General features: G+C 39.9%; 1 protein-coding gene and 1 long non-coding RNA gene across 24 annotated transcripts; one reads left to right on the forward strand and one right to left on the reverse strand.

Moving 5' to 3' along the window:
• The first annotated feature begins 15,354 nt into the window (after nt 1-15,354).
• On the forward strand, nt 15,355-117,695 carry ATF7IP (activating transcription factor 7 interacting protein). Of its 20 annotated transcripts, none has more exons than XM_074577172.1 (15): nt 15,964-16,334; nt 64,993-66,047; nt 73,355-73,441; nt 78,223-78,368; nt 79,507-79,644; nt 81,496-81,561; nt 82,298-82,371; nt 82,882-82,970; nt 84,340-84,978; nt 86,602-86,669; nt 101,620-101,698; nt 108,749-108,916; nt 109,905-110,090; nt 113,763-113,875; nt 116,399-117,695. In XM_074577172.1, the coding sequence occupies exons 2-15, from the start codon at nt 65,000-65,002 to the stop codon at nt 116,813-116,815; spliced, it is 3,318 nt and encodes a 1,105-aa protein (XP_074433273.1). In that variant the 5' UTR covers nt 15,964-16,334; nt 64,993-64,999; the 3' UTR covers nt 116,816-117,695. The 20 variants fall into 20 exon arrangements, with proteins under 20 accessions (XP_074433180.1, XP_074433197.1, XP_074433273.1 ...); XM_074577190.1 differs by having other exon boundaries at nt 15,965-16,334; nt 108,752-108,916; XM_074577181.1 differs by lacking the exon at nt 15,964-16,334 and adding an exon at nt 16,368-16,680.
• On the reverse strand, nt 16,698-31,297 carry LOC141739602 (uncharacterized). Of its 4 annotated transcripts, none has more exons than XR_012585755.1 (4): nt 31,049-31,297; nt 30,640-30,830; nt 22,548-22,740; nt 16,698-16,992 (listed from the first exon to the last, which is right to left on the reverse strand). It is a non-coding gene; the product is annotated as an uncharacterized LOC141739602 (long non-coding RNA). The 4 variants fall into 4 exon arrangements; XR_012585754.1 differs by lacking the exon at nt 16,698-16,992 and adding an exon at nt 20,113-21,488; XR_012585752.1 differs by lacking the exon at nt 16,698-16,992 and adding an exon at nt 28,717-28,846 and having other exon boundaries at nt 20,113-22,740.
• Nucleotides 117,696-126,796: the final 9,101 nt, after the last annotated feature.

The following is a 126,796-nucleotide window of genomic DNA, read 5'->3' on the forward strand; positions in this document are numbered from 1 at the left end:
TACGGGTGATGTAAAATGAGACAAAAACCAGTTGACTAAGCCTGGAGTAAGCCTGAAGTGTCCTGAATCGGGGATCCATAGCCTGTTTATTCCTGAAATGTTTTATTGTTAGTGCAAATGGCAGATGATGGTGTCAAGATCTACAGACCTGCTTTCTCACTACCCTGAAGCTTATGACATTGTTGAAAGATATTAGTTGTTTAGCTTAAATAAGTAAGTTTTAATTAGAGTAAATTACTTAGGGTTTTAATATGGTGTGATTTATGCTGTTTGTTTAGTTTCACTTAGCATGAGTAGCTACATTTGCTGAAGCCTTTAGGCTGCAATAGAGTTAATTTTCTTTGTAATTTTGCTAGCAGCTGGTATAGTGCTGTGTTTAGTCTTCTAGTATAAGAAAAATGTTGATGTTTTGGTAGTGTTTTCCCTAAGTCTGAGACTTTTCAGTTCCCCATGTTCTGCCAGCGAGTGCAGGTGCACAAGAAGCATAAACCAGAAGATAAGGAGGCTACAACCACCAGCAGAGACTGCAAATCAACAAGATCAGAGCAGTCAACGGCCTGACTGCCTGGACACAGAGAAAGAATCCGGTACGGTGTTAGAAGACCACAGACCAAAAATCACCACTGGACTAAAAGACGCATGAACAGCGTGTGAAGAGTGCGTGAGGGGCAGGTGTATAGATCGCAAAGTTATAATTTCCCAGGGATTGCTTTGTTCAACGTCCCTCTCTGGAGGGGACCCTGGTATGAGCAGTTACAAGACTCGGATGGCCGGTGTGCAACTCCTTGAATGGTGTGTGAATGCTCGGGCAGCAGCTTCTCATTTAACAGACATCAGTTACAAAATCAGAATTATATATTAACAGATCAGCATATCAGTACGCACGGTAAAGTGTGGGGCACGGGAAACCCGCACCTTCATTTAAATGTTTAGCACTGTTAAATAGTGAAAGAAGGCACATGCACAAGTTGAATATATGAAATACAATATGGTGCTTTCAATAGCACAGTTGACTATGAAAATGTTGATGTTCTGTGCTTGATATTAGAAGTGTTTTGTTTAAACTCAAGGTGAGCGTTGGTCTCTTTACAGATGGAATTATTCTCTTCCATATATCTTATAAAAAATAGCATACACTCTTTTCTAATGCAGCAGACCATAATTTGACCAACTGTTTCTGATGGTAGTGATAAACAAGGAGACAGAAAGCCGGGGAAGTTCATCACGTCAACTAGAAAGTAGGAATAAAATTCTACACTTTAGAAATGCTATAAAGTGTGCTTATGAATCATAAAAAGAACTTATAACCACAGTGATTTGTACTTTACTGTAAAATTCTGGTGTCTGAAGAATTTGGGATAGTTTCTGCTTTTTTGCAGCAAAAGTATTGGGCAATGAGGGGGCACCATGGCAGTGAGTCTGCCTAGATACTTGCTTCTAATGTGGCTCCTCATCAGCTGGTCCTTAACATACTCACTTCACAATTAGTAGGACAGTTTATACTAAGATGACAATTCTAAAATGCTAAACAGAAGACCTGTAGAATAGATCTAGTGCCAGGAATTCAGATTGCCAAGAAGGGATTTTAACAAAGCAATTAGAAAATTAGCAATTAGAAAATTCTTTCCCGTGGTGCAGTTTGATAGTAACTGAAAAATCTCCAAATTGTCTTCTCTTGTGGATACAACAGAGAGGCAAGTTTAACGCCTGGAGTAGAACTGAACTCAAGAAGATTGAAAGTAGACACATTTTTGATATATCTTATGAACTTGTAGATCTGGTTTCTATTATGTAATATACAAATTGCATATGTTTAATAATTCAGGTCCTAGTGAAGCTGCAGTGATGACAGGAAAGTGTGATAATGGAGCAATTTCTTTTATGTAAGATGGAGCATGAGCTGCACCAGGCAGTTCTAATACGGAGACTACAACCCCGTTTGGCTTCATGACTGCTGTAATTTAGTGCATGTCATTCAGTTTTCACAACATGCCCTTGACGTGTTTTTTGAAAGGACAAATGTAAAGTCAGCACAAAATCTCTGTGCCACTCCGTATTTTTCGTAGCTGTTATCACTTATTACTTTCTAAACAAAAGATTCTCAATTTTTCGTTTTTGTTCTAATCAATGTTTTCAGACATCTCTGAACTCAAATTTCTGTAATGGTGTACCAGTTTGAGATGGAAGTATCACACCTGAAAACTATTTCATATGACAGAATATAATATAGAGATACATATAGGCTAATGATAGTGTCGTTTTTCTTCCAATTTTGTATGTCTTCTTGTATTTTTCTACTTTTTAACTGTTAATTCATACTTAGTGAAGATTTGTGTCTATCATAACCACCAAATGTCTCTTCTGAGGAATCAGTCAATGTAGAAGCCATCACTAGAACTCTGTATTACATCTTCTCATTCTGACCTGTTGTCTATGTTACAGAAATTCCCTTCCCTAACTATTATATCAAGCAGTCTTTATAAGATGAAAGTATATTAACTCTGTTAGTATCTATTAGCTCACATTAGTGAAATACTAGTTCACATTACTTCACTCTGAGAGTGGTGAGACACTGGCACAGATTGCCCAGGGAATTTATGGCTGCCCCATCCCTGGAAGCGTTCAAGGCCAGGCTGGATGGGGCTTTGAGCAACCTGCCCATGGCAGGGGCTTAGAACTGGATGATCTTTAAGGTCCCTTCCAACTCTAACCATTCTTTGATTCTATGATTCTATTATACACTGCAATGTAATAAGGTAGTGGTATTTTACCAGAGACTTTGTGATTGTACGTGCTTAAGAAAAACAAACTAATGGACATCATCTCATTGCAAGGACCAAGAGGACAACCCAGCCCTGGAAATAAGAAATTTGCTTCTTGGAAACTTAGAACTGTCCATGAAGAATAAAGATACCCCTGGACGGCCAAGATAACGCCAGCATCCTAGCCCCTCTGACACATCTTTGAAACCCTCACAGCATCATCTGGCATCATAGATAAGTAACGATCACAAGGCTAACGTCTGGGTCAATAGACAAGCAGTCAGAATGCTGCAGAACTATAGCTGCTTTGCAAAGTTTTACTATGATTAGTAATCAGTAGTGTTGTGCTAGCGAGTACTCAAATTGTGTTGTAGCTGAACACTTGAAGGGTACAAGAGCTTTGCGTAAAACCCACATTTGGGGTGCCTCAGTTTGGTTGGGACACCTCATATGCATGAATAATTATTTACCGTTGTAGTCCATACTTTGTGTCCTGCCTCTCTCCTCATTCTGCACGAGCCAGCTGCAAATTTTCCTAACATCTAGCACAGAAAAACAAAGAAAATAAACTGTCATTATATAGACATCTGGTTGTCTCCATCAGCTTCCTCTGGACCTCTCTCACTTGCGGCCTCTTTTGTTGGGATGCAAGGTCTGGATCTCAGCAAGTCTCTGTAAACACATTGTTTTAAGGAACTGTGGTTTCACCTCTCGGCATTACTAATGCTACTGAAAAAAAGAAAAGCACTGACCCGGTGACATGACTTTGGAAGGCAACTTGGCTGCATGAGAGTGATAGGCTCAGTGAGCTCTTTCTGATCTCCGCCGACACCAAGAAAACCAAAAGTGGGGCAGGGCCGTTCTGTGCCGCCCTTTCACATCACCACACGCTCTCCGGCTTGCCTCGGCAGTGCTCCCCGGTCGGAAGGACGAGGCGACCACACCACAGATTGGCAGGACGAGCGGCTGCTGTGGGGATACGTCCCCAGGGACGGCCACCGCCAGGCCCCGCGGCGCCATCCCAGCACCTTCCTGCGCCGCTCCCGCCTCAGCCCGCCCTTCGAGCCTCCATTTGGCCGCTTTCATGCGCGTTTTAACGGCAGGTTCCCTCGTCGTCCCCTCCCCCACCACAGCTCCCTACCCCTCCCCCCACCCAACGGCCGCCTTCCGAACTCTCTAGAGGCTCCTAGTGCCCGGGGCCCCGGTTGCTAGGCAACACCGCCTACCTCACGCGCGTTGCCACGGTGACGGCCGCCCGCGCCGGTCCCTGGTCGCCGACCGCCATGGCGGCTCCTCTCCCGCAGGCCCCGGGGAGGGTAGGTGGGACGCCCCACACCGCCCGGCCCGGCCACTGGCCCCGGGGGAGCCCTGGCCGCCCTCCTCTCGGCCTTCTGACCGGAGGCGCCAAGGCCAGGCACCACTCCCAGCTCTGCCGTGCGCAGTTCCACGACCACTGGCTGCTCCGCGGCTCTGCAAAAAATATATGAAAGAACATTGTTCACTAAAAGCAGAGACCGGGAATTCAGGGAGGCTGAGCAGCAGCCCTTCATGAGCTTCACTGCGGTCGCGGTTAGGCTCACAGGCAGACATTATTTGTTTTACTTCCATACATGCCATATGTTGGTGGCAGGAGGTTTCCCTGAAGGTGCGTGAAGAGAGTTGAGGAGCGTGTCCGCACACGCGTGCCTGGCCAGAGATGCGTGTGCAACCCCATCATGAAGCGGTCATCTTGAGCGTGAAATAAAACCCTACAAACATTCGGTTTTCCTCTTCTAGGGAGCCACTTTTACCACTCTACTGTTAAACCAGCAAGTGACTAGTAAGTAAGTAAGTAAGTAAGATTACCACCAATGCATGGTGGTAATCCTCAGCAAGAAGGAGAATGGTATAGTGGAAACCCACAACCCCTCTAGCAAATGGGACATTACTTTTGAGTAACTGTGTAAGAAAGGCAGGTATTGCTTTTGCAGAGGAGAAAAGTCGTTTCCATCAGAGGTGACAAGACAAGGGAATGACTAAGACAAAGAGGCTCCAGCAAAAGCTTGTAGAACATCTCTTATCACACAGACAAAAGGACAAACTGATTCGTACTGGATTAGTGTCTAGAAGGGTAGTCAAACATTTAACCAGGGCTAATGACATTGAGCAATTTTTTTACCAAAAGGGAAAGAAATAAACTAGTCAGATAGAATCATAGAATCATAGAATTGTTGAGGTTGGAAGGGACCTTTAAGATCATCGAGTCCAACCTTTAGCCTACCCTGACAAGAGCCACTTCTAAACCATGTCCCTCAGTGCCCCATCTACCCTTTTTTTAAACACCTCCAGAGATGGTGAATCCACCACCTCCCTGGGCAGCCTATTCCAATGTTCAATAACCCTTTCAGTGAAAAAATGTCTCCTAATATCTAATCTAAACCTCCCCTGACGTAACTTGAACCCATTTCCCCTCGTCCTATCACTTGTCACCAGGGAGAAGAGGTCAGCCCCCATCTCTCTACAACCTCCTTTCAGGTAGTTGTAGAGGGTGATAAGGTCTCCCCTCAGCCTCCTCTTCTCCAGGCTAAACAACCCCAGCTCCCTCAGTCGTTCCTCATAAGGTTTGTAATTTGATAATCCCTTTAGGTTTGATAATCCCTTTAGGTTTGATAAACCTTTAGGTTTAATAATTAATAATAAAGGGATTTGATAATCCCTTTAGGTGTAGCATAAAGAGAAGTAAACAGAGGCAAGACATCTGGGAAGAATTTTAGGTGCCTCGGAGAGACTGTGAACCCTGGAGTACCCAACCAATGGGAAAAAGGGGAGGGAAAAATTCGGCCAGGATTAGGGTATAAAAAGGTGTGTTTCAAGAACTGCAAGTGTGCCTACTTGCTAGGTCACCCGCTCTTACAAGAACGTGAATAAAAATGTGCTTCACAGCGGATTCTGCCTGAGCCTGTTTCATTTGGACCGGAACTTATTTCTCACAACCGGAAGAAGCCACTTTAATAGTAGAGGGAGCAAGGCCACTATAAAGAGAAAAAAACACAAAGAAGAAAATTACTCATCCAAGCAAAACTTGAACCAAGCAAACCTTTTATCCCTACATAACAGGTAGTCAGTTTCCTGCATAAAGAGCATCAGCTCCTTTTGAGGAGTATTGTATAATAATTCTAGTCCTTACAGTTATGATGGATATATCCAAAACAACTTCGGTTTTCTGTTGTTGCTTCAATGCTGTAACTTACAGGTTTGCCAACTGGTAGCTGTGTAGTTCCTCACTGGTTTCACTGTTGGGTGACCATGTGAGCAAATCTGCTCTTTTCCCAACTGATTAGAGAAGCCCTGAACAGTTTCATGTCTAGGGAAAAACTGAGAGCCACAGGTGGGCTGGGAAAGGGTAAAGCAAAAGAGATGCCAGAGCCTGGAGCAGATAGAACAGCCAGTGGACTCAGGAGTGAAAGGGCTGGACATTAGCATGAGACTAGTACAAAAGACAGAACTACACAGGCGACTGGAGAGAAAAGCACCTAGAAACCTCGGTAATTTGAAAGGAGTTAACTATTCTCCTGACAGTTTCACGTCTTTTGTTCAGAGCTTTGTCCCTTGACAGTGAGATTCCTGACCAGATTCCAGTGCAATTCCAAAACACATTTTTGTGGGTCAAGTTTTGGGGACAGGAATGGAAGAGTGATTGTGGGGACAGGAATGGAAGAGTGATTGTGGAGAGAATGTGATGAAGTAGAAGATACTTGGTTAAATTTCGTAAGTTAACCAGGTTTTAATGGATATGTTCTTTCAAAATGCATCAAATATTCAAGTGATATTCAAGTTATTTCTGTTGTTGGACAGGTCTGTTGTTAATCAAATACTATGTAAAAAGTGTGTTATTTAAGTGTTGTGAAATATTTACTTCACTGTCATGCATCACACAAAAAGTTGTATTTTGGTAGCTGACAGTGTTACCATCAGATACGCTAAAAATGATAACATTCCTCTTATTTCAGGCAACTCAGCACCAGCACCATGAGGGTGGACTATTGAACTCTGCTTAGTATGTTGAGTTCTAGATACCTGTTTATTCTTTGGAGACACGAGACCAGGATAAACTGAGATCACACAATGAGTGTGTATAAATTAAAAAAGTCTGAATTTTCAATCAAATATATTTTTAATAGTTTTGGCATTTCATTAAGGAGTATTATTAATGTAATAGAACTTAGTAGAAAACATCTTTTTCTTTCAGATTAAATCTGAAAGAGTTATTGGTATCTGGAAGTTGGGCTAACGTGTGTTGTGGATGGAGTGATGTACTTCACTCGTGAGAGAGAAGCAGCCAAATATTTATTGATCTAAAACAGGGATTTAACAAAGTTTGATAGTAAATGCGACTGTCTTAACATGATTCAATGGCAAAATACACTTGGTTATTTACTGCACAGAGGACAGGTCAGACAGAACTGTCAAGGAGACCCTCCCGTTGAGTCGAGGTTCAGAAAGGACACCCTTGTTTTCTAAAGTCCTTCTCAGAGAGGAGTCTAGGTGCTGCTGGATCCAGTCCTAGCCCCAGACTTGGTCAACGGTTTATGTCTAAAGGATTACATATGCACAATCAATCCTTTAATATCCCTTAGCTAAGATTTCAAAGTTTAGCATGCGATTAGTCACCTACTGAGGATCTGTTGTGGCAAGAAATCTCTTAACCTCGAGGAGTATCCTTGACAGGTGTCCCTACCCAAAGGGAGATCCTGGCATGCAGCCTGCTGCCATTCAGGAATGTTCAAGGAGCCCTGGGCTGTCCACTATTTATAGAGTAAGATGATTGCCCTATGGTCATACTTGCATACCAGTGAGACATCTAGGTCTGTATTCCAGATGACCGTTGGCTAATATGTTGCCATCCATCCCCCAACGTCCAGGTGCAACCCACCACAACCCCCACTGACAGTGATGGCTTGAGCAGGAGCTGGGGAAGCGGGGTAGGGGGTGAAGCAGGTATTTCCTGCAGCCCGTGGAGAAGACAATGGAGGCAGATATTCCCTGGAAGGTCATGAGAGAGACCATGGTGGAGCAGGTATCCACACCACAGCCCACAAAGGACCCCACACCAGAGCAGGTGGATATTTTCTGAAGGAACTGTGGTCCATGGCGGACCCACACTGCAACAGATTTATCCTGAAGGATTGCAGCCCATGGAAGGACCTACACAAGAGCAGGGGAAAATGTGAGAAGGAAGGAGCAGCAGAGAGCAGCTATTGTGTACTGACGGTAATCCCCCATGCCCCCTGCGCTGCTGGGCAGGCGTTAGAGGAGTCGGAAGTGAAGCTGAGCCTGAGAAAAAGGGGGAGGGGGAGGTGATGTTTCAATTTTTCATTTCGTTTCTCACAACACAAATCTGTTTTAATTGGCAATAAATTAATTTTCCCAAAGTCAAGTCTGTTTTGCCTGTGACATTACCTAGAAAGCAATTTCCATCTTTCTTTTGACCCATGAGCTTTTCCAACCAATTCTCTCCCCCTGTCCTGTTGAGGAGGGGGGAGTGAGAGAGCAGCTGGGTGAGCATCTGGCTGCTGGCCACGGCTAACCCACCGCAGGGGAGCAGCTAGTGCACTCATGTCTTGGAGTCCAGGACTGAGATATTTAAGTACTTTCATAAAGGCTCGCTATTAATAATTCCATTTTAATACCAAATGCTATTAGAAATTACAGAAAACATAATCATTATGTATATGTTTTAGATTGGTTATATTGAATAAAACGGCTGCTACGCGTATTGTGTGGCAACTATATTCTTGCCACTGCTTCTAATCAGGCTTCAGTGGTTATTTTTGCAGACGAAATCTTAAGACAATTTTGCAGGATAGTAAGGTAGAAATAACATGATATATTTTCAGCTTTAACTCTGTCCAGTGCCATTTCTGATGAATGGAAACTAGGAATCTGAATAACGTACCCATAGCCATGAAAGGGATAAATCCAGTCCACAGCAACCCGGTTGCACAAGCAGGTGATTGTTGAACAGCTCAGAATACCCCTTCCCACCTGGCTCGCGATATTTCAGTCACAAGCAATGGACTGTACACTTGTAGAGCAGGTAACGTTTCATAGCTGTTGTCAAAACAAAATACAAATTTTTGATAAACAGTTGAAATAATGAATCCTGTCCCTGAACAATGGAACTGATTGGGATCAATGGAAAACAAGCTTTGGTAACATTTGATTCAGGGCTTACAACACATGCAGCCCCCAAACATGAACTGATAATAGCACTTGCAGATTCCTATAATCCTAGCACAGTTGAGGAATGAAGGCACACAGAAGACTGTTGGAAGAGGAGAAAGATTAGAGAATGGAGAAGTGAAAAGAGTGGAAGAAGAGAATACAACAACTCAAAAGCTTCCTTTTTTTGTTTTATAGGTATGATTGCATTTTTAAGTTTGCATAAATACAGTGAGCTTTAAGTTGCCCCTTATTTTCACTTTAAGTCACTGTGGAGCAAATTCAACCCATGTGGGAAACACAAACGTAATAAACCCAACAATAATAAATAAGTAAACAAAAACAAGCACATTGTTACATTTCAGTCCTTTTCTGACAGCCAAATTTTTATTTACAAAGCCTCCAGCAAGTTAATACAAGGCAAATCATCCTGTGTTTAAGAAAAAAAAAAGAGACCTTTCAATATACAATTAAGGAGATCATAAGATATTCTTACGTACCAATTATTTTGTAATTAACATCTTCTTGAAAAAGTTCACTGAAGCTAAGCCCAAGTATTTTACCTTTTTAAGTGGTTACTAAACCACTCTGCATCTAATTCTTCACTGGCAATTTCCTGGAGATACACATCATTTGAGAAATTTATTACCACTATTACCACTTGGATTTGTTAACCCATGAGCCTTCCACTTTTCTAGAAAGATCTAAAGCAGGTATTACATTGAAAAAAAGGCCAAGGTTAGAGCTGAGAAAAAGAAATAGAGAAAAGCGACTGATTCACCCTGAGGGTAAGCCCTTTTAAACAGTATAGATTTTTCTTTTCTTTTAAAGAAAGTATTTCCATTTCTAAACATTTGAAAAGGTCAAATATTTTCACTCATTTAAACTCAGTCAGTAACATGACTACACAAAAATCACCCACAAATTTCAGATTATCTGCATAGTTCATTTACTGAAGACATCCTGTATTTATTACATTCCAGAGTGATGTTCAGATAGATTTCTTCCAACAGGTCAAAACATACTCCCAAGGAGGAAACATATGAAATAGTTTTTACATTTCTTCATCAGTTTCTAAAGATACTTAAATGTATTGGATAAAACTTAATGAGACACATGTTCATAAAACTTTACATGTGTAATCTGGACATCAAGCACACTGCTTCTACGAAGTACTGCAGGAGTTAAAACTCAACACTAATTACTCAACCTGTACTGTAATAACAATGCTACCGCAGTATTACTTTGCATTTTTATTGGGGAAAAGGCATCTTCCAAACCAAGCTACTTCTAGAGCAATTATCTCTGAAGTAATGGAAAGACAACTGTGTTCAGGAAGTAAGTTACATAGTCAACAGACTTGATGAAAACCAGATTGCTCCACGGCCACCACATGAATACTGCTAACAATTCAAAACAAACTGCAAGAAAAAGAGCTAAAACCAAAAGAGCTTTTATAGCTTTAAGGTGCTCCAGTATAGCAGGTGCTGTTTTTACAACTAGGTTTCACAACTTTTTCATATCGAAGAATAAGTGGGACAATGGGAGACAAGCTCTTGCTTCCAACAAACAGATTCCTGATCGGTGCTTAGAATTTCCTTCATTTTTAGACCCTTTGGAAAAGGATCTTCATTTAATAGATTCCTATTGTTAATCAGGTCACATTTTGTTAAAATAACTTTTTCTTTTGAAGTGTGATAGACTCTTTAGCTAGATGTTAAGCACAAGAATTCATGGTGCAGATGATGCTTTTATCTCAAAATACCGATAGTCTAGTGTAGTAGAAACAAATGTAACAAGCTATAAAAACAGGGTTTTGTCACTACTTCATCATTGAACTCTGCGCTTAGCACTGAACTGTATCAATCTTTATGGTACAAAAGACAATTTTCTTATTAAAACCAGAAATGAAGTTAGGTCTAGTTTGTTATGGTGGAGGTGGAAGGTAGCAAAAGGAAAGGACAACTCAGAGGAAAAAATGACTGGCAGGTGTTTAACCTAAACATACCTGCTCAGTGAATAAATAAGTGAGTTAGTACAGCAAAGCCACCACAGAGTAAGTTGGATCAGAAAACAGCTGAGCAGTAGAATATTTACTTCATGATTAAGAAATTTTATTTTTAAAAACTACTCTTAAATCAGAGAGGAACAGAGCAGATTTAGGAATCTTCTCCAAATCCTCTTATTACCCTTAAAGGGAATAGATAATACTAGCATATTTTACAAAAGTCACATTACGGAAGGTACTTAATCTACAGTAAAAAGTAACTTAAGTGAAAATGCCTTAAGTAGTTTTAATTCATCATAGTAAAATTTCCTCAAGTGTTTTGGTTTGTGCTCTTTGTACGTTGTTTATAGTTTTAAAAAGTTTAGGGAATGTCTTAACATATTTTCATGGATTGCTTCCTGCTGGCTGTGCCTTAAGTTTCTGTATTTCAAAAAAAAGTGCCCCAATATGAAAAAGGAATTTAAAAAATCTTATCTGTTTTTCTTCACCAGAAAGGTATCATACAATTCCTTTTGAGTGACATTTTAAGCCTTCCTAGTGAAATTCTGGAAGTCCCAAATGAATCATTAAATCACAGATTATGTTGTCAAATAGGCATATATTTTTTTCTTGCCAGAAATATTTCTGTTAGTGAAATTCCTTTCTCGTATTATGGTATTTCTTTTACCCTGCGTAGGAACTGTTTATAATCAGAGAAGTTATAATCATTCCATCCTATTAGGCTTGCATTTTTTTGCATTTTGCATAGTAAGCTAGGCAAGAAATACTTATTAATCTAGTCAATTACAAAGAAAAATTAACATAAATCTTATTGGCTCAAAAGTGATATCCATTTAGTAAGATGACCTCTTGTAAATACATAGAATCATAGAATTGCTGAGGGTGGAAGGGACCTTTAAGATCATCAAGTCCAACCTTTAACCTACCCTGACAAAAGCCACTTCTAAACCATGTCCCTAAGTGCCCCATCTACCCTTTTTTTAAACACCTCCAGGGATGGTTTACATGTTTTCCAGCAATGATTTAAAAATAAAATGTACAAATAAAATTACTTTTTCACCTTATTGCTAACCATTTCTTATGATCCTATTTTGATTTCTTTAAAAGTCAGTAGTTTTCTGTATATAAAAAGTTCATTTTCATACTGAGAACTATACCTTTTTAGTGTACTTTCTTTTTTTCCTTTTATCATTCACTTTCCTTTTTTCCTTTTATGATTCTCATTTGTAACTCTGCAATGTCTCCATTAGCAATTACTAAATCATATGGAGAGAGTTCATATTTGGGAAATATTCAAGGTGTTAAGTCTCGTTTTTCTAAAATAGTTTGACACACAGAAAGAAGGATCATGTGATCAGGTTACTAGTGACATGTCATTAGTAGGCTGGGAGCTGTCCTATGACAGTTACCTGGAAATAAGAAAATGAAATGTTATATGTATACCTCAAACCTTAATTTCATAACATCAGGAAGAAATTCTCTGTTGCACATAAAATATATTTTTTTTTTTTTTTTTAAATTTCCGTAAAGCGCATTGGAATCTATTGGTTTTTTTCTGTGTCTGTCATTACAATGCCTGAACACATTAGCAGAGGCCTCAGACAAGAAAGTGAACTACGTGGAAATCTGCTTTTCTGTGGTGTTACAACTTCGGTATCTTGTGAATTTAATTCCAGTGTAGCATTCGCTTTAGACATCACTTTCACAGCAAAAAAAAATAAATTTTACAAATAAAGAAAAGCTGCTGCAGTCATATTTTCTTAACAATTTTTTGTTTTAACTTTCTTCTTGCAAAGAGTCTGAGCAATATAAACTGATACCATTGCTTTTTCAAATTTATGACCAGACTGACTTTGGCACAAGCAGTTGACAGAAATCCGGACTTTCACTTCCTCAAATTTCCAACCTGATAATTCAAATATGGTCATTGCTCTTCAAATTTTAGCATTTTAGTCTACTGTTTATACTGGTATCTAAAATGCTGCAGCAGGGCATTTACTTGCTGTAACAGCTACATTAATAGAACTTTGGAGTGAACTAACACAACTGTGGAGTACACGAATAAAGTAAATAAAATGCAGGTTGGTTTTTTTTTTTGCTTTTAAGGCTGAATGGGGATAGTGCCCGAGAAAGAAGTTGAAAAAAGAATGCTGGCATTACAAAAATATTATGGGGTGTATTCTTTAGTTTTTCTATAAACCCATTTTTAAGCAACAATAATAATAAATCATCTGATAGGTATTTGTATGATAGAAAATGGCTGTGATACCATGATGAACATATTAACATAATTTGTGCTACGTAAAACAAGAATGAAAATAAAATTTCCATTTAAAAATTATTTTGATGCTGATTTTCTGTTAATCTTTATTGTCTTTGGTGATCAACAAGTAGTTTTGAAACAAAATTAACTGGTTTTATTTCTTTGTTTGCTTTTTAATAGTTTGTTTTGTAGCAAAGAAAGTTATTATATTCCACTTCTGTCATTGTTGTAAAGCTTTGGTGAAGAATGGGATCACATTCTGTCTTTGCAAAAAGAATTCATATACCAAGTTAAATAGAATAAGCAATTCTATGTAAAACTTTGAATGCATTTGTTTCCTGACACCTTTCAAATATGTGCTTTATTTATTAATATTTTTAAAAAAAAAAAAAAACACAACAAAAACCCCCACAAAAAACACCTTCCTAAATAGCATTTGAAATATTTATGAGTAATTCTTAAGAAATAGCCATTGGTCTACTGGACCTTGCAGAAACTTTCCCATGCTATTCAAGTGTGAGACTTCAACGGCAACTTTCATGTTTCTGTTTCATTACAGAACTGGGTCTCTGAACTACTTCCAGAGATTTCTCAGTTTTTGTCCTCGTGAACAACGTATAAACTCTGGACAGCTGGATTCTTCAGTGTTTGAAAGAACAGTAGCATGTTTATAAGTAGACTTATAAACACTTCAGAGATTGTCAGCAATCTAGATTATCTGCGGATAGTCACAATCAACAGCATCCCCCGTCTTCTAGTAGTAGTCAATGGGTCCCCTCAGTTGCTGATTAAACTGCGTTCTATCACCAAATAGAGACAGGTATTAGGCCTGACAAATAGGATTTTATTGAAGCACTCAAATTTTCATTACTATCTTTTACTCAGAGCTCCAGAAAGATTTTTGTAATAATTTGTTTCTTGGTGCATTTCTGTATTTTCTCTTTATTTGTGAGGAAAAAAAATCAAGCTAATAGCAGTAAATTCAAACCTAAATGCAGACTTGACAAATGTATATTTTTGAGAGTGACAAAACCTTCTTCATTCTCCTTTTAGGTGCACAAAATGCACGGCAGTGGACAAAATACTATGTTGCTGTAATGGCTTCCATACTAAATTAAGTTTGGAATAACACCAATTGTTATTCAAAGAGGTGGCTGTACTAATACCCAGTCTTCTGAAAACATGCATCTCTTATCCACAAAGCATTTACTCCTGATTGAGTCTCAAAGGATGTATATGCATAACCCTGCAAAAGGACTCACCAGCAGTGAAATTTCAAGTTAAACAATAGGCATGGCTAGGAGCTGCCCACTTCTGGATAGCTGTAGCCTTTTCCTTATGAAATGCCTTGTCCTCTGTACGTAAAAGCACAGAAGACTCAACTAAAATTCAAGTCTCCCTTTTTCCAAGACAAAACATTCCAGTATTGTTCTACAGCTCGATAAAGCTAGCTATGGCAGTTTAAGAAATTACTGTTGCAGGTGTCTGCCATGCTTTCTCTTAGAAATTGTCATGCTTGTAGCAAAGATGGCAGAGCAAGGTGTATGCTCACATTTCAGCAGTTTGAGTTCCCAGGCTAGTACAGCTGCTTAAGGCACTGTTGCAGATGTGTTTGCACAAATTTATGGGCACATATAAACATCTTCTTCCATCTCGGCTGCGCAACGGAAGCACATATCAGGGAGGTCAAGCAAACCACTGGGAACGGCAGCATCGTAAAACACTGCCCCTCAATCCGCCAAAGCCCATCTGAGAGGACTCTTACAACAGCTGTATCATAGGTACTGATTCACGACATACAGGAACAGAGCGTCTGCCCTGTATGCAGCTGACAAAAAACTTAACTCATATTTAGCGTACTCTTGAAGTAGATAAATCAGGATGACGTTTTTCACGCCTTCAGTAGGAAGAATGTGAACTTTATTGGCCTTAACAAGGAGGGAACGGGAGTCTCCAGTACAGAGTTAGTAGGCGTCTGGTACTTGAACGTCAGCACTAGGTGGTATATCAGCATTTCGGCCAGAAACTCTATACGTGTCCTTCCTGTACCTCTTGTGTACCTGCAGACACAGACGCCGGTCTCCGCTAGACCTGACCTGTGCCACGTGGGACAGAACCAGCTGTTGGCAATGGTCATTCCAGCCTTTGGCCACGGTACAAAGGGCACCAAGTTCTGGCTCAGATTAAAGCCAGTTCCACGGTTTTCTCCCCCTCCCTGAGGCGGAACTGGAGGGCGGGTGGGAAACAGCCACCGCACAAAACGTGGTTTTGACCTGCAGCTCACCCAGGATAAGCCGCGTGCGCACCTTAAATACGCTTAAAACACAACCAAACATACTGTTTGGTTTCCTTGGCACTCTTGAAACCGAAACCTGGTTATTAAAAAAGCCCCCAAACCTCTGTGTTTTGGCCAGGCGCGGCCTATCGTCGAAAAACTTGTCAGTTACCCCACATGCAGCCCAAAACCCGTAGGAGAGGGGTGGTAAGGCAGCCGCGGCGAGCCGTGCAGGAAGCTGGATAAACGCGGGTTGTTTTTGGAGCAAAAGCGGACCTCGGGCGGCTGGCGAAGGCGTCGGCGAGGCTGCGGGGCCGGGCAGCCCATCCTCAGATGGCCGTGGCGGGAAGCTGAGGGAGGCAGGCAGGGAAGGAAGGGCAGCCCCCGCCTTGCCCCCGGCCCCACCACAGCGCCCCCTGGCAGCGCCGGCGGCAGCGCGCCCCGCCGGCCCGGCGCGTTATGACCAATAAGCGTCCGCCACCGCCCGACAAGGGGCGGGGCCACCTGCTGGCATTTAAATACCGCGGCGGCTCATTTGCATGCTGCCAAGATGGCCGGCCCTGGGATTGGCCGGCCCCGAAGCAGCCCCCATTGCCGGCCCCTGTGCCCACGGAGGGGGCGGGGCCAGCCGGGAGAGGGGAGGGGACACGGGGCTTATTTGCATAACGGCCCGACGCGTGCGACGGCGGGAGGCGGCGTTGGTGCCTGGAGCGGGTTCCGATTTTGAATCTGCGGCGGCGGCAGCGGCAGCCGCGGGACAGCGGGAGCAGCGGCGGCGGCCGCCGAGCACTGAGGCAGGAGCCGCCGTAGAACGCCGGTGCGCAGGTACCGCATCTCCCTCCTTCCCTCCCGGCCCACCGGGGTGCGCACGGCCGGGCAGCGGCAGCGCTCTCCGCGGAACGCTGCCCCGCGCGGCGGCAGCGGCAGCGCGCATGCTCCGGGGCTGCAGCTTTTGCACACGCTCCGCCGCGCGCACCCACCCCGCCAGCCAGAGCGGCGCAGCGAGGCGCGCGCTGCATGGGAGCACGTGACGCGGCTCCAGTGCAGGCGGTGGCGGCGCCGCGCATGCGCGCTGGGGTTTTGCGCCCGGAGGTGGCAGCAGGTGGGACCAGGGGTCGGCGCCGGCCTCCGACCCCGCCGGTGGAGGGACCTTCCCGCGGCGGGGTACAAGGTGGGTTTGGCGTGGGGCTGGGCCCAGCTGGGGACCCCTGGGATGACCTGAAGGCGCAGGGAGCTGGGCAACGCCAGGCGGTTGTCAGATTGGGTTCTGTCTTACGCATTGTGAGGTGAGGTGAGGTGGAGGCGCCTCCTGCGCCGCACCGGGAGGGTGTTTGGGTGGGACAGGGGCGCGTCCGGCCGCTCAGTGCCTCGAAAGTGGCTTTTCCTTACTCTTTGTCCGAATTGGAGGTGGCGTGACCTGGGCGGTGCTGCATGCAACCAGCAAACGCGGCGGGTGTGGATGTCATGTGTCACGGTGGATGGGCTGTAGAAGCAACGAGAAAACCGTTTTTCTTATTATTGCCCTCAATAGCACACTGATGAAGTTCAGATTAAAGTTTTTGAAGCATATGGGCATGTTAATTTACTAGAAGCGAGGGTGTTTTTTTGGGGGGGAAAGGCCTAGTTGTGCATTATTTACGTGATGTCGTCAGTAAACAAGGCCGGAGTGGCTACTCCAGGTTGTAGTGGAGGCCCATGTCAAACAAAAGGGCAAAAATTAAGTTTTAAGAAGTATATTCCTGTAAAGAAGATACATTTGAACACATAATTTTCTTTGAGCTTAAGTGTTTAAAATAGTGAAAGTGTAGTTAAGCATTTCAGATTCTAATTCTGATATGACACTGGGGCCTGTTAGAGGTCCTCAAGCAGTTTTTTCTTTTAAGAGGTATATATATCCTTATTAGATCTAATCTTTGATAGATATCTAGTGGAAATGCCTACATTAGAATATTTTGTTGCATAATAGTAATTTTGAAATAAATCTACATAATGTAATGTTGGTGTGACCCTTAACACAGATAGACTTGGATGGAAAAATCAGATGGAATTGCTGATGGAAAAGTACTCTTTTAAAATAAAGAGGTGAACAGTTCAATCATTCTTGGCAACAGTCAATGAGCTTAAAATTGCAGCCTGCATGCAATCGCAGGAAAACAACACTTGCACATCTAGAAAGCTTATTTAACATGCTGTCAAACTGGCAGAAGTAAGAGTACGTTAAATACGTTTGGTCAATATCCCTGATTATACAGCCAAATATGATATTTTTATGAATTATTTATTGGAATTTACATGTGCAAGATCAGGATAGTCTACAAGTATGCTATTTGGCTCTCTCTTGCACGTTAAACTGTATTTTGGGCCATTATTCTAGTTAATAATTATTAATATTTACTTTTAGATTTTAAAAAATACAAACATAGAGAATGTACTTAGCTTCTGCTTAAATCTGAAATTAATAAGTTAAATATGAACTCTGTACACAAACAATGGGTATTAATGTAAGAAATAAGTATGTTTTTCTAACTGGGTACTGTTTTGTGTAGTCCTTCAGGAAGGTACAAAGGAGAGTAATAACTTGAATATTAAGAATTCTTTGGAGGGGAAAAAAAAACACAAAAAACCCTACTATTCGATATGTCATCTGGGGTAGGTAGTTTCTCAGTTTTCAGATCTGCAAAATGGGGCCAATGGTAGTTGTCAGGCCAATCATAAAATGAATTCACTAGTGATTGCGTAAGGACTTGTGCAATTCATGAATTGTGACAACTAAAATTACTACTTATTCCTCAGTTTTGGCAATTATGTAATTATTTTATATTCTCCAGAAGTATGAAACCAAGTTCTTAAGTATGTAAAATTCAGAAAGAAATTGTATTAATAATTTTGGATAGCAATACATTTTTTGATAAATGCCAAATAATTAAAATACAGAAAAGCTTGTTTTGTCATTGTTTACAACTGCCCATTGTGTGTTCTTTTCCAAAGACTCTCAAGAGATCTTCGTGTTCTTATCTTTATGTCTTAGTTTAGTAGACTTTTTACGTTGCTTGGAGTAAAAGGCTTGTTATCAGCTCCAACTTTGCTACCAACCGTAGGGGTGCTGAACTGATGCTTCCTGTGATAGTGTGGAACAGTGTTGTATTTTGCTGTATGAATTAATTTAACAAGACTATCTTGATTTTTGTGTGGACTTGAAACTGACCACACTTAAAAGATCTGATTCATAGAAGGATACAGTAATTATATACATCAATTGAAACAGTCATTTTGATGCTCTTATTGAGGGACCTCTTAATTCTCATTTCCTATCCATTATGAAGTCTGTTTTCAGTAAAATGCTAATCTGAATAGATACGCATGCGTGCTGTACTCTGCCGTGTTTGCTGATAGCTCCTGCTTGTGCTTGTATTGTTATGCCCATTTCACATATTTAGAAGCTCAACATTAGCTGTAGTAGTTAGTTTTCCTGTAAAGGCTCCTTTAGTAATGCTTCCAGAATTTGGGGCATAAAGACAGGAAATGTGGTCTAATACAGACATATGCTTTCCCCCAGCATGGGAGGTGGTCTCGCTAACCAAGAGACGGAAAAACCTATGAATAAAACCAGTTTCTTTTTAAATGCTGATTTTACAGAATTTGTTGCAATCAGAAATAGTTTACATGTTGAACAATTTTTAAAATCCTATTTTAATAACTGATTGCTAATTAGTAACTGAATACTTGTTTTCATTGTGTTTGATTGTGATTTTTGGGAGAAGGTATCGTCTGTAGCAGAAAAAAAATCACTTCCACAGTGCAAAAGTAACTGGCTAAACCAGATATTCTATTTTCCTTCCAAAACAGGAAAACAGTTTAATTTCTCCCCATCTAGGTTTTTTTTTAATAGTATAATTATTAATTAGGCTTATTTGGGCTTATTGTCAGGAAGTGTATTTAGGCTAAAAATCTCAAGGTTATTCATGGAATTTAGATAATAAGGCCAAAACATACTTTACTAGTATGTTGCTCTTACTTAAACAGTTTGCAAGTTTAATGCATTTTTTTCTATTTGCTCCCCACCTAGTGTTTTTCAATATTGTCTGCTAGTTATAGGTTTATGTTATGAGTTTATTTTGGAAATTACTGCAGTGACACTGATGTATATCACAGTTTTCGTAAGGGCTATTAGATGAGTAAAATAAGTTGCAGTTACAGAACTGATCATACGTGAATGTGGGGTTTTTGTTTGTTTGTTTTCTTTTTTGTCCCAAATATATTTTTATATAATATCTTAAATGCAGTGAAATCTAAGATTGTCAATGTTTTTCAGTTAAATCTGTGGCTGGACTCATTACTTCTGTTTAGTATGTGACATTACTTTGAGAGATTTATGTACGCGCACAATGCAATTGGGAAGTCATAAACTGGTCAACACAAATGATGCTTTCATGATGTATATTCGTAACTCTGCTACTTCAGTTATACTCATTGCACTATATGCTGCACTGCATGAAAAAACACTCTCCTGTTTCCATCATGCTCTAAGAAACAGTGCTCATCAAGCAGCAGTGATTTATCCAAATACAGCATGGAGAGAAAGATAAGGTGGTTGTGTGGATTTTTTTTCCTTTCTTTCTTTAGAAAAACAATTCAACCAAACAAAAACAACCAAAACAACAAAACAAGCAAATTAAACTTGATTTTTTTTCTTTTGACAGCTCATTAAGAAGTAGAGAGAAAGTTAGGTTGATCGCTAAAGTGATCTCTGTAACCAGCTGTTCCTGATAAGCTGGAGAGTTACAGAATGTCTTAATCTTTGAATAAAGTTTAGATGTGAATTGGGTAATACTTCATATTTAAAATTCCTGTAGGTCAGTCTTGTTTTGGATAATAAAGCCTGGTGGCTGATTCCAAAGAAGGTAGTTGTACAGTCTTGTAGCTTTGAGATTTTCAGTCAGGAGGATCTGGCGCATAGATTTTGTCAGACTCTTGAATTCTGGTTATCTTTTTGAAAGCAAAATTTTGCAGGATGTTTTGAGATCTTAATTTTCATTTGCCTGAAGAGATTTTGTGTATTGTTTGTAGTGGATTTAGGTATCTTAGGTTTTTTGTTTCTGTGAGTTTTTTGTTACTTTTTTTTCTTCCTATCTCTGTAGCAATGGGGATCAGAAAATCCTTGAGTTCACAGGCAATTTTACTTGCATATTGTGGTTTCAATTAATATTCTAGTTCTTCTCTCTGTTCTGTCTTGACTATTTGTGTGCATATATAGACGCAAAAAAACATTGCAAAGTTGAGAGCGGAAATTCAGCTATACTTGAATTTATGTGGCTTTGTGTTCTATGTTTTTATTTGAGATCATGTTAGACAATATTAAACAAAAAACGTAATGCTATTAGTGAAGAAGAAATGCCCGCATGAAACTTAAAAAAATGCATGAATAAGGTTATTAAATGACACTTAGGAATTCCACTAATAAGACAAATGTGTTTAACAAATATAAATTATCTTTTTTTGCTGAAGCAGAAAATTGCAAAACAGGTAGGTAACAAAAATGTTTAACTGTGCCACAGCCCTGCAAGTTTTAACAGAAATCTACTCGATTCTAGTATAGTAGTCCAATTTTATATGATCATTGTTTGTCAGTTGTTCTGTCCTTAGTAATTCTTGAAAGACTCATTTGTCAGTAAATTTGACAAAGTAGCAAGTATTAAAGATAATTAATTCCTGCAAATTTTGTGAAAACAAGCAGCTGGGATGAGGAGCGGCTACCATTGTCCCCAGTGAGGGAACTTGGCAGTTACACATGGGTTTCGGGGGGGTAGCTTGCCATCAGTCAGGACATAGGTATTGTCTGTCAAAGCAGTATGGAGGCTGTCGCATCAACAGGCAGCTTAGGACTAGAAGTGTACGTGCGCTTGCTTGCCCAGTGTGGTAAGGCACCAATGATAACCTCCGGTTACTCCGATAAAAAGTAGAAAGACAATGTTTATAAATCTGCAGGAAATGTGGTTTCATTAGTTTCATTGCTCATTCATTATCTTGTTCAGTACCACTGGCGTATACTTTGTAAAATCGCCAGCGTATTTAACAACAAGTCTGTTCCCCCCTCCCCATTCCTCCTGCTCCCCCCCCTTTTTTTTTTAGTAATAATTCCTTGGTGGTGTAGCTGAAGGCATAATAGTAACTATATGGTATGAATAAATGCCTGATGCTCAGCTGTATGTCAGCTTCCATCATATCACTGTGGAGGAATTCATAATACTATGTATATTATGTATGTATATTGTATAAATGCCCTTTATGTTCCTTTGGGATTTATGAGTAACTTTAAATAAAAAACAAAACTAAAACCAAACACAAAAGTGATGCCCTTGAAGATGTTTAAGACGTTTTGAATGGTGCATGTTATAAATTACTAAAAACTATACTCGTGAGTTACTCTTATGTCTTCCAGGAACAAACATCAAATCATGTAAGATCTTAGTGAACTAGATGGCTGTTTGCAAAGTATTTTTTTTTAAATTTATTTTCTAAGATATGTAGGTAAACTAATAGAGTTTGTTAGCTGTGTGTAACTTGCATATTTTTAATCCAGGAAAAATGTTTTTCTCTTCTGAATCCAATTTCTGAAAATGCTCTTAAGTAAATTCACGAACTAAAAGCATAGGGTTTATGAATGATATGACTGTGGATTTGTCAGCTAGCTGTTAAAATCACCTGTGTATTTGCTGGGTCGTTTTGTGCTGTCCTAAGCATTATCCTCCATTTCACAATAGTGTAAAGAAATGTTATAGTAAAAAAACCCAAAAAACCAACAACAACAAAAAACAAAAAAAACCCAAAAACAACCCAAAACAACCACCTCATGTGAAAGAAAGTTTCTTCTGCCTTTGCCTCCAACTTCCTGCAGTTTCCAGAAGGGCATTTTAAAAAGATGATGCATTCTAATTTTCTTTAAGTCTTTCAAAATGTGTTTATTAGCAGACTAGTGCATAAACATACATGCTTGCTGACTTCAGTCGCTACACTGAAAATTTCCTTCATTGGTCTTACCGTCAAGTGGCTTGGAATTATGGCAAGACATTAACTGCAGTGCAGACTGTGACACTCTGGACTCTAGTGTTCTCTGTCTCATGATCATCATGGACTCTTTTCTTTTCCCCAGTAGCTTACGTAGTTTTTTATCTGCAAAGTTCTTGCAGTCCTAAGCGAGAGCGGAGATGTTTCTTGAAGTCAGCCTACTAGCCTGTGTAAATACAGAAATAAAGGAGGGTTTCAGTAGATGGTCTATTGAGACTTCAGTTCGCGTGCATACAAACAGTAGTAGTCTCTCATTGATTTTATCAGTGTAAGAACTGTTTTGGCCGTTTAATGTTAACTAACATACAAAAAAGAACAACAAAAAAAGAGGGTAAATGGGAAAAGTGGATGAGATATGGTTTGTACACAAGGAAATGTGGATGATGTGTAGCAGGCTGATTTGTAAGCATATAATTTGAGCAAAGTAAATGATTTATGCTTTGGCTGCTTTTTTACTGCCCTCGTAATGTAAAATGACATAAAATGCTATGTAAAAGTCCAGAATTTTCTGCCTCTCCTTGGTTCTTCAAGGTAGGAGCCCTAGTATAAAGTCTGACTCTATATAATGATATTTAAAAGAGGTTTGTGTGGGGTGGTACTTTATACAGGGCGACAATTAGAGAAATGAGAGGGTACCATTCTCTTGAGCTTCTTGTTTGATGTTCATGAGAAGGTTGGAAAATAGAAGTTCTGTTTTAAATTTTGACTTACGACTGAATAATTGAACTCGCTGAGACGATACTGCAGTCTGTTAGCACGTCATCAAAAGAGGGCAGAGTTAAGGTTGTTTGGAGTTTTTATTATGTATTTAAGGGAAATCTAAATATAACGGGTTAAATTTAAATCCCATTCTGAATCTGTGCCCAATTTTCTTACTTATTTTTGATTTTTAGAGAACATGCATAGATGCCACCCTAAGTAACAATAAGAAATCGGTCTCACGATAATGTAGGAATTCCACACTAGTGTAGGTTCACTTTAATATTCCCTGGACCAAAGCATTCTCAGATGAGTTATTTTACTTCTAACTTTGTGTTTAATTAAACGTCAGGTTTTATTTTAAAACTAGTTTGGTTATTATTTTTTAACATATTAACACACCTGTGTAGGTTAACCAAAGTATACTGAAGTGAACTCTTGAGTAAATGCATGTAGTTTCTGACCATTCAGCTAGACTTTTTGCAACTAGGTGTCTGTATTAACATATTGGTACCTCTGTTCATGAAGCTTTCTGACAAGGTAAGATGATTGACTGCAGCAACTGGAGTGTGACACGGGTTCTGTTTTCTCTGGCTCAGTGAAAGTGTTCTCTGAAGTGGTTTTTTGCCAAGTAGCTAAGCCTATTCAAACCTATTTAAGTCATTGAGTTTCCACATATCGAGCTCCAAGACTGAATGTTAGAGCACGCAGTGCTGTACAAGCGCAGCTCTCGGATTCCAGATTAGAACCTCCCTAGGTTTTTGTTGAAGTTCTAGGACTGGAGGTCAGAATTCACTTTCTGATGTAGGAATTTTGTAGGTGCCCTAAACATAGAATTCTATTCTATTTAAAGCATTGCTACTGTGGAAATCAAAGTGTATGTGTATTTGTCATATAAATGAAATACTAAATTTGAATTCTGAAGTGTTACAGGTTATTGTAAATCCCTCTAAACTGAAGGTGTTCTATGTATGAAGTTCAGAGTAAGCAACATGGGGGTTGGTTATGTATTTTTTGAATTTGTTGTAAACTTAATTTTTTGATTTAGTAATAGGTCTTGGTGAAGAAAAGCTTCAGAGTAGCAGGTAACTTTAACTGTAATGAAGCTCTTCAGTCTTCACAAATTTGTTTTTGAGAGACTTGTCTTTTGGGCATTTGAACTTCAAGCATATTTTAATTTAGTCCTCTGAATCTGTACAGTATTATCAAAAACAATATATCAATGTGGCTGTTCACATGTATGTAGCATGTGTTTTTTCTTGTGTTGCAAATCATACTTTTCCCTTTGTCCCTGTATTAGATACATGGGCTATTTCAACATTTTCAAAGTTTGAAATACTAACTGTGGTGCTGATGAGTGCATCAGACAACTACTGCTGGCATGATTAATCAGTCCTGAAATATCCAGCTACAGCTGGCAACAGACGTGCACGGTTATGTAAGTTTAGGCATTTTCATAAAAGAAGTAGATGGAGGGCATGTTCTCCCACTTTTGGGGGGGGGCGGGGCTTACTGTCTTGGGCTAATTTTGGATCACAAAGACTGTTTTTTGGTAGAAGGTTAGGAATAATTTCCTTCAGGATTGCCTCATGTGCTCTTGTGGTTAGTTTGTTTTAAAAGAATCACGTTTGGATTTTGTGGAAGAGGTGTACATGATGAAGTGAGGGAGATACAGAAGACCTCCCTCCGGAACTGATCCACCGTTGCCTGAACAAGAGGGTGTGATTGGCATTAATGAACAGATATTAGAAAGCAACCTGTATTAGATTTAGTTTTGCTTGTGTTAAAATTGTGTACTTGATTGACAACCCCTCTGTCTCCGCCGTAGGTTCCCAAACCAGTTCTTTAGGAACAAACTACTCGGTATCGTTACAAGAACATCCCATCAAAATTGCTGAAGGGATTCTACATAGGTCTCTTTTTTGAAAAACTTACACAACATACTGCATCATTTATAAACAATTAGATGCTTGACTTCTGCGAGCACTGAAGTTCTGGAGTGTTCTTGGTTTTATTGCTAGCTTCCTTACTTACAAAGTGAACTTCCTTTTTTCCTCCCAAGTAAAACTGTTTTATTGTGCAACTAATATTACACAATATTTCAAAATAGGTGGTGCTGTGACAAGGTATAGATTGGTTTCTTAAGCTTTTTTCCTTTTTTTTTTTTTTAAGACTGAAATGAGGCTGCTCTTGAAAATATTCCCTAATGTTTGTCAGTCCTATGGGTGATCTGGCTCTGTATCAGTGGCTGTTAATATGCGACATGGATTCTGAACTGCCTGGAGTCGGCAGGGATTTGAAGTATGTGATACAAATCCTGGAGCACAGACCTAGCAGGGCTGCCTCTCGCTGGTTTTTGGTTTATTTTAGTTCTCTCTTTACCAGTGGTGCTCGCAGTAGCTGCAGTGTTGCAGCTGTGCATTAACCATTTCCTGCCTGTCCAAGAAGCCATTCCTCCGGCCCCCCTCTGCCTGCGCAGTTTGTTGCAGGGTGGCAAAGAGGGAGGTGCTCTGCTGTGTACATGTTTTTATCCACTGCTGAGTTGTCACTGAGTGGCTGGTCTTGAGTGCACGCTGCAGCCATCTTAAATCACGTTTTCAGCGCAGCTGAGACAGTGGAGTTCCAAAATGGCTGACGAAGTGCTCTTCATTGCAGCAGCTCAGCTGGGCTGTATGCAAATGAGCAGAGCTGTTGCCATCACATGCTCCAGACCTTAGAGGTAAGCACCAGCTCTGCTTTGCTGAGAAACAATTTCAAATTTTGTTTAGGCAAAATTAACTAATTCTGAGCTGTATAAAATACCTTAAAACATTGTGCTTTCTTGTCACAAAATTAACTAATTCTAAGCTGTATAAAATACATTAAAATATTGTCCTTTTTTGTCAACAGGAGGGGTTTTTTGGTGGGTGTTTTTTGGTTTACCCTCCCCTCTCTTACTGAATTAATTCATAGATCTCTTTCTATTCCCGGTCACAGGGTAGACTGGGTGTGACAGGAGAGGTCAAAGGTCATACCCATATGTCTTGCTAATGGAATTCCTTCATTTTGGCTTACTTCCTTATCAGGCCAGAAGAGCTCTCACTTTATGCTGTCTTTTCTCAAAAGTTTGCCTCATGATTTAACTAAAATATAAAATAAACTCTTAATAAATTTCATTAAATTTTTGTAACCAAGTGGTTAGATTTACATTTGATTATCACATTTTCAATGTGTAACTCTTTCCAATGGTAGATAAGAACTACAAAACTCATGTAAATACTTTGGAATAGCAATGATTATGTAAATGTTCGCTATTTTGCAGGTAGCAGTTATTTGCTACTCAAGAATAACACTACTATAAATTCTGCAGAACTACTACAAATGATAAAATGAAAGTTTCGAGGTAAAATATTCTTTTATTTCTTTTATGTAACTTAATTGAAATCTGAGTTTCAAAGTGTTGGTGGTTTCACATGGCCTAGTCTTTTCCTGTGTGTGTTACTCGTTGGTGGCTTCCTTATCTGTCATGCTCAACACTCATTAAAAGGTACTTGATAGGTGTCAGTGTCCAGGGACCTGAAGGTAGGAGAAAAGCAGTGCTCAGCTTTTTTCCATTGGGGAGGAGGAAAACAGAAAAGGAGGAGGAGAAAGATGACATTTTTCCTTGCGACTCACTCACTTGCAGGTTTTCTGTCTATCTTGAATACCTAGTTAAGGTCTGCATAAGATCATGGATATGAGGTAATTTGAGAGTAATCAGAGAGTTCTTTGAAGTTCTCCAGAAATGTATCAGGAGCAGCAGAAGAGCTGGATAACTCATCAGGATGTAGGTTACAGTATTTTCCTGTCTGAAGTTGAACTTAGTGCTTAGGATGTAAAAGTCAGTATTAAATGCCTAAAAGTTTAGTCATTCCTTAATATTTTTTTGCCCATTAATTTGGTACTTTTAGCATACTCTGTAACAAAGCACTTGGTGATTAAGTTCTCAAATACCTGTTCCCATAAATGATCTTATATAGTTAATGGCAATACACTGTTCATAAAGAAACAAAGTATTGTGGGCAGATAGTGCACATCAGGTTCTCAAGAGATGTGGTTTTTCTGTGTTTACTGTGTGCATTTGATATGAAGAGGAAATTAAAAAAAAATTAGTAAAATACAGCATTTTAAGCTGAGGTTGATAGCTGATTTCAGCTAACTGTAAATTTGTAAGTAATTGGTCACAGGATTTTCCTGATATAAGATAAAAGATCAATGACAGGAATAATGCGAATGTGTAGTCACAAGTGATAATGAAATGCAGGTAGGTAGAATTTTGTTTAGTAGATTTGATCTAAGGCAGAATTTAGTTCATAGTGGCTTTTCTTGATTGGGTAAGATAGTTAAGATCCCAAAAACATTTGGGCACTTTAAAATGTCTGAAAACTTGGACAACAAATCCTACTTAAATGCATTTATCTTGATAAAATGTGAAGTTTTGCCATACATTCACCTCATCTCGTGAATGTAGATTAATAATGTAGTGAGAATTCCTTCTTCCCATCCCCCAAACGATAATATTTCTGGTTTTCTGCAAGATACTCTGAGTCAAGTCATCCTGACCCCAGCCTTATAAATGATTACTGAGGTTTGTGTGTGTGTGGTTTTTAGTTGGTTATTGTTGATCAATTCCAGACGTTAGTAACTCATGTTGTTCAAAGCAAGCAGAAACAATTTGTTCTTTATAATGAGATCACCGAACTCCTACTCTGTAATCACTGAAGGGGATGAAATTTTATGCCTAAAACATACTCTACCATGCGCATCTTGTGGTGGTTTTGTTGTTGTTGGTTGGTTGTTTTTTTTGTTTGGGGTTTTTTTGGCTCTTTTTTTAAAAAAAGCATATGAAAATATATAAAATAGTAGGTATATAAAAATCATCAAGTGCTATTAGTTCTGTTGGTTTGGGGGTTTTTTTGCTAACCCCCTCTTCAATGGGAACATGAAAAGGAAAAATAGCGTATTTTTTGACATTCACTGTAAGGAGTGATTCTTCACATACGTAACACTTAGGTAAAATATTGTATGTTCACCCCATGTCTTTCATACAATCCTTTTTGTGCCTTTTTTTTTTTTGACTATGTTTTTTTCTGTGAGCTGAGTAAGCTTACTTCCATTTTACAGAAAAGGCAAGAAGAGATCACCAGAGTTCAGAGGAAAGCTCTTGTCTCCATGTCTGCCCTTCCCCTTGGTTTTGGTTTACTTTGATCTCTAAACAGGTTGTTTTGAAAACAGTATCATTCTTGGAAGTGCTGTACAAAATAACTGGCCCAGCAGGGAGCTGTAGCGTTTTGTTGTAGTGAGCTGTGTGGGTGGTGTGGTTTGGGTGTTGTTGGTTGGTTGGTTGGGGTTTTTTTCAGTTGGTTTTCTTTTTTCTTTCCTGAAGCGGGTGTTGGAATGCATAAAGTTTGGTAGGTTTTGAAACCTGTGTTGCATAGGAACCATCTCTCTGTTTCCAGAAATCCAAGTACACTGTACTGCTTGCTGCACAGTAGAACCGGTAGCTGACAGCATGATCTCTTCTCTCTTCCCTCCCATAGTGTTAATACTTTGTTCTTTAGTAGTCAAAAAGAAAATAAAAAACATCTGCATGAGAACAAGGCACTTCAGTGGACTCTTAAAAAATAAATTATGCTTTTATTAAATATATAAATTAGATATTCATGATTTGAATTAGAAATAGTTGTGCATAATGAATTAACAAACTTCAACTGAATTGATTGCTATACATTTTTAATGCGAGATGCATTGTCAGACTCTGCTCGGTGTTCTTTTGTCAGCATTTTCTCCACTTCTGAGACCTGCTGCATTCTAGAACAATTAGTTTTGTACTGCTGATAGGGAAACTTGAAGGATAGGCTTTCCAGAAATAAATAAACTGCTTATAGGGTAGCAGTCTCAAATACACGACTTTCAAAGAAAAATACCCAATAATAGCTTACTCTGACGAAGTGTATAGACACACTTTTTTTTTTTCAATTAATTTTTTTGCAAATGGTGTATTTGATTCTACTTTATTTTCATTTGTGCTCCAACTATTTGAATAGTTTTTCGTTATTAAATCGTACTTGCTTGGAACCATTCTAACATGGCTTGATTAGTTTTTATGTGCCTCTTAAAACTCAGAATTGTCTCAGTTTGCTCAGCTGCATCTTCTATTTTGGTAGATATTTTGGGAGCAAACAATTTCAGGCAGGATTCGAAACAAACTGGAACGGAGTGCTGAATTAAGGCAATGCTGTTTAATGCATGCAAATCACTTTCAAACAGATGAGTTGTTTGGTTCCTTAGGTACTAGAAAAAAATGGTTACCAAGCATTTAGAACTGTTTCAAATCTTAAATATTTAATCATGTTGTGACTATTATTAAACAGTTAAATTGGACCTTTATTTTTAGCTGTAGATTTCCTGTGTTTTTCTCAATAATGTAGTATCTTCAAAGGAATTGCAAGTAAGGCAAATGTTTGGGGGGGTTTTTCTGCATCATCTTGATTTGCAGGTTAAGATCTGCGATCTTTTCAGTGTTTGTTTAGTAAATGACAAAATTCTTCATGTAAACTTAATTGAACAAAAGGCGTTTCTTCTGAAGTTGATAAGGAGTCAAACTGAGTGTTTTGCCTTTCTAACTGAAAGGGAGTGGAACGTAGACTGTTACTGTCTGGAAGTTAGATATTTTAGACGCTTTGTCACCCTTTTTCTACAGTAGAAAAGTGGACAGAACTAGTGTCAGCCTTCCTCCCGCCTCTCCCCCCTTCCCTTTCCTGCCTTCCCTGCTCCCTTTGTTGTTATGGGCTTCTGATTGTAAAATACCTTGAAATAAACACACTGGTTAAGATAATGGGTTGATAGGCAGTTCTCTACTTCAGAAATGAACATCAATTTCTGTGCCTTCAAAGACCAATGTAAGGAGAACTTAGGAACTACCAAATTTATGGCTGCCTTAGGTGAATAATTTGTTCTGTTTCATGCTTTGGAGAAGAGATTAAGTCGGAGGGGAAGGGGGTGATTTGGACTGTGTGTGTGTGTGTTGCCTACAGAAGGCTCAGGGCCTTTTATTTTCTTTTACTCTGTTGTGGAATTTATTGTTTTGTTTTTTAGATCAAGCTCCTAGGGACAGATTTCATCCTGGCTTTTTTAATTTTATTTTTAGACAAACTTTGTTGGTATGTTTTCATACCTAAAATTGTGTCTGAATTGGGCAAACCATTCTGTGGCAGACTGTTTTGTACTTCTCTATTCTGAGATGAATCAGTGGCACTTAAAAGTTTGACGATGTTGTCTTTGATACGTACCAATTGAAACCATACAGCTAATACCAATTATTTCGAATGCAAACGGCTTTTATTACCTTTGGGTGTAACACCTCCACTTTAAGGTTGCTTCTGACGAGTCTAGAGTTGTGTGTGTGCTGGAGGCAGAGTCCTGTCAACTGGTTTTGAGAAGGCAAAGTCATAAAGGCTCTCACGTGTTTCCACTGATGGCGTGCGAGACGCGGGGAGAGGCAGGCAGCCATCTTGACTTCTTCTGCAGTGGCAACCACTGGAGAACAGAATCATAGAATGGTCTGGGTTAGAAGGGACCTTAAAGATCATCTAGTTCTAACACCCCTGCCCGGGGCAGGGACAACATCATGGAGCATGCTGCTGTTTATTCTCCCAGGTTAAACCCTTTAACCCTCAGCCCACACACCCCCCGAAAAAACAACCCCAAAAACCAAATAAATTCCCCCGTAAAGAACAGAAACAAAAAGCCCCCACCCAAATATCCCGCTTTGGAAGCGGCTAAAGCGCTCCCTGCGCTCCTTCTCCGGGCGGCCGGTCGCCTCCCCGTGTGACGGGCGGCCGTTGCTGCCGTTGGTCTGGGCCTTAGCGAGCCCCCGTGCCCTCCGTCACCCCGCTGGTGCCTTTCTATCTACTACACCAATTGCTCCTGCTCTCCGTAAATACATTTTTTTTGCGTTTGAAAACGAGCTTTATCGTAGCTACTGGTGTGAGAGGGAGGGAGGGAGGGAGAGAGGCAGGGAGGCGGGGGCAGCCGAGGGGGTGTGGGTGGCTCCGCCGGAACGTTCTGGAAGGGGGGTGGTGCCTCCCCCAGACGGCAGAGGGAGGCGAGCTCGCCCTGCGGGCTGCCGGCAAGCTCTGGCTTGGATTTCCGTGAGCGGACTGGAGCCGAGAAGAAAAAATGCTCCGAATAAAGGCTCTTTATTTTGCAGTATCTGTTTTACTGCGTTGGGAATCGCGCTGTTATTCTGGTATTTTGCGTGCAAGGCTGTGGAGCTGGGCGGGGGGGGGCAGCTGTATGTGGGAAACACAGGGGTGGTTTTGGTTTGCTTTTTTTAAAGCAGCATTGGTGCCCTTTATTTTTAAGCTCAGAGGCTGTTCGCCTGATGATTCATTCTGCAAATGACAACAGCATCACTGAAAGATGTATTCTGCACAGCACTTAAACGTGCTAACGTACACAAATCTGTCTGAAAGATAAAGGACGCACGTGCCATTAAAGAAGTGCAAACTAGATCACTTATACAGTTAATGGCTGTCATTTTAATGTGACAGGCATTCTGGAAAAATTATTATTTTTCCTTTACACATCACTTTAGGCTTTTGGATGCAACAGCTGAGCATGAATTGTAACAACCAGTGAAGAGTAATTTGCATTACTAAATACTTTTCAGACACAAAATTGGTATCTTTTTGGCATTACAGATGAGCAAATTGTGTTACGCTCAAATAACCTAGAACCAGCCATACAGCAAATTACGCTCGCAGTGGAAAAGGGGAAACATAAAGTAATTTGACTATATATAGCCTTGACGCTGATGGCATTCTAAAGAGGAACAATGCAGAGAACTAGAAGAGGCCCGTGGTGCAAAGCAGGCTCTTCTGATCCGGAGGCGCTCTGCCTGTGCCCTGCTGGAACCGAGAAGCATCATTGCTGCCTTCATTTTCCTTTTCCACGAAACGGTGCCAGGCTGCAACTACAGCAGTGTTGCTGGATGTGTGGCTAGCCAGACATTACCGTGGGTTTAACTTTATTTTATCTAGGATTTCAGAAATTCGTTTTTATAGTCAGTATAATAAATGGTATGTTTTATTTGCATTGAGTTGGTTGATGCTCTAAGAGTTTCTTATAAGGCAGCAAATGAGAGGGAAAAGGTATTGGCGAATGATTAGGTGCACACTTAACAGTAAGCAAAGCCTGTCTTTCCTCCCCCCCCCAAAAAAAAAAAAAAAGTACAGTGACTTTTAGAATACGCATTTGTAAAATATAATTCATTTATTAATTTAATTGGGCTTTGACCGGAAGGAAAAAGGTAAGGATTAAGAAATTAACTATTTGAGCTCAGAGGGAGGCTGAAAGCTCAGCTTCTGCCTCTACCTGTCACTGTACCTTTTAGGTACTTGAAAAGGTAAGTGTCCCTAGCTCTGCATGCAGAGTCTTTTTTTTTTTTTTTTTTTCATCTAATGATGAAAAATTTAAGTGTGAAGTGGAATCAGCAAATTAAATGGCCAGCCACGTTACCTGTCAGCATTAGCTTAAAAATGGAACTGCCCTACTTAGAGCTGATACTTATTTGTCATTGCTAGGCTGCAAAATATTGGAAATCCCAGTTTAAGAAAAGCTGGTCGCTGAGCGTATGTTATTTACTACGGCGCGCTCGCCAGAACCGCTGTGAGCAGCGCAGCCCATGGCGTCCTACAAGGAACAGCCTTCGAGGTGGAATCCCTTGTGCGGAGGCTGCCGTCGGCTTCCGCTTGTGTAAACAGCCAGAGCAGCGCTTGGCTTCTGACGCGGCTCTGGATCATTAGTAAGCAAATAACGAGACGAGCCGTTCTAGAACCCGCCGTGGTCCCTGGGGGCGGGGGGGGCGTTGCTCAGCGATGCCCCGCTCCAGCTCGCCCCTGAAGGAGGCCCCTCTATGTAAATTTTTACTGGCGCCGGCGAGCGGTAACTGCAGCCTGGCCGCGCGCCGGCCGCAGCTAACATGTGTCATGGACTTCTCCCCTGCGCGGATTGCAGGAGCACTCGGGTTTCCGGACCGAAAGAGCCGGACTGATGAATGCGAAAAGATGTTCAGAGGAACCTAGGTGTAGTTAGATTGCTAGTAAGTGAAACTACTGAGGAAATTTCAGCTTTGTTCTTTTTTTTTTTTTCTTTTTTTAGCGTGCTGTCTTGCGCTGTGCTGTAATAAATTTCTGCTTGTTGGTACTACCGTGTGGTATGTGGGAGGTACTTCACTGCACATAGTTGCTGCAGTGCTAATAGTTGGCGGCACAGAAGGCAGCACAAAGAGCCCGGCTGGAGGCACTTGCAGTTGCAAGGTTGCCTCGGAGGCTGTGGCAGGGTCGGTTGCGCTCCCCACACCTTCAGCCGCTTGCCTGGAGCAGTAGGAGTTCCAGCAGGCTTTGACGCACAGATGTAGGCTGGGAGCTGAGAGGTACCACTGCATAGATCAGGCCGGCTTAAAAAGGGTAGCAGTCGTGCTGCTATGTAAACAAAACAAGATCTTAGTGTCAAGATGGCCGACCTGGAAGTCTACTTGTAGCTGGTGATACTTATGCAAATGAGCTAATGTCAGTGGTTTACTCAGAGGAGGAAGCACATTTTGCACGTGCCACCGCCTCGCCAGGTAAGAGGAGCAACTGGGTTTCTGCATTAATCTTTTAGAGGCCTTTGAAGTTATTTTTTCCACTTAGGTTGCCCATCCCCCACTTTGGCATAGTGCCACGGATTAAATTTAAATATAAGAGGCGTTTTCTGGGAAGCCCGGAAGTCATCTGTTCTTGCTGTAATTATTTTGGGGTTGCTGTTGTGAAGGGGAATTAGCAATTATTGTCTAATGTTTGCTTAAGTAAAACTGGAGACTTGAAAAAAAAAATCAGAAATTTGAGTATGTAGTTTTTGCTGCTAATGTTGCTGGTTTTGTTTGGTTCAAACCTTTACTGTTTTGCTGCTGTGTTATTTTTGTCTCCGTGGTGACACCAGTTGATGCACGTGGAGGTTTAGCAATACTGTGAGCTTAACCCTGAAAAGGGTGCAGAATTAAGGAATCCACAGTGGTGGGGTTTTGGCTCCTTGGTATTACGAAGAAACTTCATTATCCTGGTTGTAGTTTCAATTATCTTCTTTTTGAGATGGCAAAGCTGTTAAAAGTACAGGACACTGAACTGTTACGCATGTGTGCTTTAGCATAAATGCATGTTCTCAAGTGCAAATTTTAAAAAGGTGGATTTGTAAATAGGGAAACGGATCAGAACATGATACTTATCTGCTCTCCCCCCTCAGAAGCCAAGAAGCTTGACTTAGAGGAGAAAATTTTAAGAAAATTACGGTATTGCTAATTACATAATATACTGTATTGTGGTTATGCATGCAGTGCATGGAATTACTGCATGGAGTAGATGTGCTAGTTCTGCACAAATGTATTTGCATTGTTTTTATTTTACAAGTCAAAAAAGTTGTGACAGGGTGGGAGACTGGAAAGAAGAGATGATAAAAGAAAATGGCTGGATGGGGGAAGTGTCTTCGCTAGAGAAAAGAGATAATTGGAGATGCATGAACAGACCAAGGAAAACATGGTTGCTTTAAGGTAGACGGCAGCTCAAGATAGGAATGTGGAACTGGCAGTAGATGGGCCTCGTCCAGTTGAAGGAATAATTGAAGAGAATAAAACCAAAAAGGTGGAAGGGCAAAGTAGGCAGGTAGATTATTTGAGTTTAAAATGGCAGTGATAGGGACTAAAAGTATTGGAGCCATTCTGAAACAGACTGTGGGAATTAAGGCCAGTAAATGTGCTGCGAAGGAGAACTATGACTGGTTGATATTGAGGAGGGGGGAATTTAATGATAATAGGGAAAGGTAATACTTCTGCATTGATATGGCAGAGTGAAATGGTGCATGCTTGGGCCAAGTGAATCTTTTTTGTAGGTATCATTTGCTTTGAAACCATTGATAACTTAAGATTTGATACAGGAGACAGTTTTTTTCGTCAGTTACAAGTCTGGTTATATGCATGTCCAGATTAAAAACAAAACCAAAATGGTGTGTGTGAGAAAGTATGTAAATAGGTATGTGGTAGATTTTGCCAAGTAAATTACATTAGAAATTGCAGTTAACAACTATAAAGGTTGCCCATAAAGGGCAAATTATGTTAAAATCAGTCTTGCTTTCATTGTAAAGTGAAGGAAGCAATTCGGGGCCACTCCCTCCTTTTCTGTAAAGTGTAAGTGCAAGGGTGGCCGAGGAGAAATGGCATTGAATGTGGTGTGGAAAATGTAGAAGACTGATTAAAAGTTACAAAACGTTTCTAATGGAAAACCATGACTAGTAAAGCAAAGGATAACAAAGATGAGATTGTTAGAAATTGAGAAATAATTCTAACAGTAACATAGGTGACGATAACGTGATTTGTAGTGAAAGAGAAAAAGCAGAAGATTACAGTAAATATTTCTTTGGGTTTTTTAGATAGAAGTGAGATTACATTACAATATTTCACAGGCGACTTAAATACTTAAAGTCTAGAAGTTACAAGGAGGACACTAAAGAGTCCATGATAGACATTTCTTAACAAAGGCTGTAAGCAGGTCTTTGTAATCTGCACCCAGGAGTTCTAAAAGAATTGGCTGAGAATATTTTTTTTCTGAGGTGTCCCTCCCAATAACACAAAACACAATGGAAATTCCAGAAGACCTTGAAGGCTTCTTATTTAAAAAGGTCAAGCAGGATGACCTAAATAACTATTTAGCCTCACATCAACCCTGGAGAAAAATAATGGAGGGACAGCTGAGGGGTTCAGTAAACGCAAAAGAATATTATTAGAATTAATGCTGAGGTGGTTTGATTGGGAAAAAAAAAAAATTATTTAAAAAAGTAACCTAACATAATTTGTTTTAGAACAAGGTTCCTTGGTGTAAATATCCAACTCATATAATGCAATTATGATACAGTCTTTTTCTTAAAAAACAAACAACTCTTTTTTTTTTTTTTTTTTTTTTTTTTTTTTCCCACCCCACCCCTCCTTTTTAAAGCTTTTGAAGGGGAGAGGGATAGGAAGTATGTTCCAAGTAAAGTTTGTTTTCAGTTGGTGTTGTAAAGCAGTTACTGTTGTTAACTTGTAAAGCATGGAAAGGTTGACTCTTACCATCATCTGGATCATTTGCTTAGCAGGACTCACTCAAACAGTCTCCTGTTGCACAGCAAAATCTGAAGTTGTACATTTAGAAACCATCCGTTATAGAACATACTTGCTTAACAGGAAACCCTACCCTGGAATAAAGCAGGGATCATAGAGACCAAAAAAGTGACCTAAAGTTGCAAATAGAAAGTTCATGTGGAAGGGCTGAAATTCTGTTGAATACAGAGAAGGAGTAAGGAAGTCATACGCTTTATTAGTCTGCCTTGGTTATACTGGTGATGTGAATTCTGCATCAATACAGGTTTGAGTCCTGTTGTCCATGGGTTTGGGGTGTTTTTTAGGAAATTAGGAAGGATCCTGTGAAAAGGCACAAAAATTACTCTGTCTTAAGGACACAAAATCATAACATAATTTAAAAGTTAAACCAATAGTGTAGGTTGGAAGGAACCTCTGGAGGTCATCTAGTTTGACATCTTCAAAAAAGGCTAACTTTGAAATTAGACCCATTTGCTCCAGTGTTTTGTCAGGGTGAGGTTTTAAAATTGGCAAAGGTGGAGGTTCCATAGCCACCTGTACAAGCTGCTTCAGTGTTTGACCACCCTTGTGGTGAAGAACTGTTCTCTGTATCTGTCTGGAATTTCCCTTGGTGCAAGCTGTACATGTTTCCTCTTGTCAGTGTGCTGTGCATTTCTGAAAACCATCTGGCTTTGTCTTATCTGCGAATGCCGATTAGGTTGTTGAAGAGAGTAATTTGTTCTCCTCCTTTAGCTATCTTATTCTTCACGCTACACAAATTCAGCTCACTAGTCTCATCTCATCTGTCATATTGTCCAGCCCTCAGCCATCTTCATGGCTCCACCGGACTTGCTTATCAATATCTCTTTCGCATTTGGGGTCCCAAAAGCAGATGTACCATATTTCAGATGAGCTTCACAGGTGCCAAGCAGAGTGTAATAATAATTTCCTTTGATCTGCAGGCTATGTTTTTACTTTTGCATCCCAGTCTTGAGTTTTAAAAGAAAGAATTCGTATAAAGCAGTAATTCCACTGAATATGTTCCTTTGGAAAGCAAGAATTACTAGTAAAATAGGCTTTCCAGTCCAGAGGGGGGGGGGAGGAAGTAATGGGAAGCTGGAGGTAGACCAAATAATACTTAAAAATGGTACCTTTTTTTTTTTTAATTATGCCGTGAGTGAGTAAAGGAAGCAGTGAATTTTCTTTCTTTGTGTTTGTGTTTTGTCTCTTTCCAGAAAGACATCTAATCTTGATTTGAAGACAGGCTTAAAAGAATGGCCAACCTATGGCACTTAGACGGCATATGGATTTGGAACAGCTGACATGTGACTTGCCCGCTATGCCAGCTCTGCAGCTGGGTTACATGGCATAATGTTGGCATGAAGTCTTCTATGAAATCTAAATTTCTGGTTGTTGCATACAGTTACCTAGTAGGGACTGTGACAACCTTTATCACTAGTTTGACTCCGATCCGGTTACACATTTAGCCAAACTGTGCCTGGCCTTATACTGGTGTGGTGAGACCCCACAAAAGTTATCTAGATCTTCTGCCCACGAATAATTTCTGGACCATCTCATCTCATGGCACTTAGCCAGATCAGATGTTTAGATGATGAGGTCAAGAAAGTTAGCCAGCTTTGCATTAGCCAAGTTTTTGGTTTCAACAAATGGATGGATAAGGACGTTTAATGGTCTGATGAGAATAGAAATGGTTCTTTTTGTTGTCATGCTTTATAATGTCTTCCTTAACTCTAGCAGTTTGGTGTTTTTCACCAAACATGTTATTGTTTCATCCCACCCCCTCCCTTCTGCAAGGACAGTGGGCAAGGCTTAATCTCTATGCAGCAGAACTTGTAACTGTTGAATGAAAACCTTTATGGTTCAAGAAAAGTAAAATACCTAATAATATTCAGTCATACTAGTGGTGTGTGGTCAGTGACCTTATCTTCTTTTTATTTACAATTTTATTTCTCTTTTGTTGTGGGTCTCTTTCTTCATTTATGGTCAGACTTGCCCTAAAATTTCACCTTATGGGATGTTTTCCTTTTGCACTTAAATCTGCTTTGTTTGGTTTGTTCTGATTGTTTTTTGTTTTTTTTTTTTTTTTTCAATCAAAGAGGATAATATTTATAGCTGGGAAAAGTATGACTTTTATACTGCCTTGTTTTAGAACTTAAATGACATGATCAGTCAAAAGCATATAGCTAGCAGTTGTGGCATAGGTGTGCACTCTGTGTGTTGAGGTGAGGGGGGAAGAGGTCCATGGTGTTCTCCATCAGCAGCCTCATAGAGGGAGGGGTGAAGCCTTGTTTAGCTATTCTAAATCCGAACTCTACTTAGGAAAGATCAGCTAATCTGTGCTGCAAACAATGACTATATTACCTTTACTGAAAATAGTTATGACGTTTTCTAGCTTTGGTTAAGGTAGAGCATCAGCAACTTCCAGTGCATGCAGTTGGTTTCATTATGGGGCCAGGAAGGCAAAATTACGAAGCTGTATCACGCCTGGATTTGCTATCACAAGATGTGATGGAAAGAGAATTCTGAAGATGCTGGAGCCCAGGATTTTGTGCTGACTGTCCTAATGGCGTCCATGACATGTTTGACAGCTGCAGGGAGAATGAAACTAATGTCTCATAAGCTAGTTCTCAAAGTGAGAAAGCTTTAGAATTGCATCTGCCTTCTTTTATTGGCTAGGATAAATGGAGTATCATGCATGCCAGCACAAGAGCTGCATGTGTGTTCCAGGAAGTGTTGCTGACAGTATAAGGCAAATTTTGTAAATAACTTGCATTCTCCAGACTAGGAAATTATCAGTCAACTCAATAATGGAGGAGAGGCATTACAAAACCAAGTCCAAGACTGTTCATTTGGCGCAGAAAATCCAGCTGTCATAGAACCATCAAAGTTAAAATGTTAAAACCTAACTTCCATGCCACTTAAAGTAGATGGTGCAGGCTCTCAGTTGGTTTGCACATGCCATGATTATTTCTAACCTAGTATGGGAGGTTAGAAAGCCTCCCCCTCCAGGGGAAGGCTTTGGTTTCGTCTTCTAAAGAGAAGTGATTGTTTCTAACAAAGAACTATCATTCATTTAACAAGGATGTTGGAACAACAGCCTACAGAATAATGAAAGTAGTTTAATGAATGCAAACCTGATAAAAGACGGGCTGATACTTGAGCTGGGAAAAGCTAACATTACTTATCCCTTAATAGCTACAGTGCTGTATGCTTGTATGCAAAATCTGATCAGTTTTTAATCTTTAAGCACAGTTATTGTTGTTTTTTTAAAATCTCAAGTCTGTTAATGAAAGCAGCATGTATCCCTGACTTACTAGTCCCTGTTTGCTGCTGACTTTCCCTAGAGGAAGATGGAAGCACTTTGGTGATCGGTATTCTAGTTACGGTAAAATGGAAAAGAAACTTTTCTTTGCGGCAAACAGCTGTGGTAATTAACTATTCTGATCAAATGCAGCACATGTAGTAGTGAAAGTTGTTGATGGGATCTTTTTTTTCCACACATGGAAGGATTGCTGTGATACTGCTGTAGCTTCTGCATCATTTGGGAAGGCCATCATACTGTTGGCAGCAGCCTTCTGTTTGAGAATTGTGCACTTTGAAAACAAGATGGAAATTCTCAGGATTTGTTGTCTATTAAAAAAATACATGTTAGCACCTGTGCTCAAACTTCTATCTTCAATTGGTTCTGAGTAATAAAGTCAGCTTTCAATTTTCTGAGTTTTGGGAAGAAACCATTTGGGTGTCCAGCATCACCGTCATGATTGTCAAGAAGGCTGGTCCAGGCAAAGCACCTGTGCAGGTACTGAAGTCAGGGAGCACTGTGAACCTGAGTCAATACTGTGAACCTGAGCCCACAGTACTCCTATGTTAGGATGTGGAGCCTAGTGCTTCGAAACTTTAGCATAAGTGAACTAGGTCCACTGAAAAACACAACAATCAAATGTAATCCTAAAATTTTAGGTTATCTCTAACGTGAACGGCCAAATGAGTAAAACAGCAGCATCTACTTCCCAGACCTCTTTTGCGTTATTCTGTGCCATATGACTAATTGCTTATATGCAAATGTATTGTGGTCTGGATATAATGTCAAGAAATTTTGCTAAACTCTTGTATCTGGGTGCCCATTATGGAAGTGAGAACGTTTCTGTGGACACCAAACTAAGCAGATACTCTCTAAGCTTTATAGCTTGCTCAAAGAATTGCTTCTTGGTTTGCAATAGTTGAAGTTCCAAGGAACAGAGAGCGGTTTTGATATAAAGCTCTTCTGAGTTATCACTGCCGAAATTAGATGACACAAAACTGTAGTGGTGGTGTTTCTCATTCATGTAATATGAAATTTGCATATGAGAATCCATGTTTGTTATTAGTTGTTTTCCCTGCAAAACATCACCATCTCTGCTTTCATTTTTTGACTTTTCCAGCAGTCTTAAAGGAAGACAGAGGTTACTGATAGAGCTGGGATGGCTTAGTTTGGGACAGCTGGTGTATTCATTGTTGTTCAGCTGCACAGGTCTTTACTTGTTTCACAGCTTTCTACATTTTTCTGGTTTGTAGTGACACTTCAACATAAATCTTTTGCCAGTTTTGTATGTCATTAAATACCTCGTAATGTTGATCAGCTCAGACATCTTTGTGACAGTAAAATTGCCCTCATGAACCAAAAGCGTGTTTTGGGTTTTCCCTAAACTTATGTGCTGTTTGAGCTTGGGTGAAGGGAGGTACACAGCTCTGTGTACAGGGAAGAAGAAATTGAATTCAGAGTTTTGAATATGTAGTCATACATGATGGAAAATGCATCTAGACAGCGTAGCTTAAGGAACTTCACATAGGTAGACACACACCACCACCTGCCCTGACACGTTCATCATCTGGTGATAAAGTACATATGCCACTGATAGTTGTGGCTTGAGTAGATTGAAAATGAGATGGAAAAAAATCTAAGCTACGATTTTAGCATTTTCCATCAACATTGCTTAAGGAGCTGTTGTAACTTCCTGGTTCTAGCTGCTCTTGTTCCTAGCCTTTGCCATCCTGTTCGTTATCTTGGCACAGCAAGGAGCTGGATCAGAAAACTGATCTGAAAGGCGGGGAGAGGGGGGAGGCTGGTTCAATGGCTCACTGTACTGTGTTTTACAAACTGTTCTGCTAACACAGTAGAAGTGGCATAGGGTGGCAATCAGGGGCTGAGGAATATGGGTGTACGATAGAACAGAACAGAACTTTTGATGGTTTCGGGGAAGGACCATATTTTACAAGGACAGAGAAAATTGAAGAATTCTTTGTTTCCAAGAGTGTTATGTATTTTTTGTGTGTTAAAGTTTTGCTTTTTGTTTGGAGGGGGTTGTAGTCTGATCTCTCGTATTGAATTTGGAAACTAGTCTTATTTTGTTGGCTTTACAGAAAGCTATGTCTATGTAGAATATGAGAAAGATCTACAAATGTGTGGAAGTTGTGGTGTAATGTGAGGTGGTTCTTTCTCACACTGTCATTTAGTCTTGCTGAATAAACACCCTTCTATTTTCAAGTCTTACTTCTGTTGAAATGCTTTCTGCCTTAGGTCTGTCTTCCTCTTCGTTTCCTTAGCTTCCTCTAATACAATGCAGAACATGGAGAAAACCACAGAGAACCAAACTAGATTTTTGTCTTTTCTTAAATTTGAGCATGTAGACAATCCTTCTTGTTTTCTTTTTCTTGGAGAAGTCCCCAGTCCTCTGAAAGGGTTCAGACTGGAGCAGGATTTTTTTCAACCTCTTTAAGGAAGATATTCCAAGAAGTGCTGGCAAGGCACTCTGTTGTAAAACCTTTCCTGATTGAGAGATGTGACTCTCCCTTGCTTGGATAAAAGTGGAAAGAAAGAGGAACCTGGACTGACTGAAACACTCAGTTTTTCTGAAGCTACTGTGGCAGTAAGGCATTGGCCAACAGGATTCTGAGAGTAAGAGGCTCTAAAGCTCATTACTCACTCTTCCTATCAGCCTTCATCATCTTTGCACAGTTTCAAAGTGAACCAGAGCTGTGTCATGCCAGCAGTGTCAGCCCAGTTGCGTCTCAGTCAGTTGAGAAAGAACTCTGATGGCTAGTTTTGGGTCTCATGGTTTAGAATCTGGTACTCCGGTCGTAGGCTGAACACACTCCGACTGTAACAAAGGATCTCCACTGAACAAAGCAGAGGTGTCTAGGACTCCCCTTGTGAATTCAGTATTTCAAACATGCGTAAGCCTTCAAGTTAAAAAGACTGTTTGAAAGAATAAACCCAGAGTCCTGCCATCAGAGGACTCCTATCTCAAATTCTGCTCTACATGATAAAAAGAATCGAGAAGGACTATATTTGGATCTTGCTGTGAAGCAAAACATACGCAGCCGCAGGAAAAAGGATACGCACTGGATTATTCCTTTCTTTAACTACTCTGAGATGGAGAGTGAGAAAATCCATCAAAGCCTGATTGACAAACGCAATGAGAATAACAGCAAAGGAAGCAGTTTTCTGTCATTATCATGTGAGGATTTTGTTAAAACTTGCTAAGCAGAATCTGTTTCTCTCTATTAGCATTTTGGAGAGACTATCCTAATACTGTCCATGAGAAAGCATGGCTTTCTCCAGTTCTGATGTACTTCTAGGGAGAAAGATTTGGCAGGACAGGGTATATTGTCCCTGTCAAACTATTCAGTATTTAAAAAAAAAACCAAAACAACTTTGATAAGGAAATCGCTATAAAAGAGGAAAAGCATACTATTAATCTAATCTGAGGTAGAATCATTATCGAGTATCATTCTTCTTAGAATAAAAAAACTTCATGTTTGGGATGAAGGCTTCTTCCTGGTAAAACTGAAAGACTGCTAGGCATTATAATTATACTGTTCATTCAAAATAAGATTCTTTATCCCTCCATAAGATGAATGTGCTGATATAGAAAGAAGACCTATTGCCAAACTACCTCGTAAGCAGACTAAATTTTTTTTTTTCCTTTTTTCAAGGCTTACCTGTGACTTACGCTATTGTAGCTATACTTATGGTTATAACCACTTAATTTGTTGGACCAATACTAGCGTAGATGGTAATCCAGCATCTGTTAAAAGGTGGGGAAAAATTTAACTGTTCATCTAGGCTCAATGCTGGGAAAGAATTCTTGGATTCTGTGTTTATAGTCGACTCAATTTAATACCAGTTCATTGCCATTATGGTACCTTCAAGGTCTTGCCATTTGAGGAAAAATACTATGAGCATTTTAGGAGGTTGACAGTATTGCTGGTTAACATGTTAATGTCGTCCTTTTGGATGGCTTCTTTTTGAAGTCTTCTTTTTGGATGGCAGCGTCACAGCTATAAAGCAGAGTGTTCAGTTAACAGTTTTCTCATAGATGAGCGTGGGGGGTGTCTTTTAACACTGTCCCAGCACGTTTAGTCTTGAATACTCACAGAAGACTTCACAGAAATTTCTTTTATTTCAAGGGAGAAAATAGAACTTATAGCAAACATTTGCCCTCTCAAAGCAAGTAGTTTTTTAAAAGTGTCCCTTCAAGGATCAATAGTTTCTTGTGCAGACAGTTTTCACTGGAGCAGTACAAGATTTTTAAAGAAGCTAGTAACGGCTTCCAAAGAAAATGGATTAGAAGGATTCTCAGGAGGCTCTCCAGTTCAACAGCTTCTGCTACTCTTTCCTCAGTGTTCTATTATTTAGAGAAAATCTTCCCCAAGAAGATCACATGATTACAAATGAATATGACCTGATTAATATTCACCTTTTGGGTACATAAATAGGATAATTTTATAATCACAAATGCAAACTTGGAGAGAGATGGTCACACATACAGAATCATCAGGAGAGTCTAGAGTAGCTCTGCAAAATGATAAGGAAACAGCTCAGCTATGTTATGTGCCAGCACATGAAGAAAGGTAATATATTGATGTCTTCACTCATTCAAAGAGAAATTTAGCCTTTGATTTTTGGGATAATGTGAAACTGCAGTACTTTCTTTACACGAAGCAAGCAAACAAGCATTGTGGCTTGCTGGTTCACCAGGCAAAAGTCAGCCTGCGGAGGAGCTATGTTCAGAATATTCCTTTTGATGTTAAAGGTTTCTGAGTAGAAACTTTCTGGAAATCAAGCTATTACAGCTAAACTTGTATCATCAAAATTTAAGACAGCTTTCCTTTGAGGCTGTTATACCATTTATCAGTGGAGGCATTCCTGAGTATAATTCATACTGTCTGCTTCTGGCATCTAACTCTGGGTGGCATTTAGGAAGCTTTGTAGAGAAGAAAAATGAAGTTCATTGTAGGTGATCACTTTGGCTGAGTGACTCTATGCAGGTGCATTTTTCTCCATATAATTTTCTATGGATTTTGGGAAGGGAAGCAGCCTAAAATAGCTGTATAAATTCTTCACATACTTCCACGTTTGCGATGATGGTGTTCCTGGATTGTTGCTTCATCAACTGCTTTTCTCCCTCCCACAATGGTAAAATTAAGGATGTTTTTTGTAGAGCTATTATGAGCTCTTCAGACTTCAGTTTGGAGAAGTCTTTTACAGACCAAGTATTAACCGCTACTTATAGTGCTGGCAGTATCTCTATAACCTGCCCATTGTTTTTTAGGTACAGGCTCAAAAACTTTTCCTGGATTGTTCTGGCAAAATCATTGCCAAATAATACATCGGTTAAGCTAAACTTGCAGCTTCATTTTTTTGGTGTTGCATACTACTGTGAATACTAGTTTGGTATTTTATGCAGACTGTCAATGCTTCATGAATTTGTAATGTCTTGTTTTCTTCATTTTTAAAGATTTGCAGTAGCAAGCAAAACAATGATCTCGTTGCTGGAAGAAGTGTGTTTTGCTTTTTTTACTTACATCCTTTCCACTTGGGAATGCAACACTGGCATTGGAGGTGGCTCTAGACCTGTTCTTTTTGAGCAGGAGGCGGCATGTGTCATAGGAGGTTTGTATGTCTAGATATGTTTCTCTGGTTCACTAGGCTAGTATCTATGATCTTAACCAGTCAGTATCAACGAAACGTTGCTGGCTCATTTACGTCCATAAGCTCACTGCCAGCTACCATGCAGAGCTGATGGTGTTGAATGGCTGCAGACTGGGACTTAGAGCTGTCTTTGAAAAGAATTCCACAGGGAAAAAAAGAAAAAGAAACCTATCATCCTAGAGGTGAAGTTTAAAGTCAGTAGTGTCTTTTAGAGTGTTTTTTTGTGCATCCTTCATAATTGCAAGCATCATTGGGTTCATTAATGAAGAGCCTCTTAACTCAAGATATAAAAAATACTTCTGGAAATGTAAGTTGATCTCATTTGAGGCCTTCAGCTCCTTATTCTAAAAGCCAGAAGTCTTAATTTATCAGGTGGAACATCTCTGCAGTCTTCCTTTTTATTGTGTCCTCTAAGAAACCTAGACAGAGAGAACCTGCAGCCTACTACATTCAAGAGGACATTTTGCATATAACTTTTTTCAGCTTGCTTCTTCAAGGACCTTTCTCTAGGATCTTGAGGAAACACAAAAGATGGAGTCTATGGAGTCTTTCTTGGTCATGGAGCAGAGATGCCCTCAGACTACAGATTTTAATTATTTTTTTGTTGTTGTTTAGAAGTCCACACTCCTTTGTAATATTAACAATAAGCTGTAATTCACAGAAAAATCAGATTCCTAGTACTATAGTGTTTTTCTACAGGTATAGCTATTGACATATGGTCATCCCACAACACAAAAGATAAATGCAAGCTATTTAGCAGCTAGAGCACCTTGTTCATAGAGACTGGTGATTGAATGGTTAATACAAGTGACAACACCTTTGTAAGTAACCAGCTTGCTTTGAATAATTTTAATGATCTTCATGGTTTACTGATCACAGAAATCCAGTCTTCAAAGGGACCTGTGTCAATATGAGTTTGCAAGAAAAATGATTAACCAAAGGGAAGCTTTTTAAATAAAGAGATACTGCCAAAAATATACTTATGATTTATTGAACTTAATCATGCAGCTGGATGAAGCAATATGCCAGACTTCAGAAGTCCATGGCAGAAGTACCTCTATGCAAAAATTCTTTAGAGTAGTATCTAGATCAGAGACAGTGTTAGAATGTCAGCTGCAAGCATCCCATCAAACCCTCTCTTGTCAAATGGGTGAAAAAATAATGCATGCAACATATTTTCCATAGTTTGGATATCCATAGTTTGGTATCCATATCCATACCCTTATCAACACATTTGGGAGGGATACCTCGAGCTGGGGATGGGCAATCTAGCTATATCATCTTTTAAAGTCATGGTATTTCTTCTTCTCTAAAGATGCTTAAGAATGTTTTTGGGAAACAAGGCCATCTAATTGGTCTGGCCAGGCAACTCTACCTTCCCATACTGACGGTGTAACAGCAGTGGGTTTTATATATTCATAGAAAGGGAAGAACCAAGTCCTTGTTCTTGCAGAGAGCTGTTAGGTCTGGATTTTGAAGCAAGGTGGTATTCTCAGACTGGTATTTTCAGGGGCGAATGTCTCTAAAACATATCCTTTCTTGAAGAGTACAGTTCACATGTGCCTCTCAATACAGAAGATCCCGAAACAAAAGAAAGGTCGTAATAGTCTTAAAACTGGCCATGCAGTTTCTGTACACACAGACTTCTTGGTTCATTCTCAGTGTCTGTCTTGTTGATGTGGTCTGGTAGCGTATGCCCCAGAAGGTTCTACTGTAAGTCCTGAACTAGATTTAACTTAAGTGAAAATGGAAACCCTCTTTTTCTGCAGTTTCCTTTGTCAGTCTGATACTGCTCTGAAATCTTACATGACTTTCATTTTTGATACTGACACAAAACTCTCTAGTTAACTCCTTTTTATGAAGGTTCATATTGCAAGGTGAGAAAGTGCAATAGCTGGATTGCTTGTAGATAATTTTTGATTTTACTCTGTATCCATGAGACATCTGTGTAATGTTAGTCAGGTTTGTCATCTCCTGTTTCCAATGCTTAACTAAGCACTTGCATTTTTCTCTGATCAGCTTAAGGCTATGAAGAGCTGTTGCCTGAAGCACATGTACGATTCCACTTATTTAGTATTTCATAAAAATATAGCTATTTACAGTTCTCATCCCAAGAGGCTGCACCTAATTATTAGAATTTTATCCTCTCGTCTCCTTCTTCCTCAATCCTTACTCAACCCAAAGGGAAATGTTATGACATACAGTTCATGTAACAGAACACTTACTACAGGACAATCAGGAATACTTCTTAATGCTTAAATGCTACTTAATAAGGTCAGGAGAGAGTTTATGAGAATAGGACTCTATGAACATTGACTAAACTATTTAAGGTGGCGCTGCATAGCAGTGGTGCTTATTCTGCTAGAGTTCTGTAAGACTCATTGCCTCTTTTAAATACTACTGCCATTTTGAAAGTGTGCAGAGTAACCGTGTGGGTCACAGGATGCTGTTCTGTAAGGTATTGCTTGGTAGGAAGCCCCTGTAGATTAGATGACAATCTGTGTGGGCAGTCTCATAAGGAGCAGTTCCCTCATAGCAATATTATCCACAGAAATATGTTGATTGGATGGATTTTTGCAGTCTGTTTTCTTTTCCTGCCACTGTGGAATCTGCTGCTGATGTTTGTGTATTAGTAGAGTCACTGAAGGTTGTTAAGATTGGTCCTTTTTTGGTAAGATGGAAGGAGAACGTGTATAGGCTCATGTGTGATGTTCTTTGACTGAGGGGATTGACTCTCATTACGGAGTATATGTATTTCAAGAGCAGAATAAATCTAGATAATATGCTAACTGCTCTGTGGTTTGAATTTTTTATTATTGTTGTGACTGTGAAAGTCTCAACTTTCTGTTCTTGCTTACCTTAAGTGGAGAAACTAGAAATCAGAAAAGACAAGACAGTTGCTGAAACTGCGTAGGGTTTCTGTAGTGCTGTGATGGCTGTTTCTTGCCATATGCAAATGTTCTAAGATACTTTATCTGCAGAAGATACACATAGATATCTAGAAAAGCATAGGAGAAAAGAGGCTTTTCTCTCTCTTTGTGTTTTGCTACCTCTGATTTTTGATGGCTTAATGTGCAGACTTGAGGGGAAAACGTCTTTATGGGAGAGGATCACTAAAAGAGAATTGTATGGGCAGATTCCTGTTTCATAAAGATTTCCATAAAGAAAAAGCATTCACTGATCCCCGAAAAATATACTTGATTGCATTTCATAAAACACTTGTGAAAAGCTTACTTTTTCATTTGGTATCTGATGTTATGCAATCAGTGCTTTATGGATCTGTGGAAAAGGAGAGGAATGAAATGGGGGTTATTAAAAGAGCGTTAGGTTCCAGTGAATATTCCCAAATGGCAAATGTCAAAATTGAGATGAAACTAAGAGATGTTGCTTAGCAACTGTGGTAGTCTCTCATGGCCACAGATGAATACAGTGAGTGTTTACAGCAGCAGTGCTGCTGTAAAGTGAGTCTGTCTGAAGAAGGATGTCTAAAGAAGCTAGTTTTCCTTATGAAATTCAATAGCGATTTATTCCTTGTTCTGGTGAACCTTCAAACTACCTTTGTCAGGGATCGGAATCAGCAACCTGGCAATAAAACTGGTTTTGCAAATTGATGTATTCCTAGTGGTAAACATCACTTTCTATCAAATATTTTGGTATTATATTTTGTATTTTAGTAGCAATAAGCTCTAGTATTTATGTTCCTTGATTTGTCTTCAGAATTTGAGGCAGGATTATACTGGATTAGTTGTGCATCGGCCATAGTAGCAGAACTGGGAGAAAAAAATATTTCATTATATCTGAGGATAAACTGCTTTCAGTATTTTTTTTTTGTATTGCGTCAGCCCTAATATTCTCCTTGACCCTTGTAACACTCCCTGCTGTATATTTATTCAACTGTATTGTGCATTCTTAAAGAAGTTCTGCAAACCCTACTGGCAGCAGCTTAATTTCTTCTTTCCTTCGCTTAAAGATTTCCTAGTGCAAACATACTTCGAAATCTAACTGCTTCCTTATGCAACTTGTGAACTGTTTTGAACATCTTTCTGGAATGAAATTTTGCAGGTCGAAGATGAGTAAATGGGATGTGAAGGTTGAAACCTATGTATAAAAGCACAGTCTAAATTTGTGGAAATTTTAACAATGCTCATTTTAATCAACAAGTTTTGTAGATGTGAGGATCTGAATTGAAAATGCATTGCATTGTTTTGCACTTCGTGAAGTTTATCCTCATGTTTATGCTTGAATTCTTTGAATTAAAGAAAAAAAATAAATACCAAAAAAAGTGCTTTATTTTTGACAGGCACTTTAAAGTCTTAGTCAGTTGCTCAGTGTGTCCTAGTTTGGCCTTCTGAAAATAACCTTCCCCTTCTAGAATGGGGTCTTGAGGCCTTGCAGTGTACCTTGCCCTTAAAACAAAGACGTTCATAGTAGTGTTTATTTGACATCCCGTTTGTTTATGTTGTTATGTAGGGTATTCCTAAATAAAAACAAATTCTGAAGCATACCCTCTCTTTTCGTTACTTCTGCTTCACTCTTAAAACCACTGTCTTTATCTATTTGCATCTAAAGTATGTCATGCAACTTGAAGAATTTTGTAAGATTCTGTTGAACTTCATATTTCTTGCACTGTCTTCAAGTATATCTCTCTGTATTTTTATCAGCAGCATTTGCTGAATTAATGGTTTGTCTCACCATGTCAGAAAGGTAGACAGTCAAGTCAAAAAATGAATTCAAGAAGATGGTGCAAAATGAAGCTCTAATCATGCTGGCTGACCAAAGAAATGGAAGTCAGTTACTTGGAATTCATTTCTCAGGTCTGATAGAAGTCTGTGGTTTATATCATATAAATCAGAAGTTATATTTTAGAAGCAGAGTTTTACTTCAGTTGTAGCAATTTTTTGCACATCTGACCAGAGATGCTAGACAGGCTGAATTTGTTTTTCCAGGAGGAAGGTGGCTAAAGATAAGTTCACTTCTCCTTATTTCAGTCTGATCTTCTACTGTTTGCATGCATTTTTCAGCTTCCATATGCAAGAATTATATTTAAAACCCTATGCAAATAAAACTGGATCCATCCTTTAGACTTTTCTAGACTTTTCTTATTGTAAACCATCTGATTGTATCTTCTCCAAGCATATATATCTCTATAAATACAAAATATATAATATTTTATATACTTTATATATGTTTGTGTAGGTATAAAACATATTCAGAGGAGTGCCTTTGTGGTTTTTTTAATGGCTTAGCTTATTGGTGGAAGATTGGTTAGTTCCTCCACTCTGCAATTACTGCTGTCTTGCTGAAGTTGTAACACTCCTTCAGAAGACTGGTGGACTAGTCATTTATCCACCTTTAAAGGTCCTGTTTTAGAGGGGTTTTTCATGTTTGGCAGCTAATGCTGATCTTTTGGTCATAAAATCAGTCTTACCTCTGAGTTCATAGAATAGCCCGGGTTGGAAGGAACCTCGGAAGGTCATCTGGTCCAGCCTTCCTTGGGAAAGGGAGCCTAGATGAGATTATCTATCACCCTGTCCAGTTGCATCTTGAAAACTCCAGCGATGGGGATTTTACCACATCCCTGGGGAGCTTGTCCAATGAATCATTGTTCTCACTGTAAAATAAATAAATCTTTCTTATAATGAGACAAAAGTTATTCCTCTCGATGATTCTTTACCCACCAACTGATTTTAGCCAAACTTTCAAAGTACAGAAACATCGAAGTTAGTTCCTACAAGCTTTCTGAGAATCGCTAGTTGGCTGGAAGTAGAAGGAATCTCAAGTTAGTATTCCTACTGAGGTAGAGGCAGTAAGAAAAAACAATAAACAGGCAGAAAAAATAAACATACACACAAAATCAGGAAGTATTTTCTACGTTTTTTTAATATTAAAAAAAAACAAACTGTGAAAATAGGAGATTGTTGCTTTGTGGATTTTCAGATTATCTTGAAGTTAAACTCTAGAAGTTATTTTAATCCTTAGACAGCAAATGCTGATAAGCTGCACAAGACGGTACATTTATTATTTGTATCATACTTCACCGTATAATAAAAAACCACAAATGATTACTTGTAAGCTGTCTTTAATACTTAGTGAAGAGGTTTAGATAAGCATAAACTCCAATTGTGTGGTATATGCCAAGCAGAACTAGTGTTTGGGCAGGGGTTATTCTGTTTATCTTCTTTCCTAATATGGTTTCTGGAGGTTTTCTTAAACTTTATTTTCAGGAAACAATAGCACTAGGGAAATCAGTTTTCTGTCTTTGTAGCAAAAATGATTGGGGGGAATGGGGGAAAATGCTTTAATGCTGTCAGTCTCTGCTAAAGATTAGACATTTTCTTTTGAGTTTTTGGGATAATCTGTGACCCCTTAAGGGGTTACTTCTCCCTGGTGGTCCTTGTCGCAAATGACTGTTCTCTTTGATTATCAAATGCAGACACATGAATTTTGCAAATCATGTTTTATGTAAGATGTAATTAGTTTTAGGCTAAGCCATTTCAAGCTTCAATAGTTATATTCCCTTAAGGATATATCCCTTAAGGATACTCTGGCACACTAGACATGGATTTTTCTCAGCAGTCTGACCTTTTTAGTTGATGCAGTACTCAACTTTGTGATGATGACACTTTGTGTTTGCTTGGGATAACTTAAGTAGACTCATCCACACCAATGGTGGGTTATAAATACACTCTTCCTTAATTCATTTTCCTGTTATATTTAAAATAAGTTACCAAGTCACTAAACTAATGGGTAATCCAAGTAGATGAGCAAGTAGAGAATTTCCACAGAAAATTTCTACAGCTCACGTGCATGTAACTTCATGTGACCTGGAAGACTTAAGAATGTTATAGAATAAAGTTCGTCATCCAATTTGAAGCACCAAAATAATTCATATGTTCTACCACAAATAATTTTTTTCTTTTTTTTTAATAGATAATGAAATGCTTACAGATACTACAGGATGTTCACTGAAATGTTTTTAAAGGGATGGGATAGTATGGATTTTCATATTTTCTGTACTAATGGTATTGAATTCATAATACAGAGTATAATCAACATTTGTTATCTGTAATTGAGTACAAAAGTCTGGAAATACTGAAATAAAATTTCACGTTAGGAGCTTGGTATTGTCCATAGAATAGAGGCAAGTTTTGTCTCCCTAATACTCTATCCAAAAGCAGCGTGTGTTTCAGGGTCCTTCCACCACTGTATAACCTAGTACAGTCCAAAACCAGGAATTAAATTAGATCTATCATGGAATTTTCAGAGTTGGAAGGGACCTCTAGAGATCAGCTACTGCAACTCCCCTGCTAAGCAGGATTGCCTAGAGCACATTACTCAGGACTGCATCCAGACAGGTCTTGAAAGTCTCCAGAGGAGGGGACTCCACAACCTCCCTGGGCAGCCTGTTCAGTGCTCCATCACCATAAAGAAGTTTTTTCTCATATTTGATCGGAACTTCTTATGTTCCAGCTTGTGCCCATTACCCCTCGTCCTGTTACTGGGAACCACTGAAAAGAGTCTGGCTCCATCCTCCTTAAACCCACCCTTTAGATACTTATAAACATTAATAAGGTCTCCCTTCAGCCTTCTCTTCTCCAGGCTAAAGACTCCCAGCTCTCTCAGCCTTTCCTCATACGGGAGATGCTCCAATCCCTCAGTCATCTTTGTTGCCCTACGCTGGACTCTCTCCAGTAATTCCCTGTCTCTCTTGAACTGGGGAGCCCAGAACTGGACACAGTATTCCAGTTGTGACCTCACCAGGGCAGAGTAGAGGGGAAGAATGACCTCCCTTGACCTGCTGGCCACACTCTTCCCTATGCAGCCCAGAATTCTGTTGGCCTTCTTGGCAACAAGGGCAGATTGCTTTAATCTGCTTCTTTACGGTACTTTATTTTTTTGAAGCCTGCAAGAAGTAACTATATATTATTAGATATGTAATTAATATTATTGCATCTATTGGTTTTATGTCAGAGAGGTAGTTATGAACATTTAAAAATAATTAAGATGACCTACACTTGAAGACATCAAATATATTTTGTTGTGGGAACAGCTTCCTTGTCCTGTCCCTAAAAAGCTTGAATAAATAGGTGAAGCTGACTTTGTGGGACACCCATAGTGTTTTGTCAACCTCCGGAAGGTCTGCCTGTCCATTACAGCGAATGCTTGACTCCTACATCTACACTCAGAAAGCCCAAGGCTGTTCTGTTGCATGTTCTGGTGCAGCAACCCTGGTGTTCCAGGCACTGAGTTTAACAAAGCGCTGATCCTACTAAATATATATCTGGAGATTAAGCTCCCTGATCCAGCTGAGCGCTGTAGTTGTACTGGTCATGCAAGCTAGTACTGAAAGGCTGGTAATGGAACACACTAGTCTTGAAGGTGTTCTCTGTTCCCCCTGCCTACCCTGTCGTGGGCTCACTTAAAGCGTTAAAAGCAGCAGCATGGCATCAGGGCTGAGGCTTTTTTTACTTGCTGGGTTGGTTTGTATTTGCTGGGTTAAACTAAAAGGTTATCTTCATCACGGCTGAGGTCCCGGATCTGAGTTCACATGCAGCCTCACCAATGCTTGCATCATGTTCTCGCTTTATTTCATCCTTCGTACACAAACATGACCGTATACTGTGTAATGTAATATCAGCACACTTTATGTGGAGCAGATGCAATTTTGTTACTAATGTTCCTTCAAAAACACTTAGAGGAAGAATAAATTTTTAGGTTTTTTTTAGAGAACCAAGTACAAAAGGATTTTCCCATCAACTGAGCAGTTACTTTCAGGACACTCCTCCAGTCGTCCTTTGCTTTTGTTCGAATATCTTTGTTTATTAGAGTATATAACTGAGTTGACATGAGGGTATTAGCGTTGGGTGTACGTCAGCACCTCAGAAATCAACAGGGCATGTTGTGCTTTGCTGCTTGTTTAAGGTGCTGCTGATGCAGATAAATACAACTGTGCCACTTACAACTAGTGTGACATTATTTCAAAATGTATACCTATTTGCATTGAATTTTAAAAGTGTGGCGAGAAGCTACTAATGAGAAAAGGGTCTCTTGTAACACTTACATGTTGCATTTGGTCCTAAAACAACTCAGGCAAATGGAGTATGTTGAGATCATAAGTCATCTGACTACGCAGCAAGTATGGTGAGAAAAGGGGGGTATGTTGAAGGTTCTAGAAAGGAAGAATATAGCAAGAATCAATACCTTTTCAGTTTACTTTTTGTCGTCAAACCCCCTTTCAAAACTAGTTCTATTGTTCTTAATGTTTATTTCCATGATTAGAACTATGTAAAGAAACCATCTTGTGTTTTCCACTTTCTGCTTCCTGTTCCTTGGTCAGTTTAGCAAAGAATTAATTTACGCCTGGCAGTCTGTGTCTGCAGAGCTTGTTCTAAGCATGCTTAAGTTGAAGAATCATCTACGCTATGGTTGCTTACGTGTTTGATTATGAAACGTTTAAAGTGCAGTTTGGGTAATACCTCGGGTAATTTTTCTTACAAGTCTTTACAAGTTTGAGATACGTGACAAATCTTTGCCTAGCAGCAAATACAGAAAAATAATTGTCTGCCCATTGACCCAAGAGAATTTAATCTGCTGCTGTACACTTTTACTAGGATAAATCTTATTCTATTGTATGCTTGGTATAATAAGAAATTGACTGCCATGGAAATGTATCAGAGAATGACTGCTTGTTGCTGTAAAAATGTGAATTACCTGCATTATCTAGGGTTCTTAGCATATTAATACACTGGGTTACCAGCACTGAAAACACACTCTTTGATTTTTCTCTTGCATTGAGTAATGAATAGACTATTAGGTTGGTAAGTTTGTTTTTTCAGTTCCCATCCTTCCCCAACATTAGTTTCTTTTGGAAAGCATAAAGCCTCTGATTAATAAATAACTTGTCTTTTGGGCAGTGGGGCACAGTTGCTAGTAAAATTTATTTAGCTAACTAACATCTATGGAGTAAGCTACCTTTCCTTAAAGAAGGATGCTTGTGACAAATAGTTCTAATGGTAGGTGTGAGTAATAAAGTTTTGGTAAATTGTAACTTTTACAAGAAACTCTTTTGTGGTTTTTGATTTGTTTAATTGTTCTTTTCTTCCTGTTATTTTGAAGTTTTCTTCCATTCAAGTTTTTGTGGTCCTTCATTTTAACCTTCAAAAGTTAACTTTTGTGATTCTGTTTTGTAGAGTCATTCAAAAGCATCAACTGTTGTCAGTGGTCACTCTGTGACTATCTGCATTGGCCACCTTTTTTCCTTTTCTCCTTATTTAATTGCGACAGCCTTCTAGAAAATACATTTTTACATAGCAGAGATGCTTATGTACACCTTAGGTATCAGATAGTGCCTTTTAGGCTGCCGAAGACCTGGATTAGGCAGCCATACGTGTCCCGTGTGTATTAGGTGCTGTTCTCATGATGTTGGCTTTACACAGGTTCCATGACACGGAAATCTGAGGGCACATGTGGTGGATAGAAAAGTGTGGAAACTTCTTTACTTCCTTCTGCTGCAGTTGGAAGAGTTTATGCCATCAGTTCAGTAGTACTGAAAATCAAACTTGTGTAGATGGTACTCACTTTGTAGGTTGAAAATGGTAAGAAGCTGTACGTTGCTGAAGATTTTCATAATAGAACATGTATTTACATAATCGTTTTAAAATTGCATACTTTACTTACCCCGCTTTGCGTTTAGTTTTTATTCTCAAGATGCGTATCTATTTATGGAGTTTATTTTACAGATTCAGCCCGCTCACCTTTGAAATCCCTCACTGTCTTTAGTTTGTGCACGAATTTTGTACGGGCGTGTCTGTGGTGAGGTGTGACTTACCCCAAGGGGTGACTCAGGAGCCAAAAATAAGTCTTTAACTTCAGGTGTCAGAGTCCCCATTTAATGAGGACTGGTGACATCTGTTGCGGATGTTGTGGATGACTCAGTTTTCATGTCATCTAAGTGACATGGGATATTAAGTATTCAATGCTGAGAGGGTTTCTGTTCCTGCTTGCTTAGAAACGAAGGTGAGAAAGAGGCTGATGTGCAGATTTAAAACAGTTTGTGTTCTGATCTTTGAAAAGCGGATGACTTCAGAAATTGTTTTCCTTCTCCTTAAAAACAAAAAAAGAAAAACCAAACAAACAAACTCCAAAACACAGAGAAAGCTGGTAGCGTTAAGCGTGCCGTACCCCCCCGTAACGCCTCTGCTTTTGGCGCGTCACTCGAAGATCGGGTGTCCCCGCGTCCCTCGTGTTTGCAGAGCGGCGGTTCCGCCGTTGGCGGCTGCACGCTTCGGGAGGCGGCGGGCGCGCACGGCCTCTTCTCATACGCGCACCACGTCACTATCGGGGCGGCGCTCTGTCGCGCCGCGTCTGGGTGACGTGCCCGGTCTATTTTTAGCCGGTTGCCGGGCAGATTTGCGCAGGCCGCCTGGGGTGGCTCCGCATCGCCGTTGCGGATTGGTTTATGCCAAGCAAGTCCCGCAGCCAATCCCGAGCGGGCATGCAAATTAGCCGCAGTCCCCGCCCATCGGTCAGGGGAGGTTTGGCTTTGCCGGGCCGGGGGCTGGCGAAGGGGCGAGGTGGCTGCGGAGCCTCCCACGGTTCTCCCCCGCCGGCACCCACAGGCAGAGGAGTCGTCATTTCACGTGGGAAATAGGCAAATACCCTTCCCGTGTCCCTGAAATCTAAAGATTATGAGAAGTCCCTACCAGGCTTCGGTTAGATGAAGTCTGATGTCACCAAGTTGCAACTGTTTAAAAGCCGAGGTTACATCACTACGGTTAGTTGCACAGGTAATAACATGAACTAGTTTAGAAAATGCTTTACATACAGAACGTTGAGGGTAAATATATAATTTTTTTCATTAGAATAGCATTACTCTGCATTTTATCTAACAGAAGACTTGTAAAGAGATCTGCCTTAAAAGGATGCAGTTCTGCAGACACCAATGATGCCTTCTTACAGCTGTAGCCTGTTGAAATTTCACCTATAAAAGGAAAAAAATACCATCTATTATAACGCATAGAAAAGCCTAAACATGAACAGAGTATCTGGTTTTGGTCTGTTTTTTTTTTTTTTAAGGATTTTTTTCACAGAGTTTCTCGTATTTTTTGGTCTGCGTGTACATGAACAATAAATTCACATTGCTCAGGTTTTAAGTTTGAAATATCAGATATTTGAATAATTTTTAGTTGTAGACGTGTTCTGGCAGTTGGTGCCCACTTTTATGGTATTATTAGCTCCTCATATTTAAGGACAATGGAAACTGTTCATCCTGTGCCAAAGATAGAACTGCAGTTTAAATTTAAAAGTGTATACAATAAAAATATTCCTCAAATGTATCTTAAAATGGAAAAATTCAACTTTTATATAAACCTTTAGTAAATCCATTTTTTACAGAAAGAAACATACTTAGTGCTTTAGCTTGTGCTAAAAAATCAATCTGAAAGAATGATGAATTTTGCTGTTACAGATATTTCAAACGGCGGTACTTGCTTAGTGTTTGGAGATCTCACAGCTGAACTGAAAGCTGTGTTTTGAGTTGTTGATGAAAGTTGAAATCTCTAACACTGGTGGGAAGTAAGAAAACACAGCATCTACCACTGTTACTCTGGATGAGTTACACTCAAGCAGTTTTACTGGTTTAATGACCTAAGCAGCTGTTAAAATTCATTTTACAGAAAAAGATAAAACTCCTCTTGGAGAATGAGCTTAAGCTTCATGTGGGAAAGAGCGGGTATGTCTAAGGTGCTTGAGTTGTTTGTGTAAGGCTAAGTGGAGTGTGTATGTTCATTAAAAGTTACCTAGGAAAGATTCTCACTTGTTTTCTTCCATCTTAAAAGTAGGCATTTAATGTGTAGTAGTCATCAAGGCATAAACTGATGAACCACGTAAGGACAATTCTGCGAAACCACCAGCAGATGAAAGATCTTAGTTGTGTAAAAGGACCTGACAGTTCTGTTTTTCCCACGAGGCTTGGCAGCCTCATGGGAAAAGAACTCTAAAATTACTGATGTAGTATGAGAAATGGGTTCGTGAGCCAAAGTCAAAGGCGGTATTGTGCTCTGGAGGTAGAGAAGATGCAGGACAACTGCTTAATTCACTGTGACACCAAAGTGATGAGAGCGTTACTCAAGTTTGTGCATGAAGCTGTCGATTGAGGATGGTACACAAGACCATACAACCTGATTGAAACCGTTCTGGGAATTGACTCTGGTTCATCAAGGCTGTAGCCATACATTTAGGTGTTTTTGCTAGGCATAGATACACACGTGGACTTAATGTTTTACTGAACTGGTTCTTCAGAAGGCAGTTCGCAGGGGTGGGGGAGGAACGGCCTCTACTTTCACTGCAAAAGCCATATTACACTTGTGAAAAAGCACTGATTTTGACAGTTCCACTGCGATGCTAGAAAAGCACGGGCAGTGTACGCAATTTGACAAAAGGAAAGGTTACCAGCTGCCGTACCTGAACCCGGCTTGGATCTCAGCAGTTTTTTTTTTTATTCAACATTTTAACGTAACAGAAATTAAGTAGCCTTAAAATAGCCTAAAATCACTCCTGCATGTTAAATACCGCCTCTTTATTGTGGCCGGGCACTGCACTCATGGCTCAGCGCTTCTGTGCACCTCCAGGTCTCGACCTGAAAACTCTGACCTTTTTCTTATGTCCTTTACCAGCTCTCTGGAAAATCTCGTCAGTTTTACGCAGACCCGCGTTCCTCTCCGTGCCGCGGCCGACTTCCTGCCCACGGCCTCGTGGGAGCTTTGTTGCTGGGTAGAATTTAAGGAGCTGCCGTCTGATTGGCTGCCGTGCGGCTGCTCCTGTCAGCCAATCGGAGGCGGGGCTGGAGCCGGTTCCTCCGCAGCCCCGAGGCGCGTCCCGCCGGGGGCCGGCGGCGGGGCCGCAGTGAGCTCCCCCTCGGGCTCCCCCTCGCGTCCGCCGGAGAAACTACAGGGCTCTGCTGCAAGGGGACAATGCCGCTTGTTTCTTAAACCACAAACCTCGACACCGCGTATTATACGCGGCAGGGAAAAATAACCTAAGATTTTTTTTTTTTTTTTTTTTTTAATTACAGGGGACTTTGTATTGCTGTGTGTGCACTAGGTGAAATAAGGCAGGATGGTGACGTAATTTTTTTCCTCAGAACATGGCACATTTTTCTTTGTTCAGCCAACGGTAACGTAATTTCAGCCTAAAAGAGGGGAAAACTGAAATAATCTGTTGTGTGTTGGAAGAGATACTATTTTCGCTTATCATATGTCCTCCGTTTTGTTTATTACATTTTGAAATAAAGCCAGTTGTATGTGGATCTCAGTAGGCTGGTGGTGTGGATCTTGCATTCAAAGTGGGCTTGTATAGTGGTAGGAACCCAAATTATTGGCACCTTATTTCAGCGCGTGTTCTGTAAGAATAGATCACAAATGGTTATTTTTTTCTTTGAAAATAACTTTTACACTTCTGACAATTTATATCGACGTTGCTTCAGAGGATTTCAACTGAAAACTGCTTTTTATGAACCGCTGCTTAAAAGGTAGGTTCTGTTCACCACTTCCATTCTCTGGGACTCTCCATCTAGAACAAAATACTTATGACCATTTGCAGCTTCTCCTTTCTTGATTTTGGTAGGCTACATTTTAAGTAAAGTTGCGTATTTGAACATTGATTTTTTTTTTTTTTATTATTTTTTTTTCCCCCCATGATCCTCTGTGTAGTTTTTGTGCTTTGGCAAATGTTTTATGGTTGTGGTGCTTCTGGCGAGCACTGCCTGCACCGCAGGAACCCTGTGCCAGCGCTGTTCTAGACTGATGATATTACGCAAACCCCATTGTGTGCTATTGTTTCGATTCCGGCTTCCCCTCCCCATGTTTCCATGACCTTCTCTTTGTCTGCTGCCTGTTACCAGGCAGGATTCAGGCAGCTGCCCGCTGATTGGCTAAAATTTTGAGCAGCTCTTGGGCTGCTCATCTGAGCACATGATTATGGGCTAATCCATAGCAGCTGAGCTGATACCTTCCTTTGTTGCTTTAGAGCCGCGATCTCTCTACAGAGTAAAAATAATAGTTAAAAAAAATAAGGACATAGAGGAAAAAACCTTTTTAGTTGGCTGACAGAGGAGTCCTTCACACATTCCTAGCTGCGCTGGCACATTTTGGTTTTGCACACATTCGGTCATGAGAAAGAAATCACCAAATACTAATGGAGGGAGGTGCCTAATGATGTGTTTGTGTCTCTCGTGATGAAGTATATATGACTTTCAAGCTGAAAACGAAAAAGTGAATTCTCATAAATGAGATCGAAACAAACATACATAGTGTTTGTATGTGTTGGCGTTTCAAAATTGATTATTGTGTTTTAAAAAAATCCAAACAAAGCAACCCAGAACCTACCACCGTATTTATGGCATTTAACCCTTACACTTAGCTCTACATCCAGGAGTCATTTTGTAGTGTTCGGTACAAACACCTGCCTTTGAAATAAAAGATGCCCCTCCGTTGGCTTGGTGCCTGGGCCACTTGTTTCTTTCTTGTGACTTCGTCACACAATGAGTAAAAACTGAAGAAACCCAGGCACGAGATGAGGGAAGCACATAACAAACATAGCTAAACTTTGTGTTGTTACTTATAAAGGGGAGATTACCAACATTGCTTTGAAACACTACTAATTTTAAATGTTTTATTTGCGCAAGACCGAATTCACGTAACCTGCTCTGGAGTTGTTCTCTGAAGGACAACCTCCTGGCCCCTCTGACAGACTGGAAGGCAGTATTTATCAGATGGCTGCTGATTGGCTTCCACTGATATGACCAAACCTGTCTGGACTGGTTACCGATATATTTGTTTCTTCTGTTGCTCAGCTCTCACATAAGATCTCTTACTTGGCTGCAGTGTGCTCCCTTGTGGGTATGGCTGGAAACGCTTTGGTCTGCAACGATACATGATATTTAGCTGTTAACCAGCATTTAGTGTTCATCGTTTAATCTCATGTCTGCTTATAATTTTGTCATTTAGGGTAGCTTTTACTGGATATTCTTGGGTTGCGAAAGACTGTGGGATTGAGCTGAAAATATGCATGAGTTGCTCAACTATCTGACGATGGAATTTTGAGAAGCCTTTTTTTGGTACAGGTTCACTGTAGAAATGTAATAGTGGTTTGTATTTAAACTAGATGTTGGATAATATTCTGAGATATAAAGTAAATGTAATTTTGAAATATATTAGAAATTTAATCTTATTCAGTATTTTTTTAAGAAAAAAGTAAGGATGCATCAATACAGACGTATTCTGATGTTTCATTTTTAAGACTTGTTCTTGGCAAATTTAAAAAGGAAGCGCTCTTCGTTTTACTCTGTATTTACTGTATTTTGTGTTAAAAATATGAATGAAAGACTGCTTAGATGATTAAGAAAACTAGAGCAGAAAATATTGATTTGTTGTAAGTTATATTTTATTATTCAAGTGATGCGATTATGAATCTGATTTTAAGTTGTGTGTGGATATTTTATTAATCTGTTGATCATATATTTTGGTCGTAAGAAAAGTAGAATTGTGAATTTTGTAATATATGAACTTTTAAATTCTGGGTAATGCTTATAAAGGGAAGCATTGTAGTGCGGGAGGTCAAACTACTTGTCTGTCTTAATTTTGATACAAAGGCCCTGTATCCTTGTACAACATTAACAGAAGACTGTCACTAGCTGGTCACCTGCTAGGAGCTCTTGGAATTGTTCAAGGTTAGCTAAGCCTGGAATTTTCTGGGTTTTTTTTCCAAATTGGCGCTACAAGATATGTATCTGTAACAGCCTGCATGTTGGTTGTAGGGGATTATATGCATGGAACATGAGCATGATGGTCAGTGTTCTATTACGTGACGGTCTGATACATGCTTTATAAAAGTGAAAAGTGAGGTGAAAAAATGTGCTTTACATTCTGAGTTCTTGGGAAGAAGGAAGGGATGTGCTTTTAGAAACGGCACATGCACTTCTGAAATACTAGCGGGTTTTGTATGTTTTTCCTAACTTCAGGACTAGGTTTACTGTGTTAAATGTGTTATTTTCTGGAGGAGTATGAAGATACTGTATTTAGCATGTAGACAGCTCTGGGAGGACCTTAACAGTTATCTGGAGTTCATATTTCATCTGACTGGAGATGGTTATGTGATGAGAACGTTTTCTAAACACAAGTAAACTGTTTCAGATCCGTGTTTTTATAGGTGTTATATTTTGCTGCCACTAGTGGCAATGCGGTAATAGACAATCCTGTTCAGGAAGTGTAGTTCAGGCTGGCAAAAATTCATGTCGTAATGGTATTATTGAGAGTCTGTAAATAGAGCCGATGCAACCTTTTGTGAAGGTTGTTCATCTGCTACTGAGGTGTGAATTGAAGAGCTAATTAAGCACTATCAGTTATTCAGATAGGAGGAGTCTAGATTGTCATGCAGAAAAGAAATGAAAGTGAAAGGGAATCTCAATGTTACGTTAACAGGAAATGCAAAACAGGGAAAAATTTTTTTTAATCATATTGCTTTCTATTTTCCCCATATTTTTGTCAGATCATGTTAACTAAGTCTAAAAGAAGCCTTATAATTGTTAAGTATGATGTGTCATGATTATAAGGTTTAGAGTTTGTCTTGATAGTTGAATTCATATTATGCTTTAGAATATATATTCTTATCTTACTGTAGAATATTCTAGTTGGGCAGGGCATGAATGTTCAATAATTTCCTTCATAAACCAACTGTTCCAAGTAAACTAGGAAGGATCCAGCACAGGACTACCAAAATGGTAGGACCCTAAATTTAGCACGTGACTTGCGATGAGATGCTAGGGAGCTTGGCAACTTTAATCTGTGGAAGAGAAGCTAAAGGGCAATTTTACATTACAGTTATATTACATTAACAATATAAAGCTTGTAGGCAAGGTTGGTTACAAAGGGGGTGGAGCCAAACTGTTACATAGAGGCTGTGGAATCTGTTTCGTGAATTTTACGACTGGGTTGTACAAAACCATCACTGATCTGAGCTAGTGTTGCCGATAGTCCTGCTTTTTTAATCAAAAAAAAAAATAAAAAATTATACACCACCTGGAAAGACAAGGTGCACTCTACTAATGAATTTCTTAGCTTTGTGAATGAAAGTGGACTGGGGGAAAATGCAAAATGAACTGTACTAAATATTTAAAAAGCATCCCTTGTGTAATAGTTCTGCTGTATCAACGGTATAAACATTTGCTTATTGGTGCTTGTGGAAAAAATAGAATTCATACAGAGATAACTGTCTTGGGGTTTTTTTATTTTTCTACTTGCTATAATATCTTTTAACTACTGTTATCTAAGTGAATTTTTGCGTGTTTTGAGAAACCTAAGAAAAGCCATATCCTAGATAGGAGTAACTTACGGTTGTATGGTAGCTTCAGTAGAACTAAATTGGTTACCATCAGCTGATTCAAGATCTTAGTTGCTGAGTTTCATTTAGGATATAACAAATTCCTTAACTGCTTTCTGCTTCTGAAAAATATTTTCATATCTAATCCTTTAAAACCGGGTCTTAAAACCAGAGCTATGTGGGGAAAAAAAAAATAGTTTAAAAATCGTTATGGATTTTTCTGCTTGTTTTGTTTAATGGAAACAAATGAAATAAGAGTTTGCTGTATTTCAACAAAATTACTTTAACTTTGTAGATAATGCTGGATTTAATTCCATTTATTGATTTGATAAAGTAGAAATGAACATCATTTTTCTTAAATTTTTTATATATTCTTATTTTTCTTAATATTTGCGTGGGTGGGTGGAATGAATAAAACAATATGGAGGGTAAAACCATCAGTTTTCCTTGAAAAAGGGAATTTTTCTAAAAGGACCTACAAAAGCTGTAGTTCTCACGAGCACAAATGGTCTTAGTAAAATATTATTACAAACTGTATGGAAAAAAAACAAGTTTGGTTAACCGTTGTATAAATAAGGAGGATGAAGATCTATTTTATCTCTACAGAAGAAAAAAAAATTATCTTAATGACACATTGAGAAATGAAATTCTTTCAATATATTGAAGTTTTTTTTAAAGTTACTTCATATAAAAATCCTGTCATTTACCCCAGTTGTTAATTTGAAACTCATGAAATTACATAGTTTTAGGATGATAAAATAAATGTAGACTGATGGACCAAGAATATTTTTTACCTTTTGATGAAAAGAGAGGCTGCAGGCTCTTACGTTAGCACAATATCCATTTCTGGCTAGAAAACCTCATTTATGTGGCTTTGTTATAATAAAACTATGAGACAACTGATTGAAAATGTGTAGACAGAATATTACTAAATGTTATAGTGTGATCTCAGTGATCTTTACATAGGTGTATTTGCGCAGCGTGCATAGAAACTTGTATTCACTGTTTCTGAGGACAAACAAAATTTAAGTATGTTGTTAGGTGTTTCTTTGTTTTTGAAGATACAGTTAAACCAGTTCGCTTTAAAATGTGTGAAATCCTACAGTCTTTCTTAGGAACACTGTAATATGATGATAATAAATTGTTACCTTCACAATTGTTTCTGAACTTTTTTTTTTAAGGGTCAAGATGGATAGCACAGATGAACCTCAGAAAAAAGTCTTCAAAGCACGAAAAACAATGAGAGTAAGTGATCGACAGCAACTTGAAGCTGTTTATAAGGTTAAAGAGGAGCTGTTGAAGACAACTGAAGTTAAACTGTTAAATGGAAAGCATGAAAATGGAGATTCTGATTTAAATTCCCCTTTAAGCAATACAGACTGTGTGGAGGACAAGAGGGAAGTTAATGGAGTAGTAGACTTGTGTGTGAACTCTGAAGAAGGAAGAACAGCTTCTGATGAAATTATTGAAGCCAAAAGCCCTGAAAGTAGGGCAGGGAACATAGTCAATGACATAGAACCCAAACCTCCAGCGCTGTCTCCAGAGAATGTTACTCCTGAGCAAGATAAAGGTACTGCTTTAGCTTGTGAGGCTGAAAATGGTGTGCTTGGTAGCAATAAAGATAATTTCCATGAAGAAAATAATAGAAAAGATCATTTGGACCAAAGAGAGAGTGACATCCCATCGGACGGTGGAAGCAAATTAACCTGTGATATTAGTGCCTCTTCTGAAGAGAAGAGAGAAACAAATGACTTAACTATTAATTCCAGTTCATCTAGTGAGGAAAAGAGGACTGAAGAAGTAACTGTTGAAGATGCAGTTGGAGAAGAAATCATCTCTAGCAGTATGGAAGCTGACGAGGAACCAAAGGACAAACAAGACAGCTCTGCAGGTCTTTCAGAAACCACTCTTCAGAAGACAACAGATGAGCCAAGTGAAGGTATCTTGGACAACACTGACTCTATGGAAACAGATGAAATTATTCCAATTTTGGAAAAACTAGCCCCTGCTGAAGATGAACTGAGCTGTTTTTCTAAAAGTTCTCTGCTTCCAGTAGATGACGCAGTCCCAGATTTAGAAGAGAAAATAGACAACTGTTTGGGTTCACCATCCAAGCAGGAAAGCAATGAAAGTCTTCCAAAAGAGGCTTTCTTAGTACTGTCTGATGAAGAGGATCCCTGTGACGAGAAGGAGGAATGTGCTGAAGTGATATTACCGAACAAGTCAAGTCTTCCAGGTAAGACTTTTTCTAAAGTAGTAGTTTTGATCTAAGTTCAGGATTTTTTTGTTTCTTAGAATGATACACGTGTGACATGTTTCTAAATCAAAAAGACAGTTTACCCACTAATTCTGTGTTACGTAGTCTTACATTTTTCAAGGATGGAATTTGAGGTGCAAAAAAAAATGAAAGTGACACCGAAAAACTGTCATCTTTGAGATCTGGTTTGTTTGGGTTTTTTTCTTATACTCTTTGCAGACTGGGGTGGGGTGGTGGATGGAAGAAGAGGCAAGAAGAGTAATTGCCAGACATGGAACAGAAAGATTTGTGGGAAGAGAAATGTGTTCACTTACTGTTCTTGAGGGGATGAAAGGATTGCAACTTCCTTTAACATGCAAATAAATAGTAAGAATGAAAACATTGGCAGGCCAGGCACACCACAAGTCCCATTTGTTTCAAATATCTTTTTTTTCACCGAAAGACAGTATTGGAAAGATTTCATAAAAAATGCAAGTCATGTATGATTTTCACGCCATATAGCTTTTATTCATTTAACTCATAGTTAACTTTTATCTGATGACTGTTCCAACTGATTAACATTTGAAGGCATTTGAGAACAGAGTTATCTTCGATAAAGATTAACATTTGGAAAGAGTCTGTGAGAATTAAATCTGTGGAGACAGAATGGAGATCATCTAAAGATGCTATATTGGAGACACAGGTGCAAGCTGCTCAGTTAAAAAGTACAGTTTTCAAAAAGCCCGGGCAAAAACCAGCATGGCTAAACAATGATGTGAAGAATGGTACTGGAGGACTTTCTTCAAATGGGCAGATTAATAGAATCTTTTTCTCAAGTAGAATTAGTAAATACGATAGCTATGTGGGCACTTGAGATTTCTGTAATGGAAGATCATAGATTAAAAAACCTTGGAGCTCTTTGGGTAAGTAAACAAGCACATGACAAAGAAGACCTGATTGATGTATTTGGATTCTTTTGGATATCCAAACACAAATTATTTCCTACCAGGAACTTTAGGAAACTGAACTGTCTTTGGATAAGATGGAAAGTCCTAATGAAGGAAATAATCATTTGAAGAATGGAAAGTAAATCTACAGTAATCTGTTCCAGAGACTGCGCTGGGTGACAGAATGAATAATTTCCGTAAAATGAAAGGTGACCAGCGAGGTGATAGTTTGCTGATGGTACTGTGAAGAGCTGTAGAAGAATCTTGCAGTGCTGTTTGACTGGGGCATGAAAATGGCAGATGAAACTCATTGTGGTTAACTACAACACTTTGAGTACAGATGAGTATGAAAATGTTCATAACCTAATAGGAAGACAGAACTGACTCACCACTCAAGAATGATTTTCTAGGGTCATAGTGGGTAGTTCTGTGAAAACATTGATACAGTGGCAGTTGAAGGAAGCAAATAAAGAATGCTGGGAATAAATTAAGAAATTGAGGAAAACTTCACTGTGGGACATCAAGCTCTTAAATGTTTTGCGTAATTCTGTTTCCTTCTCCCTCCCCGTATCAAAGATGATATCACAGAACTGGAAAATGTACATGAAAGAGCAACAGGGAAGACGATGGAATTGCAAAGTAATTTTAATTCAACCCTCTGATGGTCTTTATTCCAGACTCCTGAAAGCAAGTCCAGTTATATCAGATGGCTCAGGGACTGTGGCAGTTTACTTTTGTGCATCTCTAAGGATGAATATACCACAACTTCTTCTTGGGTATCTTAAAATTTAACCAACCTCAACAGTGAAAAACTTTCTGCTTAATTGGAATCTCCAGTGTTCCAGCTTGTGTCCATTGCCTCCTGTCCCCTTGCTGTGCATCTTAGAGTAGTGGCTCCATCTTCTCTCTGCCGTCTCATTATGTAATGGAAGGCTGCCTGCTGGCAGAACTCTTGTTCAGCTTTGTCAGATGGATTCAGTCCCTGCTCAGTAATTCTTGATCATCAGAGATCACTGCAGTGAAGGGTGTGAAAACCTTGCCTGCAACACCTGTCATTCAGCCAGGTCGTGTTCTTCTGGAGGCATGCACTCTTAATGGAGCTATTTTTTGGTCCCAGTTCATTTGGAGGATTGGTGATAATGCCACCTTGGGCCCTTGTGCCCTTCACCCTTTTCTGCAGAGATCCATTGTCACTCTTGGTATGCTTAGAATTCCTTCTGGTAGTACTGCTGGTGCCTATGTGGATAAGCAGCAAGAGGTAATAGGCTGAGGACCAGATAAGCCTCTTCGGAATGCTGAGGATCCAGGCCCTCAGCAAGCAGCTAATGTCTTGAGGCGTCAGGCCAGGCTGCTAGGTGGGTACCTCCTGTGGGAGGGAGTCCCTGGTGACTATCACCAGTCTCTTCTTTATGAAGGTTGTTGGTCCAAACTCAGATGGCTCTGTTGCCTCCATTAATGGAAGATTTTCCTCTTAATGTTTTCCATCAGTGCTCTACCTGTTCAGTAACTGCAGACTTGCAAGTAGAGAGGGAATCTTCATTGTGTTGCTGGAAGTCACACGCTTCTTACCTCCTCCACTTTGAAAATCCCATTTGTTACTACTTTGAATATAGCCTCTATTTGTCCCTACTTCCTTGCACTGTGGGGCTTGGGTTTTTGACTGTGCAGGGCTGTAGTTTATCCCCTCTTTGGCCATTCTACAAAGTCAGCTCATCTCTTCCCACAGCTTCTTCACTTTCCGACTGAGATCAGAGAGAGAACTTTTAGACAAGGGTGGACTGTATTTTAGAGTAGGATCTTTCAGCCTGAAAAAAGATGGAGGAGAGATGTGACGAAGATCTGTAAATAGTAAGTGGTATGGAGAATGGATATTTGCTGTCTTCTCCTCTGCAAGAACCTCATGTATCAAATGGAGGAAAGGAATAAAGTGAGAGGCAAGATCAAGGCATAGAAGAGATGGTTCTCCATGTGGAGAACTGTGGAGCTCCTTGCTAGCAACACTGTGACTGCTAAAAGTTTACCTACATTTGTTTTCTGTGGAAGAAGAATTTTTTTTGAGGGCACAGAAACCGTAAGGCTCTGGAGGTCTTCCACCAGCAATTTTTCAGAAAGCTGAGGAAGTTTTCTGGGACTGTGTAATGGTGTTCTTTTCTCATCCTTACATTTTTCCTTACTTGATCATCTACTGTTGACATGAAAGTGCTGGAGATAGGATCCTGGATTAGGTGAACAATTGGTTTTACCTAGTGCAGCTGTTGCTATGTTTTTTTCTCTTGCCTAATTGGTACACTCTCAAGTTCAACTAAGCGAGGATGTCTACCAAAGCAAGTCTGAAGTCGTTCTTTCTCAGAATTGCTAGCACTTTGAGTGCATTCTAGACACCTTGATTCTAGGCTTTTCTACAGCAGTGGCATTTAATGCCCTCCAGGGATAATTTGGAAGAGAACTTACTTGTTCTCTTTGTTACTGATCTTTGTTGAGGGAGTGTGGAGTCAAGTAGCACCCTAGTACAGCCTTTTAGGAATGAAGAGTGCGGTTAACATTTAAAAGAATACAGCTTGTCTTCTCGACTGTAGTGTTTGAAGAAAACTTCAGAGCATGTGACTAGCAGATAAACAGTTAAATATGAATTTTTGTTCCTATGTTGTGATAGAATTAGCTGTGAAAATTCTTGAATTCACAACCAGGAAAATGTTAGCTTAAATGGCACCGATGAAACCACTTTTCTGCAATATTATTTCTATTTCTGGTTTTTACTTCAAAAAGGGAAAATGGAAGGCTTTCAGAGAGTTGCTGCAAAAAATATTTCAGCATTTGGGAAACAAACTTTATACTGGAAAGCTTAAAAGAACATAAGTTTTGTTCTTATAGTAGGAGATAAAGGAGGTCCAGAATATCTGCAAACAGGAGCTGAATGTGTGGTGGAAAGAAGTTTCTTAAATGTAGCAGACAAAGACACAACTGCTGCATTTTTGATCCACTGGACTTCGCAAACCAGATATCAGGCACACTTCTGTCCAACAGACTTTGGAGGACTGATTAATGGATGGTTGATTCATGAGTTGTAATCTTTTAAGTCCTTTATGGATTTTTTTCCAACTAAAAATGTGGTAATAAATAACTAAAGAAGAGAATATTATGCTTTGTGTCTTTGTGTTTGAATCACTTAATAATTTTATATACCTATATAATGATAGGCAGTGGGGGGTTCTGATGAAATAATAGAATAGTTCAGGTTGGGAGGGACCTTGAGGTCTCTGGTCCAGTCTCCTGCTGAAAGTAGGGACAGCTGTGAGATTAGACAAGGTAGTTCAGAACTTTATCCAGTTAGGACTTGAAAACTTACACTGATGAAGACAGGACAACCTCTCTGGGCAACCTCTTCCAGTGACTCTCTTCATGTTGGAAATGTTTTTCTTTCTATCAGTTGAAATCTCTTGTTTCTGCTTACACACATTGTCTCTTATCCATTGCCATACACCTTTACAATGAGTCTGGCTCCATCTTCTCAAAAGCCATCTTACAGGTGTTGGAAAGCTGGTTTTAAGTCCATACTGAGGTTTATCTTCTCCATGCTGAACAAGCCCAGCTCCCTCAGCCTCTCTTACAGGTCATATTCTCCAGCCCCTTAGCAGCCTCTTGCTCCTCACCGAGAGATGGCATAACAAGTGCCAAGTAAAGGACAGTAACCGCTTCCTGTGATATACTGGCTCTGTTCCTATAAATGTAGCCCAGGATGCTGTGGACCTTCTTTGTTGCCAGGGCACGCTGTGTTGGCTCATGGTTTGCTTGCTGTCTGTGCAAGTCCACAAAGCAGAGTTGCTCCCCAGCCACGTGGGCCCTAGCCTGTGTCATTGCAAGGGTTCTCCCTTCCCAGGTGCAGAACTTTTGCATTTGTCCATCTTGAATATCATAAAGCATTTGTCGTCCCATTCCTTGAGCTTGTCTAGGTCATGATGATTCCTTTGAAAATACATGAATCTATGATTTCTTCATAAACAAAACTAGTCAAATCCTGTCACATTTCATGGAAAAAAAATCTGTATTTCTGTTTTGTAATAACTTCTGGGTAGAGTTTGATCAAGGATTCACTACTTAGATAAGGCTTAGAATCACAGAATCGTCTAGGTTGGAAGGGACCTTTAAGATCATCGAGTCCAACTGTTAATGCTGCCAAAACCACCACTAAACCATGTCCCTCAGCACCACGTCTACTTGCCTTTTAAATAACTCCAGGGATGGTGATTCAACCACTTCCCTGGGCAGTCTGTTCCAATGCTTGATACCCCCTTCAATGAAGAAATTTTTCCTAATATCCACCTAAACTTCCCCTGGGGCAACTTGAGGCTGTTTCCTCTTGTCCTGTGACTTCCTAACTTGGGAGAAGAGCTCAACCCCCACCTCACTATGTTTTTGTACTTTCTTGTGAGTGCTGTCTGCGCACATCAGTTCTACCCAATCTGTAAGGAGAATGTTGTGGTTACAGGATTTCGGAATAGTGAGAGTATGACTGCGCAGTCCAGAGTAACTTGCAAATACTGTTCAGGTGCTCTTAGGCTTACTCATTATTTTTATTTCCATTTATATGTATATTTTGGCAGAACTGACATCCAAATATGCATCCAGTCAGTCACTAAGCAGATCAAAATGCTTGCAGCTGTAGAAATTATTAAAAGGAATTTTCAACTGTTTAGTGACAGGCAAACACCTGATTAAAAAAAACCCAAACATCTTTGTGTTCAGACCCATAGCAAATAGTGTGACTCACTAAGACACCTGTGTGATAAATACAGTGATAACGTAATGGTATCATCAAACTACTATTTAATTTTTTTTTTAAAAGGTTTGCATTCATTGCTTCTGCCTGTCTAGCATCAGGATAACAAGATCACAGCTTATCAGTGAAAAATAAGCTGATAGCCAATTGTAAAATTATCTCCATATTATGGCTCAAAACTTCTTATCTAGAGAGGTTTATCTAGGCATTGTGTTGAAACCACTTTTAGTTAAATGAGCTAAATTTGTTCACAGAATGATGGAAGTTTGTAAGGAAGGGCTACTTTGTTCTCTGCATAGAACTCAAAAAGCTCAGCTTTGCGACTTGTAACATGATAAAGGCATTTTATGTATGTATGTCTTTTCATGGAACATTTGTATCTTCCAGTTTAATATTAAAATCTGTAAATTGTGGAAAAAGTACTCTTGAATTTAATAACTCTCCTTTAGATTTTTAGGTAAATGAGGCTTATTTTATTCATAACAACTAAATACATTAAGCTTAATCTATAAATCTTAAAAAGCAGGTTGCATAGGCACTATGCCATTTTATTACCTTTAAAAATAAATCAGATTGGTTTTGAAGAATTTATGTGGTATGAATATTACTTTTTGCATAAATTAACAAAATGAAAAAATCTCACAATTTCAGGTTTTGGTTTTCTGACTCCTTCCTTTTTCTGATTTATTAGGCGACTTATTTAAATCATTCAAATGTTCTTCATAATAGAAGATTAAATTAGCGCTAAGCATATCTTTGCAGCCAGAACTTTCTCCAAAAAAGCTAGTAAACTCTGCTGTAATAACAAAACGAAAATAGGAAATTGAAGAAGTGTATAGTTCAAGATGTGCATAACAGTGCTGAGTTGTTTTGTTCTGTTCTGCATGGATTTTAATGTAATCTTAAAAGTAATAGTTTTACATTGTATCTCACAAGCACAAGAGGGGTCACATATAGCCTGTACAAAGTTCATGGAGCATATAATAAAAGTTTGCAGGAAGTGGTAGCATTTTAATATTAACCTGTGTGCATTTAGTGATATTATTTCAGCTTTTTCTTTATTTAAGAATTTCTTTAACTGTATGTTTTTATAGTCTTAAATTGTATTAGGAGGAAACTTTAAATGAAAATTCATATTTGTTAAGAAAAGAAGAATCTAGGCCTTCTATACCATAAAGATTACAGGTGAATTTACCAACTCTAAATAAACAAACATGTTAATATTTTGTTACTGAAATTTTTATACGTTTTTCCTTGGTGAAAAATAAACTACAGTAATTCATTAAGAACTTTACATTAAAAATATATTGTTTAATTTCAGAGGTAACTTTGAGGCATTCTGTTGATTTTAAAGCTACGTAAATCCAGAAGTGAATCTTACTGTGTTGTAGTTCGAATTTTCACTCTGAAGATATCCTCTGGTGTTTTTCATCTCTGCATTCCCTCTATGTCATACTTATTTCTCTCACCTTCCCCAACATGGGTTATCATAAGTATTCTAAGTTCGCTAGTCAAAATAGGTCTCTTAGGAAACTTCTGAAGGTCAGCGTAAGTAACACATGTGTTTTTTTTTCTTCTGTTAGTAGAAGAGGTGGAGGAGGAAAGAAGAAAGGAGAGCGAGGAGGATAAAGAAGAGGCCCACAAAGAAGAAGAGAAACACCCAGAGAAAAGTACGTAATGTTAAAACTATTATGCTTCACTGGTGGCACATGTGAGAAACAGAATCCTTGAGGTTGGAAGGGACCTTATCTGGTCCAAACCACCTGCTCAGAACCATGTCCTGACAGGTTTTGAGTATCTCCACAGATGGACACTCCACAGCCTTCCAGTGTTCTGCTTCCAGTGTTTGACCCCTCTTGCAGTAAAAAAGTTTTGATAGTTTGAATGGAATTTCCTGTATTTGAATTTGTATCTATTTCTCTCATCCTTTTGCTGGTACTCACTAAGAGTCTTGCGCTGCCTTTTTCACTCCCCACCCATCAGGTAATTTACACATATTAGAAAATCTCCCTTAACCACCTTGAGTTGAGTAAAGTTGAGTAATGCCAACTGTTATTTCCTCATAGTACAGGTGCTCCAGTCAGTAAAACATCTTTGTGGCCCTACACTGAACTCTCTCCAGTATGCTCACATCTTTCTTGTATTTAGAAGCCCAGAACTGGACACAAGACTCAAGGTTCAGCCTCCCAGCGTTGATTAGAGGGGAGTAATTACCTTCCCTTGACCTGCTGGTGTCACTCTTCCTCAGGCAGCCAAGGATGTTGTTGGCCACCTTTGCCAACAGGGCATGGTGCTGGCTCGTGCTTAACTTGATGGGCATGAAGACCACCAGCGCCTTTTCTGCAAAGCTGTTTTCCAGCCAGTCATTTCCCAGCCTGCACTAGTACACGGGTTTATTCCTACCGAAGTATAGGACTTTGCATTGCCTTTTGTTGACCTTCATGAGGTTCCTGTTTGCCTATTTCTCACATCTTGTCAAGGTGACTGAATGGCAGCATAACCATTTAGTGTGGCAACCACTCTTTCCAGTTTTGTATCATCTCCAAATTGCTGATGATGCCCTCTATCCCATTACCTACGTCATTAATGAAGATGTTAGTGTTGGTACCAGTATCATCTACTGGTGCACGTTTCTAGTGCTGAGCTCCAGCTGGACTTTCTGCCACTAGTCACAGCTCTTGGACCCAACAGTTGAGCCAGTCCATTTATCTGAGTCATACATCATGAGTTTGTCTCTGAGGATGTTTTGGGTGTCAAAAGCATTACTAAAGACAAGATAAACAGCATCCATTGCTCTCCCCTCATCCACCAAACCAGTCATCTCATCATAGAAGGCTATCTGGCTGATGAAGCATGATTTCTCCTTGATAAATCACTTCTGACTATTCTCCATCACCACCTTCTTAATGTATGTAGAGGTGATTTCTGGAATTACTTGCTCCATCATGTTCCCAGGGATTGAGGTGAGGCTGACCGTCCTGTAATTTCCTGCGTCCTTCTTGAAGATTAGAAGAAAGCAAATGTCACTCCTGTCTTCAGGAACCTTCTGCTATTGCCACAGCCTTTCCTTTCAGAGATTGAGGGTGGCCTTGCAGTCACCTCAGCCAGCTCCCTTGGTACTTGTGAGTGCACACCTCTGGCTTGGATGGACTTGAGTATGCCCGGTTTGCTTAAATGTTAACTCATTGCTCCTCCACTGACAGCAAGTCTGCCTTTGCTTCACCCTGTCCCTCTGGTCTCAGGGAGCTGGCATTGCTGAAGGCAGGCCTTCTCATTAACATTTGAGGCAAAGAAGGCATTGAGTGCCTGGGCTTTTTCTGTGTCCTTTGTCACTTGCTCCCCTGCCTCATTCGGCGGGGGGACCTACTTTCCCTAGTTTTCCTTTTGCTGCTGGTATACTGGTAGAAGCCCTTCCTGTTGACCTTCATGTCCCTCATCAGATTCAGCTTAAGCTGAGCTTTGGTTTTCCTAACCCCATTCCCACCCACATAGTGCCTTTATCTTTCTCATAGGTCACCTGTCCCTAGCAGATGGAGGCCTCCACCCCCTGCAGGCAGGGAGTCACTTGCTGCTTATGGGTGGTGGTACTGCATGGCTGAGCCAGTTCAAACATTTCACTGGGCACAGCTCCCAGCCCTGAATTTGCTGTGAGGGCAATGAACCAAATCTGTCATTGTCCTGTACATCTGCAGGCAGAGTGGGAGACGCTCTCCTCGTGCTTCCAGCCTTTTTCATCATGGGAGTCTCCATCTGGGTAAGCTCAGGCTCTGACTGTACCTCCTCTGGTACAGCTGGGGATTGCAGTTCTTGAGGCTGCAGGATCTTGGAGTATATCCAGTCAGTCTGTTTCTCGCCATTTCTGATGCTGTGCCATCCATCCGCTGATCTCCTCTCATAGCTCCTTTAACTTGGCAACACAGCTCTCCCACTGGTTTGCACCTTCTGTTGCCGAGATGCTCATCTCCCTCTGCTGTAGCTTTAGCCAGAATGGGAGGCCCTAGATAATCATAGAATCATTTAGGTTGGAAAAGACCCTTGGGATCATCGAGTCCAACCATCAACTCCACTCTACAAAGTTCTCCCTTACACCATATCCCTTAACACCACATCTAAACAAGTCTTAAACACATCCAGGGATGGTGACTCCACCACCTCCCTGGGCAGCCAATTCCAGTGTCTGACCACTCTTTCTGAGAAGAATTTTTTCCTAATGTCCAGCCTAAACCTACCCTGCTGCAGCTTGAAGCCATTCCCTCTTGTTCTATCGCTAATTACCTGTGAGAAGAGACCAGCACCAACCTCTCTACAATGTCCTTTCAAGTAGTTGTAGAGAGTGATGAGGTCTCCTCTCAGCCTCCTCTTCCTCAAACTAAACAGTCCCAGCTCCTTCAGTCGCTCCTCATAAGATTTCTTCTCTAGGCCCTTCACCAGCTTCGTTGCCCTCCTCTGCACTCGCTCCAGCACCCTGATATCTCTCTCGTATTGAGGTGCCCAGAACTGGACACAAATAATCCCTGCAGCCCAAGACTTTCAAAGCCTTATCTTCCCCCAAAGTAGCTCAGTCTAGGTGGAGGCTCTGACGTTACCAGGAGAGTTGTTCCAGTGGCTGCTGGAGACCACACCACGTGGCACATCACCACCGTTACTGACTGTAGGGACCATCCCCCTTCTGTGCACCCTGCTGTGCAAAGTCTTGTGTTTGTGAGCTGTGCTCTAGGCCCAGTGGTGATAGAGGTCTCTCCCTAGTACTTGCTAAAAGAGTGTTTGAGCCTTCATCAGGAATCAGCTGGAATATAAGCACAAAGGACCTTTTGATCAAGAGCAGCTGATGGAGGTCATTAGAAGCTGCTAGAGTTTCCTTGAAGTCAAAGCCTCCTTCAGATATCCTTTCCACTAGTAGCAAGCACCCTGAAACTCTTCAGAAAGAGTCTAACTGCAGCAAAATCACATGTAGCATCTGCTTCAGAACAAATTACCTGAACATTGAACATGTTCTGTTAGGAATGTTCTGTGAAATATGTAAGTAGCTCTTGGAAATTACAGACTACTTGTTGTACTATTCAGTGGTTAGGTTTTTTCTAAAGAGATTGACTGGGGGTAGTAAAGAGTTTTGTGGAAGACCCTAATACATTTTCTGTTACTAGCCAGGGGATAGTGTTCTAACTATTCAGACTTTATTTATTTTATTTTATTTCTACAAGCTTTTCTGATGGATGAAAGAAAGCTGGAGATTTAGCACTTTTTTCTGCCCTTCATTTTCTACTGTTTACTGTCATTCCGAAAAAAAATGAAGAACTCTTACATTTATATTGCTTGCAGATAGTCAGCATTCTGTAAATGTTTATGAAGAGCCTTGTGGCCCTATAAAACTTACCTAAAAATGAGGACCTACACTTTCACAAACTTCTTAAAATAACCTAGATTGTCGTGCAGGTCTTAAAATCATCAGAAACTATCAGGAAAATAAGATCAGACTGATAACATCAGAAATCTAACCATTCAAAAATGAAACGATAAGAAATTTGTGAAATTAGAAATGTTACTCACAGAATGTATCTAATACAATTAAAGGAAAAATGGCAGTGGAAAGTAACTTCCTTCTTTTGCTGCTTCAGTCTCCAGTGAATCTTCATTGGTGTACTACTAACTCTGTCTGTCTGTATCATCCTCAGGTTTGGAGTGGAGGGGTTGGGGGCTATGGGCTTTGGTGTTTTGATGGTGGTCAGGTACCCACAGCATACTCTGTAGCTTCCCTTCCTGATAATTTTCCTAGGCCTGTTTTATACGTGGATACAGTGCCAGGAGATGGAGGAGTGAATGAGGACTCTTTGGTTCTTATGTGCTTGATTGCTATGGTGAACGTGACTTCTATGATATAATTCTGATTTGAGCCTGTTCTTCTGTTAGAGATTTACTTTTCCTTCTTACACAAGAAGTTAGAAAAAAGTTTGAATGTTTTTTCAGTCAGGGATTGGAGGTACGGGTTAAAACTTCATGGCAGGTAGAGAAAAAGTTCATTGCTGACACAGGCAGAATGAGATGTAGTTTTATTTGGCTGGAATCCTGAGAAGAGGATTCCTTTTTCAGAAGAGGCTTTTGTTTTGCTTCACAAAAGCAGTGTTTAGTTATCAGATGGTGCTGATAGGAGCAGGAAGAACTGGAGGCAAGTTCTGGAGAAGGGGATGGTGGTACTAGAGCCATTTTGCTTTTGGGGCAGTGGTTTGGTGAATCACAAAGCAGAACTCACTAACAGGGCAGCAGCGTACGGAGACCAAAGGGACTGTTCTGCTTTTATGTCATCAAACATCTTGTTTCTCCAAAGGTGTTCTTACTGGTTTAGGATGAAAAAGCTTTAAGGGGGGACAAATGAAACTTCGTAATAATCACAGCACTCTGCAGATACCCTTTTTTTGAAATGTTCCTCACAAACAGTTGTATCTAATTGTTCCAGGTGAAGTGTCAAGGAGAAAACGTTCGAAATCTGAGGACATGGACAGCGTTCATTCTAAACGTCGTCGGTACATAGCAGAAGATTATGAAGCAGAACTCCAAGTAAAAATTACAGCCAGAAAGGATGTCGACCAGAAATTGCAAAAGGTAGAATGGAAGTGCAGAGCGAAGATGGCAAATATATGCGTCACTTATCATCTTTGAATTAGCCATCCTTTCCCACACACTCCTTGCCCCCTCAAACACTTTCTCTTTTTTGTGGTTGAAAATTGGACATAATTCAAATAACAAAGGTGTCTTGATTCATATAAAGTCCCATATAGCCCTACTTCTAAGAGGGGATCAAATGTCATTTGAAGACTATACTGGAAGAGTTGTATTGGAAGCGTGCTAAGTACTGAAACTCTTAAATCTCATGTGACTATGGATGGAGCATCTTAGCAAGGGGAGGTATTTCAGTGTGGTAAAGCTTTATATGTGGTGTGCTTTACTGTGTGACTGCCTTTAAAGAAAGTCCATTTCCAAACAGGAGTGCAATCAACATAGCATTTTCCTGATTTTTAGATCTGTTAATGTGACTGCACCATTGGCATGTAAAGAAAACTATGGTCCTGAAAAAAAAAAAATAATTCTGCCCTTCTTCCATTAGTTAGTTAGCCAATGCACGTTGTAATTTCATTAATGTAGGATGCAGAAAACTGAATCACAATTGTTGCTGGTTTATTTTTGTTTTCCTAAGGAAAATTTTTGCACTGCAGTAGGTATAGAAGGGAGTAAAATAAGTGTATCAAGTAAACTTTTACGGAAATCAGTCTCTCTTTCCATTTTTAGCTTCTGTAAGAAAAGCAACAGAGGACACTTCTGCGAGGGGAAACTGCATCTTAGAAATAAAGTTTCATTGAATATCTTTAGTTTCTGTTCTTTGAATGCCAGTGTCTGTCTCAAGAACAGAAAAATAAGAGGAAAAATTAATTTGTGTAAACACAGCACTTGATAAAAAGAACCTTAAGATATTTTCATAAAACTGCAATGAAATTAATTTCTTGAATTAATGGCAAAGAAGTACCATTTGTATTTGCCAAAATAGGTGTAGAAACTTTTCTTAGCTGTGCAACCACATGCTTATTGGTGACTATAGATTTATTTGATTGACAGGGCACAGCCATTGTCATTGTTCTGTCTGCAGCGGGACACTAGTTAAGAGTGAGAATATTTTTATAAATGGTCTCTCAAACTCTGGGATTGCATTGTTATTTTTCTTTTTTTTTAAATATTAATTTTGCAGGTTATCCAGAGACTGTTAGAAGAAAAACTTAGTGCTTTACAGTGTGCTGTATTTGACAAGACTCTCGCAGACTTGAAAACCCGAATAGAGAAAGTAGAATGTAACAAGAGGCATAAAACTGTGCTTACTGAACTACAGGTGAGTGTTTGTGTGATGAACTGCATACTAGAGTCAAATTTAAAAAGAAGTTCCTCAACGTTTAGTAGTAAGTCACCTGTAGTTGTCAGTAGAGAAGCCATTTTGACTCCACAAAAGGAAGGAGGAGGAAGTAGCAAATCCTAATGTTGCTTTTGTGTTGTAAAATTCTAATGCCCTACTGAGAAAGCAACCAATTAATCATCAAAAAAACCCCAAAGCAAATCTTCCTTCTGGCAAACTGATTCATTAGCTGTTAGTAAAAAGCTTTTCTGCTCTTCTGTTCCATTTAGACATTCTTCAAATAAATGCTAAGTATGAAAATATCTAATGCCTCTACGAAGCCAGAAATTTGCTTAAAAACAGAAAAGTGCAGAAAAGAGAGGACAATGGCACTGGACTTTGTAGAACGTTGAAACAAAGAAACATCAGATGATGCTTGCTCATGTTATTTCCCCAGAAACTAAATAATTATATTGCAGCAAGGAAACAAATAGTTGTGTTGAATGCAGTATGTTTTCTTGCTTTCTTTATAGAAATAATGTACGTAGTGGTGACATGAGGAACATCACAAAAATCAAAGACTTTTGAAGTGACAAGACAATTAAAAGCTTATGTCGTAACAAATTCAAACAATAAGGCCACTTAACTTTAACATAAAAAAGTATCGAGTTTGCCAGACCAGTTCGTACTTCATGACTCTTCTCCCTTGCTGCCCCAGACATTTTATGTTGACTTTTTAAGTGCTATCGAAGACTCTTTCGGTATACTTGTTTATCAGTGTCCTTAGCCATCAACTGCTGTGTCAAATTAATAACAGCATGTAAGGCTGTGAATGTGTTGATGTTAGTGTTCTTGGAATCTAAGCTTACATGGGTTTATTATGTAAGGTGCTCCAAAATATCTCTACACTGTCAAAGATAACAGAAATTGAAATGTAAATGTAATTAAAGGCAGATTATAGTTGTAACCTGTCATGTTGCTTTGTTAAAATGTGAAAGAGGCGAGGTGAGGTTTCTAAATGGACCAGCTCCTTTTAGGTAAGAGGTTCTGAAATCATGGTATGTGAAACTCGCTGATTTTTTTTAAAACTTCCATTCCTAGTGCTAACCTAGTGTCTTCAGGAGTTCGTAAAAAGAATTTAACTCTTCTTTCTGTGCAAAAGAAAAAGTACCTGCTTTTGTACCACCTGAACAAGTGACACAGCTACTGCCTCTAGAATAAGTCAGCCATCAGAACTGCAACCTAGACAGGGTAAATTAGGATGCTTAGGTAATTAGAGAAGGAATGATCACCAAGTAGTATATTGAGGGAAACATAATAGGTAAAAGACGAGATGTAAGAACGGTGCTTAAGAAGATAATGAACCTGACACCTGAACATCAGAGTAAAACAAAGCTGACAGTATTGTGTGTGTGGTATGTGTATCAGTGAGAGCGAGAAATATGATAAATGGGGAAGAGCAGATAATATGAAGGGCAAATAGGGGTGCATTTTCGATATGGTTGGTACATAAAGCATTAAAACAGCCAAATGCTTTCAGTTGCTTTCATTCATGCAGAATGTTGCGTGAACATCTGCAAGGTGGATTCTGTTTGTGCAATTGTGAATGGGAAGGAAAATAATTCAAGTTGTCTCTAAGCTACCTTTATTGTGATGCATGTGTGTGTCTTTCTGCTGCTCTGAAGTAATATAGTAGTTCTGCATTTCAAGGAAGAATAATTTCCCCTGATATGAAAATAGCCTTTGACTTGATGTCTTAATTATATATTTTTTTTAGTTTGCATAATTTCTTTGATAGTTCTTAGAGAGGATATTTATGGGTTTGTTTGTTTTCGTCTTCTTCCCATTTAGGCTAAAATTGCTCGATTGACAAAGCGGTTTGGAGCAGCCAGGGAGGACTTGAAGAAAAGACAGGAAGTAAGAACTGGATTTTTTTATACTTGTTTTTCTGAATTAGCCTAAACCTTGTGTCAAAAAATAAAGAAATTTTATATGCAGAAAGATGGGACCTGGTTGTTCAATGGTGTTCACAAAGTAGGATTGTGTTGTTTGGTAAAGGCAGTGATATGAAAGAATAGCCTTTAAATATCTGTTATGCAATTCTGATTTGTACAGAATGTTCTTTAGGCATTGTTAGTATGGAAGCACCTTAAACTGTATGTAAGTAAATCTAATTTACTTCAATATGAAGAGTACCTAGTAAATACGAGTGAATCCCACTACTTTGATTTTGGGGTGGAGGGGGGAGAGGAGAGGAATTCTTTCTCTGTGTCTAGAATGAATATTTTTGATCAATATTTTTGAAAAAACAAATTGGAATTTGATTAATTCAAATTAATGAATTGGAAGCTAAAAGTCCACTAACATTCAAGAAGAAATTTTGATTCTCATGCTATAAAAACCAGACGGCAAGAGGCTTATAAAGAGGAAGTATGTAGGAGGGGGAGGCAGGTAGGACCAAGGAGGTTTTGGGGGATTGTAAAACATGTCAAGTTGTTGTCTCTAGAAAATGTATGTCTCGCATAGAAGTGAATGAATATGCAATATAATGAAAGCATGAGTTAGCAAGCTGACTTACGGTTGTTTTGTTATGGCTTTTTTCTCTTGCTCTCTTTTTTTTTTTTTCTTCTTCTTTTTTTTTTTTTTTTTTAAGAATGCACCAAATGCACCTCTGTCTCCAGTGAAAGCAGCAAGTGACACTGCAAACACAAACAATGCAACTTACCGGTAAGCAAACCACATCTCTGAGACTATGTTAAAATTTACAATAGGACACTTGAGATATCTAATCTAATGGATAATCCCTGTACTTTTTTTAATTAAAGTGCTCTTTCTTTTCCTTCATTGCTCTTCAATTGCAAAATTTGATTTTCTTTCACAGAAGTCGTAAATGGACAGTATTGAATCCATTTTTAGGTAAACTGAGATGAGTGGTGTTTCAGCAGTTAAAAAATAATGGATAAAAATGAAAGTTTAATTTCAAAGAAAGGAAGATTCTCATGGTGAAAGGCAAAATTGGTGCAAGCACTTGAAAATTTACAAATAATGCTGCTTTTTTTTTTTTTTTTTTCAGTAGGGGAATATCCAAAATTGCGTGAGGGGCAGAAAATAAATGGGTTTAGAAAACCTCAATTAAAGGAATAGCTGTAAAATAAAGGTTTTTGTCATCATTGTACTGTTCATGATTATACTTGGTGTGGCTCTTGGAGAAATGCTAACTGAAACTTTGTTCCATAGGAATGCTGGCACAGTGAGGCAGTTGCTGGAGTCAAAGAGGAATATAGGAGAGAGCACACCAGCAACTTTTCAAGCCCCTGTGAATGCAGGTAAGAAACTGCCTATGGACTATAAACACACTTCTTAAAAGTTTTACTGGTTTCCGTTAAACAAGTAACTAACTGAATGGAGCAAAACTGGGGTTTATGGCTGCTTTTTTTTTTCTGGCATCAAAAATTTTTTTTTTTTTTTTTTAGCTTCCTACCACATTCCCAGTCTATATTTGTGTAGTGTGCTGTCATGGTTTCCCTTACTAGGTAAGGGAAAAAATGTGTTGATTTGGCCAACCAGAACATGCGGATAAATGAGATGCTTCAGCAGACTGCTTGCTGGGTATGGCAGCAAAACTTGCCATCTCTCAGCTGCTGAGAAGTGAAGCATATGACTCGCAGGCCATTTTTTTGTACTTGATCATAGTGGGGTGCTAATAGCTTCCCTTTTACTAAATGGCTACTGAGGTTGAATGGGGAACTAAAGGAAGTCATAAGCCCTAATTCTTAAGGAAATCAAGTTGGAAAATGGAATTCCTAGATTAGAATTTTATAGAGAGCGTAGAATCAAAACCACTGTTAATTACATTCGTTGTAGTTACACATCCTTGGTTTTAAAAATAGTTTATCTAATATTCAGTGCTGAATCTTTTCCACAGAATCATCTCATAGTAGACATATACTGGCTTTCTGTATCATATTGTGCTCCTGATCTATAGATTTAATCCTGAAATGTTGTTGCATAAAAGCGAGTACCTTCTCTGACACATTAATCCTTGGTTTCAGTAGAACCTTCTGGATACAAGGTCCTATACAAAGCAATTTAGTCATAACTGACTTAGTTTTCCCTCTCTTGTGTTTTCCACCATTCCTCTCTTGTGTTCTACCATTTCTGTAATGAGTGTTTAAAATGCTGTATTTCATGTGTTTTCGACAGTTAGAACTTGGATCTTTCTTGAAGCCTGTTTGTGTCATAGTTTTTGGCATATCCTAATTTTTTGCCATTTATATATAGTTCTTTCAAACAGAAGTACAATATTGACTGTATCTTTAACGAGGCTAGTTCTACGAGTGTAGGACAGAAAAAGGGTATCGATAGCCTTTCTTTGAAAAACAGTTAATCATATACAACATTTTTCTCAGAATCATAGAGTGGTTTGGGCTGGAAGGGACCTTTTAAAGATCACCTAGTCCAACCCCCCTGCTATGGGACAGGACATCTTTCACTAGATCAGGTTGCTCAAAGTCCTGTCCAACCTGACTTTGAACACTTAAAATGATAGGGCATTCACAACTTCCCCGGACAACCTGTTCCAGTGACTCACCATCCTCATCGTAAATTGTTTCCATTTGTTGTATTGGAATGAAACTTCCCACTTGATTCAAATACTTAATTTTATTTTTCTTAATATTTTTTTTTTTGATGTAGTGACAGCGTCCAGTCTTGCTGCTCCTCCAACAGTTGTCAGTGGACATCCTAAACCTCAGACTCCAGTGACCTCCACCAGCTCTTTGACAACAACAGTTCTTCCTGCAGCTAACACAGCTACGGTTGTAGGCACTAACCAAGTGCCCAGTGGCAGCACTCAGTCAGTGTCTGTCTCATTGCAGTCTTTGCCTGTAATCTTGCATGTACCTGTTGCAGTGTCATCCCAGCCTCAGCTCCTGCAAGGCCACACAGGGACTTTGTTAACTAACCAACAGTCAGGCAACGTTGAATTTATATCCGTACAAAGCTCATCTACAGTTGGTAGCCTTACCAAAACTACAGTGTCTTTGGCATCAACTAACCCAACTAAACCAAATAACGGCCCGTCTGTGCCCAGTCCTGGTATTCAAAGGAACTCTCCAGCCAGTGCTGGATCAATAGGCACAACATTGGCTGTACAGGCTGTTTCCACTGCACATCCTGTTGCCCAGGCCACAAGGACTTCTTTGCCCACAGTGGGTACTTCAGGACTTTATAATGCTACCAACAGCCGAGCTCCCCTACAGATGAAGATTCCCCTCTCTGCATTTAGTAGTACAGCTCCCATTGAACCACCCACCATTACCGCACCCAGAGTTGGTAAGTTGTGCTTGAATGTTGACAGCGGGAAAGGAAAACAGTTGTCAAAGGGAAACACAAAACTCCACTCCTGTGGAAATTTGTTTGTTAGTGTATTTTATTGAGATGGCTTTTTTTTTCTGGGTTGCCTTTCTGTTGAAATTGTCAAGATCAAAATCATCTCTGTCATAGATGTGTTTCAGCCATTGTTGGAAATCGTCTCTCCTTAGATGGAGTCAGCAGTATGGCTCTGTAAGCTTTCTTTTATTTAGAACTTGATTTATAGCGTTCCTAGCATGAAATCAGAAACTCCCATTCTGCCATTAACAAATTGGTATATTATTTTTAATACAGCCTCTCAAAATAATCTGGCTGCCTTTCTAAGCAAGGACATACTGAAAGGAAAGCATAATCATTAACTTAATTTTCACAACACTTAAAAGTAAACACAATGGGGGGAAAAACGCAACTGAATACTACCGTAGTTCCAATGAAGTACACTTATTGTATTTAGTATAAAACCTCTGAACACTATGAATGTTCAAATATGGTATCTAGATTAATTATTTTAAAATACTTTCCATTTAACATACTTTCCATCTTTGGCCATGACATGATGATTCTCTGCACTTTTGATTTACCTTGAAGACTTTTTTCTAAGAGGTCCTCAAGATTTCTGAGCGAGTTGGAATTATAGCAAGTTTCTCATTGGCACAGTGTAATGTTAAAATGAAGTCAAGCAGAGCTTGACATCAGAACTGGTTCTATTTAATTTTCCCATCTCTAAGTTACCTATGTTAAAATACATCTTCCATAGGGTTGGACAGTTATATCCTTAGTCTTGATTTTTAGCTCTAAAGCTAATATAATGATTTAATGCAACATAAAAAGGGTTGTGACAGATTAGGCACAGTGACCAAAGGAAGGGCCTGTGTGTCCAAAAATGTCTTACTTTCTGCAGTTCATGTAGCCTTAGTGTATATACCTTAGTGGTTTTCTCACTAGAATTGAAAGACTGCTTTGGGTGAGCACTGTTGGTGATAAGGTCTGGTTAAAATGCAAAGGAATGAGAAGGGAGAATTTGAATCTAAATTTTTACCTTAAATACTCCAGCAACTTCTGCTATAGTTGCTAGTGTAGATATGTGTTTGGCTGAGACAATACTCAGTCTCCCTGCACAAATCGCCTCAGTTAGGTATTTTCAGTCTGTTTAACCATCCTTTGTTCAGTCAAATTTTTGTACAAAAACATTGAATAATGGTAACTTTCTTTCAGTTTAATATCTTGTCAGTTTACATACAGAGAGAGGAGGATTTGGAGTTACGCTTTGTCCTCCAGTAAACAAGGGAATTGTTCATAAAATATTTTGCGTGTACTGTCAGACTTCCAGGGAGAGGAACATGTACTACTTCTAGGCTGGAAAGTGCCATTTTGCTTTTCTGTATCTTCTGTTCCCTCTGAAAAATGCTGGTAATCAAGCTTGAATACTTACAAGTGAAAATTAGGGCTGGAAAATGTTTAATGTGCCACATACTGAATGTTTAGTATCAAACAATTTTGAATATTGCCTCCAAATTTGTATAGTGGATAGCAATATCTCGTGCTGATTAGATACTGCAAATGAACAATTTCTTGACCCCTCAGAAAACCAGACAAGCAGGCCAACAACAGATACTTCGGCAAACAAGCGAACTGCTGAGGGAACAACACAGGTAGGTTGTTGATTATGTCTCTATATAAAATCCTAAAGTTACAATCCACAGGAGAAAAGTTCTTCACCTTTATTGCTCGTAGTGAAACAATTTTAGTTTCTTTTTTGTGCCATCCTTTCTAGTTTCTGTCCATTTGTATTTTTCTTCTTCTTCTGACCCAGAGTATTACTTGGAGCGTGAGCTTCTGATAATCTTTTCAGAAGTTTTCTGATGGAGTTTATGTAAGTAGATGAGTTAGTAATTCAGGAGCACACTAAAAACTTGTCTGATGCAACAGAGCTAACATACAAAAGAAAACCCTGCCCAGTTTTTGTCTGAAGGGCTTGAACTTAAAGCTACAAATATTTTGTAAATTATTGCAGCGCTCTCATTTCAGCACTGATCCAGAAGTTAATAAGAATTGGGGTTCTAATATTTCATTGCCTCATGTCATAGGAAAAAAAAAAAGGAAAAGAAACTTTCTTCAGGAATAGCTTCATGACAAAGGAGAACTTGCAGTACTTCTGGATTCCTCGTATAAGATTTGTTGAACTTGCTTTGAAATTTAAAGGTTGACATTAAGCTATTTAAAATTATTCATAATTAATTTTACTTTTGCATACAGATATTTCACAAAGCACCTCATAGTTACATTGCTGTTAACTGGAAGTTGTTTTATTTAGAGGTATAAAATTAATTTCTTCTAGCCAAAATTCCCACATTTGGTAGTGTTTCACAGTACAGTTAAATCTGAATTGTATTTCAAAGCAAGAAGAAAATATGCTGGACAAGATTCTGGTTTTCACCTGTCGCAGAAATAGTCTGGCAAAGATAACTGGTATTATAAGAGTATAAACTGTGCCTCACTCTACCTTTTTATTAAGGCATTTCATAAAGAATGGTTGTTTGAAACTTCATTTTTCAAAGATACCTGTGGATTATAGCTATTAAAACATTTGTCAGTACTTGATATGTAGGAAATTCAGTACCAGAATGGATGACAGATAGACGGTTTTAACATTTAGTTTTCAATATAAGCTGCATATTTTGGAATTTTTCTTCTTCGGTAGAGCCTGAAACCCGGAAAAGATTTTGGAAAGACAGATTGTGTGATAGTGGTATTTAGCAATGGAAGGTGAGCAGGAGGGAAATAAGACACGTGATGCTTTCCGGTTTTCAGTCTTCTCTTATAGTGTATGTTTCTAGGTTGGCTTTCAGTAAAATCAGTTAAAGCATGTGTAATGCCATGGTTAATAAAGAAGGACCTGATGCATTTTTAATTGGCTAGTGAGGTATGGAATTGACATGCCATATCATTTGAAAAATCCAGTTAATGCCACCTGCTTTTTGTTATGTAAAATCCAAAATATTATGTATTACTCCGCACTTCACAGCTCTCAGAACAAAAAGTAGTTCGCTGTGTGCCGTATACCTGTGGCATATTTGATGGTACAACTTTGATCAATTGTTTCGAAAAGCAGTTGAAACAGGAAGAGACTTCATCAGAAAATAAAGAAGCGGTAGAAGCAGCACAGACGAATTTTAACTTCCCCGAGGATGTCCTCTTTGGCTTGGAGGAAGAGGAAGAGGATGCTAAGAGCATCAAAAACACCCACAAGCAGACTGGCTGGGCAGCTAACCTATTAAAACAATGGCTGGCCAAAAATGGCAAGGATCCCAGCTTTGAATTGGTCCCAGTAAGTGAACTCAATGATATCTTAAGAGAGTTTTATTACACAGTGAGGAATCATGATGGAAATACCTACAGTGTGGCAAGCTACAAGTCAATGCGTGCTGGCTTAAACCGGCATCTCAAAATGCCACCTTATAATCGCCAGATTTGCTTAATGAAGGACAAAGAGTTTGCTAGTGCAAACATGGTATTTGTGAGCGTGCTGAAGATGCTGCGCATGCAGGGGAAGGATGAGACTCACCACCATCCTCCTATAGCTGCTGAGGACTTACGTAAGATTAAACAATCCGGTGTGCTGGGATTGCACAGCCCGCTGGCACTCGTCAACAAGGTGTGGTTTGATTTGCAGTTGCATTTTGCCAAACGAGGGAGGGAAATTTTAAGAGATCTGGCTCCAGATGCTTTTGTTGTTGAGAAGGACAAGAACGGGCGTCGATATGCTATGTTTAGGTATCCTGGCAAAGGAAAAAATGGAGAAGATCCTCATAAAATGGGTAAAATGTATGATATGCCAGGGGACCCAAACTGTCCTGTCTTTTCCTTGGAGCTTTATTTGTCTAAGTTGCCTCCAGAGCCCCCTGCCTTTTACCTGCATCCTTTAAAGCTAACGTCAGAGCAAATGCAAGAACAGCCTGTCTGGTACAAAAGAGAACCGATGGGTGTGAACTACTTAGGTACCATGATGCCCAGGATAAGTGTGGCAGCCAGGCTCTCTCAACGATATACCAATCATTCGCTCCGAACTACCACCATCCAGCTACTGTGCGAAGCAGGACTGGGGCCTAGAGAAATAATGGCAGTGACGGGCCATCGCTCCGAGTCTGCTATTAGACACTACTGGGGAGCTGCGGAAGTTCGCTACAGGGCTTGGTCAGATATAATGGAGAATAACTCCCCCAATTACCTATATAGCAAGATCCCAAATGAAGCGATAAAAGAATCGCTATCTGGTGCCTCCACCTCTTCTATAAACCATGTTGTTCTAGAACAAAGCAAAATTTTATTCCCTAAGAAATCTGTGGTGCCAGCTGACACCAGTTCTGTGACTTCAGTCCCTGAGGGACACCCATCTCTCAAATCCAAAAGCCCTGTCTTGTTGAACCACAGTTCTTCCAAGGTGTTTCTCCCCAAGAACATGGCCAGTGGGAAGATTCAAGGCTGTTGTAACGAACCTGTCTTTATAAAGCGTGTGATAAAACAAGAACCAATGACTTGATGCTTCTGTAATGGAACTGATTTCAAATGAATTGCTAAAATGGAAAAATTATCAGATTTGTTTTTTCACTTGGTCTACTAACGGAATTTCTTACGGTCTAGTTCAGCAAGAAGTATCCTGTTCGCACTCCTGAAGTGAGCTATGGAACAGAAACTTAAACAGAGCAGGGCTTGGAGTTTGTATGACTTTCTGTGGCAGCTGGGACTCTTAAGTGGCTGAGCAGAGCTATTTTAAAAAAAGTGAAAGGGAGATATTGATTTCCACTTAGCTGAAGAGCTGTGCTTTCTTCACTAAGTGCACGGCTTTTATATTTTGTGAAGAGTGTATTTATTATACCATTTTGTGCCTGCTGGCACTAATGTAGCATCTTACAAATCAAGTACTTGATTACTGAAGAGCATGGAGAAAGTAGAAGCTCAATGAAATAGACACAGATACACTACAAATATATACATATGCATGAAAACACCTGGAATTGCTTGACCACTGTCACCCTCTCTATTCAAATTGTTATCAGACCTACCAGAGGATTGTGCCTTTTTTATTATTATTTTTTAAAAACATTCTTCTGAATTTATTTTTTCTGTGAGCTACAAATCTGCATAGCAGGTCATTTCCGATTTAAAATTTGTGGCTAAGATTTCAGTCATTCTGTTCTCCAAAGGCACTATTTGATAAAAAAAAAATATTAAAATTAGGATCTCTGCAGTTGTGCATGAAATGGGGAAAACTTTCTCAAAATTGGAGCTGAGAACAGGTTTGTTGCTTCAAAGGCGAGTAATCAGAGTTGAAGTGTTGACTCTGTATGTGCTTATCTTGTGAGAGGGGGTTTTTTGTACTTCCTCTCACCTACCCCTTCCATTACATTTCACATTGTCTTTGCACTGTAGTCAGCATAGTCTTTGTCAGTATAGTATAATTCACAAGAAGCACATCCTGTTCTTCCCCACCAAACCCTATCCAAATATTATTTTTGGTTTTAACTTCTTTAGATGAGTTCACTATAGTAAACTGATACTACCATTACATTTTCCATAGGAGATTTTTACAGGTTAGAAATCCTCAGGATAGTGGATGTGAATTTTGTCAGAGAAATGAAATTGTAGTTTGAAAGGCTGTTTAGTGAAGAAAGATTACAAATTAGGAGGACTAGTCGTAGTTCATTTTTAATGAATCACACTTGAGAATCTAACTCATGGTTTGTCTCTGCTATTCTATGCCATGGTTTTCACCAGAGATTCTGACAAATAGAGAGATCTTCCTGTAAATAAAAATGGAAAACTGGTCATCAGATCACAAATTATGGTAGGTCCGCTTTGGAAGAAGAAACAGTGTAGCATGTAAACTGTTTTCCATTATATTAACTGAATGAAATAAGAATGATTCTGTCCTTTTCAAATGCATGTGTGTATGCGTGTACACACGCGCAACCCACACACGGTTTATCACACTAAGGACTTCACTGGAAAGCGTGTGTGTTGCTCAGCAGTGGATGAAATGGAGAAAAATCCCATCTGAAATAACAAATTGACTACGATAAACCCTTAATTCTGTGGAGAACTTCCTTGGTGTGAAAGGCTTTCAGATATCAAATGAGATTTATCAGTTTGTTGTAGTCTGAACAGAGGACTCAATGTCTGAACTTTGGAGGTTTTATCTTGGCTGATAATGTTTACCTTTGTGGCCTTGGGTAGGTTATTCATACTTACTGCATCACATTTCCAAAGCGTAAGACCAGCACAGAGTGTTCCATTTTTCTGACGGATCATGTTAAAGACTAAAAGGTTTTGAAAGTGCTATATTTATCTTACGTATTGTGTTTACAGTCACTTTTATTTGCTGCTGTTAGAATGATTGAGCTAGTTGATCAGATATAATTGTTAATATAGAAGTTACTTCTGCACAATCCTACACTTCCTTAGTTGCAGCGTTAACTTACGACACAGATGACTAGAGGAAGGAAATCGTGGATCCAGGACTTCAATTTTGTCAAGCCTGGAGTAAATCAGATGGAAATGGTAGAGAAAGTAGTCCTTTTCAATGGCTAGAGAGAAGAAAAAATGAAGGGCAAACAGTTCTCAAAATATAGAAGTGTGCAGTTACTTATTCCGGGATATTTTAGTAACACAGATTTCCAAATTTTAGGGATTCATAGAATTCATTCAGCCAGACTAGCAAACCTAATTTCTTGTTTGAAGAGACTTACTCCGAACTTTCACCAAGATGGCTATGTATAATTTTTTAAAAAAAAAAAAAAAAAAAAAAAAAAAAAAAAAAATCCTGACTTTTTCTCAGGTAGTTGTTTGATCCAGCATACTGGCGTTGAACACTTATCCTGCAGAAACAAGAAAAGTATGTTGCCAGGAGATGATTCTTTTTTGTTCCCTCTTGCTGCATACTGTGGTCATACTGACCACATGCCCTGCTCTGGTCCCAACCGCATCTAGGTAACTTACTGTGACAGCATATTGCTGATAGTTTTATTCCCTAACACAAATCTAGTTGGTGATTTAAACTGAAAAAGGGACTCTTTTGGCCAATCTGTGTGTGTGTATATGATTCTTTTTAATTACCATTTGGCTTCTAACTTGACTTCCATTCTGTTGGCTCATAATTCGTTATTTTTGGCTTCTCATTTGTTAAATTCTAATTCTGTTGGTACCAAACTATACAATCTCCTCTTATGACCTTCAGTTTGAACCTGATACTTCAAAGCTACTGACTGCAGTATTACTAGCTTTTTACTTTTGTATGGGAGAAATTTTTTTTGAAAATGAGAAAAAGCATTCCTGGTTTGGGCTGGAAGTATTATTGCTTTACAATAGCTGGAGTCGGTGTTCACTAAGTTTTACGCTATATTTGAATTAATTCTAATTAATAGAATATATTTCTAACCTTCCAGAACTGAAAAATCTTTCTCCTGTTCCCCCTCCCACCCAGTGTTAAATGAATCTTTTCTACATGTTATTTCCTTTCTAGAAAAGCTGAAGTAGGCAAACGGAATGGGGGTTTTGTTGCTTACGTAAAGCGAACTTCGGCTATGTGTACAGTAGTGTGGGCAGCAAGGGGCCTCTTCCTTTTCTTTTTTTTTCTTTTTCCTTTTTTTTTTTAAAACTGAGATAAAATTTCAAGTCAATCCTGTTTATTGCAGTACTGCTTATGCTGTGTGAGCATCATGAATTCTATCAAAATGGACATGAATTGGACTCCTCAGTGGCAGTATCAGCAGAGAACCTCAAACAGCAGGATAACTGAGTTTCTTCTTTTTTTTTTTTTTTTTCTCCCTTTCCATTATATTTCCATTATAGGTGAAGCATGTTGGTGAACCAATAGGTTAAGTACAGTTTTGTTTGTCTAAACTTTAAATTTAGACTTTAGCTATAAACTTAATACAAAATTCTTAATCATAATTTAGAGTTCACTTTAAAAATCTGAATATAACAAATAAACTCTGAAAGAAATTCATCATCTCTCGCTCTTGAATTTTCTAATTAGATCTTTTCCCTAAAATAAGAACATTTCGGTTGGAAAAAAAACCCTGCACTTAGCTGTAACCAAGTCAACTAAACCAATTTTTTAAATAATGGCTGACATTTCATTGATTAAATTCCATTTCCCTTGATGGAGGTGACTCTGAAAACAGTGGGGAATGACTGGAACTTTATATAATACATCCATATATTTAGTTTTGCATCTCATTTTCGTAATGAAGCTTTGGTACTGGTACTGTGAATCTAGAACTTGAGTTTTCTGTGCTTTTTCCTGATAAGTTTGGAAATCTCTGCTGTTACTTCAAGGAGTACCCTAATTACTTTTCATTTTTATTAAGTTGGCGCAGTATTTTACAATATGTTACATTTTTTTAGTCTTTTATTGCTATTTAAGTAATTCCTCCCCCCTGTAAGGTACTGTGATCTACACTGTGGTGATGTAGAAGGTAAATACTCTTCACTGTCTGCACTTTCTCTGTGCCTCCTGAAGAGCTCCATTGCGCACAATGTCAAATACTTTAAGGCATTGGAAGGATGTTTTGAAATTGAATGTGTTCTTGGCTTTGTTATGTTTTTAGTCTGGTACATCTCTTTTTGGTTATCCTAAACTATCAGCTTCTCAATAGTTATATACTGTTTAGGTCAGTATAGTCAAAGTTTTCAGTAAGCAGCGTGGACTTATGGTTTTGGTGTATTACTGCTGCTCCTTTTTCAGCCTTCCTCCGCTTCTTGCTCCGAAAGGAATGGCTACAGGGATGTGGGAGGGGGCATCTTGCTATGTTTGTGTTAGTCTCACAACTTTTTTTTTTTTTCCTGGATACACAGAAATTTAAGTATTATTCAATCCCAGTCATTCTACCAACAGCTGATCCAGTGCCTCAGGTCCTAGAATTGCATTTCTGAAGACATGACAAGCACTTTTAATGTATTGGGTAAATATTATTGTTATGGAGGCAAAGGCATTTTTAATTATATAATAAATCTATAGAATGGGTTTTAAGTATTTTATTATGAATCCCAGTTATAGGTACAGGATTTATATATATTATATATAATATATAAATATAGCTATGGTATACTGAGGGAATCTATGAAAGCAGCTTTTATTATGTTGTGACGTAAAATAATAGTGAACAAATTTGAATGGGGTTGGATGTTTTAAAAATAGCTGGCGTAAAGTCAGTCTGTTCAAGAATGATTATGTTATGTTTATTAAAACACCAGGTAAAGCGAGTAGTCCTTTCTTCCCTGTTCCCCACTGCAGGTGCACCTTATCCTTTTATGGACTAAATCTTCTTTCAGTCTAAATTTCATCTGTGCATTTCACCTTTTCAGCTAATACCATTTTTTTAAAAAAAAACAAAACAAAAAGAGAAATCCACCAGTGTCTTATCCATTTCCCATTGTTTCTGACATGCCTTGATTTGTTTGGTTGAACTACAGTTTACTTGAAGCTATTTTGCTGACTATTGGAAATTCATCTGGTAAAATGTTAATAAAGTACACTTATAACTCCTATCCCTTTACTTTGCAATGTGTAACAAACTTTGTGAATGTCTGTTGGGAAACAATGTGAACAAAGTGGATATGTCAGCTTATGATTTAAAAGCAGCTCTTAAATCTATATTGTTGAAACATTATTGATGAATGTTTCCTTGCATTTCATGGTTTTGTCACTGGAAATAAACGTGCATAATTATATATGTAAAACAGGATATTTGATTTTTGTCTCTGACCCTTGGGTTGTGTTTGTGCTGTTTAAAATGCAACTAGCTCTCATCTGTGAGGTGGAACCTTTACCTGAGACTAATTAGAAATGTAGATTGTAAAGATGTTAGCAGGACAGTTTAAAAGTCATACAAGAATGGACTCACTTGAATTTTGTTCCTTATAACAGCCACTCAATTCAGCTACATGACGTCCTGGTGGGAATTTTTCACATAATTTTTTATTTCATTTTTTAAAGTGGTTTGTCTTTCCCTGAGACCATATCTGTGCTACCCAGAGCACTCTCAGTTACTGAGAGTGGCTTTCAATAAGTAAATAGACTTGTGTTTTGTAGACTCCAACTTGTCATTTTGAGCCAAAAAATTGAGAGGAATATTAAAACAATCTAACTGATTATATCATTACACCAGACATGGATAATAGCTTTTAAAAGCTGCATTAAACTAATCTGAAAAGTACTATAAATAGAATACATTTACTGGTTAATAAGATGATCTTCCATCATCCAAGATGGCCATCCCACATAATACTGCTGGGAAACTCTCAGTGGGCTCTGGGGAGACAAGGTAGATGTTTCACCTTAAAAGAGTAAGAACCAGTAGAGAGATGTGTGTGGGCACAAGTGTATGTATGTTTTTATTATATACCCTTTTAACTGTTTCATTATGGAAAAACAAAGTCACAGCAGTAGAGAAATACTTTGAGCATTGGGTCAAGTGTTCCTTTGTGGCTTTTAGTTGGGATTATTATTGCTAGTGCCTAAAAACCAGCATTTCTGGCAACCAATCTCTGGCAGCCTTCTTGATTTATTATTTTTATTAATAGGGGTGGCAGAACCAATGTCTACTGTTCGCACCAAAGAAGTGAGAGGGTATATAATACATAGGGGTTACTAGGACTGGTTATTCTTTTTTTTTTTTCCATGTTTGCAATGTTCTTGTTCTGTAGGAAGTGTTGCGCAGCACTGATTAAGAGTAAGGGAACAGAGGAATGTTGTAAATGCAATACATAAAATGTCTGTTAATAGTGTTTGAGTATTATACAAGTACGCAGCCACACACTATCAAAACATATATTACAGCCCAGTGAAATTTTGTTAGTGCACACTGTGATCTCAGTAAAATGGTGACTCTATTGCATTATCATTTTCATTTTGGTAAGAGATGACAGATACATTTAGTACCTGGTGAAATAAATTTTCATGACAGCTTTGCAAGGCTGGAATAATTACTTCAATTTTATGGGAGTTACTGCATTGGAAAAAATAACTGTTAAGGAGTGATAAGTCTGACATTGAAGCAGTTAGTGACTGAAATATGCTTCAAAATGTATTAAAAAAAATAATTTCCACACTGCTTTGATTTGTGTTTGAAATCTGTATTTTTGTATATGGATGGCTAAAAACGTATTATGGGCCTTACAATTATGCATACAAACACAGAATCACCACCCTCCCCACACACACACCCCCAGTTCCCAGGACATACCTTCAACATCGCTCCCCATAATGTAAGATTAATTTTGCTATTATATAACGCCGTGGTGCGTCGTGTATGACTGTGGTGGTGGGATGCTTCATGGATTTTCTGTTTTACAGCCCCCAGAATTTTTTCTGTTTTGTTACTGTAGAAACGGTTAATAATAAAATTGTCTGCACTGTGTCAGTGTGCCACACGTAATCTTCAGAATTTTGATCTTTACTACCCTGGAATTAATTTTTATTTTGCACTGTATTTTTTTGTTGTTGCATTTTTTTTCCCCCCTCATTTTTCACTTCTACATACTGAAATGTTCTTTTATGAAAAGCAGGTGGCATTACAATGAATAGCATTGTTATCTCTGTGTGATGAACTGAACCGTGGCGTTATATAATACCAAAACCTTTTCTAAATCGTATATATCATACATGAATAGAGAAGTACATATTCAGAACTTTCTTCAAAATACCAACATTTACCTTTTGATTTTTCATGTGGTACAATACATGTGCATGTGTGTATTTGTGCTGTTATATAAAGTGATGTAAGAGCTAACGTTTGTTGTTCAATTTGAGTTTTAGAGATTTCTTTCCCAGTTTTCTTCAGTAGTTTGCCGTTGACGTGTATGTGCTGTGATGTTCTAACTACTCCTTTCTTTGTTAAATTTCACAGTTGTGGTTATGATGGGAGATTTTCTCAACCTCATGTCTGCCATATGTGCTTTGGCCTTTAAATTCAGTCTCCTTCCTTGTATTTATTTTCCTCGTGGAATTGGAATAGCATTTTTACACACACACACGCCCCTTTTTTCTTTCTCTTTTTTTTTTTTTCAAAGTTACAAATGATAAATCAACATGATTTACAGCAGTGCTGAGCTGAAAAACTTGCTGGATAGCAAAGCTAAGGTGATATTCTTTCTCCCACCACAGTGTATTTTACAACAGTGTGAAATAGTCTCAGCATGTGGAAAAACGTAAAAAGAAAAAAGGTAGCAGCCTGTCTTGGTGTCCCTACTTTCCCAGAGGCAGATGAGGAAACTGCTTCAGAATCACTTCAGCACCAGAGACAGCCCTTCATTTTATTGCAAGGCTGATTCCTTTCTGATTTCCTTTTATTAATTTACTATTGACTCTAGTGTGTAGGTTAATTATTAGATATTGCAGTCAATGACATATGGGATATAATGACAGTCTTCCAAATGAAAGAAGAAAGTTCTTAATTACACAGCATTCACATCGGTTTAATTGCAAATCTTAATCATGACTTCAAATTCAGGTGACCCTGTTGACTGTATTTATGCATTTTTACCATGTTCCAGGGTTTTTATTACTTCTAGGAATTATTTTTCTACTGTACTTCTTTTTCAAATTTCTATAATATCCATATGGCATTGGTTCTAGAAAGTTACTGTGCAATTCTTTTCTTCCTCAAGGAAAACTGTACGACTGCTGCTTTTTCCTAGCACTTCTCCCCGCAAGTAAATCTTATTTGTCAGTACATCTATTTCTCAGTACTTTATTTGTTAAAAATACTTTTGTGGCTGGGATTGTAAGAAAGCAGGTGTTCTGTTGTCATAGTATATGCAGCGGAAAAAGCATGAAATTCTGAGTATAGGTCATTTTTACCAATTCTTTGTAGAAGATCCTGACTTGAAGTGTAATTACTGTAATATGAAAAGAGATTTCATGTAAGAAATTAAAGACTATTTCTAGTAGTTTCCATGGTAAAAATACCTGAAAATTTTCAGATTTTTTTTCTTTTACAGAAGAATCAGTCCTCTAGATCACTTTTCAGCAAAAGTTTTGCAGCTAGTAGAACACATAGGAATACGAATTTCTAGTACTAATTCAAGTGGAGAAAAATGCACAAATCTGAATAGTTGCATTCATTTTTATACATACTTCCCATTATTTTATCTTCCATATGCACTATAAAACATGGTTAACTGTATGGTTCAGTTTGTGATGTTGCAACTTCCAGGTTGTACAAAGTTACTTCATCAGCTGTGGATAAAACAGGTCCAAAATGGCAGTGTGAATGACAGTATTTTGGAGGATTTCCACTTACTTGGAGTTTAAAGACATATACATTAAGATAAGTGAGCTGTTAAGAAGGATGGAAAAGGGAGTTCGGCAGTTTACATTTCTTTTAAAACCCAATGTAAACTTTTTTTTTTTTGGTTTGATAACTAGAAACTACCCAGATGCTGCTGTAAACAATCGGATTTATGTCCCACTTCTGGTCTGTTTGGAGACTGGTGCTCTGGTTCTGAGAAATGATCAAATGGTGGTTTTGAGGGTTGTGGTTTTGTTTGGTTTGGGTTTTTTGTAACTGTGATCTTTAAATAGATAGAGATCACTTCGTATTACTGTGAGTATTTTACTTCTGTTCCAGCTTATTTGATATTCAAAGGCCACTGAATTGTCTGTTTTTCAGACTTGCTAGGCAATCTTGCTAGGCAATATCTGAACTAAAGCACCAGGCGTATGTTTTGGGTTCTCATTAAATGGTTTTAACTATTTCTCTAGTGTGACCGTACTGATGAAAAGGTGTTATGATTGCATCATCTGCATCTGTGCTCTTCTGCAGAGATCAGATGAAGCAGGTTCAGGTTTTTGGCTTCCTGTGTTTGGAGAGAGAGAAAAACCAGTAGCAGACCAGAATGCTTTGACTTTGCTTTTCTGCGTTACCAGTTTCTGCCCAAACGCTTGCTGAAATCTAATATTAGGAGCTGAAAGACTTGTGTGAAGGTGGTTCATACGTGACTGAAAGTCCAGTATCAGGCTTCCCTTCACCTTCATCAGGGCTGCGAGCCTTCTTAAGCTGGTTTCAAATTTTGTTCAGAGCAACATGTCTGAATCTCCTCCTCTGATGTGTGACACGGCAGTCTCCTCCTTAGAATCCCGTTCCCTTCTTTTTACAGAAGCAATAGCAGTTGTTTCTAGCCTTCCCTCAAACACAGCTCTGTTGTAAACTGGAGTTTTCACAAGTTCTTGTGGCAACAAAAATTTCCCTGAGAAATTCCCCTAAATTTCATTCAAGGGAGATACATGGTTGGTGAACTAGGAGAATCTAGTTGGGGCAGCTGGGGAGTGAGGGCTTCAGGGTGTGCTGTGCGTGGAGTACAGCATCTTGGAGTATCTGGAATGTGTATGTGCCCTGGAACCAGGACTCTGGGGGATGTACCATGGAGCACCACTCAAAATGCGCTCTGCAGATCTGCAACTTCTAGTGTGGGTTGTGGAAAGAACTTTGCTACTTACAGATAGTTCCTGTTGAGGAGGTTGGTACCACAGTTGTTTAGTAGAAAGCTTTGAATAGCACAGCTAACTACAAGAAGGTCGTTCCTCCTGAGAAGTGCATGTATGAGACCACGTCAGCTGACTGGATTTATCATTTAATAGTTGCCTGTTTAACTAACTCAAGATTTTGGCCTTCCAGAGACACTGAAATAGAAAATACATGCAGTGATGCTTGCTGACTTGGAAATTCAAAGAATGTTCTTAGCTGGCATGGTTAAGTAGGGCTTCAAAACAGTTAGTTCTCTTAGAGAGTATTTTTTTAAGGATTTAAATTTTTCCTTGCAGAGGGAAAAATGAAAGGATATTACTTCAGACTAATGTATTTTATAGAGGGAAGAAATGAATAGCTTAGTGGGTTTGTTGGGGTTTTTTTCTCCAGTCTCCATTTTTCAGTCTGCTTTCTTCTGGCAGAGAGACCCATAGTTCAAAAATACACATCATTGACTGGGAAGATTATCAAGTTGGAATGAAATTCCTCTTGACTTCATGCTAATCAAGTAATCATTGATTATTCGAATGAGCCTTTTATCTTAAGCTTCAAGTGGGTAAATCAGCTCATCATACCAAGAAAACTGAAGCTGGAAAGTTTTTGAAATAAAAATCATTCAACCAAAGAATTATACGGTTAATAAATCCAAAAGTTGTTTCTCTGTGTATAGCAAAGATAGAATCTCTATAGAGATCACTTCTATCACCTGTGAACATACCCAAGTAGTTAGATAGTTCTTTCTGAAATTGTGTATCATGTAGGTTATTAGCACAATTTCATCAGTGGCAGCATTAGAACTTAAGGCAAGAAGAAATCAGGTTATAATTGGTATGTAATGAAGGGATCAGTCATGTCAGGCACTCCAAATTCAGTGACCAATAATTTGGACACAGTTTTTGTTTACGTTTAGTAATCATCCGATATCTCTTCCCCTCTCCTGAAAGCCTTGTCTTTGTGAGAATTGTCTTTAGGACCTCCTTAAATGCTTAGTTTTACCCAAAGGAAAGGTCACAGAGCAGATACATAGAGCAGATAATCTCAGTGTTTAGGTTTTTTGCATCTGTCCCCATCTGTCTGTGCAGAAAAATCTCTGATCTTCGTAGGATTTATCATGTTGGCATTTGTACAGGCCACGTGGTGCCGATAACTTACGCTTTTTTCCGTGTTAATTGTTATGAGATTTTGATAACTACGTTGCGTTCCTAACCCTTTGTCTGTCCTGGGGAACCTGGTTCATTCTAAACCATAAATTGGTAGCAGTTTTGTCCAACAATAAATTATCATCTCTTCTACAAAACCAAAACAGCCTCCCCCCAGCCTGAACAGCCAGGAGACAGCAATTGATCCAGAAGATGAATCTTGTTCAGTGGTTCTCTAGGGTTTTTTTTATAACATTTAGCCTTCACAATAGCTTAAAAGATCCCTTTATCCTCTTTAAAGAGATGGTTTACAAATGGCTTCATATGTAGAATAACAAAATGCTAAAATTTGTGATAATGGATAAAAATACAGTAATGAAATTACTTTTAAAACCTGGATACGGTTAGAGTTTTTTGATTAGTGTTTTATAAGCATTACAGGTTCCAGTGTAGCTTTTCCTTTTTCTGATTGTGAAGTCAGTTTCTTTAAAGGCACATGGGCCGAGCTGTCTCAAGATAAGTAATACATTGTTCTGGTGACTCTTCTGTCAAAAGGTTATGCTACTATAGAAGAAAGCAGAAATTACAACCAGATTAAAATATAATTGAATGATACTCAATAACACCAAATTGTTACTTATTTACCTGCAAAATAACAATATGCTGTATAAATAACTGGTCATCAGGTTTTTTATTCCTTATGAAGCTAAAAATACTTTAATACTTGATACCGCTGTACAGTCATTTGGTTATTGCCTGTTTTTCAAGTCCTGGCAAATTTGTCTGAAATTTCTTCTTCCTGCTCATTTCATCAGTTCCTTTCTAATAAGTGCATCAGTTCTGAGACCTCTCCTTCTCAATGTTCAATTCGTATCCCTTTTCCACCTGTGTTCCCTGGATTTGCTTTTGCAAAATGAAGGAGTTTTGTCTTTCAGAGCGGGAAGGTGACAGGAAGCGATTCAGGAGGTGTCATTGATCTTACACTGGATGAAGAGGACGATGGCTCTTCTCAAGGTAGGTGAAAAAGATTTTGCTAGCTGCAGGGGTAACTGAGCTACAAGTATTGCCTTATCCCTTCAATGATAGAAAGGAATAAGCTTCAGTTTCTGCTTAGTGTATTTTATTCCTTGATGTCTCAGTTAAGTTAAACAGGACTGTTATTAAAGAATTCTGATAGGCATTAAAGAGAAGGAATTCTACTTACTGTGCAACAGTCTTTAAGATTTTTACCTTTCCCTTAATTTTAAGCATTGTTGCTTTGTATGCTTACATCTGTTAGGCTTGTGGAATAATTTGAGACATTTGAATTCTTTATTATATTTTGGAAAGTTCTTCTAGATGTATTTCATTTTTCTGTTTACCAATTAATTAAAGGCATTTTAGTTCTACAGTTAGCATTCAGACATTAGATTATTTCCGCTTCTAATCTTTTGTTTAACTAAAAAGCTTTGAGCAAGATTTTAGATACCAAATGCAGATCTGTGCTTTGCTTTGGGACGGTATGCCAAGATTAGAGTAAATATAGTTGTGCTCTTATATCCTTTGGCACTGCAGATGCACTTTGTCTTTTGAAAGAATACATTTTTTTATAAGTCTTGGGTAACTGTGGGCAGCTCTCATAATTAGCATTGGATTAGCAAAGAATTATAGTATGTTAGAGAAGTACTAAGAGTCTATACTTAAGATTATGTATTGCGCTGTCATCTTAACTGAAAAATTGGTATTTCTACTATTAGAGATAAAAATTCTGCTTGGTCTTTGCATTCTGATGTCCAGCCGCCAAGAAGTTTTGATTCCTCTAAACAACCACCATAGCTATCTCCCTAGCTAGTGCGTTGAAGTTCTACATGTACATTCTTAATATTTGGACTTGCTCGGTATTTCTGTTACACAAATGTAAAAAATCCTGCTGGGATGTGGTAGCATTTCTTTCAGCGAGAGAGAAACGTAGTGTTACTACCAAAAGGAGTTCATGTGGTACACAAGCATTAGAGCAGCATTATGCAATTCAGATAGCTGACGGTCTGGCTCTTTTATCAGCAGAGGATACATGGTGGGCACTGAATTGAGTACGAGCCAACAGTGTGTTCTCTTTTAAATTTCAGTTAGTACTACTTCCGTATTGACACTAGTGGGACCACATCTGAAATACGGTGTCCAGTTTCGGCTTTCTGTTCCTTGACTTCAGAAGAGTTGTGGTAGCACTGGAGAGGGCCCAATAGATGGTGTCAGGATGGTAGGGGTTAGAGAACATGACCTGTGAGAAGAGATGGACACACCATGGCATGTTTGGCAAAGTGCAAACTGAGAGATGTTGCAATAGCAGCCTACAACTACTTGGAGGATAATTACAAAGATGATGGAGCACAACTCTGCTCAGCTGTGCTAGATGATATATCAAGGGGCAGTGGCCATGAACTACAAGTTCAGGACGTTCAGGTTGAACTTGAGGGGAAAAGAAAACACAGTAGGAAGGTAGTACAGCACGGAGGGATGGCAGAAACTCCGCTCTTGAATGTTCTCAAGAACATTTGGCAGGGAAAACAGCAGCTCATTCATTTAGTGTTGGTGACAGTCCAGCTTCCACGAGAGGCTGGACTACACAGCCACCAGAGGTCCTTCCTAGCCAGGATTTTGGTGATTCTGTGAATTGCTTCGCTGAGTGTCAGAATAGCATAGGGAATTAGGCTTTTATCGCTGTCCTCCCTTCTGAGGGTTAGATCTCAAAAAGATAAGAAAGATGGTTGCGCTTGGACTGTGGAACTCTGTCAGGTAAGGTTAAGCTACCCAGTCCCATTTAATATTCTGTAAAAGACACCAACAGATCTAAACAGTTTTATAGTATGTTTTAAAGTACCATGTCACAGTATTGTTGTCCCAAAGCGGGGTTATTTTCCTGGCGTGCAGGCACCAGGATATACACAGAGTAGAGGTATTGTTTGTTTATTTCATTTCTGCAGAGATGGGTGCTAGGTGGTAATCCACAAAGCTAGCACACAGACTCTTAACATTTATACGGTTCAAAACACAGAAATACCCTTAATTATAATCATTGGTTAGTACCATATCTTAACAACTTCTATTGGTTAGTACAGTCTCTAAATTTCATTTAAAGTTGCAAGGTCCTTTAATTGATGTGTGCATGCTCCAGTACCGTGGTGGGGTGGTCCAATTCAGTCTCCAATTGAGTTGGTGGTCGCAATTTCCCACTGCCACCTTTACCTTTCCTCCAGTTACTGCAAATCTTTGTTGACTTTATGCCTTATCCAGCAGCTGTCTGGTTTTCAGACTGTTTTGGTGACTCCTGTGGTGGGATGTTCCTTGTTACCAGCCTTCGGTTCTTCAAGGGTATATTCATTAGCAAGGCATTTATTGTTTATACTAAGCGTCTAGTTTCACATGGCCTTGGAACCTTTTTAAAGCTCTTAGTTCTTACTTAGTGGGAGATTCTACCTTCTAAAATGTATTTTATCTTTTTAAAAGTGCATTCTACCTTCTTAAAGTACATCAGTGTTGCAAGGTATTTCAGCTAATTTTTTTCTGCCAAAAGTAACGCTTTTCAGAGAGTTTCTTCCTCCCTGATTGCATAAAGTATGTCTTCGCCTCACAATTACCATAAAGGATCAACACCATGGTTGCATGTGCAACTATAAAAACACTCCTCTAGGCAATTTCAGGTCTAGGTTAGCTCCTGCATGTCTCTTCACTACAAAGCAGAAGCCAGACTCACTGACAGTCAGCAGCCTTGCAGATTTAGTTCATGTTTAGAGTTTGTGTGAGGAGTGAGTATTTTTCATGCAAGCTGTATAAATGTATAGACTAAACCCCTAATAACAGCGTGAGCTTCACCGTGCAGTGAAAACGCATCTCTAGGATTTCGAGCAAGTTTATCGGGAAATGATTCATGTGTTCTGATAATAACATTCAGGTTAAACGGAGGAAAAGTACACTTCTGACACCTTTTGCGTAATCATAAGCGTGTATATACTTTTGGTCAAATATTTTTTTTCTCACTTAACTTTGTTTACAGTGAATGTAAAACAAGTTTTATTTTGTTCTAGATTTATTGGTGCACAACCTCAAGGTAAAAGTACCTCCAGCGATATGGTGTTTACTGCAGTTTGCTGGAACACGAGTTCAGCACTAATTCAAATAGAGGAGCAACACCTGTGTAGTGTTCCCGAGAACACTTCAGATCCTGATTCTTTTGTTTAAAACACTGTCACCCACGTACTAAATAAACCTAATTCTGTTATTTATAAAAGGTATTAAAATAGATGCTAATGTCTGCAGAGGGACGTCTATCACGTGCTTCCCTTTAAATCTCTCCTGGTACAACTAGGAGACAAAGTTACGCTATTTTGTTAGTATACAATTACAGTGTGTGTCCTTGTTGGTTGAAATTACTAAAGATTCGGGTTGAGAGTAAATTATAACATTGTGGTAGATTTTTAAACTTATTTGTGTGATCTACTCTCCATCCCCTCTTTTTTTCCAATGAAGTTTCCATTTCGATCAATAATTAAAATTAATATTGGTAATACTGTATACCAAAGTATGCATATAGTGTAAATCACACTTAAACTTCAGGTTAAGAAATACAGGATTTTTAGGTGTTTTGTTTTGTGAGGTTATTAAACTGAATTCAGAGTTTCTGTATCGGGTCATGGAAGAGCAGACCTGTATAGACTGTCATTAAGCCCTGTCTTCAGTCATGGTAGACAGACAAAACGCTGTGCATTATTTTTAAGGTCTAATAATGGTTTTGCGGGTGGGGGATTTTTGTTTGGTTGGTTTTTTGGGGTGGGTGAGTGGTAGTTTGGGATTTTTTGCAGTGGCTAGGGCCTGTAATCATGTTCTTGAGGCACTGGGTTTGGACACAGTACTCCTACGAAGCAGAGTGGCTGTCCTTCAACAGCTGTTGGTTTGGTATTTTGAAACCCCACTCCTCTATGAACACAGAAACGTCTGTCTGTAACTTCCACACCCTTTTTTGCATAGAACAGTTTGTGTCCAAATAGTGCTTCATGGGGTGGGGGGGAAGTATTACCATCACACTGTGGAAACACCCGATACAGCCTAGATTTGTATTTCTTCACTTTATCAGAGAAGCAACGCCCAGACATTCCATAATCAACAACGTACACAGGTTTTCCTGATCATCTTCACTGCCCCATACATGATTCCCACAGTAGTAGTAAAAGTTCTTACCAGTTCCTAAATGACTGATGTTGTACTCCCTACTGTCATCTTCTTCTTTTCTAGTTCTCAAGTCTTAGCTTTATTCCTGTGTGATATTTTTGGTCCGCCTCCATACGGGTGGCATCTTCCAGTTTGGTACACTGGCAACTAAATTGAGTGCACCTCTTCTGATGTGTGCAAAAATTATTCATGTAAATGTTGCGTAGCATTTGAGAATCCGTGTTGTTAATTTCTGTTCAGAACAATTGTTGTCATCCTTTTATCAGAGTAATCTCGATACTTTTCTGTCTGCAAGTATCTTGCAATACTTGTACAGTCCCCTTGCGGTCTTTTTTATTAAATATTTATGTAGCGCATGGCATCAAATTATTTCATAAAAGTACTAAAACAATGAAGAGATTTAGCTGATATTTATCCCTAGTCTAAAGTGGATTTGTAATCTAGGAAAGATCCGCACATGTGCTCTCAAAACTAGCCATGTTCCACTTTCTTTTTGCCTTTATCTTTTTGTTGGAAAAATGATTAAATACATACAGTATCGATTTTTATTTTGTAAGCTGTTTGATTAACAAATTGTAGTTTTCTGGATCATTTTTTGTCTTTTCTGGAAGATGCGTATGGTATGGTTGCTATTCCGTAATCCCGTTATGCCACTTGTGAGTTAGTATGCTGATTAAAACTCCTTCCTGCTGTAAGTGCAGTGATGTTAGGCCCATGTTCTTGCACGGAAATTCACCCCTCTTCTTTGCAATTTTGTGTATTAGATTTGGAGTTTTGCTTACACCTCCGCAATTAATGACTTCCATTTTATGCTCACTTTCATAAATCAGATTGCCCTGTCTCCTCCAGTTCCACGTTTTTCATGAATACGATGCCGTGTTCATTTAGCATTGGAACTGTTCCTGTGTTACTTTTAACCTTAGTCCTGTGCTTACTGTGCACCCAGTCTTCCTGGTTTTCGTGCTGATTTTTTACTTAGGTAGCTAAATTAGCCTTTGCTATTTGTTTCCATTTATTTAGTGAAGACTAGTTGGATATTTTTCATCGTTTTCTGTGGCTGGTACAATCCTGACTTAGTTTCCAGCAGCTGGAATCTCTGCAGGGCTCTTGATTTGTCAGGGACAAATGAACTTCTGTGTGAGATTAAAAACAAAAGCAAAACCAAAAAAGCCTTCACGTTTGTCCAGATTGTCATTTTTACTTGAACTACATTTCTACAGCAGTAGTGTTTCTGGGTTCTTACTAGTTGGATCATGAGCATATCTTCTCTAGGCCATGACTAAGAATGCATTCGCATCACTTAAATTATCCAATGGCAGTTGAAATGGGCATCAGTCTGTAAATACTCAAAGTAGACAAGTGTATGCATTTCTGTAGGAATCTCTTCAGAGTCAAATAATTTGTTGAACACTGGGAAATCTCTCATAACTCTCGGGAAATAAAAGCAGCTTGAACTAATCACAAGACCTCTTAGTTGATGAAAGAGCAGGAAACATCTCACTTCTTGTTTTCAAAATGAGCATCCCTGTACCGCACATTTTATAGACTTTGAAAAAAGAAAGGAAAGAAAATTATATTTTCATCAAATGGCTTCAGTGAAGTAGCTCAGCTGTTCAGTCTAGGGAAAGACAACATGGTCTGCAATTTATATTTCTTTTGATGTCTTGATTTGTATTTAATTTATTACGTAGCAGTACGGAGGGTACTGCTACTTCAGCCTATTAGTAGCTCAATGACAGCTGTTAAAGACAGCCCAATGAGACCATCAGAATACTCTCCACCTGCTAAAAACCCCAACACTTTTAGCTACGCTGCCATTAACCCTGGTTTTAACGCTTTGAAATCTAGTTAGTATACTTAATTGATAGTTTCTAAATGTGTTCTTCAATATATTGTTGATATGTTTTCTCAAGAGTAAAATATGTATTAACGTATTTTTTATTTTTACGTTATATGCTCTTTTGCTAAATCAGTGGCTGCTGCATGTGCGATTTTATTAGGGCAAATCTTTTTTGAATGAGTGGCCCTAAAAACCTACTCTCTTACCTTGTGTTTTGTAGTTTTGGTGGTGCCTTCTCTCTGCCCACTACTACTCTAATCTAGCTGAAATATCTTTATTCAACTTGTGCATGGGCTTGATTACATACGGTCTAACACTCAAGTGAACCTTTTCTGTTGTCACAAATAAACGAAAGTAGGAAAAAATACTGGTGTGGTAAACTATAGATACAGACACTATTTGTCACTTCTCACAAGACAGTAAGTCACGTTGAAGAGGGTGTCAGTGTGAGAAAACTTAAATTCTGTTTTTAAAGTTTTCTATAAATAATGAAGTGATCTCCTTTTAAGAAAATAGCGTGAAAATTCAAAACAGCAACAAACAGGGATGACTAACAGATTGGAGAAAGGAAAGAGTCAGCAAATAACAAACGGATGTAAGCATCAAAGGTAGACAAGATTTATTTAGGGAGCTCTACCACTTCTTTGAAACAAATTGAGTACAGCAGTGTTTAGGCCTTTAAGGTTTTAGACTATTCTTTTCATAACAGAAACTTTTAAAGACTGGCATAGTGCTCCATTAAATTCGGGTTTCCAAACTACGGTGAAATACGCAGTCTTGGTGATGAGAGAATGAAACATTATGGAGTATGGGGGGAAAAGATTAGAATGATGAAAGTGAAGGGAATTGAATAATTTTCTACAGTTTTGTTTGCAGAATTAAAAGATCAAAGAAATGTCATGCTAGGAAATAATTCTTTGCTAATCTGTGAATGACGGGGGGGGAGAAGAAAAAAGATTTTAAAACTCTGTGGTGTTCTTAGTTCTGTTCGCTGTTGTCTATAACTTCATTTTGTTTTAAAGCAGATGGCAAGAAGCAGCAGCAGACACCTCTTACAGGATTGGCCGTATCCACCCAGCCCTTGGCTCGCCCCCTGCAGCCTTTGCAGCCTTTGCAGCCAGCCCCTGCGCAGCAGACAGGTGTGCCAACCAGCGGCCCCTCCCAGACCACCATACACGTATTACCTACAGGTAACTTCACTTTACGTCACTACGTGAATGCGGTGACTGCTGCTTTTTTTTTTTGCTTTTTTTTTTCTTAAACTAGAGTCTTGTGTGCTCTTCATTGTGCTGACCTTTTCAGGTGAATATTAAGAATATTTGAGTCACTTTTTAATCTTCAGTTCTAGTCAGTTTCCTGTAATTTTTTTTTTTTTTTAAATTGATGAAGTGAAAGGGACAGATAGTCCAGCTGGTTTGGAAGCAATTCATGATCAAATTAATTCCATGGAAAGGAAGAAATCCCGCTAAAGATGGTAATGGAGATTATTAAATATACTGTTCTTTGCTAAAGTGAAGAATAATAAAACTGTAGCAGTTCCATTATTTAAGTAATGGGGGAAAAAACATTAGCAACATCACTCCTAGCTCTGTCCACCTGCACTTAGCAATTAATTCTTTTGGCAGAGTGAATGGCAAGGCTGACATTGAAGTTCCATCTCTAGTTAAATGTTATTTTGTCTGCAGTGTGATTTTTTTATCTTTTTTTTTATTATTTTACACGCCCCCGCTTTCTAACATAAAGGAAGATAGATCCTCTTTTTTTCTTTATTTTATTCGCTTGTGTAGAGGATTGTTGAAGGTTAATTGGTATTGGAATTATCTTATGACTGATCTGTTCTGCAGATTTTTTTGTGGTGGGTTTTGTGTTCTCCACAGCTGTGTTTACATTCAGGACTTTTTTTTTTTGGGGGGGGGGAGTGGGTATTCCATTTATCTTTTCTGTTTGGAATTTGTATATGTATTGGCATTATTATTTCAGGTGAAAATTACTGTTTGTTTAGGCTGTTTTCTCTTTTCTTGCATTATTAAAAGCAGATAGAATTTCATGGAGACAGTTTTTATATCGCATGGCTCAGATGAGTCAGTTTTGCAAAGGAGGTGTGCACTCTGGAACAGGCGTATCAGCTTAACGTCGTGGAGTTCCATTCTAGATTGTGATCTGTCTGTCTCTTTCCAGCTCCGACGACAGTGAATGTAACTCATCGGCCAGTGACTCAAACTGCCGCAAAACTCCCGATACCAAGAGCCCCCGCTAACCACCAGGTGGTCTATACCACTCTTCCTGCACCGCCAGCTCAGGCTCCTGTCAGAGGGGCTGTCATGCCAAGCCCAGGTTTAAGGCCAGTCAACCCGCAGGCCGGAGGTAGGGCATGCTTTCTTCCATCCACATTTTAGCAAGACACAGCTTGCTGTGTTCTACCTGATGGATGAGGGAGTTGGTTTTTGGTTTGTGTTTGTTGTTTGGTTTTGTTGGTTTTTGTACAATACTAGGCCAAATTACAGAGGTTAGGGTTTCCAGTTTACAGACTTGAGAAAATCTCAGGCTTTTAAGAAATCCTTCCTCTTGCAGCTGTGTGAATGAGGAAATTCACTGGATTGAAGTGATGTCAGGCACTAGCTCTGCCAGTTAAGCATCTGTGGATGACATGCCCAGTACTTTACGAGGTAGCAAAAGGTAAGGTGACGAGCACCACTGTTTTGTAGAAAGATAGATAGAGACCATTTTGTTACTACAGAATAAGAGTAAAACATAAGTACGTAGTAAATCGTGTTTGATTTCCTGTCTAAAAGTTACATTTTTATTGGACATCCAAATGTAATTCCTCAACAATCTCTGATGTCCTGTGCCCAGCAAATTTTCTTATTTTCTCTAGGCCTGGAGAGGTGAAATTTCTCACCAAACGTATCAGAAATTATGCATGCTTGAGTTTCCTTGACGGGAGATGTCAGCAAGTTCATCTTGACTTTACAGATATGTAACTGTCATCTTCCCATAGCAGTAAACTCATTTTCTGAAATGAGTAGGAGATGTCAAAAATAAAGACCTTAAGTGATAGTTTATATTTTGTTACAAAGTGGTGGATCTTAACTGCCTTTTTTTTAGCTCCCCACAATTTCTACACTATGGTTATTTTAACACCATTATGTTAAACATAAATTTCCCTGTTCTAGTCCACTGAGTATGAGCCTACTCTTGGGACATCCAGGTAGTGAATTTTTAGACACCATCTGTATAAGCCAGACTCGGAACACTGCGTGCTTAAGCCACGTAAGACTGTACCTATGTAGGTTTGTGCAGAAATAATTAATTCATTGTTCTGAAACGGTAGTGTTGGAAAGGAGAATATCCATGTATGTTTGTAGCCATTTAATTCTAATTATCTTTTACAACTGGATTTAGCTGCATTGCCATAGGCTTTGAAAAATCAGCTGTGCTCGCTAAACAGAAGCTGATCAGACAGTTCTTGAACGATCTTTATGAAATGTCAGGGTGTGAGGAAATTGTTCTTTTCAGACTACTTGTTCGTATTTCTTAAACTTCAGACTCTTGTGCTGTGTGCATTTGAGGTCAGGTTCTTCTGACCAGCAGTATCTTTTGAGGGGGAGGTCTGCATCTTGGGTTCCTGTTGGCAAAAGGCCGTAAAGGGCAAGGTAACCTCGGCCCACGCTTAGTTTTCTTCATCGTTACCCTTAGCTACAAGTTAGACATCTGTGATCTACCTGTTGTTTCGGAATGAGTTTTGAGTACTTAACCATGCGTTCTCTTATGTTATTTATTTTTTCATAGTATTTTCTTCTTTTGTACCAAAATAGAAAATACATGTTTTTGACAGAATCTAACACCACTTAGAGCCGTTATTATGACATCACTAATATTAATATCTACAGAATACCTTTTAGTGTTAGACATGCAAGATAATTAATGTGCTGTTGAAGAACATGTAATAGGTAATATGCTATTTTAAGGGCTTTCTAGGAAAACTCAATGAGGTAAGGAATTCATATGGTTTTTTGGGCAAGGTCATCCAACAGTAGGCCTCTGTGTAATGTGCTTCTGACCTGATGGTCCAGTGATGCAGTGAATGCTTATCCTTCAGCTGTCTGCTTACAAATTCTCAGAAATCAAGGCGGGTTTCCACCAAAATAATTAAGATTCAGCTTGACCAGACCCTGAATAACCTAATCTAAGAGCATTCTTTCAACAGAAGGTTGGGCCACATCATCTCTAGAGGTCCTTTCAAACCTGGACTTCTCTGTGATTCTGTTAGAGGCGGTTTGGTTACTCTGGTTTGAAAAGTATGTCTGTGTATTATACAGTACTGTTGTCTGACAAGCCACATAAGATGTGAGAAAATGACGGTTCCTCCATAGCATCGTGCGTTCCCTGTACCTCAGGACGAGGAAGCCAGATGGTTAGCCTGAGTAGATAAAAGACCAGTTTAGTTAGAATACAGATTATTTCAGGGCTTCGTATTTGCATACCAGGTAGAGAAATTTCACATACTGTTAACAAAAAAGCAATCGTCTTTCTTGATCCCTTTTTAGCTGTCATGAGTTTTCATCTTTTAGTCCATTCTACGTTTTTCACCATCTTTGTTATAGTTTTCAGAAATGCTGCTACTGATGTGTATTTGTTTATATTGTCATTGAAGCAGTCTTTAGTGTCAGTAGCAGATGCTTCAGGAGTAAGATCTCTGCACTTCGTCTTTGAAAGATTAACTGCGAGAACTCGTCCAAAGTGTTTTGCAAATTGTAGTTTTATACTTCTACCTCAGCCAAGCAGTATGCCTACGTAGAAATAATGCAAAATTTGTACCTTATATCCTATTAAAGCATTTCTGTCCATCTCTACTTCAGATTATTGTAATTTCTTGAAATAGAATCAGTCATGCTAAAACAGTGTGTCTGATTGGATTCTCATAGGTAAGAAATAGCCAGTTCGGGTGACCGACTGTGCTACAGGAGTTTGCACGGTTTCATTATCCTCTTAGATAGATGTTGCAATAGGAAGATGTGAAGCAGTTACCTCAACACTTAGTTATAAAAGCATTAAGATTTAGAACTCTGAATTCCAAGACTCAGACTCACAGATTACGTAGACTTCTGACACTCATCACCTATGACCACAGTTTGATGACTGCTTATATAGAGAAGAAATTACCATACAATAGCTGTAGTTTCCTGACACGTGTCACTCTGTGAGCTTTTCTTCTGGACTACTGAAATGCTTTGATCTCATACAAGTGTGCAACTAGGGGGTGGGGGAGATTGCCCCAAATCTTGTATTTCTAGACAGAAAATAGAGGGACGCCCTAGGCTGCCCGTAACAATGAGCAAAAGCTTTGAGCTCACAGAACGTACGTGTTCCAACAGTAAACTGACAAAACGTTAGAGTGAGATGTAGCATAAAATGAATGAAAACTTGATAGTTTGCAAGAGTTCTGGATATTATCTGCAAGGCTATAAAATTACCTCGTTTATTCCTGCCCGTCAGGTCAGTTTGCTGTGGGAATGAATGAAATGGGAGTAACATCTCTTGGGGTGTCCATTTTGTGAGGGAGGACAAGCTTCTTGGACAGTGAGAATGACTTATCTTTTTTATTTTTCGATGCCATCCACAGCAAGCCGTCTGGCATTTGAATACAGAGTGGATATCATTCTGCTGCGGCAGCATTTATCTCTTCCTCTCTAAATCCCAAAGTGATGTCATTTTTCTTTTCCTGCTTAAGCTCCCTGTATCTCCCACACTTCCCCTCCGGACCCATTTCTTTCATGCTGTCAATTGTTAAACATCGTTCTGTCCCCTCTGCAGACATAAGCACCTGCTCCCTTTCACTTGTACCGCCTCAGGGGATGGGAGGAGGTGGTTTTGTTGTCGTGCAGGACTTTGTCAGTCTGCTGGCTGATGTTTGAGGAGAGTGTGTCAGTTCGAAATTCGGTGTCATCCAACTGAACCAAGGAGTTGGCTTCCAGTGTTCTGTTTAGCTGATTTTTAAGTACTGAATACTCAAAGCATTCACTGTGCTTCTTACAGGCATGACAGTACGAATGCCTCAAACCACTGCGTATGTTATGAACAATGGACTAACTCTTGGATCTGGAGCACCTCAGCTTACAGTGCATCATCGACCACCACAAGTGCATGCTGTGAGTAGTCATTTTGAAATTACTTAATGCAATTTACAGGCTTGTCTCTGCATTAACGTCTTTCGGATTGTTTCTTAGTGTGAACCGCAGAACAGCGAAATGCCTCGTAGATATTTTGCAGCCAGTTCACGTGCGTAGCGCCACCCTTTCGCCTACAGCAACTTCTGCCAACAATGGCAAAAGCTGTGCAGTCTGTTAGCTTTACCCCTGAGTTCTCCAGATCAGCAGCAGCACATATTGAAAAATGGTGCATGAATTGTCTGCAGGTGACGTGTGGAGTCAAGGGAAGACCTGCCACTAGAAAGTGTAGTCATGGTTTGGCTACAGATTGGACAACCAGTTTCTGAGTACAGCTGTTTGCAAAACTGAATGCCCTGATTTCAGCTGGGGTAGAATTCATTCTCTTTCTAGCTGCTGTGTTTTGGATTTAGTATGACAGTAATGATGACACATACTGTTCTAGTTGTTGCTAAGTAATGTTTATATCAGTCAACGACTTTTTCAGCTTCCTATAGAAGCTGAGAGGGAGCATAGACAGGACAAGCTGGCCAAAGGAATATTCCATACCATAGGCATCATGCTCAGTGTATATAAATGGGGGTTGGCCAGGGAACAGGCTTCCGTGATCGCTGCTCAGGATGGGCTGGGTAACCAGTCATTGGGTGTTGAGAGCAACTTATGTTGTATCACTTTATTTTGTATATTTACCATTATTATTATCATCATCATCTTGTTTACTATCCTATTAAACTGACTTTATCTCAACTCACAAGGCTTTTTTCCCCTCTCCTCTTCTCCCTCTTCTTCCTCTTCTCCCTACCCTGCTGGGGGGATGGGGGGGTGCGAGCAAGCGTCTGTGTGATCCTAGTTGCTGGCTGGGGTTAAACCACAACACTGAGGTAGGAGGACAAGGTACAGGCAAAAGATCATCAAGGTTGCCAACTCCCAAATTTCAGAGAGGTTTTTTTTTAATCACTGCTGGGGGCGATTACTTCTGCATCACCTCAGCCCCCTTTTCATAAGTATTTGAGAATTTACTCTGGCTCTTTTCACAGAATCATAGAATAGTTTGGGTTGGAAGGGAACTTTAAAGGTCAACTAGTCCAACCCTCCAGCAATGAACAGGGACATCTTCAACCAGATCAGGTTGATCAGAGCCCCGTCCAGCCTGATCTTGAATGTTTCCGGGGTTGGAGCATTTACCACCTCTCTGGGCAACCTGTTCTAGTGTTTCAACACCTTCATCGTAAAAAAATTTCTTCCTGATATCTAGCCTAAATCTACCCTCTTTTAGTTTAAAATTATTACCCCTTGTCCTATCGCAGCAGGCCATGCTAAAAAGTTTGTCCCCATCTTTCTTATAAGCCCCCTTTAGGTACTGGAAGGCTGCTATAAGGTCTCCCCAGAGCCTTCTCTTCTCCAGGCTGAACAATCCCAACTCTCTCAGCCTGTCCTCATAGGAGAGGTGCTCCAGCCCCCCATCATCTTCATGGCCCTGCTCTGGGCCTGCTCCAACAGGTCCCCGTCCTTCTTGTGCTGAGGACTCCAGAGCTGGACACATCTCGTATGGTTTTGTTGTTGAGACTGAACCAAATAAATTGCACTGTTGGGCAGGCCCATCACCTGCGATGTCCTGAAATGGTAAATACATTACCAACAAGGTGGCTCAGCATTCTTTCCACTTAGACACTATTCAACTTCATTCGTCATTCACCAGTGATAAATAATGAAAATAAATGAAGCCAGTATCACACAGAACACTTAAGATCACAAAAACTACCCCAGATTCCCACCTGAAAGGCCCTTGGCTTGAAGACTAACAAAATTTCATAGTCATTGTAACTAGATTCCTAAATTCATCTTAACTAACATCAATTAGAGACCTAGGACTGTTTCTGTGCTATTTTAAAAAAAAAAAAAAAAAAAAAAAAAAAAAAAAAAAAAAAAAAAAGGAAAGCCACATTTGTGCTGTTATTTCAAAATTTTCTGGAAACCGAGGCTGAGTTTTTGTGATCAATTTAAGGTGATAAAATCCATGTGGCACCGTTACTCATTCTTCCTTTTGTGACTGAAAACCTGCCTGTTGAAATGATGATTGAGTTGTCAGTTTAATCCGCTGCCGGGGGCGTTCTGGGTAATGCGGGAGCAGCAGCCCAAATGTAGATGAGCTCAAAGTCATTGGGAACCTGCCTGCTCAGCCTTGGAAAAGGGCACAGTGTCCAGTCCGTGGCCTCTTGGGTGGGAAGCAAAGAGGACACGGGGAAATAACTGTGGCAGTGATGATCTGTACAGCTAGGGATTTAGATGCAAATAATGAGAATTTATGGCATCCTTGGTCCCGCCCCTTCTCAACCTTTGCTGGGGTTCTCCTGCCTGAGCGCTCTCCGCACACAGGACTTAGCGTTGTGGTGGCTGGGTGACTGCAGGCTCGTTTGCTTCCGTTTGCCTTGGGAATGATGAATTAAAGCTTCCTTCCGCTGCTGTAGGCTCTGACCTTTCCCGTATTGCTCTTACCTTGCTTAGGAGCCACCGCGCCCCATACATCCGGCCCCGCTCCCGGAGGCACCACAGCCACCGCGTCTGCCCCCTGAAGCTGCCAACACTTCTCTGCCTCAAAAGCCACAGCTGAAGCTGGCGCGGGTACAGAGCCAGAATGGTATCGTGCTGTCATGGAGTGTCATGGAGGTGGACCGGAGCTGTGCCACTGTGGACAGTTACCATCTCTACGCCTACCACGAGGACCCGAGTGCCACCATGCCCTCCCAGTGGAAGAAGATCGGGGAAGTGAAGGCCCTCCCGCTACCCATGGCATGCACTCTTACGCAGTTTGTGTCCGGCAGCAAATACTACTTTGCGGTCCGGGCTAAGGACATCTATGGACGTTTTGGACCCTTCTGTGACCCCCAGTCCACAGATGTGATCTCTTCCCACAGCAGTTAAAACTAGAGATCTTTGGAGCCTTTAAATCTGTCCTACTACCAAGAATTACCCCAGTTTTGGAGGGTTGATCCCATGCATGAAAATTCAGTTTTAAATCCACTCTCTGCAGGATTATTTTAGACAGTTGTGTGATACACTACATGCGTTCAGAACCAAAAGACAAATAAAGTCTCACCTGCAGCAAGAGAGCCTGTTTTTTCTGGATAGCTCAAGTCATGGGCCATTTGAAAATTTCATTTTCCCTTCCATGAGAGCTGTTCCACCTGGATACCTACCTGCCCTGTATCCAAGGGCACCCTGGATGCCTGGGATTCTGCTTCAGAGTGGGAACAAAATAATAAATTACAGTTTGTCTGAAGCAAAGCACACCCAGCTGTAATACCTGCCAAGGCACTAACACGAGGGTGAGAACAGATTTGCCTCCTGCCCCCCACCGCACCGTGAGCAGGCTGCGATACGAAGGGTGATTCAAGGTCTCACTTTTGTACCGGAAGATGGAGTGCTCTGATCTTATTTTACAAACTGTAACGAGCTCTCTGAGGGGAGGGAAGGGAACTCGAGTCTGGCCAGGGAGCCGATACATTTGTAAATTTGGAGGTGGTGGTGGGGAAATAAAAATCACCCCGCTACCTCCTGCCTCTCCGAAATAAGGGCGCTCCTCTGTTTGCACCATCCTCCCCCACTCACGTTGGGAGCGTTCCTAGGTCAGATTGGAAACCGGATCGTAGAGACTGCATTCACACCTCTCTAGCACTCAGATCATGTCTCCGCCCCTCCCCTCATACATCCAGCCCTATTTTTTAGATTTATTTTGTGCCTTAAAGAATAATTTCAGAAATAAATGTAGCCGGATACCGTGTGGTGTTCTTTTATTTGCTTGGAGTTATTTTTCCCTTCTGCTTCTCATTTTCCTGGCCTGCGGTAATTATTATTTCTGGAAAGACCAGGAAGCGTAACGTCTGCTGATGCTGGATTCGATTTTATCTGCGGTATCATTCGACCCTTTCCTCACTGTAATTCTTGAGAAGTTGTTTTTGTCCTGTCAAGAATTAGCATATACAGACAGTATTTTCCACCAGAGCCTTTCCCTGTTGTTTTGGGAAAGCTGTATGCTGCAGTTCAGCCAAAGAAGAAACCTCTGTGGTGCGGCACCATGAAAGCTTCTAGCCCTTGGCACTCAGTTGGGATGTTCAGTCAGTACAGAAAGATAAGAAGTTGGCTTCCCGGTCCTCTCCTCTGTCTCACCGCCTGCCCGCCTCCGCAGAAACCTAACCCACCCAGAGCAGTTCAGAAACGATTTTAGACACTGGCCTAAAACCTGTGAGCAATTGCAAACGCTAATGGGTGCTTTCATGATGCTTCTGAGCTGTGAAAAGAAATCACTACTGCCAGTTGGGCGGTATTGGGTCTGCCCCACTGTCGTTGACGTGTTAAACTTGCTTTTTGCATAACCAAATTGAAACGGGACAAGAAACTATATGTAAGGTTCTTATTTTTGCACTTTTCAGTCTCATTCTGCCTGGTAGAACCAAACAGTGGATTTAGAAGGGAAAGTCGTTTGTTTTTTTTTTTTTTTTTTTTTTTTTCTAAATCTACTTCACCATGTAGCAAAGCTGTAGAAGGTAACATTTTTTAATTTCGGTGCTCTCTTTCTTAAAACCAACATTTTTAAATGTAAAGTGAGGTTGAAAAAGGGCAGGAAAAATTAAGTCCTGAAACATGGCTGGTGAAATATGCGATGAGATTGGGGGTTCTTTAGTTGGGTTCCGCCTGGGAACATTCATCGGTGAAAGAAACGGCTTTGTAGACTTCTGTCTGTGCTGTTCTACTGCTCTCCTCCGTGTAGCTGGGTTTGTCACTTCTGCCAGGTGAGTAACGAATTACTCTCTGTCTGGAAACTCGCATTTAAAGTACAGCAGTTCTAATGGTTTGGGCGAGCAAAAGTTCTGCCTAAATCCCACGTATCACGAGAGAAGGTTCACACTAGATCTCTTGTATGAACGATGTGTAACCTTTCCTTTGAGTAACAGTTGTCCCTGTATTACTGGTGCCAATAATCAATAATGCCTTGAATTTTTCTATGTTTAATTAAATGTTTTGTCTGGATATTTCAAGGAATAAATATTTAATAAAGCATTTAGTCTACTTACGGAAAGTTGGGTCCTTATAAAGCCAGTTCTGTATTAGAGGTTAGAGCAGTTCATTCCCGTCGATGGCTGTCAAGTCCTCCTTGGGCAGTTTGGGGTTTTTTTTACTGTGTCTTTGAGGTGGTACCAAAGGGCCGTTGGCCGTATCAGTACAATGAGGTTTTATAGTTTGAAAGTTAAATATTAGAACACAACCTAGAACTTACGCTGCTTATTTAATTGTGATTCCAGCCCAAAACTATACATGAGCTTTCCTACAGTTTGTGCTTGCGTTTAGGTCACGATCGTTCTTAGCTTTGTCTTGCTCAGGATAGGCGGGGGTGGGACTCCTGTGCTAGAATTCTTCTCTTTCCTCCAATGGAGGAAATGCACGTGATTTATTTTTGTTGTGACTAGATGAAATAAGCCAGCTACCGTTTGTGGACTGAAGCCATGGCAGCTGTGGGGTGAAAGCCGACTTCTCTTATTTCATCCCAGCGGAGCTGCTAAAGGTCCAACTTCAGGACCTTAATTAAGCAAGTGGCGATGGCAAAGTATGTGATAACGCATGGCTTGACTTCAACCTGCCTGGCTTAGCTTGGAGACCTTAAAGGTGGCTGGTTCTTAAATCACTGGCACACAAAGAGAGAAGGGTGCCATTTCTGTGAAATCACTTCCATGGTGGAGCAGATCACTGCAGTGATTGTTCACCCCTTCTGCTAACGAGCAGGAGTACTGCTTAATTCCCTAACTCATGGCACTTCTCCCTGTGTTATAGGGCCACTGGTTAATTTTATTATCCTTCACCTCCCAGAAACGATAAAGCTATTGAGAAACCCAATTTCTGCTAGCAACAAACATTTAGAAATAATGGATTTCATTTAATAGACTTTTATTTGAAAGTGTTACCAAAATATCCGGGAGCATCCAGTACAGGTCTGTTAGCACCGTGCTTCTAGACCGGGCTCTTTGTTAAAGTGTTAGTTGCTGGAGGCTTCCAACAATCAATTCACTTTTGAATATGCTAAAAATCTCTATCTGGCTTTTAAGTGGAAGGGTTGGGTTTAGTTCCTTCTCTGCGCCTCAGGCCAGTTCTTCCACCTTACTCTCGGTACCTGCTGTGAAGTTGTTGTTCCTGACTCAGTGTGTTGCTGTTGCCCCTGGGTACGCGACATTTCAGCAGTACCACCTCGAATGTGGTTCCCCGGGTTTTAGCAAACACAGCACCGATTCTGCAGCTACTTTCTGTCCTCATTTACTTTCTCGTTTGTTTTAGGGTTGGTTTCTTTGCTCTGTGTGATACAAGGGCTTCTGGATGTCCAGGGTGAGAGGAATTGGAGTTAGTTCAGTTTCTGGCTGGAGAGGAGCCCTGCTAGTGGAGTGCTGATGGCAGAATGCTGCTCCTTTCCAGTGTGTTCCTCCCAGTCACAGCTTCGCTGGCCTCGCTTTATTTTAGTATACGTCTAAAAAAGCTTTATTGTATTCAAATAATTAAATGCTGGGAAGGGGGCAGACTTGTAGGTACAGCATCTGTACTGTATCCGCAGTGGCGGCTTCAGAGAAGGTGCGGGTGCAGAGGCAGGTTCCCCTCAGCCTGTGTTTATTTCCACCCTCTGACCAGCTTCCCCTGGGGCAGCACTTGGTCTTGGACTTTGCTCCTGTGTGTTACTTGTGCTGCCGTTGGCCATGTTGGGTCACTGAGCACAAGCACCGAGACACTCGCCCCTCCCGAGGGTTTTAGCACAAGGCTGGAAAGGCCCGTGGCGTCTTCCCTGTAACAATAAGGGGTCTTGCCCTGCTTCCTTTGAAAACGGCAAAACCCCTCGTGCCTTCAGTGGGAGCACGACTGGGCCCAACAGTAGGATCCCAGTACTGTTTTGTACTGTAACAAAAATGATCACTTCAGCCCTTCCTTATGTTGTTTGTCTTAAATGTCCAATAAATTAGAATCTGTGTTACACGTAGGGACAGGTCCAATCTGTTCCTGCTCCCCAAACAGCCATTCCCCAGTATTTGCGTATTGCGTACACTGTACAAAATCAATCTGTGATTCTGCCTCCTTGTAAACTCTTCAGTATTTTCATTTAGTCAAAAATATCTATCCAGATTTTTTAAATAGAAGCTTGATATATTAAATATATATTTTTTTAATTTGTTGGTTTGGATAGGGGTGGGCATTGTATGAAGACACTGAAGGGAAAGGAGTTCAAGTGACACTGAGCCAGCCTTGCCACCAAAATCTTTATCCCCTTCCAAACACCCTCTGAGGGGAAAAGAAAAAAATTAAGGATAGCTAAGAGAAAGTAAAATGAGTGAATTTTCCTTTTCATCCCTTCTAAGTACCCATTAAAGTGTATCTTTATTTCTCATTGTCATTATGCAGGCTGAGCATTCTTTTTTCTTTTTTTTATATATATATATACACACACACACATATATATATATATATATATATTTGAAGTGCTGTCTTAATTTAATGGGGTATAGCTGTAAATAAGACAACGGGGTAGTAGCTGTTTGGGGAGTCCTGTTCAGCTTTAGTAATTTATTGGCTATTGGGAGTCAAACGTGCAGAATCCTTTGTTAAGAAACTCAGAATCTGATTTCTTATTTTGTTTTGCAGCTGGACTTGTAAATAGAAAAAAAATAATTAAAAAATACAGGACAGACTTAATGTCCAATCTAAACTGTGCAGTTGCAAGCTCTCCCCATTTTTTGTATGTACTACAGATTAGTGTGTGTGTCTGTGTTAACTGTAGTGGGGTTTTGTCTGATAAGCCTGAAATTTATACTTTGAAATAAACTACTGGGTTTTTAACATTTTGAGTCATCTGTGCTTAGTTCCAGACATCTCAGGAGACAACTCTTTCAGAAAGAGCTCACGGTGTCTTCATCGGAAGTGCTGCCACCCGGAGCTGGGGCCACAGCAGGCATTTGGGGTTGGCAGGCTGACTGCCACCATGCTCCAGTAACGTTGGGCAGCAATGGTTTGGCTCCAGGTCGTTCCCAGGAAGTCAACTGCATGATGCTGCCCTCTCGGCCTTCTCACAGAAGCAAAAATGGAAAGCAATGCTCTCACTTTTGGAAATTCAAAGCAAAAAGGGCTCTGTATATCCTGAACAGACAGAATCCGGTAACTTGCAACCCAAAGCTGCCCCAGAAGGGCTCAGGAATGGAAACCAGATTGCTGGTGCGACTCCTCTCCCTCCAAGGGGCTGGGTTTGACCTCTGAAAAAACAGTTGTTCTTTTAGCAAGAGGCTTGGGCCAAAGTACAGGAGTTGCCTTTGGTTTTTCACAGCACCCCTGAGCAGTGAGCCCACCGCCGTGGTCTCAGCATGCCTGACTGGCCCTGCTTCTCAAGCCAGGGGGGCAAGCTGTGCACAGAACTCATTGTAATGAAATGAGGGGGTAATAAAAAAGGGGGGCATTAGTGCAGGGATCAAGAAAATCTCATCCCCCCCCCCAACCCTGCTGGTTTTTAAGGGTAGATGCCAGGTACAGCCCTGTGGAATGTGTTGTGCGACTTAGTTGAGAACCCATAAACTGCTTTCTTGAAGTGAGTAGGGCAAAAGCTGCCTCTTAGACCCACCTCTGCTGCCAAGTTGTGGAGAACTCAAACTGCGTACTTAAAACCTGGAGTTACAGACATGCCTACCCTGAGTTATTTCAAGGGTGTATAATTCATTTGTAATGGTAATAATTAGGTTTCTGGCACTTGGTAAACTTCCGTCAAGTCAAGTCACTGACCAAAAGATGCTGGGCTCTTGTGAAGTGATACCTGCACCCAATCACACCTGCAAGTGCAGAGATTCTCCAACTGCCTATTTAGAATCGAAGTACACAGACTGCACCTAGTCTAGACCCTTGGTTTTAATCGCAAAATACGGTGTAACCACTTTGCTGAAGCACTGTTGTAATTGCTATTTGTGCTGGTATAAAGGGAAGAGAGTAAGCGAACAGCCAGAGCACGCATTCTGTTTTGCTGCAGGGCAGCTTTGCCATACACTCACTGGTACCACTGGAAAGGTGTGCTGCCACCTCAGAGCAGAGCGTACGGACAGCAAAGTGCAGCTCTGTAGGCATAAGGAACCTGATAAAAAAAAAAAACAACAACAAAAAAAACAAACCAAAAATCAAGCCAGGAATGGGCACAGAAGTGATCTGACCCTACAGCACAGCACCGGGATGCTGACCAAGAAATGAAGCTGGTTTCTCCCAGGGGAGCCCTATGCTGCCTGGCGCAGACTGACACAGGCCAGGGCTTGCACAGGTGGCTCCTGCTACAAGGGCAGAGGGTGCTGTTGACCCATCCACCCCCCCCAGGCCACGCAGGGTATGACCAGTAGTGCCCATGTGCTGAACGGGGAGGGGTGGGCAGGGGTGGATGCCTTACTGGATTTCAGAAAAAGGGGAAGGAAAAGGAAGAAAAAGCTTACATTAGATGTGGTCGCTCCGGGAGGATTCATTTCTTCTGTAGGCACTCTCTAGTGACTGAACAGCAGGTTTCTTTTTATTTTTGCAAGGCAGGAGTTTATCACAACCCCCTCTCAATCCCCCCCAATGCCCCCAAGAGTCAGTCCCTCTCTAGCCAACCCTAAAAACCTTAAGTCTAAGAAGCAGAAGCCACGGGACTTGGAAAAACTTGCAAACAGGGTATGAAAAGAGCCAGTGTCTGCTGCAAACCCTCTGCCAAGGGCACACCTTCCCATTTTTCCCCAGTGAGAGCTGCAGAGGGGAATAAGACAGTCAAAGGACCTTTTAACTTCGTGCACCTGCCTGAGAATTAAGCTGTCAGTGCTCCTGCCCCTGCCCGTAGGCCCGCGCAGCCCTGCTCAAAGCCTTCTCCTCCAGCCCCTGACATTGCTGTGCCGGGGAGAGGAGCCAGACCCGGCCACCACGGTTACGGCTGGCAGATCAACCCGGGCTGGCCTGCCGAGGGAGGAAGCACAGAGGACAGCACAGTAAGAGGAATGCAGTGACCTTTCACAGCACAACCATCAAAGGCAAAAAAAAAAAATAGCCAGTCACATGGATTAGAGTCCTGAGGCTCATAAGGGCCCAGCGATGTAACCATTTACTCATGTACAAAAAAGGGCTCTTAAAAGTAGAGCTCTGTTTTCCCACAACTGGGTCTGAGCACAAAGCAGCTCCTGCCTCAGGGCAGGAGGCTCGAGAGGGGAAAAAGGCCGATCTCCCAAATCCATCCACGTTTACAAACAGGCCTGGCACATCTGCTGCCTCCACTCCCTGCAGCAGGGAGCATCCAGGTGTGCCCTGGATCAAGAACACTCCAACACAGTAAGTACTCGGCAATTTCCTGGTCCCTGAGGACCAACTTTAAAACAATATTTTTCCATTACTATTTTTATAGAAGATTGGGGGAAGAGGCAGTAAATGCAACCCGCCCTGTTGCCGTGTTGCCTAGGAGTGACAGTCAACCAGCAAACAGCCATCCTCCAGCCACTCTGTGCTTCCAGTCTCAAACAAGCAGCTGATTCTTGGTTCTCCGCTTGCCGCCAGCTCAGATCCCTGCCCCAGCTCCGTTCCTCCTTGTAAGCGTGCTCCTTAATGCCTGTTACAGCCTGCCCAAGTCAATTCAATCTGTGGCACAAGCTCTGTAGCTGCCAGTCTCCCGTACTGGAGTTTAAAACATGTCTCTCAAGGCAGTGATCAGCTGCAAATGCCTGAGGGCTACCCAAAAAAAAAAAAAAAAAAAGTGCTTAGTTCCTATTTGGTGCTTATCCAAAAAAACACCGAGACTGCTGCCCTGTAAGGCTGGAGCCGCGAACTGAGCGTCCCAGTGAGAGCTCACAAAGCTGACACACCAGGCAGAAGGTGAGACACCCTTGATGACAGACCAGCAGCAACAACAGACAGGCTCCAAGCAAACAGCACAAGGCAAGTGACAAATGACAGGTAGAGCTTCCCGGCATTTAGAGCTGCCGGGGCCCAACACAGAGGCAGGGCTGGTTTTGTTTGGTTGAGCGCTGCTGTTCATGCTCAGGGGGATGCCACAAGTCCCTGGCACCCCCTAGAACAGGACAGGGAGGGGTGGCTGGGATTCCAAAACATTACATGGAGGCGTTCTAGGCACACAGAGCTCAGGACAAGGACGAGCCACACAGGGGCAAGGGCTGACAAAGGGGCTGATGTCCCTGCAGTGCCAGCTGTAGGAGAGCATGACACCTTCACTGAGGAGAGAACCCCAGGGGCAGGAGTAAAGGGAGGGGGTGGTGTTTAAAACTCTATGACTAGGGATGTCTCCTCCCCACCGCCTCTGGCGGAAAGCACCCGTGCAGCACTGCCATCTCTCCGGGCTCACAAGAGGCACCACGCAAACATCCCGCTCACCCCCTCCAGCCACAGGCACAGCTGTAACTGGCACACGCGCCACCGCATGCGCTTACGGTGTGGCTGCGCGTGGCTGGCTACCGCAGCCCAGTCATTTTGCTCGGTGAATTTTACTCAACAAAGAGCTGCATTGGAGAACAAAAAGCGGCTCTGCGGCGAGCACTTCAGCAGTCCGTCATTTTACAGAGTGCTCTCCTGCCCCTGCACGCGCTCTCTCCAGCCCCTCACACTTACCTCCTGCGGCTCCAGCAAACAAATCACTTCAGTCCCTGCATGGATTTTTTTTTTCCATCCTCAGCAAAAGCTTTGCTGCAACTTCTGGTCTCCCTCTTCCCTTGGCAGAAATCAGCCCTACTGTTGTTGGGGAAATACTAGCAGTAAAGGTTGCAATTAACCACTGTTAACAGTTAGCAAGATGCGGCCCTGGAGAAAGAACAGGAGGATACCATAAATTAGCCAAAACAAGGGAACAGCAAGATAAGCTCAGGGGGAACAGAACTGCTAACAAGGCCGAAGAAGAAGTCGCTTGAACTCCGAGTGAACTATCCTAACTAACATAGGAAAAAACCCGCCCTTGGGTAGGGAAAGCCCCCTACTAGCAGAAGCCCCCTCCTCATGCAGAGTAGAGTGTGTGTAGTAAAAAGAGAGGCTGCTGCGACCTGCTGCGACTTTAAGTAGAGCCGAGGCACAGCAAGAACCAGCGCGAATGATGAGGGCTAAGCACAACTGTAGAAAGTACTGATAACTATTGCTCAGCTGTTACTTGAAACGTATAAATACTTCACTCGGAACTCACCGGGTCGCACCAGCTTTGTGGATGAACCACCTAGAACCCACCTCTGCCCAGAAATTAAATAAACAAATATCCCACCTCTGTGTGTTTATCGGCTTCTTGCACACCAGGATAAAACACAGATTTGGGACAGCACTGTGACAGCCAACTATTTAGGGTAGAAGCTCACCTGTGCTGCAGTAACTCACCCCCTTCCCCATCACTGGAGCTAAACTCCATTGGGTTGGTCAAAATCTCACACTGCTCATTCTTCACCTCCGTAATACAGGCAGCGCTGTGCCCTGTGTAGCTTGGGCCATCAAGGCCATGAGGAAAGAGCTGTTTATTTTGTTTTGCTTAATTACACATATAGCACCTAACGCAGAACAGCCCAGTGACTCGACTCCTCAGTGTAAACACAGGTTAAGTACGAGCCATACGTACAGCCCCGGCCCCCACAGCCACCTCACAGTCACGTTCTGCCTCCACAGCTGAGGGAGCAGGCAAAAAGGCCACTGAACCACCACACGGGCCGATCACCAAGAGATCCACTGCACAGACACACGTACAATTCTTTCCCTGCTGCTACTGAAGGCCAGGGTCGGGGGAGCGTATGGGGTGCGTGCTTCCAAAAGCATCAGGCTGCTTCCAGAAGTCACCAGGCACATCCCTTCACTACCTGTTGCAGCCTGACCCTTGCGTGCTACTTTGGCGAGACAAAGGAAGTCTTG

This window comes from Larus michahellis, chromosome 1 (genome assembly GCF_964199755.1).
Source record: "Larus michahellis chromosome 1, bLarMic1.1, whole genome shotgun sequence".
Classification (NCBI taxonomy): domain Eukaryota; kingdom Metazoa; phylum Chordata; class Aves; order Charadriiformes; family Laridae; genus Larus; species Larus michahellis.

Excerpts from the sequence above, each read along its gene's own strand:
- ATF7IP (XM_074577052.1), top strand. The coding sequence starts at position 59,854 with ATGGTTATTTTTTTCTTTGAAAATAACTTTTACACTTCTGACAATTTA. Across the intron at positions 66,048-73,354 it reads GAACAAGTCAAGTCTTCCAG|TAGAAGAGGTGGAGGAGGAA; the intron begins GTAAGACTTTTT and ends TTCTTCTGTTAG. Across the intron at positions 86,670-88,126 it reads CTGCTGAGGGAACAACACAG|CAGTTGAAACAGGAAGAGAC; the intron begins GTAGGTTGTTGA and ends TGTTTCGAAAAG.